Source organism: Ammospiza caudacuta, chromosome 3, assembly GCF_027887145.1.
Source record: "Ammospiza caudacuta isolate bAmmCau1 chromosome 3, bAmmCau1.pri, whole genome shotgun sequence".
NCBI classification, from domain to species: Eukaryota; Metazoa; Chordata; class Aves; order Passeriformes; family Passerellidae; genus Ammospiza; species Ammospiza caudacuta.
Genome location: NC_080595.1, coordinates 45,774,759 through 45,881,026, shown reverse-complemented (window position 1 = coordinate 45,881,026; position 106,268 = coordinate 45,774,759). Strand labels below are relative to the sequence as shown.

The 106,268-nt window shown below is 40.5% G+C and overlaps 3 protein-coding genes across 3 annotated transcripts; 1 reads left to right on the top strand and 2 right to left on the bottom strand.

Moving 5' to 3' along the window:
- Positions 1 to 1,454: 1,454 nt before the first annotated feature.
- Positions 1,455 to 31,431, bottom strand: NUP133 (nucleoporin 133). Its single transcript, XM_058801999.1, has 26 exons — positions 31,199 to 31,431; positions 30,195 to 30,313; positions 29,307 to 29,410; positions 28,201 to 28,308; positions 26,543 to 26,674; positions 25,965 to 26,135; positions 25,190 to 25,345; positions 25,026 to 25,096; positions 24,272 to 24,419; positions 23,318 to 23,465; positions 22,498 to 22,655; positions 21,675 to 21,766; positions 19,239 to 19,402; positions 17,716 to 17,810; positions 17,375 to 17,599; positions 16,263 to 16,385; positions 15,707 to 15,806; positions 14,494 to 14,736; positions 13,120 to 13,253; positions 11,380 to 11,538; positions 9,839 to 9,974; positions 7,946 to 8,064; positions 6,380 to 6,460; positions 5,267 to 5,331; positions 2,824 to 2,912; positions 1,455 to 1,797 (listed from the first exon to the last, which is right to left on the bottom strand). The coding sequence occupies exons 1-26, from the start codon at positions 31,381 to 31,383 to the stop codon at positions 1,661 to 1,663; spliced, it is 3,462 nt and encodes a 1,153-aa protein (XP_058657982.1). The 5' UTR covers positions 31,384 to 31,431; the 3' UTR covers positions 1,455 to 1,660.
- A 2,177-nt stretch (positions 31,432 to 33,608) lies between these two features.
- Positions 33,609 to 85,834, bottom strand: LOC131555575 (ATP-binding cassette sub-family B member 10, mitochondrial-like). Its single transcript, XM_058801677.1, has 17 exons — positions 85,668 to 85,834; positions 81,452 to 81,596; positions 76,763 to 76,867; positions 73,297 to 74,021; positions 67,807 to 68,272; positions 49,597 to 49,797; positions 49,048 to 49,250; positions 47,280 to 47,414; positions 45,745 to 45,891; positions 44,862 to 44,997; positions 42,396 to 42,491; positions 39,737 to 39,946; positions 39,394 to 39,473; positions 37,473 to 37,653; positions 37,194 to 37,237; positions 35,662 to 35,696; positions 33,609 to 34,989 (listed from the first exon to the last, which is right to left on the bottom strand). Exons 2-17 carry the CDS (start codon positions 81,591 to 81,593, stop codon positions 34,698 to 34,700), a joined length of 3,198 nt encoding a protein of 1,065 aa, XP_058657660.1. The 5' UTR covers positions 81,594 to 81,596; positions 85,668 to 85,834; the 3' UTR covers positions 33,609 to 34,697.
- Positions 85,835 to 85,961: 127 nt separating this feature from the next.
- Positions 85,962 to 102,413, top strand: URB2 (URB2 ribosome biogenesis homolog). Its single transcript, XM_058802421.1, has 10 exons — positions 85,962 to 86,075; positions 86,263 to 86,428; positions 87,654 to 87,830; positions 89,104 to 92,476; positions 93,904 to 94,064; positions 95,166 to 95,276; positions 96,187 to 96,429; positions 96,780 to 96,870; positions 98,460 to 98,599; positions 102,058 to 102,413. Exons 2-10 carry the CDS (start codon positions 86,303 to 86,305, stop codon positions 102,253 to 102,255), a joined length of 4,620 nt encoding a protein of 1,539 aa, XP_058658404.1. The 5' UTR covers positions 85,962 to 86,075; positions 86,263 to 86,302; the 3' UTR covers positions 102,256 to 102,413.
- The last annotated feature ends 3,855 nt before the right edge of the window (positions 102,414 to 106,268 follow it).

Below are 106,268 nucleotides of genomic sequence, written 5' to 3'. Positions count from 1 at the left end.
CAACAGTCTAGGAAGATATGAGATAACCCCAGAGTGATATATGGTGGACAGTCAGAGATTGCTCTTCAAGCAAAATTCAGGAGTCTAGGAAGAGTTATGGCAGAACATATTTTGGCAGGGGCAAGCAATCACTTCTTCCATTAGTCCCTTTCTCCCAAAACCCGGCTAAGTTTATAGATGTGAAACCGCCCTCAAAGTGACATTCAGGCGAACACGTGGAATTCCTCCAAGGCTTTAAACGAGTGACTCCTTTGAAGCCAGAGCTGGGAGTTACACTCACACTTCCCAGCCATGCAAGACTACATGCAAGAAGAGCAAAGCTCGCTGCTCAGAACAATCTTAGAAGATGACTGCTAGTGCATTTCTTTCCCATATTAGTTTGAACCTCTCTACATAAATCTATTCTTCCAAACATGTTCAGACTCTCAGCCCAGCTTGCTGTATTAGTACAGGGAGGAGGGGAAGCCACGGAAGGGGAGCTGTGCTTTTAAAACTAGAAACTGGATTCTCTTCAACCAATTTAACTTCTGACCTTCTCAGCTGTTAGATCAAGTTGTTGCAGCAGGCATGGAGCCAGACAAGTAAAACATAAGGGCATGCAAGTTGCTCTGCAGTCAGTTTCTGGCTCTTGAGCTACATGTAAAAGAAAGGTGCAACACATCAGATAGCAGTAACTTTTATTGAAATTCTGCTGTTAATCAGAATAATTGAGAAATTGTTTTCCTAAAAAATTATTCCTATGTCAGAGATAACTAACTGGGGCAGTGGGGTTAAAAAGGAATAGAAGGAAATTAGTAGTGCCTACCAGTAGAGACAAGGCAAGGGAGTAAGGAAGATCATGCTGTACTCCCACACCTTCATAAATGCTTTCGAGGTTTCTTCTGCGCCTAAGCACAAGCAGTTGCTGTGAATTACTGCATGGTGAGCTGCTAATCCCATTTTACATGTATGCTAGAAATAGCTTAAAGGGAAGTTAAATGGATACAATACTAAAATGTTTGGAAAAAGTTTAATTTAAGAGATATGAACTGAAAGAATGGAGTATTTACTGGACCAGAAGGCCTTGAAGGAGAGCTGCACTTTATTCCTTTCTGTCACAGACAAGCTGAGTGATCAGTGACAAGCCAGTTATCCTTTGTGTGCAAATAACAAAAATGCAAAGCTGAAATTACCTAGTTTCTACTAGGCAAGAAGTATTGTAAAAAGAAAGAGTGGAGTAATCTGATAGAATTACCTGTTGTTTCTCAAGTAATGCACACAGTCACCCAGCACCAATGTGTTCAGTATTTTCTCTGAACTGAAATCACAGCCCCAGCAGTGACAACACAGGTTTCCCACCCTCTGCAGTGGGTCCTTGATTTTCACCCTGTGTGTGATTTTCACCCTGTGTGTATCCTTGAGTCTCAGACAGGTCACAGATACAGAACAAACTCGCAATTTTATGAAAGGCACAGAAAATTAAAACTTTATTTTTATTTCACCTGAAAACACAACTCTGTGTGCCTTGACTAAAGCATCAATGTCTATACATTCAAGACCATGTATTATTACGCATACAGACTTTATCACAAAGCTTTAGCAAAAAACCAAACAGAATATAAAAAAGTAAACATGAATTTAAGAGTTCTTTAGAAAAAATATTTTAAAATCCCAGTGAGAATCATGCTTGTCCCTGAACATAGAGTTCATAGTTTGCTTTTAACACAAATTCAAAGTAAGAGTTGTATTTCAAGTTGCCAAGTTCATTTGCTTGAAGCAAGTCCTTCACCTCTGGTAAATACTCACTTAACTGAACTCCTACAAAACAAAAAAAAAAAAAAACAATTATTATATCTCTGATTGAAGTACTTTGCATTAGCACTTAATATAATTTTTAAGTAAACACCCTGCCTGCCTCACAGCTAAATTACTCTTTTGGAATTGGGAAGCTCTGACTCTATTATACACGTCAAGAAATACAATATAGCTTAAGTAGCCTGTAAAACAGAGTTAATTTTTTTTTTTTATCTAGAGTTCAGTAATTCAATGATTAAACCATAAATCCAAGTCCTTACACAGCACTTCATCAAAGTAAAATAAATAAAAATAAAAGAAAGGCAAGAAAAAAGAAAGCTCAGTCATACAATAACTATATATCAATTGCAACAGTTCCAGCATAGGGTGTGCAAGTCTTAAAAGAATGCAAGGGAATTGACAGGATTGAACACACAAAACTGGAACTTTTCTGAAGTACTTAAGTTTTGTGTTTTTCACATGAAGCCTTATGTGTTCTGCAAAAAGTTTCTATGCAGTAATATTTGAAACAGGCTTTGACTCCCAGTTGCTTCCCTTCTCTCCCTCCCTCCTCCAGCTGTAAATTCCACGGCCATAACTTCCTATAGTCAGCTTTAAATGGAGAATGGGAGGTGTATTTTTTTTGGTTTGGCTTTTGGAAAGAAAAAAACAAAAGCAAAAAAAATTGGCTAAAATAGATTAAGTTCTACTGAGTGACAGTCAATTAGTTACTAATGCTGTACCTTACAGAAGAGACATATTTACCCCCAGAAGACCAACTTTACTGAATAGTAAGCAACTGCTAAAAATGTGTTCAGTGCTCTACTGAGCAAATAACTTAAAGATACTAAGATTACAACCAAAAAATCTGCTCATCTCTTATCTCCCTGAACAGCTTACAGAGATAGAATTAGCTTCAAATGATTTTAACTGCCTAGTGGAATGAATTTTTTATTACTCTGAGAATCTAATAATGCTACTTTTTACATATTGATCTTAAGCAGCTTTTGAAACAACAATTTCATTCAATTATATTTAAGTACACTTTACCTTCTTTCAACAGTTTTTGTAGTATTTTCACAAATATACTATCTTTAGATGCTTCAATTGGATCATCTCTACCATCTGAATAGGACCATCTGCAAGTCAAAGAATAATTTTAGGAAAGAATTACACAAACAAAATAATAGAAACACTAACAAGAAAAACCCCAAATCACCGGAAAAGTTGATAAATTATCAAAGGTGATTAATACATGTCCATATGGAAGCATTATGTGCTTGGTTATAGCTCAAAGCAAGAGGTTTTTTTTCTACCTTGTGTTAATTAGTCATTATTCCAGTAAAACTGGAACAAAACTGCTCTACTACAATGTAGTCTAGTTAGAAGGAAAACAGAAATGTTTCCCATTTTTAAAACCATTAAAAATCACAACAAAACAACATTATTTCTTTGATAATACAGAAGTATTATCCATTGAGATAAGCACTACCTATTGTGCGCAATTACATTTTACAACTGAGGCGATAAAAGTAATTTTGGTAGAATAAAGCAAGAGAAGCAATTTTCCAGTGTGAAAAAAAATCAAAACGAAACAAATATCAAACACTGAGAAAAGAAATGGGGAAAAATTGCAAGATCTAAGCTGCAGGCCTGTAACAACACACACAATCACAAAACAAAGGTTATCTACTCTGTGATTAAATGACTCATGAATACCAGTCTCATCTGTGATTTAAAAAAAATCCCAAACAGATTTTTCTAAGAGGAAGATTGTTTTAAATGACAATTTTTCATCCTTGCAGAGCTTTATATGCTCCAGTTTAAACTCAACACCAACCTAACTTGTTTTGCTGTGATTCTAACCTTTCAGTTGTTAAAATTTCCTGTTCCATGTGCTAAGCTGTCAGACAAAACTGGTTCTCATATCACGCCCTAAACTACCACAGGCCTGTGGGACATGCCTATAACAGATCTGAATCTAGATCCAGAAGCTATTATTGACAAATCCTCTGTACTTCACTGGTTTTACCCTGGATGTCTCTTCAGCTCCTAAATGTCTAGGATTACATCTTTAATTCCACTGGGAAGAATGTGAGGAAAGGAGGGAGGGAAGGGGGATTTTCTCCCCTTGGGCACAGAGGAGGACAGTAAGGACACAAGCAGAGCATCAGGAGCTGACTCAGTAAGGCTTTCCATCCTACCCAAGAACCTTCTCACCATCTGTAGCCCTCAAGTTAGAAACCACAGGCCATCCTCAAAAGTAGGAACTGTCACATCTCTAATGTTTACTTTTGCACACAGATGAAAGTTAACACCACCTCTCTGTAAGCCTTTGTGAGCCTTGCTGGACTGGAAACTCAGCTGGGACATCAAGTTTTCTACCCACTATCCAGTGTAGAGTCTGTATCTCAAATTGCCTCTGCTTATCTGCCAGAGTGGCCAAAATCTTGTCACCATTGTACGTGTTTGAACCGTTAAAATATCCCATTCAAAACCCTGTGCTTGTCCAGGGTAGATAAATCATAAACCAATAACTGGACTGGTGCCATGCATGAGCTCTGAATTCTTCTGCCTTTAAAATTACAGGAATGGAAAACACTTGAAATAGTGTGAACCTCTCTCTGCTTATGATTTGTGTTATATATGGACATAACTTAGCCATGCAATTAGGAATTATTTCCTAGACACCACTGCCATTTGGAATCTATCCTATGCATAAGTGTGAATCCAAATGCTGCTTATTTCCATTTTAATCACAAACGGCACAGTGCATTTGGAATGTATTCTCTCCTCATCTTTTCTTCCTTAGCTTCCTCTTGGAACATAGGTGGGAGTTAGGAAAGTCAGGAGACTTTGAGAGTTGGAAAGAAAAGGGAGGAAATGCCACTTGTGTTATTTAACCTGGGAAAGAGAACAGTACCACTGCTTGATGAGAAGATCCCTGTGACCAACTGGATTCTGCCTGTATTTGGTTTTAAACATCCACAAGAATGGCTTTTCTAAGGCTTTGATCTCTTACAACCAAAAATGCAGTTTTAACTCAAAAAGGTCATGAAACTGCCAGTGTGGTTCAATGGTAAAATCCAAGTGAAATAAAAGCTTGCAGGAGTGACCTCTGCCTATGTAATCTTATTAAAAAGCTTCTACTTGAGATGCTTCATAGGAAAAAAAAAGGTTAAAGTTCAGCATTGGTCACTTTTTTTACTTCAGGAAAGGGTTCAAGAACAAAACCTAAAAGCTGGATGGGTTCATTTCTGCATCAGGTGCCAGGACTACACAGTAGGTTGCCAGTGAGATACACCAACAAAGTACTGCAGATTTTTTTTTGCTGTAGTTTCACTTTTCAAATAAGAATACATGTTCTGATCAGACACATTATACTTTACTAACCTTATCCTCTGAAATTAAGTATTTTTTGTGAGTTAGAGAATAGTGCATTAAGATATAATTCTGGAAGAGCTGTGTCTCAGGAACTTATATTTATACTTACCCATCTCTTTGGAGAGCCTTACAGAGAATTTTGAGTTTAAGATCATTTACATCCACTTCTTCTTCCTTCAATTCATATAAGGTGAAAAGACAGGCATATTAAAATTCTAGGGTTTTTTACAAAGAAATAATCACACTATCATGCAGATTGTACCAATGAATTAGATTCTTCAATCACCAAATGCAATTTTTAACAAATGCTGCTTTAACAGATGATCTGATTGGACTTCTGAAACACCAAACACTGTTTGTTTTCATTTGAAATCTTGGATTCCGACTTTCTACAGCATCACTTGACTGCTGACAACCAACTAACACAGCTTGTAAAAGGGAAAAAAAATACCAATTTGTAAAACATTGTATTCTAGGCAAATTTTATTTTACCATGTGCTATATGATGAGTAGAGTCAAAGCTCTTTTTTTTGGTATGGCAAAGCTAACTTGCCATAACATGCACTAGTGTCCACATTAGGACACATCTTATACAAATACATTAGTAAATGTTTTCAAAGATATACATTTGATTTGAAAAGGGAAGTTTCGGCATTGCACAGAAACCACCACCTCTGATTTGTGCTGAATGGTTCTACATAAGTTGTTAGGAATTTTAATATCTCTGGGAAAAAAAAATTTGAAGTTGCATGGGTTTAGAGTAACATTTATTTTATTGAGAAGGAAAAAGAATACAATTGGAAAAAAGCATATGGCAAATCTGTGGTTCAAAGCTATTTACATGTTAGAAAGTGGTGACTATCCCACATTACCTCATGACAGTCAGTGAAACTGTCAAGAGGGAAGACACAAGAACTGAACTATGAAAACAAGTTAATCTTTGTCCTGTTTGGAGATAGCCTGTAGGGAAGCGAGGCTCTAAAAAGAAACTATAGACTATAAATGGGAAGTGAAGATGAAGAGTGTAATTTTTCTTAAATTATCTAAACTACATTTGGCATTATGCCTCCAGTGACTTAAAAACAAACTGAAAAAACACATTGGGGTTGCTTTAATTACCATACACTAAACTAATATGTTAATTAACTACAGATGCACCACCCTAGCTTAAATAATAATAAAAAAGTCTCTAGGTTAGAAATCCTTCAAAAAGTTTTCCTACCTCATCAATATATTCCAGCAGATCAAGTGCTTTCTTGAAGTCATATTCATTGGCTCTTCTGTTCTCATCACATATGAACAACTATGAAATCAGAGATTAACATGGAGAATTATTTTTAGCCTACAAACTAACGTAACTGGTATCAGAGACAACCCACTGTGGGAAGACCACCACATATTTTCGACTTACATGACCTTCTCATGAAAATATGTCTTGATTCAACTGCTAGTATTTTTATAGTAAGGAATATACTTAAGGTTTTAGAGCAGCATTCCACCTACGTGACAATGGCCTGTGGACAAATGATACTGGATACAAGGCTGCTGGGTTTCAAATTTAAGTGCCATTTAAGGCTGTAACATTCCTGGACTACTGTAGGCAGAGCTCAGCTCCACAAATAAGCTCTCCGAATTATTTCGGTAATTAAGCTCAAAGCAGAACTTCAGCACATGTGCTGCCTTTCACCCCTTAAAAACAACAAGTTCCCCTCAGTATTTCATATCACCCAACTATAAATTAGTGCTTCAAAGAAAAATTAACATTAGCACTATTTTAATTTACGCTTTCTGAGTTTCATTTTTGCATTGCAAGTAGCAAGTATTAACACTAGTTTGACAATAAGAGAGAATTCAGAAGGAAAACTGTTGTGGTGCCAGCACTTGCCAAGTCCTGACTGACACTTCCTACCCTTCCCTAATCCCACAGATAGCCTTACTTAAAGACACAGGTAAGCACTTCACAATCTGCTATTAGCACAGTTCTACGAAAATGACCAGAATGTAAACAAGCAGCTTGTTTACATGCTAGCCTTTGATTTTCCACAGGATTACAGAAAAATACAGAAATATTGACACCCAGATATAAGTGACTTCTTTTACAATGTATTGCTGTTATTCGCGGAGTATTTTTTATGTGGATGGTAAAAAATGTGGCAAACAAGGCAGAATCGGTAAGGTTACTGGTTCCTGGCTGATCCCAGAAAGGAGTGTGAAAAAGGAATCAGCACTATCACTCATCCCAGTACTGGAACAATGCTAATTTTTGTTTCATGAGGGGTTGGATTTTTGTAAAAGAAAATAAAAGTAGAAAGACTTCTGGTGCCTCTTTGCAACAGGTGATCAAAAGCCTCTTCCTGCTTCTAGTACTTCCTTTTTCTATCTTGCAGCATCCTTCTCCACTAGGGTAGAAGTGTTTGTTCATTCTGCCTTCCAACTTCTGCCCTACCAAGAATGCAAAGGAAGGTAAAAATATCCTTTGGTGTCTCACATCCAAAACCTTGTTTAGACCAGTAAATCAACTTCTGGCACTGATCTGATTTGCTTTTTCTTGCAGCAGCACTCCAAAGCACACATTCAACAGAAAAAAACTAGGACCAAACCCATCATTCTGATATTTGCTGGTAGAAACTAAGTGAAGTCAAACTAATTCATAGATCAGATCTTTAGGTGCTTAGCAAGTTATATAAGGGATAAAGGCAGCTGTGACCTTCTGGTTTATTTGACCACAAAGGGGCAGAAAACACACTGGAAGTGTACCTGTGTAATGAAGACAACATGGGACACTTACATCAATGAGCTGAGATGCAGACAGTACTGGCATATCGTTGAGGTTCAACTGCTTCTCTGCCAGGAGTTGTTCGGGAAGTGTCTCCTGATGTAACAAAAAGCGCTCCTGCTCTGATATTTCTTGTAGTCATTTAAGGAAATGAATGTTTCATGTTACTAAAATGTAATAATAAATTTTGTGGCACAACAGCAACTGTCAAGCACAATATTATTCAAGCCTACAAGCGTATGTTATGAAGCATTCTCTTTGGACTCTCATCCACATTCCCAAAGTACAGAAATACTTCCACTTCAATACTGCCTTCCCAGGGAACCAGTTCTTACTTTCCACTCATGTCCCCTGTGTAATGAAAATGCATAACTCTAATTTTGCCCCAAAACTTCAAAATTAATACAAAGAATTGGGTGGAAGCTGTTGCACTGCACAGGAAAATGAGTTGGTTGCAACTTGAGGTAGCTGTGCCATGGACATGTCCCATCTCATGAACTGTTCAATTTTTGACTGTTTTATACTTGCCAGTATGAGCTGCTTTAGGATGAGAAACTTGCTAGTCTGAGACATCCAAAATGGAATAATATCAACCATACTATATGAACCCTGCCCTTCCCACTAACTTTCACTGCATGTTAGAATAGGGAAAATAGTTCTGTGGAGCATTTTATCTGTTTAGAGGAATAAGCAAAATGTAGCAGAAATAATTAGTCTTTCTTTATCAACAGGAAAGTGATACATGAAGAGTTTAACTTTTAATAACTACATCATGTGCCACACAGAAATGTGTAATGAAGCAGAAACTGAAATAAAGCTTTGATTATCTCATTTGTTACTTTTAAACTTTCCTATTTAAAGGTGAGATTCTTCACATCAGCATAGGCATTTTCACGGTGATAAAAAACACATTTAAACTTCAAGATTTCACGCAATGCTATACAACTTAAAAGGCAGATAATACATTATTATTATGAGCTAAAAATAATTTTTAAAGCCTACTTACTGAACGTAATTATTACCAGGCTTTTTCAACAGGATATAAGAATTATTCATTACATAGATGGTTAAATATGCTTGGTAAGTATGGTTAAGTAAGCTTGAGCAGAAACCCTGAGTCATATTCCAAAGCCTCCCCCTGGTGGCCAGAATCCTTTAACCAGTACTGCAAAATTCCTTTTTCTCAAACTCACAGCACATGTGCCACACAAACAGTATTTTCCAAAGGGGTAGGAATGGCAGAGCAGTGAAACCACTGCACTTGGTAATGAAGCAGGATAGATATTTGTACTTTTCCTGTTCACATAATTTCAGATAGAGTACAGTGAAACACTGTCATCGTAACCCTCCTACATAAAAAGCAAAACCCTGAGAAAGCATTTCTTGATCACAACTGTATATTTTTGCAACTGCATTACTGCACTACAGTTACAGGATTTCCTTGTATAGCCTAAGAGCTTCAGGACTTGAGAATAATTCAAAAGTGAAAGCCATTCTATAAACGGGCTCTAAGAAATTACTAATTTTTACCTTGCATCTGAAATATAAAATGTAGATTCATTAAAATACATTCAGTGTGAATGGCTGACAACTTTCAGCCACTTCTCAAAGTACAGGTGCAGCTTGTTATTTCTGCCAATAGTATACATGTTAGTAGAAAAAGTGGAAAGGTACAGATTTGCCATGCTCCTAGTCCTAACTCACATATGAAAGTGAACACTCAGTTTATTGCCTCACACTGTCTTCCTTGCGCTTCCTAAAATGAGCAAAATCATCAGCCTATTAATCCTTACCACACTAAGTCAGCACCCTCAACATAGAAAAATCAATCTCCAAAATTAATGGGATTCTAATTCAGTAATTTAGTAAGTCTTTCCTTCACTTTGTCCTGTTTTTATTTCTTACCTTCTATTTTCTCTTGTAGTATGTCTTCCGAGAAGTCTGATGCCAGTGCAGCTAATTTGCTCAAGCCAAGAAGTGTTTTCTTCTTTGCAAAATATCGTGTCTCCATATTTGCTAAAGTCTGCAATGTTCTGTGAGCCTAAAATAAATACAGATTAGAAATCAGTTTTGTAAATTAGGATTAGATGTTTAACAGATAAGAATTTTATCTGAACAGAAGTCTCACAGCTATTTATTGTTTGCAATACTATAACCCTTAATTTTAAAAGTTGTACAATTTGTACAGTGAAACTCTGCATTACAGCCTCCAAGAAGATGCTCTCTCTTTCAGCAAAACATTTAAAAAATCTTTTCATTGCAAATAAAAAAAAAAATCTACTGCATTCTCAAAGGATAAACTGCAACTTCACATATTGTATTTTTAGGATCTAATTAAATTCTTTGCAGTAAAAGCCAGGCAAATATGTTTTGACAGAGCACTTCTTCATGGAGATTGTTTTTACCTGTTAATTTGAGAATTTGAAAAACAAGAATTGCAGTAACCAAATACAGAGGCAAGAATTTGTTTATCAGACAAAGGAACAGTTTCTGAGCACTTACTCAGAAATAAACTATCTACACAGAATTAAATGTATATTTTAGAATCCTTACCCCCTCTTCAAAGTGCTTTGACATGACACAGAAAACCTCAATTGACACAAATGGAATATTACAATATTCTCAGAGTGGTTTTTATTTGTTTTGGTTGGGGTTGGTGACTGGGACTTTTTTTGTTTGTATAAGAGGGATACAGCTATTCTATGAACATTAATTTGCAGCAGGATAAATGTTTCCATGGCTTTCATGCTTAACAAACGTGCATGTGGATTGAAAGAAGCCATTTTTTATTTGAAATAGTTTTAACTGTTAAATGAAATGCATTTTTAAGTCTAGCAGAATGATGGAAAGACTGACCAGGAAGAAGAGGTGATGCAAATTGAAAGTCCAGAAGACAACAAATGATCACGTTTAAAAACAATGCCACATTAATATATCCACATGCACATTTGCTATTAAAAATACTTTAAACTATGAATGTAAGTGATTAAAGTTACCAACAGCTTTTGTACTTTCATGATACCTCCAAACTCCTTAGCTTTAAGATGTTAGTCTTGAAAGAGAAGTTTCAGTTTTTCCCTGGCTGGACAATATTATAATGCTATTGATATTCCCTATAAATCCCCAATTCCATCAAAGTTGCGATCATGTAGCCAAACCAAACTTCCTCAGTAAGAAGTACTAGCCACCAGCCAGGGATGAAAAGCAGCCCTAATTTCCATTACATAGTGCAGTGACTTACCAGAGATACCAGATGGTGCCTGAAGGGAGGCTTTTGGTACTACAAAAGTACCAAATTATTTTATCTGCAATCTTTCTCGTAACTCACCTGGACAAGCTGCCTTTTGATGGGGAAGAGTCATAACTCAGTAAATTACCTACTTGAATATGTACCTGACCTGTTCAACATGGGGTATTTCCATTTGGCTGTATTTAAGAAACCCCACCTTTTGCAAATCCTGGCTATTGATGTCATGTAACCAGCTCAGATGTTCATGTGCTTGCAAGAAATTGGCCAGCTGTCCATGCTGAGCAATAGGCTGGGATAACAGCTTTCCTCGCTTTCCTTTTTCCAGATACCAGCGGAACAGGAAATCTGAGAAGTTCTGAACATAACAGAAATATGAACAAATTTAAAAGTTACATTTCATATCTGGCTTGCCTTCTAAGCGCTTTATAAAATACAATTAGTAAGAAAATAGTAAGAACCTTCTTGATAAAGCCACACACACACATGACAGAAATTACGGTGTTGATAAAATCCCCTTAAGAGTCCTAACAGGTGCTTAAAGCATTCATGAGCTCTCTGCAACAGATGCTGATAAACACAGAATCCTTCAATTAAAGTGATGGAAGTGCCAAAAGCAAATTCTTCATGTTAATACACATGAACAGGAATTACATAAAACCTAATTCTTCTTGTCTCATTTTCAGACCTGTTTCTTTGCCTCCTTCGAAACTCCATGCTTACTATTTCCTTCCATAAACAAGTCTACTTCAGCTGTCACTGGTTTTGAAACATTGCCTCCTACCTACAAATTAACCTGTAACCTTCCTTCTCTCAGACATTGTTTAAAAAAACCTCTCTTTTTTAAAAAGAAACAAACACCCTATTTTATCCTCAAAAACTTGAATGTGAAATAACTAACCAGGATTTCTGTTCCAAATTCAATTTAGTCTTTTCAGGACAATATTGGAGTAACGCTAAATTTTAATTGCATTAACAATTTAAAAATGAAGTCTGAAGAGGCTATCAGTCTGATAGCCTATCCATTAGATTTATCTATTCAGCTCTATATTTGCCACAGTAACTTCTTTTCAGGAAGTTTTTAATTTCTGCTTTAAAATAAAGCATTTGAAGAGGATGAGTATTTTAAGATGCACTATTTAAAACGTTTGCTGTAATTTCTGTCTATTACTGATACTTCTGGTTTTTGTCATTTAAACAATCTTTATGTACTCTACTAGGAAACATGTAGACTGCAGGATTTCTCTTTCCCCAATAGTTGTGGAAAGCTAAACAAACTCATTTCACCAGTTCTCAAATTAACACCTTTTTGTTTTAGTCCCACACATTTTGAGTAATCTCTACCACCTTTTCCTTAAGCTTTCTAATATTTCAGCACACTTACTTTTTACACTAGTTTTTAACATACAGTGGGAAAACCATCCAACAAATATGTAGCAGGACAATTCAAAAAACCCCAAAGCAACAGCCCTACCATCCTACTGTTCCTAACTACTTTTATATTAACACATTAATTACTTTTCTATGTATACGTTTAACAATTTCATCTCTTTTGGAAATTATCCTCCATTTTATATTATGTTAGTTTAATAAAACAACAGTGTAATGACAACAGCACCTGAGTGAAGAAATCACAAAACGCTAAGAGTGAGAAAACATGTCTGGGGCACAAAAAGGTCCCATAAAAAGGCACTGCCCATACAGGCAGTACCTTTATTTCTGCTGGCTAGCTTTGCCTTCCCAATGTAAAATACTCCACTGAATATTTTACAGTGAATATCGACTTCAATTTTCCACATCACTCATGTATGTATACATAATGACATAAGCATTAAAAAAAAACAGGAAAAGAAACCCCAGAAAGAAATAATAAATTTTGCAACATTTCAGGTACAAACTTATTATGAAACACTAGCTAAAGGAAATAGAAGAGACTTGCCTGATCTGCAAACTGAGTCATGTAGCGTTGCAATCTGGCCTGGTTGTCTGTCTGCTCACACATTTGCACCAGGATATCAAAGTCACAGTACTTCTCTGCTAAAGCAGATGCCAACTGGTACTGTCCCAGGGAAACTAAGTAACCAAGAAAAAGAAGTTTTATCAAAGGAGCTCACCTTTGTCTGAGACCAGAAAAATGAAAACAAGTTTCAAGTGTGGCAATTGAGGAGATATTCACACATTCCCAAAGAACATTCCCCTCCTGCATAAATCTCCCGTGCACATGCACGGTCACAGACCCACCACCTCTGTCCCACAGCACAAGAGGGAAAAAGGGGATACTAAATGGCATCATGTCTTCTATTTCTTCTGGAAGTTAACATCATCTGCTGTTTGCACTGGGGGATGCAATTCCATGACTTAACATCTACAATAACAGCCACTTAAATGCACAGAGCAAAAAAGCAGCAGCCATAGGCTTTTGAAAAGGCACAGAATAAATAAGGATAATTGGACTTGCATTGAAGAGAAACTATTTAGAATCTTCCTTTTTGTTTAGTTAAAAATGTAAGAGTCAGCAGAAGACTTAGTTCTGTTTGTAAGGAAATATGAACCTTAGATTGAACATAATGATACAAAAATGTATTTATAAGCTAACAGAACCCATGAACATGAGCAGTGATAGTTTGATGAAGCTTTTTCTAGGAATGTTCAAATATTATCATTAGTTATATATTATCATTAAATTATATAAATAGTGATATCTATATCTATATATATATATATAGATATCACATCACTATTTATATAATTTACCTCAGCCAAAAAATTTAAACTTTTTAAAGTTACTAAAATGCATTTACACTACCTCATTTCCATTTTAAAAGGGAGCTTTTCTACGGCTTACTGATTCAGGACTTGACCACATCCAACATGTTAAACAATGAGTATGATTATTAAATAATTTGGCTTCAAAAAGTAACTATTCACTGATAACAAGCTTTCAGGCATATAAGTTTATCTCAGCTTGCAACAATATAAACATTTAGAATCCATTTACAGGCTACTTTCAGCCCCGCAGTGCACGATAAAAAACTGCCAGAAAAATGCAACAAGTTAGCAGAAGACGAAAGTTCAGTCACCCAGATGTCTAACAAGAGGTACAGGCACGGAATGTGGTCCTGGATGCTAACTTGTAATCTGCTTTTATTTTGTAATTATCTCATTAAATCATAGACCAGCCATTTGTACTCTGGAAGCAACTGTGTAAAGCAAACAGAATTCATACACAGATGCCATTTACTCCAAATTGGTGTCATTTCCTCATCGAACAGACCATTTAATCTTTGTGTTAAAGACCACGGAGAGCACTCACGGAGAGGGGACAAGAGCTCGGATCTTTTCTGCACATATTCCATTTCCACGCTGCTGTAGCGCTCCTGGTCGGCCAGGCGATCCACGGACTTCAGCTGAGCCACGTAGCCATCCAGGAGGCAATCCAGCAGTGCCACCAGCTGCTCAGCCAGCACGCTGCGCAGGTTGCTGTCCACCTGGGGATACACCACCTTCAGGATGGTGCCGTGCTGCCGCGCTATCGCCGCGCGCAGGCTGCTGGAGGCTGGGGAAAACAACACAGGGAACATTAAAGCAATAATCCAATCACCACAGCAATCTGCGGCAAAGCGAAAGAAAAACATTACTATGTACAATAAAATAAATACAAGGGAAAAAAAGCCAATAAATGGTTTTGTTCTGAAAATCAAAGTAATGCCATCATCATTCCACGCCCAGCAATAAACAACTGCTCCCATCTAGTTTTACATATTAAACTGAGGCCAACTAAAAGCCTGAACTATGCAGATCTATGCTGCCAGCTACCAACATCAGCTCTTTTTTCAGAAGAAAATAATTACTTGCACTATTTCTAAGCAAAGTATGAGAATACACACAAGGAAAAGGTGACTTCTGTTTACCTGATTTAAATACTTTGATATAGTCATCAAAACACAAGATGAAAAGAGTTTGCATGGGTCCTGCTTTTGTGAGGAGGAATACGGAATTCAAGATTTCTGTCTTAGAAGCACTAAACGAAAGCATTTTACATGTAGAGGCTACAAGGAAGCTTAAGCATCAATTTGAAAGTGCCTGCTTCTGAGAACATTTGTTCTGATAGTTTTTCACACTATTAAACCATCAAAACAAAACAACATTTCTGCAAGTAGAGAATCATCAGTCCTTTTAAAACAGCTATGGATCACATTTTGTGATTTATTTTAATGTCATGTACCCCACAGATCTGCCAACCAGAACCAATGCATTAAAAAAATCTATAAAAATTCTAAAACTAGTTTTCTTTCCCAAATTTGTGGTTTTACAGCCAAATTTGCAATGCAATTTTTTAAAAAAAGCATCATCAGTACTGGAAAACTAAGAGTTCATTGATTCATCCCATTTCATTCCCCAAATGAAAACCTAATTTTCACTTACTCTCATTGACAACCCTGTAGCAGCTTTTAACAGAAAGCTTAAAATTCAGACTGAAATTCATCTGTTCTGAAACTTATGAACTTGTAATAGTATTTTCTCACCTGTCCATGGAATATATTCAGGTTCTCTTTCTGGAAGTTCTCCTGTTTTGTATAAAGAGGCTCTAGACTGACGATACTGACAGGCAGCTTGTAGCATATCCTAGTGAAAGGTAAGGATGTCAGTATTTTAAAGTCTACCTCAGAACACACAGACCACAAAAAGATGCTGTCTTTTGTAATTCTGAGATGTTCCTTCAATATCCACATTCTTTCTATACCTCTTTCTCAGATGGACAGATGGGGACATATTAACTGAGCAAGAAACCTCAGGGCTCAAACACAAATTCTTCAATCTTTGCTACATATTCACGACTTCACAACTTCCAACAAAGCTGCAACTTCTCAAATTATCTTTAACAGTGGCTCAGGAGGAAAAGGAACATCCCTAATTCCACCCAAGGTTGTCTTTTCTTTCCTGCTGCATATGGACATGTGAAAAGCACATTTATTTTTTTTCACGTGTCAGTAACTCGGATGTGCTACACTCAACAACTTCTGTTCCCTTCAAGGCTTATCTTCCCCTCCCACAAACATCTTGGTTAAGGCAGTTCTGTACCTTAATGATGTTGTTCACATTGACAACTATCTGGGCCCACTCAATTGATTCAATAGGCATGTCTTTCAGGATTTGCTCCTCCTCTTCTAATAAGCATTCAAAGATGGAATCTATCTGGGATACCTTGAAGACAGAAACAAAAGTTACACTGAACACTAACATGTCCACTATCAGCTGATACCTGAAAGACAAGAGCTATATAGAAAATAAGTACATTAGTATAAACCACATAAACAGCCAGAAATATTAAAAGGTATCAACTAACCTAATGCATAATGATAACCAGCTTATGGTTCATCGAATACTTAAAACTACAAAAAAATACCTTCTTTCTGGACTTAAATCTGAAAGGAAAAGGAAAAAAATCCTCATTTCTGAAGACAACTCCATACACTTCCATTAAGCATATTCCTCCATCATCTTCTGAAATATCTGGCAGCAGAATCTTTGTTACATAAAGTATACTGGATAACATATCTGCTTTAAAATAGCAGACTATTATTTCTGTTTTCTTTTATATTTATTTTTCTCCCTTAGCAACTATTGTTCTCTGCAGTAAAAAACTTCCTAAAAATAAATGTTTTGTGCATAGTTCTTCTTAAGAAGGAAGAAAGAAAGACAGACAGAGCACTTGACCGGAATGCAGCATAAACGGAGAACTAACTTAGCTTGACTAATGTTAGAGAGGACAAAAATTGTAAGTGACTGAACTAATATAATTTCATCCAGGACAGCTCATCAAAGCAGCTCTCCTGCCTGGAAAGCTTCAAAATCTTCAGTTCATCACTTAAAAATTATAATTTAGCATGCATCTTATGTGTCAGAGAATTTCAGTTGTCCTTTTCATTGCTTATCCATGTTGGGTAGTTGGAAATTGTAACTTCTGCTACATAAAATTTGTCAGAAATTGCGTTTCAGCTGCAGACACAAAAAAGTACATACATCAAAGTGAGGAAAATACTACCACATTATCCCTATTTAAAGGGTAGTTGTGTAAATTTGAATTGACTTTTATAGTTTTACAGGGAAAAGTTTCAAAGTGCATTTCAAAGCACTGTAACATTTACTACGTGCAAGGCCATACAGTAATTCGGGAAAGGCAGGTTTCTTACCTCCCTGAAGAACACATCAGCAGGGGTAAGGCTTGGTGGAACATCACATTCCCTTTTGTTCAATGCAATCAGTATAGCAGCATTCACCAGCTCAGGCAGCCTAGAGTGGTGATTCTTGAGAACAATAGCTGCTGCCAGTTTCTCTGCGTGCTCACAGAGCAGCAGTCGGGTGGCCATCGGCATCCCTCGCACTGGAAAACTGCCCAGACGCTCAAACACACCGACCTTTTATTAAAAGACACCAAAACAAAACACCCCATGCACTTTAAACAGTGTTCTAGAGGAATCAAGACAAAGTAATAAACTGTGTGTGCTGATACCACAAGAACAGTAGGACTTACCTGATGAAGAAACTCAATGAAGAATGAGTGTGCTTTTGTCTTATCCTCTAGCTGATGAAGAAGAATGAGAGATGTGTTGCTGAAACCAGCTGCTTCTAAAAAAAGTAAAATCTTAGGTCAGAGCACTTTATATCTTAATTTCTGGATGTTTTGTGCCTCTGAGTTAAACTAATCTGTCAATTTTTATAGTAGTACCACACTGGTACTTTTTACAGTATATGCACACACATTTATATACTGGTTACCATGTTATTTTTACTCTATCTTTTTCAACTCTATAATGGCTGAAGAAAAGCTTTTAGAAGAAATAAAGTATCTTTAGATCAGCAGTATTCTGAAATATTCAATTCATTATGTTGCTAAAATAGCAACTCACGAGCATATTCTAGTTTTAGTAGGATCCAGACTTATATTTTTATCCTTGTGGTGGACTAGCTATTGCTAAATTTATTATGCATTAGACCACAGCTACTAGAAGCTACAGTGTTAGCAGGCTCTAATCTATTTGATAGATCTAATTGACTCTGCATCCAGATTTTTTGTATAAACTAAGTCTGCTTATAATGTCAAGACAAAAACTTGGAAAAGCTATCACAGAGCAAACTTAGCAAGACGATTTCCAAGAAGCTATCAATTTTCATTTCTGGCTTTAGTCAGGAATAATCACAGACAGGCTGCCAAATTAAAAATAAAGTTGATTCAGAAAATAGTGAGGATGTGATGCCTAACAATTTCCAACTGGCTGCCCCACACAAACAACAAAACATCATCCAACTGTAACTATTTACATGAACTTTCAAACTAAGCCTCTACTCTGTAACTGGCAGCTACTGCCTAGAGGTTTGAGGCCACTTTCAAATTAAAACTTGTAAGAGACACCAATACATGAACAAAGAAGTTTCTTGCTAAAAACATGTCTGCTTTAATGCTTTATGTACAACAAATACCCATAAACCAATTTCTCTAGTCCTCTTTCAGGCAGATATAAATACAAAAGTCCCAGAGGAACACCAGTTCACTCTACCCAGGATCCAAGGTGAACAGCTGTGCAGTCACACTGACAAAGGGGCTAACAATGAACAAACAAGCTCTTGCTCTTAACACAACCATTTTTTGGAAAATTATTCAAAACTACACAAGGAATCATAGAAATGCTATAGAGTAACACAACCTAATCCTTGCACAAAGTACCCTTCTCAGAAATATTTTTTCCTTGCTGTTTGTGTTTACTGCATGAAGAGTCAAGAACTAATCGCAGCAGACTGCAAGCTTATCTGGTAATATCAAAAGATGCATCTTTAAGTCTTTGTGGAAATGTGTCTAGTGGTGATAGAGGGCAAGGGACACTTATGCCTTCTTTGCAAAGCTTAAAGTATAATGCTATCTAGAATGTTATAGAGACTACTTCAGAGAAAACAACAACAAAAAAAAACCCGAAAAAAACAACAATTTAAAAAAAATCCCCAAACCAACCAAACAAAACCACAAACCAAAAAGCTCAAAAGCCAACATGTTATATTTACCTTCAGGTACAGATTCAGCCCATCTTGGATCAGAGGCAGGGTAATCATCCATTAAGTCCCCACTGATCTGAGTTACTGCTCTATCCAGCTCAGCATCAGACTCCAGGTCTGCATTACTTGGAAAGAGCTCCATTACCATGCTTTGTGCATTGACTATATCTTTCCTGAAATAAATGAAATAAAGTACACTAAATAAAATCAACCAACAGGATCCTAAAAAAAAAACCCTCAGTTAACAGGATTTTCTGATTCACTTTTTATGAAGTCCTTTAGATTATATACATCAAGTATTTTTTGAACTCTCTCTAAACTAACTGTGGATAAAAGGTACTCCAATTCTTTAAAAGCAAAAAGGCTGCACAACCTTTTTTTATTACCTCTATTATTATCATTTAAGAGAAAAGACTCATCACACAGAGCTAAGCCTGGATGTATCTAGTACTTAAGTCACTAAATTTCTATTGCTTGCTTTAACATTTTGTCATTTTCTCAAGCACTCCCTAATGGCAATAGAGGGGAAGCTCATAAAGGCTCTCAGGAAAATGCTTCAGCAAATATAATGCATTATTCTTTCTTATTGCCTATCATTTCAAAGAATCCCCTCTTATTCATATCAGTAAGTAAAAGAGCAAGAAGCAACCGAACACAGACCTTCAAAGTATGAAGTTGTATCTCTGTGTAGGAATTATGCAATATACACAAAACCCAGGGATTTGATTTTGTGTATATTTGATTTTGTATATATTTGATTTTGTGTATATACTAAAAAATTATAGTCTTCTGACTGAGAGGGGATATTGTCAGTCCAACACTGGAGGTATTTATATTTTTCATGAAACTGTCAGTTTGAACATTTAAATGACCAAGATGTCTATGAATTAAAAAAACCCAGAAAAACAACCTAGCAGTGCATCCAGAAATTGCACAAAGGGAAACTAAAACAAAGGATACTTTTGAAAAACTGGAATAAACTGAATCTTCTATTAAAAACTATGTCCCATCTTTACTACCCAGCAGGATGTGTTTCTAAGGAAATTACATGGGACTTTATTAGCTCCTTCCAATCATGAAGTGCCCTCAAAAAGGGTCAACTTGGACTTTCCACAGAACTTCCTATCTCCTCTAAAGATCACCAGGTCAACAAAGCTGCCAGAGCTCACTGTACAGCTGGTACGCTTTACACTCCCAGTGGCTGCACAACTTTCCATTATTTGGTCTGCATCAACTCATTGGCCATCTGGACAAGCCAATTGCTATATATGTTCTGTGGAATACTGCTCCATTCATTTTACCAGAACAACATTTTCTGGAAAAAATTCCAGAGTAACTACTATATACATAAAATTATTATTTTCTACTACTTTCATAAATATAGCCCAGATTTTTATTGAAATAAAAATACATTACGAGATATTAAATTTTTTTTTCTTACTACCTCCCACTTCCTTCTGTTTCCAAGCCCCTTGTACACATCCTCAATAACACTATTTGTTAACTATGCTCTCAGACCACAGCTATACCAGCCATGTTCAGCAGGTTCTGTTTAATGACACTTCTGAACACATGCAGAATTTGTGCCTGTTTACAGATCTTGTATTGGTATTTTTATTCTCTCTGTCTAATCCCCTTCCTTATCTTTTACCTCACATGAAGTTCCATGGCAAAAGCACTCCTACCCTCTTCTTATCTTGAACCTGCTCTTTCCAAGTTTTAAAACTCTTTAAGGAGATTAGTCTTAAGAGGGTGTGTGGGTTGTTCACTTTGCTTTTTAAATACACAAATATTGACAACAATCCCCTCTAAATATAATTAATCTAAGCCTACAGATGTGTTTATCTTCTTTCTGCTTTTCCTTCTTTGCTGCCATCACTCATCTCAACATCAAACCTTTCAGGAGCATCACATGCCTCCCCACACTTCAATTGTTTTTATCAGGATAGTTTGACAAACAGGGTATTTTGTTCCACTAATTCTTCCATATCAGCCAATCTAAAAGAAAAAATCATCCTGCCCAAAGTCTGCCATACCAGTCAATATTCATGGCCATAAGTACACTTAAAAGTATTACTGAAAACAGTTAGGCAAATAAAAATGAGGACAAAAAAGTTTTTTTCAACAACAAAACACCACTTATTAAAGAATAAGGAAGTCAAAATGCAAAGCTGAAAGTTGTTTCACTGGCACAAACATACCCATAGAATTTACACAGAGTAAGTGACAAATGATTGAAATTACAGAAGTCTGCTCCTTTCTAGCACACATCCCTTCTACACTAGCCCAAGTTGCATTTAATGCTCTCCTAATTAGGATGTGTGTCATTAAAAAAACTACAACTAAAACAGCACAGGAATATCCTAACCAAGACAATCTCTTACTCAAATACCAGAGTGGATTCAAAAACAGCAAACAGTCTCAAAAATGAAGTGTGATTTCTACCTGCAGTACTGTAGAAAAGCAGCTTTCAATAATTTGGTTTTATCTTCTTGAGCTATAACTTCTAGCCTGCCTGTTGCATCAAATGCAGGACTCTGAAAATGCAAAAAAAAAAACTTCAGCTGCAAGACAAATAATAATCTTCATTATGAAATGAAAACAATTTTTTAAAGTAGCAATGCCAGAGATTTAAAATAAAATTACCACCTGGAAGTAGTTGTGTTTAGTATGTCAAACATAAACCTTTAAGATAGGTTATAATGAAAGTCACACAGAGATTTGACCAAAATTCACACCATTTGCAAAGGAACTTACACCAGCTTACTCTGCCCATCTGATTTTTAATGATAATTATTTGAAGATTCAAACCCACCATTTCTGACAGGATTCAAAAGGTATTCCTAAGAACTATCACCCACAAGAACAGTTTAACTGCAAACAAACTAAACTAGAAACTAGTTTGTTAAGAAAAAAACAGTTTCATCAGCCCAGTCACACAAAGGACTTCTACTAAAATATCAGTTAAAAATAACAACTGATTATAGTGTTATATTAGGCCTAGTGATTGACAGCAACACACCTATAAGGAAAAAATGCAAATTTCATGGAAACCTTGACTGTGAAACAAACGAAAAAAAAAAGTTACTCAAACTGGCAGATGTAAAAAACTTTGTTTTGAAAACTGCCTTCATTACAAGTGTTTGAATTTCTATTTTAAAAAAAAGTTTTAAACACAAACAAGCAAAGAATTCCACAGTGAAAATTCAAAAATAAAAAACCACCTTATTTGTACCCTGTTTTCAACAGGCAAGCAAACAACCATTACCTCACTTCTTGCTCCAGCAATAGAAGAGGACAGGGCATCTTCCAGGTCTTCAGGAAGCACAGAAATATTTTCCCTGGACAAGATAGTGACAAGTCCACTTTTTTTGGCAAAGAAGATGGGAAGGCTATTACAGGATCCTGCTCCTAAAATACTATCTCCTGAAATAAGGAGAGGGGAAAAAAAGCAAGCACATAATTACCACTTTATTTAAAGGCCAACACCTAAGAGTTTCATAAACAATTATTGACTTTTGTCATTAATAAACCAACAGTAATTGATAACTGAACTTGACTTAGAAAAATTGTGGAACTATTTGCTACTCTAGATGTAGACTTCCAGATACTGCAAGTGTTAAAAAAAAAGGAAAGAAAAGAGAAGAAACAAAGAAAAACTTCAAGATTCAGTTAATTCAAATTCTACCTAAGGACTGATGCTCCTGCTGTACTTGAAAACACCTCTGAAGGTCATGGATGACATACCTAGAAACATCTGGCATTGAGTTAACTTCAAGGAAAAATATCAACCCACAGTGAACGTTAGGAAAGGGAAAAACCAAGGAAAAAGCCCCACAAGCAAAATCTCCCATCCTTTAATATACCAAGAACAGGGATCTGCTTCATTTTCATTTGAAACACTGTAGAGTAACAACGTGACTGGCTGTCACATCAGCACTTCTCCATACACTCAAGAGACATTGTCACCTTAAAACATTTAATAAAGGAGCACAAGTATGACACTGCTCTCTGAGATATCTAAATACTGTGAAAATATTGAATCAAGACGTACCAAAAAAATGTGATTTCCCTCCACAGTAAGTTACCTTGTATGCCAAATATGATTTTTTCCTGTGGTAAGGAAATTCTGCCAGTTCCAGTGGAACAAGCAAACACTTCATCCTCCTTGTAAAGGTAAGCAGCATGGCTGAAGTAATCTGGGACTACCAGGCAGCACAACACTTCATCTTCTGACTGAAAGTGAAGAATACAGACAATATCACATATATAATCAATCCCTTAAATGTTTAAAATTTTAAATGCTAATCCATGCTCCTGAACTTGTTTTAGTTTTTAACAATGAGGTATGGATGTAACTTACAACCTAAAAAACCAAACAAAATCACTTTCAATGTGCCCTAAAATTTTAGATTGTGGGGGTTTTTTCCCCTTTCATATGCATTACACTCTTGATAATTTCACATGGAGAGATAAGTAAACAGATCAATTATTCAATAGTTTTCACACTCTTCTTCCACCTTTGAGCTTTAAGATGCCATTACTGGCAGTGGGGAGAGAGGGAAGAGTGGGAGAAGTTTACCAAAGCAATCTAATCCCCAGATTTATGCTTCCAGAACACACAGTCAAACAATGTACTCCACACACAACCAATGTCCTCCCCTCTCAGCAAGCCAGCTGCCCACCAAGGACCAAAAAAGAGATCTCATAATTCTGTGTCCAACAACAAGAGTCTCAGAGTTTGAGATCTGTTCTAAATGGATTACAAGAGCATAGGATAAAATCACTCTGTAGAAACTTTCAAAGACAGCACAAAAATTTAAAAAAATCAGATTACACTTATTTTTGAGGGTTTTATCTTATAACTTAAAATGCAAAGCACAAACTTTTCATACAGTTAGTATTAAACATTAAGAGATGTGGTACACATTTTCCTCAGAGTATTACAAATACATACTTCCAATGGAAGCCAATTTTCCTTTAGACAAAAACCTGACTCTGAACTTAATCTTAAATTGGTATCAGAACCTCCATCAGCATACCTGAAAAGTTGGATTATACTGTGTGACCTCCACAACAACATCATCAGACATCTGACAGCCTTTATCTTCTACGGTTATCAGAGTGTAGTAGACAAGACACGGACGATCTCCAGGATGCCATGCTGCAGCAAGTATGACCAGCCCATCACTGTTCAACAACAGACACCACACCATTGAGAGATGATTATTACATTTTTACTTGTTTTTTTTACTTGATTATTACATGTTTTACTTGCTCAAAAATTATCACTCAAAAAAAAAAAAAATTCTAACTACAATCTCAACTAGATCTTGTTCAATCTTTTACTCTTTTAGAAAGAAAAACCACGCTTTTTGTTCTTCCAGGTTACTTTATTAACAGTATTTATATTGCAGTACAAAACTGAACCAAGACAATTTTAATATCATGTAATTAATTCAAATGCAAGAGATACGAAATTGTCTGCATCTGCTGGAACAAGTTACAGTTGCTTATTTTTTGTCTTTGTAAAATCAAGACAAAACAAATATACAATCCTGATAAAATGACACAAAAAAAAGGTAAAGGGAATTATTATCAGGTAAAGGATTTGTAAAGCTAAAAAGATGATAGCATGAAATATAGGATAACCTAATTACCTGATATAAGGTACTTATTTTATCAACAGTTCCACTCCAGTAAAATTAAACTGCAATTCCTTACATGAAGTTTCTGCAGGAAAACAGATTTATCTCATTAATGAAGGTCTTACCAGATGCAAGTGTACTTCCTTACCGATTCTCTTGCAAATCCATGTATTGTATATTTACTCCTCCTTTAATATCTTCATAGTTACTTTCAGATCCCTAAAAAAAGAAATACAGCTGTTGTGTAACTCAATATAAACAGGCTATCAATTGAAACAAACACACTAACTCTTTCCAGTTGGGCTGACTTACCCAAATTGCATCTGTAATATGTTCTTTCAGGATCCTGTTGATATCCCAGCTGAGAATGTAACGTTCTGATGAATCATCAATCTCCCATTTGTTTAGATTTGAAGTTGTCAGCATGTAAAAGCTTGATCTCTCTCTATCCCAAAGAACACTAGAAATCTGCATTTAAAAAATGAAAAAGCTAAAAAATTTAAAGGAAAACCTGAATATTTGGACAGAAAAATCAAAACCACCCTCAGTCCACAAAGAGTCACTTCCTTGGGCAATCTACAAAAGTTGCACTCAAGATGAGCATTATGATTACTTCCAAGAGAGTCTAATTTTATAGATAAAAGAACACCTACACTAAAAACATTTATTGTACTTCCTGCCAACTTCTGTGGGGTTCATTGACAAAACTCAAGCCAATCATCTAATCCTTGGTAGTGCTAAATCAGAAAAGAATTACAGGCTGGTTTCTTCAATTAGTAATGAGGCTATCACTAGAAAGGGGCAGGACATGCAATCATTGTATACTCCCAAGGAAGGACTACTGTTCCAAAGTTGCCTTTTATTCAGAGCTAAAGAGTAAGCCAGCATTTGCCTTCACAAAACATACAGATTTATTTGGTTTCTGTTTTTGTTTCAAATTTCAAAGAAATACAAGTAACATAAATGAGCTGAGTGAGTCATGTTTTTTGTCATGTCATCTTTATACAATCTTTTCTTTTTCCTTTTTAAAACACAGGCTAGAAATTACAAAGAGAAATTAAAGAAGATGAATGCTTCTCAAGCTTACCACTGCATCACTTCCAGGAGACAATATACCCAGGAAAGAAGAAACCTTTCTACCAATTCCAGAAAACATGCCCTGCCCCTGTGGCAGGGCATGTTGATGAATCTTGCCAGAACTATCAGGTATCAATCGGACTAGCTGACCTCTGGAAGATGATAAAATAAAGCTTCCCCCCTAAAAAAAGAGAAAGCACCTACATTAAAAAAAAGCAACCACAATAAAAAGAATAAAAATCACGTTCTAGAAAACTCTACTGTCAGCTAAAATTCCTTATGACAGCTCATATGGGTAAATGCTGAACAAGACACAAGGCATCCTTAGAAAAAGACAAACATCTCATCGGTACATGACACTGGCAGAGACTCATTTTCTTAGCTTTATGTAACATTTTTATCTATGAAATTCAATTTCAGTTAATAAACAGAACTAAACTCTCACATAACCATTGGAACCTAATGACAAAAAATAGTGTTACCTGCACCACATTTATTGCAGATTTAAGAATAATAAAGTAGAGCATACTTTTCCACCTTTAGATTAGGAATAAAACCAGTATTTTAATATAAATCATACTGTTTTACCTTTACTGCTGTGAGGAAACTGCACAGAGAGCCTCCAAAGTCTGTGAAAGTGTCTGTATAGGATCCTTCATGTGCAAGATTGGGCCAGTAGCGCACAGAACCTTCACTGGTAGCCACCATTATTGCCAGAGACTTGAAGTGAAAAAGCAATTAAGAGAACAGGCAAGATGATGATGATGATGATAATAATAATATTAAATCAGACTAAAGCTCTAACTTATTTTACACATCAAGGCTGTGGTTGACAAAGACATGACAAAGTAGCAAATACACATGGATAACACAGATAGACCTGGAACTGAATCACAAAAACATTCTGTAGCACAACTTAATTAGTGCAGGGAATGTTATACACATTTATTTTCCTACTGAACACTTTTTCTACTGGTTCTTGTTCCTGATAATTCAGGGTCTGCTGCTGAAATGCAAACAAAACTTACAGTTGTAAACCAGAAAGGGGCCTGTGGAGAATTTCAGATGCCAATAGTTAAAAGTTACTATGGAAGGCTTCAAATACAGATCATAATTTAGCAAAGAAACTGCTCTAGTGTCTTTAAGAGAAATATCAAATCACATGGCAGCTCTTCTTTTCAAAGGCATAGGCCTACAACGTAACTCAGGAAATCACAGATACCAAATTAAAAGTGTGAAGCAAGAGACTGTTCAGGTAGAGATTTAGAGAAAAGCATTGTACTTAATCAACTGGTTGTTAAAAAAAAGTAAAAATCACAGAACAGTAGAAGAACTGTAGGGGAATTGTTATAGAGCTCCTTGGAGTTTTCTAACCAATTTTTTACTAGACATTGACTTTTAGTTCACAAGTTAAAGAATGATGAAATAAAAAAATATAATAAAGCTTTAGGGTTAGGTGTGTTACTTCCTCTTAAACTAAGTCAGAACATTTCAGGTTTTATAAAATAATCCCAAAATACTAAGATTGCATTTTATCATCTGGAAGAGTAACACAACAACAAATCAAAAGAAAAGATCATATTACATATTCTGTGCTGCACAGCTTATTAGCCAGTTTTATCAGAGCATCACATATATTAACTGAAATCTAAGCTGAAAATGAGAGGTTCTTTTCATGAATGATAGTAACAGGCACGTTAACACACTTTCAGAACACAACTGATCTTTGAACCTCACCCTCCAATACAGTAACTCAGGGAAAAAACCACTTAGGAAACTCATCAGTCAAGACAGATTCAGTCTGTCCTTCCAGTGTCAAATTCCTTACAGAGAGCAGCCAAGGGAGGGTGCTGGGGTTTGCCTCTCAGCTATGGATACTGGGAATTAATCCACTGAACAATGTTTTCAACCAGCACTTAAACTGCACTTGGTCTGACCCCAGTTTTGATTGCCCTGGTGTTTGTTAACACAACACCTCTGAGTTTATTGCATTTTTAGGTAATCCTTAGAAAAACTATTATTTAATCTGATCCTATAGGATGCACAAGGTACAATTTAAAAGGACTAGCAGAAGTTTGTTTACTTCAAAGACATTTACTGCTAACTATCAATCCTGACCTTCTGAATAGATAGTGTACCATCAAATGTTTTCAAATACTTTGAATATATTCTTTTCACAAAAAAGGATATATTCAAAGTTATTCTTATGCCACTTTTAAACACACTAAAATGTAAAATTTGGTCACCTGAAGAGAAGGTGCTTCACCTGAAGAATTGAGACAAGATATAGCTGCTAAACTAGAACTCCATTGGAAGTCACTGGGTGGCAGCTGCAATTCCTTGCACAGAGATAACTGGAAGAAAGAAAGAGATGTCATAATAAATATGAGACTGGAAGAACTTATTCCTCAAAGTCTTTGGACTTTTTGACCCTGCTAAAAACTACATTTCAACTAACCAAGACACTGTATGAGAACCAAAAAAAAAGGTAATGAAACAATTTCAAGAAGGTTGTCACAACCAGCAAACAGCTAAAAAACATCTTGAAATTTTAAAATATCACTCGTTTTCTGTAGTTATTTCTGAGTGTTTCTCACAACATAGCAATAATGGATTATTTGACTATTCCTTAACATGACATTAAAAAAATATTAAACTAGAAATGCTTGAGAGAATTTATTAGGTACTAACAGGGTAGAGAGAGGAAACATTCACTCCCCTATGCCCTGGAAGTTAAACAACCAGAAAAATTTTAATCCCTTGAAAAATCTCTTCAGGTGCCAGAATGTGTACACCTGACACTCCCCTGTAAGTGCAGGACCTGCATAATGAACATACATTGTCCTGATTGAAAGAAACTGATTTTGTAACTTTGATTTTGTTTTTCTCTGACCATCTCTGAAATGATGCTGAAAGAAATACTGTCCAGAGGGATACAAAAATTCTTGACCTAAGAAATCTAGGCGTAACATATGTTCAGTACCTCTGAAATGAACCGTGTTTTTGGGGCTTGCTGCAAATTGAAAATTGGTCCCAGAATAACCTAAACCAATCCATAACATATCAACTAGATTTTAATTATCAAAATATCTTTATCAAGACTATGCAACCAAAGAGCCACACCTACTAAAATACGAAGAATTAATCTTAGTGCCAAGGTGAAATTAAAACTGAAGAGAAGGATATAAAAACTATAAGCTCTCTCAAAAGCTTCATGACTTCATATCAATGCTGCTTCTTTTTGGGGGAAACCAGACAAACTCCAGCTGAAAAAAAACCCAACCCCATAACTGCATAACTATAGTTGAAACAGTTATAAAGTACAGACTTTCCATCTTGACCCTTTAGTTACCTTAGCTACTGCAGACTGACCAATCTTCCAAATAATCAGCCTCTCCTTATGAACAAGCCAGGCCCATCCACTTTCATCCACTTGAACACTCAGCTGGTCATCAGCTACATAAAAAAGTAACTTCTTTAACGCATTCAGATTTTTAAAACACTGTAGAGTAACGTTTAAACCAATAAACTTTTATTCTTACATGAAAATAAGAAACATTTTCTATTAAACTAGTTCTCATGTTAGAATTTCCATCTATATGATTAACATATCAAATTACTACATCTAGTTTAAAAATCCATTTCATAAACCCTCAACCTTTGAGAATGAAGACAACCCCAAAACCCATTTCTATGTATTTAGAGTAGATTATAATAGCTCTGTAAATCGCTCAATAATTTAACATAATTTTTACAATACATATTTGGTTCCTCTTGTATCTACTATAAAGGAAAAACTTAGACACAGAGAAAAAATTGTTCAGGAGACCAATTTCTTGACCTCAGGGAAAGGTTTGCATGACTAGGGCTCTTGGAAGAGATAACAAATGGGAATTGAAATAAAGAAAAGTATTAAGCATCCACTCTAGGACACAGCAAAATCAAAAAGGTAAGGAAAAATCAATAAGTAAAAGCTATTAACAATCTACTATTAGCTTTCCTTATACCTTTGTTTTTTCACAATTAATTGCATAAGCAGCACCTGAAGGGTATTATCATGGATTCACACCCACATGGGCATTATTATAATTATTGTTACATAGAAAACCAGGCTGGATTCAAAGCAAGGCACAGACATTTTAGCTTCCCCTGTAAAGTCAGCATTTCAATGGCATCAACAACACATTAAGAATTTTCTCATCTGTCAATTTTCATGGAGAAAAATAACATCAGTTCTTACCATCAGCCTTCTTCAGGGCTTCCATAACCTTAACAGGCAGAGAGGATCCAAAAGCCTTAACGTCATAGTTAATAGTCTCAGTTGCTGTAGGAAGCTGGATAACTCTGGTAGGAGTTGCTCTTAAACAAAACAAAGTTACAGTTAACTTTTTATTGTTTATTCATCAGTTTCAGCAGACATTTACTTCATGAGTCTCTCTTTAGAAACAGATTTATGTAAAATAAATATACTTTCTCTGGGAACACCACCTACAGCAATAACTTGCTGGCTTCCTTACAAGTCACTAGCTGTCATCAAATTCTTTAAAGAACTGACTTTGAATATGCATTACTCCACCAGCAACAAACTCACTGTTCAACTTCTCTACACTCTGGTTATCTACAGAATAAAGACATTCAACATGTCTGTATTGTCTTCTGAACACAATGAGGTGGGCAAATTTCTCTGCTTTTACAAGTTAATGCCCTCTTTTTATTTCTCCTCACAATGATGTCTCAGACCTCCCTGCGTGAAATAGCAAAAGCTGATTCATAGCTAGTGGACAATCCTTGCACCCAGTTAGCAAAAATTATTAAGCAGGCTTGAAGTAAAAGTTCTCCAAAACTGAACATGGGCAATCCTCTTTATCTCAACTACACAACAAATAGCTGCTCCCAAGAAAAGAGATTATGAAGCCTGAAACTGCTCTGGGCTCATGCCGTATCTCAGTTTTGATCTCTATGGAAAGGAGAAGACAGGGGAAGAAGGTGGGAGAGGGGTGGGTGTGAAATGCCTGAACTTTGACTATTTTATCTTCCTTATAAATACGGAAGTTCTTATAATTTTCATATATCATACTTGTATCACACAGGGACATATCTGCGGAATCTGCGAATTCATAAGCTAATAAGGGGTACCCATAACGCCGAACACGTGGTGCAGTGTATGTACGGCTTTAATGCACAGAACTGTAATGTACCCCACACTGGCTCGGGCACCCAACAGCGGGCAGGGCCGGGACTCACCGCGCCGAGAGGGAGCCGCTCCTCCGCGCCGCCGGCGAGAACAGCACCGGGGAGGCGGCTGCCGCCACGACCGGCAGGCCCTTCTTGCCGCCCGGCCGGGAGAGAGGGCTGGGTGCGGCGCTGCCCAGGGGCCTGCGGGCCGACCCGCCTGGGGTCCGCGGCGAGGCGGGAGTCGACGGGAACATGGCTGTGGATGCGGGAGCGGCACCGGCACCGCGCTCCCGCCGGGCGCCCGCTGAGCGCGTCACCGCGGGGCGGGGCCGAGCGGGAACGGCCGGGGGCCGAGCGGAGCAGAGGGCGACCGGGAGGAGCTGGGAGGAGCCGAACGGAGCCGAGTGAGACCGGGAGGAGCTGGGAGGAGCCGAGCGGAGCCGAGAGAGCCCGGGAGGAGCCGAACGGAGCCGAATGAGACCGGGAGGAGCTGGGAGGAGCCGGGAGGAGCCGAACGGCTCCGGGTGGCGCCGAACAGAATCCGAGCGCGGCGCGGCCCCTGCTGGGGAGCGGTGGCAACCCCGCAGCGGCCGCTGGTGCAGGGCACCCGGCCCGGCACTGTGGGGGTGAATGGCGACCCGGGCTGCTCCTCAGCGCCGCCGGTCTTCAGCGCCAAAGTGAGACACGGTCCTCTCACTCAGATCTTCCTGAAGCTGTGCTCCGTCCTTCGGTGTCTTCCTTTCCCTTTGGGTACCATTCCTTGCTGAGTTCCTGCGATTAGCTGGCACTAACCAGCTGGATGTGATCAAAAAGCAGCTGTTCAAAGACCATTTGGAAGGACGCATTTTTCTGTAGCAGCTGTTCAAAGATCATTTTTTCAGGACGCATTTATGTTTAAAATAGCCTGTGTATACCTGTGTTTGTCCCCAAATTTCTAATTAATTAAATAAATAAATATACAAAACCATATTCCGTGCAGACTTTGGTACATTTCACATCCATGGTAAATAACAACCTGGCACTACAGCTATTCTATAGTATAAAAATAGATTTTGGCCTTCAAGGGGATCTAAATGCTCAATGGCATCAGCTGGCAAGAAATAGCTCAGAAATTACGTACCACCCTCTTGGGGAAGAAGTTGAGTGTATATTAACAACAAAGCAAATCAGTTAAGCTAAATTAACTAAAAATAGAATATTAAAAAAATCATATAACTTTTCAAACTGTGTTCTTTGATAATAGATTCAGGGCTGTTAGGCTTTTTATGTGGATTGTGGTCCCCTATGAATCCCAAATGCAGATGAAATAAATTTGAGATGGTTCATCTGGCAGGACTGAAGTATGAGGCACCTGTCAGTGTCAGTGCTTTGTCTTTTTCATTCAAATAAGCTCCTTTGGCTTTGATTTTATGCAAAAAGCAAAATACTAAAATTTAGTGGAGTATCACTATATTGCTACATTAATATAGTATCTTTCTATATAGCCTTCATTATACATATGATGCTAAATCATCAGGTTACTGTCACTTCATCAAGAAAAACAAACTAGGAAATGCACACACAAATAAGCAAATACAGAAAAATCTGGAAGAAAATTCAAGATGACATCCACATTTCCCAACATTGATGATTGGTGACATTCAAATTATTTGAAAAACTGAAAGCTCCTCTTCACAGCTCATTCCTAAAATATTTTAAGCGATGCAGCATGAGCAGTTGTGTTTTGCTGATTGAACCCTATCTATATGCAGCTACACTTCCTCAGGGAATTAGTTGGCTTCCTTTGGCTGTCCCAGCCCTGTAAGAGCTCCATCTTCAGGAGAGGGACACAATTCAACATTCAAATCTCATTTGCTACACAGAAATAATTTGTACTCATACCAGTTAGAGACTTAACCAGTTCTTGACTGTCCCATAAATATCCCAAGAAGTTTTTTGATGGTTCTAACTCAAATAAAGTCTGCTAACCAATGTACCTGCTATGACAAACATTTGCCTTTTGGTGAACTAGAGCTTTTGTGTAGCTTTTCCACTTCTTTGTCAGCTGCAATACCTGCCAAGACAACTAATGAGCACAAGACATGAAACACTCATTCAGTTCAGCTGCAAGTAATTCCTGTAACCCGTGTAAATACAGGGATAAAGGGGCTCATTAGATCTCAGGTAAGGAGAAATTACATGAGTGAGGATTACAGATGCAAACCCCTCTAAATACATTAACTAATAGTCCACATTGAAATTAAACATTGGGTCACAAACAGTTTTTGCATATCTTTAGTACAACATATGCTTCTAGGAAAATTTTATCTGAAGATACAATCACATCTGGATGTCATTTTATTTTTATTCTCTAATACTTTCACTATATTCCACAAGGTGCCATTAATGGCGCTAACATTTTAAGCTTGCCCAGCACTAGGTATTTCAGGTATTGCCAATAAGGTCTTCCAGCCACAAGTTTTCCTAGCATGGATGAGTTTTAATGTGACTTGAAGTTTCTAGCTTTGTAAAATCTCCTTGTGGGGTTTTGCATCTCCAGAGATTCTATTGAAAGAGACTCTTCAATCAGAAACATGAGGGAAACTTTTCACTGCCAAACATATCCCCCTGCAGTTATTCAAATTAATGTAATGCTGCTATTTTACTAGTTGTCCTTGAGAAGGTTGTTTACTGGTTGTTTCTAATAGAGTAGTTAGGCAAAACTCATGATTTCTATCACTGAAATTTTAATTAACAATACAAAACTTACATATGCCTTTAAAAAGGACAAAAACATATGTGGGAGGTCATGTTGTTTTGGACATCATCTTAGAAAGGAAGTGAAACTAAAGAAATGGGAAGATAGAAAAGAGAAGAAAACACATGCAAATTTTCGATTTTCCTATGTGACTTCATATAGTAATACACTTCCTTTGTGCTTTTGTAAAGTCAGTTTTTTTGTTTGGTTGCCTTTTTTTCCATTTTGTTTTATTAAAGAACTTTCCTCCAACTTGTGCTTTCATACTCTCTAAAATGTGTCTTAATATGTAATTCTCTACAGGAACTGTAGATGGAGATCATAGTCAAGTTCAGAACACATAATCACATTTCAGAACAAACAGTAACTGGAAGGACTGTGTAGTGGAAGTCAGACAGAACTTTCAGAGTGTGTTAGTGTCATGCATTTTTGAATTCCAGCATTTTAAGACTAATGACAAGCACAAAACATGAAAGTTCCTGGGAATGAGAGAGACAATGATATGAAAATGATAAGATTGTCATTTAATTACCTTTAAAATACTGAACTTACTTGAGAATGGAACACATCTTCATATAGAGCATTACAGGAAACAAGATTCTAGACAGCCTCAAAATAACACAAGCAGAAAAATCTATACCCTGAAATTATCCCAGTGTGACAGATATTTTTAAAAGTTACAATAGTTATTAAAAAGCTTTCAATAAAAAGTTTAAACACATTTAAGTTTCAAAAGAATATTTTGTACATTTTGGAAAAATATAACATTTACTTTACATAACTGAAACATAAGTTATAGTCTTTGAAGTTTGTAATTATTCATACATTGTCTCATACATTTTCTTTTAATATATCCTTTCCTCTGGATTGTAAATCCAATGCAAAAGTATCATTATTCTGAAGAAAAGCTTGTTTCTGCATTAGTTTCCTGAAAAGTCCATTTGGATTTGCAAGTAGTTCCTCATGTTTCCCACATTCCAGAATTTTACCCTGGCCAAGGACTGCAACGAAATCAGCATTTTGAATAGTAGACAGACGGTGAGCAATGATTAGGACTGTCCTCCCTTCCATCAGCCGGTCCAGAGCTTCTTGCACCAGATACTCATTTTCAGCATCCAAAGCACTAGCAACAAATGGGGTGGGGATGGGAGAGAGGAGGAGATTTGTTATTGTAAGGCAGGTTGGTTTTGTATGCATGAGGCTTATTTTGCCAAAACTGCAAACCCTCTCTATTTGTGGTGAAGATGAACCACTGCAACTGCAGGAAAGTTTAATGAACATGCTCAGTGCTCACTTCCAAGTTATAGGCATGACATATTCTCATATGCAAAAATAAGCATTGAGAAATAACACCAAAGTAAGTAGGTGGAAAAAAAATCAGTTACACTGCACAATAATCCTATTTCTTTTACACGAGGATCTAAGTTTAAACTAAAGATCCCAAAAAGCCTTCAGCAGATGTTTCAAAGTCATGTTACATATTATGAATGTAGCTCCATGAAAAATCACAATGTACCAGCTATCCTTTCTGCTTTGCATAAACACTTTTTATTATAGGTTTCCTAAACAAGTCACACATTCTAGAAGGCACATTCTTTTTTGTGACTAGAGAGCAATAAGGGGCTAGATAATGTATAATGAGAAAAGAAAATTAAAGAAAAGAAACGAAAAGAGAAAGAAAAGAAAAGGGAAAGAAAAGAAGATGGAAAGAAAAGAAGATGGAAAGAAAACAGGGAACAATTCCCAAATCTGAGTTTTACAGGTACATAATTTTTAAGTTTCTTTTTCTTCTTACCTTGTTGCTTCATCTAACAAAAGAATTTTAGGATTCTGAAAAAGAAAGTAAAATTGGTTATAATAACAATTAAACAAGATCTGAATATTTATGTCAATAGAGAAGAGGATTCATATAGCTTAAAACTCCAAGTAAGAGTACCTACTTCATCAAAAGTGTCATTCAAAGCATTACTTCTGAGAAATCTAAATGCTAAGAGGACAAAACGGAACCAATACTCCTCCATTTTCAAATTTTCCAAACTCGAACAGCAAAATACTATTCCTGGACAGCCATTTGAAAGATACAAACTAAAGGGGGTGAGATGATTTTTAAGGCATTCTTGGCAGCACTGTGGTCAAAAGTTCTACATTGTTATGTGGCTCTTTCACAGAGGCTCAGCTACCCTCTGCTTGCAATCAGTCTGCTATATAAAACTGTCTTAGTAACTGAAAGTAACCAAGCCCTACCAACAAGCAGTATTTCACTCACAGGTAAAACACATAGTACTTAAGAACTAGCATTTAAGAACTTCTCCCAGTTAGATTATAAAAAAAAAAAATTACCAGCACTCAAATCCCTTAGAAGAATTCACTACTGAATTACAGAAAATAACCAAACTTCCTTGATAAAGTTGAGAGTAAAAGCTTTACTCTTTATCTGGGACAGACAGGACTTCACTAAACCCTCAAATATCCCAGTATATCAACTACTCATTTATTTTTTATAACCTTTTTACTTCCACAACATTAAGTCTTTAATCCCATGAACCGTATAAAATGCATGGCTTGAAATAGAATCAGCTTCTCAGCATCAGTGGTAAAAGAGAACATGTGTAATGAAATTCCTATTAATCTAGCAGAACTGGGCATGCCAGGATGCTACAGACACCTGTGTGGCTTAACATGAATGTAAACTGTGTTCAGCAAGGATCAAAACTTCCAGCTGAGCATCAGCACCAAACTGCCTTCTTGCAAGCCCCTGTGGCTGTCCCTGAACCAAACTGTCTGTTGTTCTGATCCTCAGATGCCCCCTTAAATTTTTGCAGCACAGAGCCTGCCCTGAAGCTAGGCCCACACCAATCTTCAAAGAAAAACATGACACTACATTCTGCCTGAAATATCACCTTGGTCCAAATCCAGGCCATCTCCCCTCAAAGCTAAGACAAGGCATCTGAAGTCCTAGTAAACTGCAACCCAGAAAAATTAACCCATGAATGACAGAGATCTGAACAGAGTCATGTCATATATGTGTTTAATAGCATCACATTTTTAAAGTCTTCCTTCATTCCTTGACCTCATCTTATGGAAATGGGCCATTTTACAATGATTTAACATCAGTCTTTCAAAAAACATGGCTAAAATATAGGGAGAAGCACTGACATTAAGTAAGTTGTCATTAATTAAGTCACTCAGCCCTTCATTAACATAAAAGATACAGTTTTCCCTTTTCAAAATATTTTCCTGCCTCTCCCATTGAAATACCTCATCCTTGTTAATCCCTCCTACTTCCCCCCAAGAAGTAATTAAATAGTTATTTGGGTGCTGGCTTACCTTGAGCAGAGCTCGAGCAATTGCAATTCGCTGCTTCTGTCCACCTGGGGAAAAATAATCAGTAAATTGAAACAGGAAAACAGATGTCAGGTAATTTTAACTGAATGCCTGGGCTGAGCAGAATTAGGTCCATGTACTTTAGTGGGGAATGAAGGGTGGATTCTCTTAATACTTATGGCAGGCCACAGCTTGGAGAAAAAAATAGTAACAAAAAATGACAGAATTTTTACATCACTCAGTAGCATCAAGATTTTTAAAATAAGCAAAATAAGGACGTACCTGAAAGCAAAACTCCTTTTTCTCCAACTACAGTGTCAAACCCTTTTGGAAAATCTCTGATAAAATTAGCAGCATTTGCTATTTCAGCAACTTTCTGAATCTCCTCTGCAGTCACAGTAGAAGGATCCTCTGCACCATAGGCAATATTTTCAGCAATAGAACAGGAGAAGAGAATTGGTTCCTGACAAATGCAAACACATAACTGGTATGGTAGATCTGTAATTGTGTGCACATGTTATCTAGCATGTCAGATAACATAAATCCCACTTACAAGACTCCACCTACAATATCCATAAAAATAATACATAAGCTAGAGTTAATTGAATAAAAGACTAATAAAAAACCTCCTCCCCTAACACCAACGTGGACAGTGAAAACCAATTAAAAATTAAGTTGCTTTTTTAACTGACAAAACATAACTATCAATTCCTAATATTTTAGGAAGAGCTTAGGAAGAGCTATACATTCAAACATCAAAAGTCCTTCCTTTGTATTTTGCCTCATATCATCACAATGGAAGGGATAGAGCACCTATCCTGTGAGGGGAGGCTGAAAGAGATGGGGCTGTTCAGCCTGGAGAAGAAAAGGCTCCAGAGGGACCTGATGGTTGTGTTACAGGACTTAAAGTGGGGGCTCTAAGAAAAATGGAAACACTTTTTAGCAGGGCCTGTTGTCATGGGACAAGGGGTTAGGGTTTTAAACTAAAGGTGAGTTGGTTTAGATTAGATATAAGGAAGACTTTTTTACAATGCAGGTGGTGAAACACTGGAAGAGGTTTCCCAGAGAGGTAGTGGATGCTCCATCCTTGGAAACATTCCAAGTCAGGCTCACTCAAGCATGGGGCTCTGACCAACCACATCTAGTTGTGCTTCCTCAATGCAGGGGGATTGGATTAGATGACATTTAAAGGTCCCTTCCAACCCAAACTATTCTGTGATTTGCAACAATGGTGATTCTTTTCTTAATCTCTACACAGATTCTATGGCATTATGTGCATTTAATTTGTATTCAAGCTTGCAACAGAGAACTGTGATAGGACAAGTGATGTACAATGGGAAAATGTCTAAAATAAGGTAAGTGAGCTCTGTTTAAAAAGTAAAGTCATGTTCTTTGAATACCAGTATTGACCTCCTACTGGTTATTTAAATGGAATAGATTATTTCAAAAAGAAAAATGCTAATGTGCCAACAAGAAAATAATTTTTGCAGAAAAGCTTTTGGTGGCATTATTACATAAGGAAATTGTTTTGAAATGCAACAAATACTCAGTTACTCTTATGCTTTTAATCAGAACATCAACCTAACAGTTAATTGCACTGTGAAGTATCTGGGGAGACGAGGGAATGAACATTTTAATTGATGAAATAGTTTATTTTTAAGACACCATTGACTTCCAGAGTCTGGAGGATGCTAGGAAGGTGATACTTACTATAAAAGTAAGTAAATGCTACCTGTGATGTATTTTCATGCTTTCCTAATGGAGATTATGGTTTCCTGGAAACTATTCAGAGCACAGAAGGTCAATTTTTTAAATGGTTGTGTAAAATATGATTGTGTGACTTTTATCAATAGAAAAGGTAATTAAGTGTTAAGATTTTTGTTACTTTCTTCAACAAATTATAGCAAGCATTAGGTTGGTCATACCTACACAATTTACAGCAATTTACTTTCCAGTCTCCACCTGCACACTTTTCTTCTATACTAACATTTTGGATCTCTGTGATTATGTAAAAACAGACTATTGAATACTGGAACTGGCTCTAAATACTTATTTTTAGAACAAAACATGTGCAACAGCAGTTATGGTGAGATGGAGGGATTTCACGGAGAAGCAAGATTATGTCTTTTTAAAAAGAAGGAAAGTGAGGAAAAGGTAGTTGATCACATAATTTCATCCACTTGGATTTCTTTTTCTTCCTTACCTGACTTACTGTTCCAATCTTTGTCCTGAACCACAGTGGATTTAACTGACGGATATCAAAGCCATCAACGGTGATAGTACCTTAAGTTAGGAAACAGTGAAATCAAGTGTGTTTGACACATACTGAAAGTGTCTGAAGGAACAGCTGAGAATGACAACCCCTGGGGAATCACACACTCTACTGGTGGGTCAGAAATGCAAAGCTATGCAGGCACCACCACAAGGTAACCATATACCCCAGAAGGAGACATGGAGCTCAAGCACAGGAACCCCAGCTGTTTATAAGGTTTATCTGAGATGCAAAGCATGAACTGTTCCAAATGAGAGTTATACACAAACCATACCTGAGATAGGATCATACAGCCGCAGCAGAAGGGATACAATTGTTGATTTCCCTGTACCACTTGGGCCAACAAGAGCCATAACGGAGCCAGCTGGAATGGAAAGGCTGAAATCTTTGAAAATGGATACTTCTGGACGTGTTGGATATGCAAATTCAACATCTTTGAATTCCAAAGCACCTCTGAATACGTCTTTGTCTAATGTGATTCCCTCTATATAACAAAGAATAAAATACAGAAATGTGAACAGAAACAAAAATTAGCTCAGCCCTCCTAGAACTTGCTTTATAGACACTCAATAGAAGTATCTATCTCCACATTCAATCTATGGATAACTGCAAGCCACAATTCAGGACCACAGTGGTTATATTTCAGCCATGAGTGAATCAGTGTGGTATACCAATCATTCCTGAATGCAATTTCAGGTTGCTCACCAGCATGGAACCTGTAGGCTACCTCCAGCAAGAGGGAGAATTTGCATCTTGCTAATACCTAGCCACTAACACCAATCACATCTCATAGAATTATCTGAATTAGTGAACATACTGTAAACAATTAAAGCTTTGTCAATTAGGAGCAATGAAATAAAAAGGCATTGGTGAAGGCCAAAGTCCCGTTGCCACAGAACACAAAAAGATAAACATTGCAAATCATTTATTGCCCTTTCACCGAGCCACAAAAGTCACCTGAAGCAGCCCCCTCTGAACAAGAGCAGTTCCTGTCACTGGAATTAAGCTGCTGCTACGTTTGTTGCACTAACAGACAATTTTTAGTTTTATTTTCTCCTTTCAGTGGAAAGAATACTTAATAAATTCAAATACCAATCAGAGGTCTAACTCTTAGGCAACAGCTCACTGAAATGAAAATTTCAGTTTGTGAAATTTTCCATCAATGAAACCACCATGAATTAACAACTACCAAAGTTAAATAAAACCAGCTTCTTTCTGGAACACAGCATTTGACTTAAACAAGTTTCTTAATATCATTATTAGAAAAAGCTGATAAATAGTTAAGACAAAGAAACAAAATTTCTTCAAGCCCTGTTAAAACCCAGTGACACACATCCATACAAAGCAAATTAATTGGACAAGTGGGGCTGCATTCCCAAAAGATGAAGTTCCCACCAACTTTGTAAAAACTGGCAGTACTAGAGCAATACCCGAGTCATGTTTGTTTGTGCTGGAGAAGCACAGCTCAAACCCTTAATTCTTTTCAGATGCAGCACACAAGTAACTCCCAACCAGCCATAGCATGGGGTAGCATATGCCAATGTTTGGTTAAACAGTAACTGTGGATAGGAAACAAAGACACCCATCAGTAGCAATCAAGATTTCACTAGTTCTGCTCTTTCTTTCCAGGTTTCCATTTCTTCTCCAGGCTTTCAGTTTAATGATAGTATCATTGGAATGGAAAAGGCAAAAGCATGCAATTCCAGATTCCTTCCTTGACTTTAACCAATGGACATACACACTATAATGTTTCCACAATAGCCTGTAAACCTCCTTTTCAGAAAATAAATGTGTTTGCTAAATCCTGTTTTAGCAGCATAATCCTTATTACCACAGCATCAAGTAATCACTTAACTTAAGTCTCAGTTGCAGTTATTGCACACTCTATCCATGGCCTGGAACACTGAATGTACTGCAATACAGGAAGTCTGCTACCACAAGTCCTTCCTCCATACATCACTGTAATAATATCTAAAAGCTATGTACTTGTCTCTTGTTTGGATTCTAGACACAAGAAAAAAGACATTATTCTTTGTTCCCAAGATATCTGCTGTCATCAACAACAACCAGAGTTCTACAAAAATAAAATCTTGCCCCCTCAAATGAAGAAGAAATGTGGGTAGTATTACTGCAAGGAGAAATGTGCAAATCACTCCAAAAGCAACACCTGCTGTAGCTACACATCCATACTATTCCAAGAAGCAGAAGTCCCCCTATCAGCCCTACCCTTTACTTTTATTGCCCAGTCATGCCTCAGTCCCTGATTCCTATGGCAGATCAAAAACTCAGTTTAGTATGTGCTGCTGAAAGGCCTCAAATTGTGTGTTTGAAAGTTAGGACTCATATCAACATGTCTTACTATGGGCTGATTTTCACTGGATCAGTATGAAATGTTTAAGCTTGCAATACTCTTAATGAAAACCACCTGGTTTTGAAAGCTCTGATCATTTCTGAGCCATTAGAGACGAGCATGGTAAACTGTTCAGTGGAAATATGAGATACAGCCATCTCAAAGAGCTCCTCCCTCCTCTCCTTTTTCTTCTTTCCACTCTTTTCGCTCTAAAGCTGAATCAATAGGAAGTAGTGATGACATCAACAAATTCCAAAAAGCTAGAAATGACCATGTCCTCAGTCCCATAAATTAGAAAGTAATATGATTCAAAATCATATTCTGAATTAAATAAATAAAAAATAATTAAACCAAAAGTAATTAATTAAGCTAACCTTTTGGTCTCTAAAATTTTTTATTAAAGAAATTTTTCAGCATCTGTTTCGTACTTAGGTAAAGTCAGAAGGATGATTATGACTATATTTAGTTTCTTTGAAAATTATCTAAGTCAGTACTACCTTTAAGTGTTACACACACCTTTCTAAAGTATTGCTGACCTATGAGACAAAATCAACCTTTAAACAGTAACAAACAAAGAACCTACCATTAAATGGAAGTTGGGGCTTCCTTTCAATAAGTTCCCAAAGACGTCCACCAGCACCTAGTCCTTTCATAAGCTCAGAATAAAAGGAACTTAGACCTAAACAGAAAGCAGAACAGTATTATGCATCCATATGCAATGGAAGACATAGAAGAGATAAAAATAGCATTATACTTTTCAGCAGCAGCATTGAAGGATCAGATGTGTAGAGAATTTTTATTTCAACAAACTGTTAAAAGTGTTAAATCCTATCTAGTTTCATTTGAGAGCTGCCAATAACCCTTATTCACCATTCTTCTTTATATCTGTAAAACAAATTACTCAGAAGAAAAGAAAATGTTAATACGCTCCAGCTTATGTGTATACACTACAGCCTTTCCCATTCACTTGTCAGGAAGAACAGCATCCAACTTTAGGAAAATGGCTTTGCATTCTACCAGCTATATTCCCAGATCATTCAGCAGAACAGAGCATTCTGAATGCTCTTCTTTGTCAGATAAGTTTACATTAATACAGGGTAGCCTGGCTGAGTCAGCTGCAGCAGAGAGGGGGCACAAAACCCAGGGCTGAAGTGATGCTTGAGAAGGTGTGTGGAGAGTGGACAATGGAAAGAAATGTATCTCCCATGCCAGAATACTTCAAACAGTACTGGAGAAAGCAAAAGCTAAGAACAAAGCCTGCACAAAGTTCTGGGTCCCAGTTCTTAGCAGATGTGTGAATTATCTTGAAAGTGGCTTGGTTGAAGGGCTTTCCAGCTGACATAAACACAGAAACAAAAACAGAACTAAAAATGGAGTAGTACATAGATATAAGATGTCCAATTTCTTAAATTTTTGTGTGCCTTTCAAAAGAAAGACACTGATTTCATGACCTTTGAATTCCTGGAAAGTGCTTAAGAATTATTTCAGGAGGGCAGAAAAATGAAGGTGCAAATAAAAATATGTAAATCTAAATATATATATAATGGATTTACTGGTTTACTTTTGCAGAGCAAGAAGCTCAGCTTAAGGTCACAAGTCTGTAAGTGTAGGCAGGATGTTTCATCATGCTGCTGCTGAGGACTATCTGAAAGTTTGCAACACTAGAGCCATGGTGAGAAGCTGTCTGCTTGGAAAAAAGAGACACAGAATCACATCCTAGAGCAGGGCATGGCGGGGGAAGGCATAAGCTTCACAGAGCAACTTTGAACTCAAACACTGAAGTTTGCAAATCCACAACCACTCATAAACGAAACATTATATAATATGGACAGCAAACACAAATTAGAAAACATTTTTATTTTTCATAACCCATGTTCTGTGTTTGGAAGAAAACACAGCAAACTTACAACAAAGAAGGGCAAAGTCACAGATTATGCAGTGAACTTCACAGCTGTTGCATCGACTCCTATATGCATTGATGACATATACAGAGCAGACTTAGCCCTTGGAAGATTTATATGCCTTATAGGCATCTAGGAAGGCAGGCCTCTTGTGGCAAGGCACCTCTGCTTCAGAGTCCCCATGAGAATGAGATCTGTAGTTCTGTGCAGAACTACATTCTACAATAATCTGACCTAGAATTTAAAAGTATGTTTTTATAGCAAATGAAAGTTAATTCAATGATATTTTTAGCAGTGCTTCTAGTCTTTGTTTATTTAATATTAGCTTGCCCTGTGTTTTCAAAGTGTCAGGTATCTCTCCATTGACCAAACTTCAATGATTTAAGCAGAGAAGAAAGGGGGCTGGTAGTTGGAATGGGTGCCACTGGAATTTGATATACAAGGAAGCAGGTTTGTTAAATTTTGCCCTCAAACACATCTTTGTGCTCCTTGTGATATCAGGCCTAGTCTTAAAAAAGAAAAAGCTGCATTGCCATCCTAGTCTATCAGAATGAACAGGCTCATTTTAAAGAAGAATGCTTCCAGTAAATTGTAGAGCTTCTGAGCAACTTATCATCATTTTTGCCTGTATGCAGCCATGAAGACAGCTCTGACAAAAAGATGAACAGCTTGTTGCTGGGCCAGTAGATTACAGAGTGTGGGCTTCCAGGAGGAGTCAGTGAGTAAGGAAAACCAGAAGGTTAGCACTGAGTGCAGTATTCTGCTGGCACTTTTTTTACTCTTCCAGTTGAGGACACTCTATATTGAATTACAGCTAAATGTTACATGCCTTTCTAAACAGAGTATGCTTAACATAGACCCAAATATTTTATTGCTTTACACAATACAGCAAGTATCTTAATTTAGACTTTAAGAAAATTAAAGTAATATATACTGTCACATGCACACACTGAAAAAAAAAACAACCTTTCTTTTGGGGAAAAAGAAGGCTTATATTAAGTTACAGATTATTACTTTCATTAACTCTTCAGAAAAAAATCATTTCTTGAGAAGTTCCTTTGGAAGACTTTTTAAGAGCTACTTCCCTCCTACCGCTATAATGACTATAATGCCTTTACATGAAGAAAATCTAATTTCCCATTCCATACCTCCAATGCTTATGCCAACCCAGAAAGCATACATTAGGAAAGAGGAGAGTTCACCAACTGTCATGTAGGCACTGCCCATTAGTAATCCTCCTTTGTATAACACTGAGAGGACAATCAAGTTTCCAGAAAGGCCAGTCTAAGGAAAAAGGAAAAGGCAGATTTTGTCACATACATTACATTTCATCCTCTAAAATGCTGTTTCAGAACTTTCCTTGTAATGAAAAGAACTCTCACACTATAGGTATCTAGACTTTTGGAAGACTGAGGTAAATTCAACAATTCTAATGTAAAGCAGCCAACAGCCAGACAGACATCCATGGCACTGTGCTATCCAACAAGTGTTCAAAAAGCAAGCAGCTCTTTTTTGGCTTTTTTTTCCCCCATGGTGGAAAGGAACACTAAACATTATTCTCAACCATCATTACCAAGGAAGAATTGATAGTCTGCAGTTATGTTCCAGTTTTAGAATTCAATTACACAAACAGTTATGGAAAAATCCAAGCCTTCCTCCCCTACCTGTGCACTCCCCACCTTCCTATGATTGATCTCCTCTCACTGGGGAACCAAACCTCTAAATGCTAAGGGTAGGGGAAGGTCTCCACTGGTTTCATTCCTTGAATAGAAGGTGTGGCCTCAGATAAGTAGTCCCCTGCTATGGGGTGTGGTGCAGAAATTGAGGCTTATAGTGACTTTATCATACTGTTTTATCTTGAGATGCAGTTTCGCAGCAATTTAGGCTTATTTAAGTCCAGTCTTCCCACAGTTTTATATGTCCAATTTATTCTCAATCATTTACTTGCAGATTTTTAAATATCATAGGAAGTTTTAAAATAATTGACACTTTGCATAACATGGTTGGTGTACTTTCATTAAATATACTTACAGCTCCAAAGAAGCCTGCCCGAGCTAGAGCCTCTTTTCTAGCCAGCTGTAGCACATAATCAACTTTATTTGTATACTTCTCCATTTCAGCCATTTCTTGCCCAAAAGCTCGAACTGTTCTGATGTTTCCAATACGCTCTTCAGCTAACTGCATTGAAGCAAAGCACAAAACAGATCCACAGAGACACACAATTTGAAATGCTCACATTACAGATCATCTGAAAGTTAAACCAATATCACTTCACTAATCTACATATCTTTGGATAGCACTGGAAAATTTCTCATGCCTTCCTCTCCCCACCCCAAACCCCATTTTTTAAATTCTATTAAGTTAAAAACAAACTGCGTGCCTAGGCAGTTTTAAAAACAATCCTCAAGATTGTCTTAAGTGCTAGCAGAGACAGAAAAATATAAAAGTAGGGTTAAAAAATTTGGTGTGAACAACACCCATAGGGAAGTTACTATTCACAATATGTAATAACAATGTGGGAAGGGAAAAAATAAAGAGTATCTGTTCCATACTAAGTCATGCAAAAAAGCCTGCAGTTATTTCCTAAAACAATTCCACTCATTTGATCAAAGCAATGCTGGGAATTAATTTAGCCCAACTAGGAATGTCTCATTTCAACTTAGTATTTTAACTTCTAAACAGCAAAGTATTAATTCTAAAATACCTCAATTGTATCCACTTACACTAAGTTGTTAATGGACATTGTGATGGTCTTAGAAAAAACAAGTTCCCCTTTTGTAAGTAAAAGTATAATACAAAAAATAATGTTCCTTCTTTCATCTCCCATTCAACCTGAAAATTTGAATGGAATACAACAATTGCTTGTTCATTTGAAGTCCCACACCTGGTTTACAAAAGCACAAGCTTCCCACCAACACAGTCTGAAGAAGACAAACGGAAGAGGGCTAATGTTCCTTTTAAGCAGTTCTACAAAGGACATCCCAAGTTTATAACAGCTGGCAACTGTGACTATTTTAACTACAGCTTTCCTAATTATATTTCCATGCTTTATAATAATGTTTCCCCATGCTAAGCCTTTGAGGAAAATGTTTAAGAAACAGGCCCCATAAACATTTAAGAGCTGACAGTAAGATCAAGCATCAGGGATGCACTTCAGAGATGGAATTGCTAGCAAAGGAAGCATTCATCTAGTATGCTCCAGATAGCTTCAAGCTCAAAACCATAATCCAAGTGGTTTCCAAATCCAGGTACCAACTTCCACAGGACTTCATAGGCTGATTTGTTTTTTTTCTTCTCTCACAAAGCTAAAGCCTAAGCTCCTTGTAATTTCTTACGTTTCCAAATTCTCAAGGCCTAGTATCTCTGTGTTATATTGTTATGGACAAAGGAAGCATGGTTGTTTTTGAGATCTGTGAATAAGTGTTACTGACATTTACCTGTCATACTACTCAGGTGCTGAACCACGGTGTCAGAACTAACAGTACAACTGTCTTCAGAAGATCTGTAACTTTTGAGATACTAACTTCAATACATTAGAGCAACTTTAAGTTAACTGGAAAGGTTACCTGTGTTGCTTCTGCAAGAGAATCTTGAGTAACTTTAGTAAGCTTTCGCAAGTATCTGCCATAAATCACAGCCAGGACAGCCAAGGGTGGCACAACGCTCAGAACAAATGCAGCAAGGCTAGGGGAAACAAAAAACTAGAAGAAAAAGGTATTGTCAGAGTTTAGCATTCAGACTAAAAATAATCCCTGGAGTACTGAAGTGCAATTTCGCTTGCTACATTTCTAAAACTAGTAGGGATTTAGTGCTGCCATGCTTTCATTTATCATGTTTTAATTTTTTTCCAGGCAAAATATCCATTCTTTCACAGCATTTGGGAAGTTAGAACAAAGGACTATAGACAAAGCCATCTGGATTTAATTTCTAGCTTTCTCACTGGTTCTCTGTGTGGTCTTAGTCAAGCACCTTAACCTGCCACTAAACAGGCCTACCAGGAAATCTCTTGGGGCTGCTGAAAGACATAAGCTATTACACAGTTTCTAAAGTGCTTTCACAACTATTACATAGATGGTGTAATACAGAAGCTCTGAGTAGAGAAATACCATACAGTACTTCTGGGTAACTGAGGAACAAACAGATGGAGTCACCATTACTCCTAGCACCCACGAACGGGTGGAACAGGGTATTTAATTTATTGCTGCAAAACTTATCACTTGTAATGACCATTGCTTCTAATGAACCTAAAGAGGTTCTCTTCATAAGATTTACTGACTTTAGATGTAATGTGTTTTAATTTCAGCTTGCTTTCTCTATTGAAAACAAAAATCTCCAGAAAGATTCAAAATCAACACAATTGATAGGCTTTATAATTATTTAATTATAATATCTTCTTCCTTTCCTTGGCAAACTTATATAGTACTCCTCTTACAACTGTGTCATGGCAGTATTTTGGAGCAGGATGCATTATATAAAGTTATCTCATTTTATCTATGGTAAGATAAAGCCTTGGAGTCCCTTTGTAAGACAGCAAAGAAAGCCATTCTTATCAGCAATTCTTATCAGTGACTAAATATTAAAGCTTTAAAGTTTCATAGTGGAAACTCTCAACAGTTTCTCATGACAATATGGATGCTTATTTTTATGAGGAGACTATTTGCTGTCTGTTTTTAACTCCACGCAGACAGCAGAAATTACCACACCAATGCATAAGCATAAAAAAATTAAGGCCACCAAAAAAAAAACCCTTAAGAGAAGTCAGATGTTCATGTAATCCAACTGACCACCAAGGAATATTGACTGATGCCCTGCCCTTGTTAATGGAAGCTTCCATCAACAAGGCTCCTACATAAACATATTCTTTACTGACAGACTAAAGCAGAAAGACTGATACTTGTAAAAATTCTTGGCATTATTTAGATATGCAGTGCTGCCTTTGCTTAACTAGAATCAACCAACTTAAATGATTTCCTATCAGGCCCATTACACCATATTTTACCTTCAACCATGGGAATGTTATCACTGATTTTAGTATCTTCAGTAAGAATGGAATTCAGCAATTTGCCTACTACATTTCGCTTGATAACTTTAGGTAGGAACAGTAGCTAATATCAATCCATCATCCTCCAAATTTTGCTTGTGAGTAAACATCAAGTGGCTGGCTACAGGCACATCACCTACTGCAATAATCTCTGCATCTGTTGTAAATAACCAGTGAAATACACTCAAACCCAAGAGCACACAATTGTTACAGGTCTGACTCACACTCACCTAATAGAACTGAAACAAATGCGAAACTACAAGTAGTGTCAAGCAAGTAAGAGACCACCATACCATCATTCCAACCCCCACAGATGCTTGTGCTCCTGCCCTGAGCCCATCGGAAAGGTTTTCAGTCACTGAGCGGCCCAAAAGGGCTGTATCTGAAGATAAGCGGTTTATCAGCTCTCCTGTTCTGGTCTTGTCAAAGAAAGCTGTTTCTTGCTTCACAATAGAGGAGAACATGGTTGCTCTCAAACGTTTCACAATTCTTTGTCCTGTCAAAAGCATAAGTCAGTCAAGCATGACACAAGAGACTTTACATAGACACCAACAATATAAAAATCACAGGACTGCACAGCACTGAACAAGGCACATTACAGGGAATAGAGTCTGGTAAGATGTGTTAGATGAGATCTTTAAGATCTCACCTAACAGCAAATAAAAATGAGCATTCCAGCATACTTATCTTTGCACTATTAGTTTACCTTTGCTCTGGTTAAAAAAAGGCACTGATTCCAAAATCATCTCTTGGCCATGGCCAAAAATTTGTTTAAGATCATTAGATACCCTGACTGCAAGAAACAAGATGACTCTCAGTACCACTTTTGCTTCTGTTTTTACCTGCAGTCTGCATGAGGTAGACACGTGTAGCATTAGCAGCAGCACCACATAAAAAGATTCCACTCAGCAAGGCACACAGGCTGGTCAGGCTGTCTGTGAAATCCTCACTGGGATTTGTATAAATAATGTCGATAACTTTCCCCATAAAGAAAGGAGCTGACATGGTAATGACACTGGAAACTGCCAGAAAGCCAACAGCAGCTGCAAATCAACAAGAAAAAGGAAAGTTATTCTGAACTTACAAGATTGTTAATAGTACAAATGAAATGATTTTTCACTTGAAATTTCTATTAAGCTTGCAAGTGCCAATTGAAATAATCAGCAGTCTTTGACACCCAGTGAAAGGGGTATTTTAAACCACTGTATAAATTAATTTAGGCAAGGCGTATTTTAAGACTCTGAAAAGCCTCTGCATACAATCACAGTCCTGGAATCACTTCTCTTGTCTAATCTTCAACAGAACCATCCAAAAAGGTTAACTTTTCACAGGTGTAACCCTTACAGAACATTGACAGTTACCTAATTCTTACAATCCTTCAACTCCTGTTTGGTTTGGGTTTTATTATTCATGCTTGTCACTGTATGGAAGCTTCCAGTTGTCTGTTTTTGAGGTAACAATGGTCTGAAGTAAAGATCTGATCTGAGAACTATGCAATTTTATTGGGGAAAAAAACCCAAACAAAGCAGAAACCAACATATCCCCCAAATTTGATTTCCTCCTAACTGATAAACTTGAGGATTTATTTTAATTTTAAATTTTATAAACATTTATTTAGTTTTACTCTTTACTATTGGTCTAAAAGGAAAATAGCATAAGTCTTGATTAGAAGTACATTTGCTGATGAGCAGAGTTCTTGAATCCCAGGTTCAGGATCAGCCATGGAACAGACTATATAGCTTTTTGAAGGTGTATCACAAAGTATGAAAATTACACTGGACCACAACTTAGCCTGTTGAACTTAAATCTGCAAAGAAATTTCTTGAGCCAAGAACAAAGTTTAATTTTAAAAAGTCAAGCCAAGCTTGGAAGACTAAGAGCTAGAAAAAACCACATCTTAATTGAAAACTGAACAAACTTGATATGAAAACCACAACAAACAATGACATTTATATAGCCTCATTTTCCAAGAACTGCCCACTTACAGCAACCATTCATAGGATTGCTGCAAAACTACTAGCAAATAATGTCTCTGAAGACAAAAAATATACTGTGCTGAAAAAGTCCTGAAGTTTAGATCCATTCTACTGAGCTTCTTGTATCCCTTCTGTGATGAAGACAGCAGCCAGCCTCCCTGTTGCACACTGCTGTAAGCAGTATTTCTAACACCTGACACAAATGGTTTGATGCCTCTTACCACCTTCACACACATGGAAAGCTTTGTTTCAGTTTGTGCTTGAGCAGTAAATAGAGCTGTGTATTTATAAGGAAGAATTCAGTGTACAAAAAATGCATAGCTGCAGCCTGTCCCTCTTAGCCAAGATTTATTTGCAATCTTTCCCTTGTGTTACAGTCCAGCCAGCAAGTGTGTGAAAGATACAGGATTTGGATCTTTAATTTGAAGCTATAGAAACTATAAGAAACCAGAGGAGAAAGTGAAAAACTTTCTGGTGCAAAATTATTGATCTATGCCATAGGCACATCTCATAAGGGTATTACTTATTAGCTAAAAATGAATGACCTTATTAACAGCCTGGCAGCACTGGTGATGCAAGCTGTGAAGCCAGCAGGGAAAAATCCAATAAAACCCAGGTTATTTCCTATCAGGAAAAGCTGGTTGGTCTCCAAGGCAGCTGGAGATGGACAAAAGCATTGATTATAAGCACAGTACTGCACACCAGCTCAGTCTCCATGAGTCCAGACAATTTCTCAGTTATGGATGGAACAGTACATATGAACTGCAGATATAAATATTCACAGAAGGAAGACGACTGTATAGCTAAACCCCTCATATGTTTCTGTCTAGTGGCTTGAATTTATCTTCAGTTCTTCTTCATTCAAACTAGCAGAGGTTTCACTGTAATTACTTCTAACAGCCTTAACTGTTGAATGAAAAGCAAATACTACTATCTAAACCAAACTGAAAACTATTGAACTAAGCAACATACATGTCTTTATTAATTTAATCACAAATCACATGTACAATAGGGTTCCCTAACTGAAACTCTCACATTGATTATGCCAGCAGACCAAGTAGAAAATAGCACTGTTGCCAAGTGGCTGCTCTTTTTTGTTTCTTTTGAAATGTTGACTAGTTGAAAAAATAGGAACCAGCGCACATTCATTGCATGGCCTCCTTCAAAGGAGCTGTCATGGTGATAACTGGCTGAAGGGAGGAGTTCAATGTGTTCAACAACCAGATATGAAGACAAGCCAGTGACACTGAAGGTTGTTGCTGATAGAAAAAAAGGCCAGAGTAAACTCTATAGTGTTAGTTTCACATGGCTTATTCTGTCACCCAGAAAATGACATCAAAGAAAGACCCACAACACACCCTTTTATTTTTTAAAGTAATTTTTGGTAGGCTCTGACATGACAGTAAACAAAATGTGAGGCAGATCAGTGGAACTTATAAAACCAGGACTTCAAAGTGGCAACAGGAGCAATGACAAAGAAAGCTGGCTGCAGCAGCAGCTGAGCAACCCCTCTTGGAAACATTAAGCAAACATTTTGCTTGTCTACTTGCACAGAAATCCAGATTGCTACACAAAGTGATGCCTTTATCACTATTAAGATGAACATACTCTCTGTTAAGGCCACCATGACTTGCTTCTTGAAAGCAAACCTGCAACTTCCTAAGAGGATGAGGTTGTCAACTGATAAACCACGATATTTATAAGCAATAACTAGGCAGAGCTATCAGAAACCTCTCTTCAGAACATAGACTGACTCCAAAGAATCATAAATTAATTTTATACACACAAAAACAACACCAAGACAGTGAATGTTTCTAATTTTGCTGGTTTTTACCAGAGCACCCTTCTCACCCACTAGAGTATCTGGAAGTGTATGAAGAGAAAATACTTGCAAGCCTGTTTGGTGAGGGGCTGTTTTGAAGACAAATACATAAGGATTTTACCAAAGATGAATTAAGATCATCCAAGCCATTCAGGAATGAAAGACAGAACAATGAGGTATTGATGAGATCTGGCAGGGCATAGTAACCCAGCAACAGATCACAGGAGTTAGATTTTACTATTCCACAAGCTATGAGTATTACTTCCTGAAATCTTTTAGCTACTGTCCTGGTTTCATTTAAATATGGAGGGCTGGTGGGTCAGAAACAAGCTTTGGATTTGTGAGGAATATCTTTCTACCAGTAACAATGAATGTCTATCCTTTATCAGTTATCTGTGCAGTTTTACTTAATAGGTGGGGAATTTTAAAGCTGAACACTGACTGGCCTTCCACAAGGGCATTTGGAGTGCTGAATAAAACCTACCACATTATAATGTGCATTCAGGATGATTTGGCTCTTCAATTGCCGTTTTACAGGAGAAAGATGCACTGGTAAATTTTATATTTCTTGGTCAAATAAAGTTCATTTCCTTTTGGTGGATCCTGAACCACAATATTTTTGGGTATCAACCCTGCAAAGAGTCAGCTCTGCAAATACTTACTACAAGATGAAAATCTTCTTCCAGAGTACATTATGAGCACTTAATGATGTTATGTATAGCTCTAGGTTAGGTGTGAGTGGTGTGGTTTTCTTTCTGTTAAAGTAAATTCACACATGACATCTGCACTGCATCTATTATTATGCAAGAAGTTTTTAGAACCATGCTCCTTACATTGTTAAGAACAACGGTGTTACTGTGCTCAGAAAAAAAAATACAGTTCGCAAAATGCTAGAAAGTAACAGAATAACTCTAGGTTTAGAGGAGAGAGTATGGCTTCTTTTTTTTTATCGTGCATTTAACTTGTTCACATTTAGCCTGTATAGAAGACAGTCTTTATGTCAGACAAACCTAGCTATTAGTCCTTCTATATCCACAGTTCACACAAATAATGCAGCAACAACATTCCCAAGGAAATTAAGGTCTAAGCACCAAACTGATCATAGTGATAAGCAGCTACTGTTTCTGCAGTATCTTACTTAAGTAGCTTCACTAACAGTTCACCCCCAGTATAAAATAAACAACCAATTACACAGAAAAACAAACTTTCTGTGATAAAGCTGCAAGGCTGCTTGGACCTTTTGTGAATTTCATACCAAACATTGACAAAATCAGAAGAAAAACTAGGGAGAGAAGCAACAAAAAGCACCTAGCCTATATTTTATTGGTGGACTGCACATGAGAAAACACTCAGCAAGTTACCTCTACATATATATACATATAGGAATCACGATTTTAAAACCACAAGAATTGCCTTCCAACAAAATCAAAGTGCATCACCTGGTGTAATTTTAAAGTAAAATAAAATCCGATTATGAATAAAACTGTGCTCTCCTAACTCAATTGAAATTTTAATCTGTAGGAAAGCAGCTATTACAAACTTGCCAAAAATTACCAAATAAAATATCTGAGATAATAATGCCTTCCTTAGAGGCATTTCTTGGATACCTCTAAAGAAGACCTGTGTACAAAACAAGACTTCTTACTCAGTGCATATAAAGTTTGATAGAGAGAAGGCGCACACTTTGCTATGGGATTAAAAATCTCAGAGTTCCTTGTGCTTACTTTACAATTCAATACAACTATTGTTTCCTTCGAGTGTGGTTTGGATAAAGTGCAACAGACAGATTCTCACGGGGAGAAACAAGGAGGCAGGAAGATATAAAAGGGATCATTTTGAAAAAGCATTTTTGTGGTCTCACACACACACAGCAGGATTTAATAATTCCAACAATGGCCCTGTCCTCTTCCCCAGGAACTGAATTTAACTGAAGATGCAGGTTTACCTTACCTGACTACACCAGATCGGCCAAGGAATTCCTACAACTACTTCTCTCCTTTGTTAAACCTGGGAGGTATTACGGGATTTACAAACTCCTAATCACTACACAAAACTGTGGTCACTAACAGAGTGAATTCCCACCATAGTATTTGGGCTTTTTTTTTTACCACTTTAATTGCAAACAACAAAATTTAACACACATGTCCCATTTAAAATACATTCATAGCTCTACCCCACTATAGAAGTAACTGGACACGGAACATATTATGCTGATACTTTTTTTTTTTGACATTATGACATTTGATACATTAATTTTCATTCCTAGGAGCTTCCAGAGGGTCAGAAGCTCCTGCTGCAAGAGGTGCTGTGTGCCAGTGCATGGGAAGTCTGGGCCAGAGCACACCGCTTCTTCCTGAGCCATTGGACAGTGAAGAGGTCCTGCACAGAGCAAGATGGGACCTTCTCCTCTGCTGCCAATCACAAGGGGAGCAGGTCACCTTCACCTCTGGACCTGCACCTCATCAGCTGACACCACTTCCCCAGCGCACCAAGACAGGTGAAGATAGGCTTGCTCAACTTCCTCATAAATCCTCCTCGGCTCCCAGTCTCTTCCACTGTCCTCACGGCATCACCTCACCTTCTGAGACTGTGAATTTCAACTCACAGCCGCAAGGAGCAGGCAGAGCATCCTGACTCCTGCCATGCGGGGTGCCAGCAAAGGCACACAGCCCTCCACACTGGTACTGCTACAGCCCTAGGTTACCAGCTGCCTCTTCTATACAATACAGAAAACCTGGAAGAACTCGGCCTTCCTGCAGCACTGAACAGCACCTGAAGAGATCTCAACACCTCTGAAGAGATCTCACAGCATTTGCTTAACGGCTATATAGTGAAACCGTTAATCTTCCTTTTTTTGAATGGAGCAAACCTAGACATACTAGGTTTTTGAGGACTAGCTTCTCTGTACAAAGCTGCAACAGGAACAAAATGCAACTATTTTAACATATTTTAGATACAATGGGTACCTGCAATTGCCCTACAAACACCTATAATGCACTTTACCCATATTTGTTATCCCTGCACTCTATAATGACCAAAAGCATTTTCCCTGTTAGCTTTTCCATCTCCCCACCTAATTACAACTTAACTAAAAATTTTCCCTTAAGCAGGGTGTCAGTAAAGAAGAATGCTACATAAATTCACTCCTCTCCCAGAATGAAGACCAACCAAACACTGAAAAGCAGTCATTATATTTCCATATTTTTTCCATTATCATGACTTGATATGATCAACTTGTTGTGTTAGGGTTTTTTTAAACTTTAATTCAAGCCATTTTGTTTTTAGCATGTTTTTAGCAACTGTGATAGGTGATTACTTAGATAAAACCATCAGCAGACTGCACAGACTAAGGATACTTTTCTCTATTTCAAAACATAATTACAAACAAGCATACCGTAACCCTGCCTGTGATAAACAAGCTGGCAGCGAGTGCCCAGGAAAGTGAACTAAATTAAATTTTCAGTTCTACAGAAGCCTAGGGTCCTAAAAGCCAGCCTTAAAATAACTGATTTGTTTACTTGATTAAATTTAAATGGGAAAACCACAGGCTTTTAAAACTTCATTGTAAAACCAGCAGGTAGCCCAAAATCTATAAACATTCATTTGGATCCAAATTATGTTGGCTACATAGTACCAACATGTAATGAAACTCCGTAAATATCCAGTGTGAATAAAATTTTGTGCAAAGTATTTTTCATTCCACAAACCACCTCTTTATATGTCTAACTACCTCACCTCTCAAACACCATTTACTCAGTCCATAGGAACTACCTATGTTTTTACAGAGGACTACAGGCCTCTCACTCATGAGATAGTGCACATACTGTCTGCCAACAGAGATACCTTAAAAAACCCAAAACATATAATAATTTGACATTGTTTTCTTACCAACAGCTATTATCATTTTAACCCATGAGAAGAAATGTCAGGAAAAGTTCATTTATACTATGCTGAAAATATCGGTGTTAAGGGTGCAATTTATACAGCCACAGTGTTTTGGTTTCACCGCACAGGCACTAGATATCTTACTAAAACATCAAAACACCTTACAAAAGTTTTAAGTAAAAATTTCTTGAGGGAAAGAATTCCAATTTATTTTTAAAAATTAAACTCATCAGGTTCCCCTTTTTACTTAATTTCATGTAGTCTTGTGCTCAATTTTATCTCAGGGAGATTGTGAGGCCAGCGCTGAACATGCACAGAGGCATTAAACAAACGGAACCGAGTTCTTTTAACTTCCAAAACTTTTGCCTTCCCTTCAAAAACGAACAGATTAAGAGATGGCAAAGTGAGAAGAGGGGACAGAATGTATGTTTTTAGCTTTTCACGTGTATTGAAGGCTCGCTCCAGGACTCCGCGCTGTGCTGGGATGCTGCCAGCAGGGCCGGTTCTCCAGGGAAGCACGACCTTCTCCTTCGCCCCGGCGGCGTCCGCTCCGGGGGCGCACCCCGGCCGCGCAGCCCGGCCCCGGCAGCCCCTCCGGGCGGGGCGCCCGCCGCCCCCTCCCGCTCGGGCAAAGCCCCGGGGCGGCCCCGGTACCTGTCAGTCTCCGGCGCTCGGGGTGAGCCAGGGCCAGCAGCCTGCGAGCCTCGAAGCGCGGCGGAGCACCCGCAGCCTCCCGCGGCGGCTCCGTGCCCGCCGCGCTGCTCAGGGAACGCGGGGCGCCGCCCGCCGCCGCCGCCGCGGCGGGGAGGAGGCGGCGGCAGTAGGACGGGGATCTCGGCGGCAGCGGCGGCAGCAGCAGCAGCGGCGGCGCGGGGTGCGCTCCGCACCTGCCGGGCGGGAGCGGCGGGGCGCGGAGCCCGGCGGCCGCCCGAGCCCAGGGGGGCGGCGCCGCCCGGCGCAGCAGCGGCAGCAGCCAGGGCAGGCGCGGCGCGTAGCCCGCCATGCGGCCGGCGCGGCACCCGAGCTGCTGCTGCGGTCGCAGGTCCCCGCCGCGCGGGTCTGCGGCGGGAGGAGGAGGAGGAGGCGCCTCCGAGCCGCCGCCGCCGCCCATGGGCCGGCGGCAGGGAACCCGCGACCGCGCGGGACCGGCCCGGCCTGCGGCGCGCTGATAAGGCTGCGGCTGGCGGCCTCCTCCCGCCGCCCCGGCCAGCGCCCTCTGCCGCCGCCCGGCCCGGGAAGCGACGGGAGCGGGCCGGGGCCTGCCGAAATGGCGCCCGAGAAGACAGAGGGGACCTCGCTAATGCGTGCAAATATCTTAAAGGCAGGTGCCAAGAGGATGGTGCCAGACTTTTTTCAGTGGTGCCCTGTGAGACAGCGAGGAGCAGTGTCTGTAACTGAAAGCATAAGAAGTTCCATCTCAATGTGAGGAAGAACTGTACGTTGAAGGTGGCAGAGCACTGGAACAGGCTGACTGAGGAGGTCGTGAATTTTAGCTGTCTGGAGACATTCAAAACCCACCTGGATGTGTTCTTGTGTCACCTGCTCGAGGTGACTGCCTTGCCATGGGGTTGGACTTGAAAATCTCCAGCGGTCCCTTCCAACCCTAACAAGTCTATGATTGTTTGAGCCTGCCCTGCCCTGCCCAGTGATGGCAGAGACCCACCTGGAAGTGAAGGGGAGCTGAGGCAGTTGATGCCAGGAGAAGAAAGCAGGGACTTGGCCCCCTTCCTTGTTCCTTGTTCCCCCCTTCCAGGCCTGCATGGTCACAATGTCTCCAGCCATCTCAGGCTGGCCACTGAACCTTGCCGGCCTGTGTCCATGGGTTTGATCTTGGTCCAAACAAGGGAAACTGTGCATCCAGAGGAGAGCTGCCTTTTGGGGACACCATGTGCCTGATCCCATGCTCAGGCTGGTGTCTAAGGAATGGATATAAACTAGCCTTATGAGCCCATGCTTGGGCTAGAGCCCACAGTATTAGAATTAGTAAAGGGGTCAAATGGAAAGAGAGGAAATTTAGTATAGATATTAGGAAGAAATTGTTTACTGTGAGGGTAGTGAGATACTGCAACAGGTTACTCAGAGAAGTTCTGGATGCCCCATCCCTGGAAATGTTAAAGGCCAGTTGGGATGCAGCTCTGATCCAGTGGGAGGTGTCTCTGCCTGTTGCAGGGGGGGTGAGACTAGATGGTCTTTAAGGTCCCTTCCTACCCCTTTAACGTTACTATTTTTTTTTTAATATCACTGCTCAAGGTGCAAACAATTTACCAAACAATCTCCTGCCCCAAACCTGATTTAAGAAAAAGAAACCAAGTCATAACTTTCCTGAGGCCACACAGTACCTGCAGCCAGAGCAGGGAACTGACTGTCCTGTTTTCCCCACCAGAGTGCCCAGTATAGGGATACCTGTACTTTAAAATTTTGGGTCAAACTTACGTATAAATTAGTTAACATCATTTTGTGAGACTAGGTTTGCCACAGTGGTTTGAACAATCACGCTTTCAAGTCTACAAATGAGTAAAATTGTATTAAAAGATAACAGGAAAACATAAACAGGCTTTTACTACTGCAAATGATATAGCCAAGTTCCCAGTATTTAGGGAAATGAAGGGGTTAGCACGCCCAGCAACAGTGCTGAAGAATGAAGCCTCCTCCTGGGAAAAGCACCTTAGCAGTTTCCCGTGATATTTGAGTGAATTAGCATAGACCTCCCTTGATACTTGAGTGAATTCTCATAAACCGTCCTCGCGGGAGGCGTGCAGTGCAAGGGCAGTAGCTCCACAGCCTCACCCCTGTACCTGGGTTTCCTCCTTTCCCTCACCCAGCCTTCCTGCCCTCCATAATGCTGCTCTCAGGCCCTGCTAGGAGGGCATGGTGTATGTACTGTGTATTAAATCACAGAATGGGTCATGCTGAAAAGGACCATGGACGGTCATCTGGTCCAGTCTCCCTGCTCAAGTAGGATCATTCTAGAGCACCTGGCACAGGGTTGCGTCCAGATGATTCTTTAACATCTCCAGAGAGGGAGACCCCACAACCTGTCTGGACAATCTGTTCCCGTGTATCAGTATCTGCCCACTGCCTCACGCTTGGCACCACCGAGAAGAGCCTGGCTAAATCCTCTTCACACCACCTTTAGCTATTTACACACATGAATGCGGCCCCCTCTCAGTGGTGTTTTGAGCCGCAATCCCGTAGCCATTTCCCGGCGCTCGGGGGCCCTCACGGCCGCCCGGCCGGTGTTACCGCGGCGCGCCGGGCGCGGAGGCCGCCAGGGGGCAGGGCCCGGCCTGCGCGGGGCGCCTGTGGGCGCCGCTTCCCGCGCCGAGCTCCCGGGGGCCGGCCGAGCCGCCCTCCCTGTGAGGGGCGGTGGGGGTTGTGTGCAGCCTAGGCTGCGCTATCCCCATGCCCAGGTTTAGGGCGATTTGTTTTTTTTTTTTTTTTTAGTAATTCTCTCCCGTTGGAAAAGGCAGTGCAGCGCGTGGCCGCTTCCCGCGGGCCAGGAGAGGGCCCGGGCGGTGCCTTTTCGCGGGATTGTCCCGACCGAACTCGCGTTTCCCAAACAGAGGGGCGGAATCAATCGGTTTGACCTCTGCGATCATCAGGTCCAACCTACGACCAAACATCACCCTGTCAATTAGACCATGTGTCACATCCAGTCGTTCCTTAAACACCTCCAGGGACAGTGACTCCACCGCCTCCCTGAGCAGCCCATTCCAGTGTCTAATCACCCTTTCTGTGAAGAAATTCCTCCTAGTGTCCAACTTTAAACCTCCCGTGGCACAGCTGAAGACTGTGTCCTCTTGTCCTGTCGCTGACTTCCTGGGAGAAGAAGCCATCTCCCACCTGGCTATACCTTCCTTGCAGGTGGTTGTAGAGGGCAATAAGGTCACCCCTGAGCCTCCCGTAGGCTAAACAACCTAGTTTTGGAAAACTACTGGTGTAGTTTTAGGGCAACGCTACACAAGGCTGTTAAAGGGAGAAACACTCAGTGCATTTTAGTGAGAGGGTTGGTGAACTGACCCTTCTGTGGCCTGAGGAGCCTCACGCCACTGCAGGCTGTGTGCCATGATGTTCCCCAGCACTGCATCCCCCACACCTGCCGGGTGGCTGCCCTCATCTCGGGGGGCTGGGGATTAAATGGGGTCTGGGACACAGGAGAGAGCAAACTTCAAACCTGGGTGTGATGCCAAGGGCCAGGGCCTTGCCAGACCTGCCGCAGCACTGGCCCATATGGGGTGCTGGAAGGTGCAGAGGGGAAACCCAGTGAATGCAGGGGAGGATACAGGTGAAAGCACCACAAGATGGGCACACCCTTCTTGTTTGTGTCTTGCAGTGAAGCTTCAGGTGCTGTTAAACCTGTACTGTCCCCAGGTTATCTGACTGGGTGCACTAAAGCTGATGGGGTTAGATGTTGTAGATTAAACTGCAAACATTAAATTTCTATTTAGTTATTGCATGTTACTGAAATAGTTTTGTAGCCTCTGCATCTTCAGGGAGAGAAAAACAGGCACTTCGGGACAAAAGTTTTTGCATTGAGTGAAGCAAGCAATACAAAAGCAACAGAGCATTGAAATCCCATCATACATGTTGTTTCCAAGAGCCGTTTAAAGGAAAATGAAACATTTCCATTGTGAAATTAAACCTGAATGAAGCATGCAGTTCCCAGTGTACCTGAGCAGTGAGGTGTGCAAGGTGGGGCTCTGGCATCTCTGCATGTAAATGTCACTAAAATTGTGTGTGATCTCTCTGTGCAGTAAAACTATCCATGGAGACACAAACAGTCCTTCAGAAAGGCAGGTTCTCAGCATGTTTATCCTATGCTGGTTGCAGGATGAGGGCTGTCGGAAAACCCAGGACGTTTTCTCTTGAGAGACTTTGGGGAAGTGAAACTTATGGTTAAATAATTTTAAAAAGAAAAGAGAAAGCCAAGCACTTCCTACCTCCTGCACGTCAAGGAGATCTGCCTAGCAAAGGCACCAGAAAGTTTAGGTGCAGCACAGCTTTATAGTCCTGTTTGGTTTAGGCTTTATTTCTGAGTTAAAAAATAATATATAAACACACAATCACCTCCAAACTCACAGATGGTTCCACAGTCATCCTAAAAGGTCATGAAATATTTGCACTAGTGGAGTGGAGTTGCCAGGGGGGAAGAGAGTGCCTAAAATTCTGGCTATTCTTTTCCAGTCTGTTAACCGCATGCAGATTGCTCTGCTATTGCCTTAAGCAAAAATGGCAAAAAGCAGCAGCAGTCCTGCACATGTCTCCAGCTAAGCTAGTCACCAATTAAAAAAAAAAAAAAAAGCTGTGCAAACATGCCTTGTTTCAACTGCAGTAATGGGCTGAAGTTGTGACGTGTTACCCTAAAATACTCCAAAGTGACACGTGCACTCACGACTCCAGTCCCTGGGAGCGAGTGTTTAGGGCTTGGCAGATTCCTGCTGTTGAAGTACATGCAGGTCCGGAAGGATCTGTGCTAGTTCTAAAGGGCAGCTTGTCAGTACATGAGTTTTGTTGTGCTTTTCTGGATGCCAGACAAATGGCCATTCTCCACATGCAGTTGGCACTAGTTTGTCTGGAGTTGTCTTACAGCATGACCCCAGTTTATCACTGCAGCGGCACACAGCAGCTTCTGCCCTTATTTGCCCCGTCCCTCTCCATGAACTACAAAGCACCAGTGGCTGTTGCAAAGCCAGGCACAGGTAGTGTCACTGCTGTCCAGAGAACAAGGAACACCTTCTGGCAGGAGTGGTTTGTTATCTAGCAGCCTTTCTCCCCTTAGTGTCCACCTACCTCAGTTCCTACCAGGAACTTCCCAAGATTCATGTGCAATCCAGCCTTCGGATATTTCAGTGGGGTATTGCTGTATCTACGACTAGAGCTACGACACTCACTGCTGTTTAGGTAGCCCACTTGCCTAAGTGTAAAAATGGAGTCTGATCTGGCAGCTGCCAAATTATGCGTAGGGGGTTCAAGATAGCCCTGAATATCCCAAGATCCCAAAGAATATCCCAAGATCAAAGGTTTCTTTCAGATAGAAACAGGCAATTCAGTCTGCTACAGCCTACCTCTGTTAAATAATTTTAAGCCACAGGAAAACCAAACAAAACAATAAAAAAGTAAATAAAAATCAAACAAACAAAATAACAACAAACAAGAAATACCCCAACCCAAATCCCAGGCTTGATATTTACAGGCCATTTACAAGGAATGCAGGGTGATAATTTCAATTAGCTGCCTGACCAGACCAGCCCCACTGCTGCCCTACTAGGGCTGCTGGAGTAAGTGCTGATGCATGATGTGTGGCAGTGAACAGGAGCATCGCTACTCTGTTGGGGAAAGGAGTGATAGCAAAGAAATAGAACTGGATACCATCACGATCCTTGTCTTGTGCCCTAACACTCATAGCTCCTGAGCTGCCTCCCTTGCCATTCTCCAGAGCTGGGATAGCGATTCCAGCAGACCTCCTCCCTTTGGCAGCCCGGTAGAGGGATTAGGATGGAGTTACTTCCTCCTGTTCTCAGGCAAAGTGTCAGAGGAGCACTGTCCATGTGCTTGTACAGCACTAAACACTATAAAGCCCTGCTGTTAGCTGATCTCCCATCTGTATATGCTAAAATATTGTTATCAGGCTTGTCATAAACAGAAGACCACAACGTCAATGAAGATCACAAGTGTGTGCAAAGAAGACAATTTTATCCTAAAAGGAACTGGACTAGGCAGGAAGTCAGGGCTACTGATAAAGTAGGCTTCTGAAATTGTCTCTTTCCTCCCCTAACCCTCAGCTTAATGCAAGAGTAACGCTTGTAATAGCAAGTTATAGAAATAACTTCTACAGCTACTTGTCTCGAGAGACTGCTTCTTCAGGATAACACACAGTCGATAACACTTTGCCTTAAACCATGCACTTGGAATGTAGCACCTTCTCTGTTCACCTGCTGCTCAGTGCTGTTGTATAGCAGTATCCATGAAACAGAAAGCCAGAGGTTTAAAATTGTTGCAAAAAATTACGAGTCCAGAGGAAAGGTTTTATTACTTCAAGTATTTTGTACTTGAAGTACACTGAGCAGGGTGAACGTTTTTATTTCAGTTTGGGCTCCTATCCAGTACTTTAAAAAAAACCAAACCCATAGCTGATGTGCAACATGCCAGGATAGTCTTTGGCAAGGGACATCCAGGCACTTAATTTTACTGTCACATCGGTCTCTTGTAGGGATACAGTTTTAGAGCCTGGCTCACCATGAGCAACTAGACACCACTCAGAAGAAAGGCCATTTCAGGACTTTTTTGAAGAACCCACAGAGCCCAGAGGTCTAACAAAAGGCAGCAAGTGTTGAAACAAGATTAGCAACATGGCCTGATGTCCTTTTTATTTTTCTTGGCAAACCCAAGGGACCTGTTAATGGAAATACCATATCTGTAAAATGTTTTTAGACCTAAAAACACTTTTAAGAGACAATCTTTTCACAAAGTGATAAGAATGGGGAGGAATAGGATGAACTTTACCATTTTAGGAATTAAGACATTTAGACTGAACAGGGTGGCAGCACACTGCTTGGGAGATGCCTATGTTGAAAGTGAGAAGGGAAACTTTAGTCTAGACCTGTGAATAGGTGTAACAATTTATTAGAGCACATACCCTTTCCTTTCCTCAGTATTCAGTGACTAAGCATCAGGACTTTTACCGTAGCTTTGTCTATACCTGCTGTGGCCTGGACTACCTTACACTCTGGAAAGGGGTTTTGCTCTTCATTGTCTTTTTCAATTCAAGAGGTTAGGGAACAGAACAAAATTATCAGATAGCAAATGTCAAAATCAAGGAAATATTTTTACCCCCTCATAAAATCAAGGTGTAGAACTTCTTGCTGCAGCAAACTGTGGAAGAAGCTACAAGTATATAGATGATTAATAAAAGAGATGAGTCTATTTTAGATGAAACTAAGTGCATCAGCAGCTACATAGCATGCAGTGCCAGGGGTCTACTATAACAAACCCCAAACCCCAGCACACTTAACTGTGAGAAGACAGGATTCTGTAAACCAGGAAAGGACCGCTGTCTGTTTGTCCTCTGAGTGTCTCCTGACAGCCACTGGCTGGGACCATGCAGCACCCTGTGCCCTGGGCATCATCCAGGAGGCACATGAAGTAAAAGTTTTGCAAGGGAAGGAGAACCCAGTTACCTAGCTGAGAACTATGTTGCACATGGACACACAAACTGCAAGATCCTGCTATGATGTTTCTTAACATTTGAGTGCTTAACTATGTCAACTTAAGTGCTTTTGTGGTTTTTGGTATATATTTAGAATAGGAAGTGGTCCATGCAAGTACACTTATTTCTGAACTAGACAGCTAATAGAGACTACAGTCCAAATTTTGCTAGACTTTATGGTATTCCTTCCTTCCACTCATACTTTTCACCCAATTCTGCCTTAAAATTCAGCCTGTCAATCAACTGCAGACATTTTTCATAGTTTAGATTATTTCCTAGCTTCCTTCAAAGAGCACCAAAAACCCTCCACACAGTACACTGCTGCTTATATGTTTGAAGCATGTAAGTAATGATTGTTTTTCCAACAATTCAGGAATCATTTTTACATCTTTTAGCCTATGTGCATATAACAGGATTTGCTTCTGAAGTCTCGTTACCCTTGTCACTTCTACATGCAATACTTCAGAGCAACCCAAGTAGTAATAAGCCCAATTCTGCTGTAGAAGTAAGATGTTAAAGGGAAACTTTGTTTTCAGCCCATCTCACTCTTACTTCTGCCCCCTACTCTTTCCCCCTTCCTCCTCCCCTTCCCTTTCTCCCCCCTCCCCTTTTGGTTGTTTGCTCTCCTTCAGGACCAAAACTCCAGCTGCTCTAAATCTAAACACTGCTCAGGACATACGGCAACCAACAGCAAAATGAGTTCCAGTGAGCACTGGTGGGCCATATCCTTCCTGGGTATTCACATAGGCATTCAGCCAAAACAGTCATTTCACAATAAAATCTTTGGGCTAGAATCTACAGAATCCAGCAAAACCACTCAAAACAAAGGGATTACTGCAGGTTGAAAAATACCATGTGTTTGGTCAGTATTGACTCAACAGAGCTGAAGGAGGTCTCTCTAAAGACCTGCATAGCACAAAACATCAGCAACACTACTGTCTTCCATACATTTTTCCCCAACATGCCCAATTCTTGTCTGGCTTCACACTTCTGATATGCAGCCATCAGATCAGCAGTGCCATTCAACTCCAAGGGGTACAGAGGGGTTTCTGGTACTCCCAGCACTGAGCTGCAGCACATGCCGCGGTTAATGCCAGAATGGTCAAACACTTGTCTGATAAAAAATTTTTGTAGTTTACTGTTTTGTAAATAGACAATAAAATAAAATGGCAACTGTGAGTTGTTGTCTAAACTCTTAGATTGTTTAGACATTCAAGACAATTTTCTCATGAAAATCCAGCAGGGCTGAGGGAAGCTGATGGGAATTATCATTTAATACCCACAGTCTGTCTAGAAGACATCTGCTTGAAAGAGGCATTTTGACACATCAAACCACAAAGTAAAAGTCATGTAGTACTACAGACTGAGGCCTTCAGGTGCAGTGCTAACCTCAGGGGGTACCTAGATCCTTCCCATACATATCAGCTGGCCTACAAAGCTGGATCAATATCCCATTCCATGATGTGTCCCATCAGCTCTGTGGAAAGCAAGCAGGGTGATATCAAAACAGCACCAAGTGAGCGAGACCACCAGATTCAGCCTCAAAGGGCATCTGTCTCATGCAGTGTAGGGGAAGCTGCTGCCCTCTTCTTCTCAAAAAGTCAGAGTGAACTTCCCAGAAAGGGACCAAACAATTTTTATTTTTCTTTTTAAACTAAATGCTTTTAATAGAAAACAAAATACAAAATAACTCTTTCCAGAAAGCAGAAATATTTAATCTCTCCAAATGACAAACTAGAACGTGCTTTTTCTGCAGATCCTTGTAAATGCTGATGATTTATCTCACAAAATGTTCATGAAACCGGTATTGCAACATTTGAGAAAAATCCAACACTGGCAGAGCTGCCTCTGTGTACACACAATAATTTAGTAATACTATTTTTCCCATGTCACTTTGTGTGTTTCTCCTCATCCCCCTCTCCCTATACTGCCAACTTCCATTTATGGAAATCTTTCTGTGAGGTGCAGTGGTGGGTTGCCATGCCCTGTTTCCATTAGGAGTCCAAACATGGCTGTTTCCATTCTATGGTGCCCTCCCTCCAGACAAGGCAAGTTGTTTGTTATTCTTAAAGCCACCACTCTGTCCCCACTGTCCTCCCATCCTCAAAACACAGTGCAACCAGAGTCAGAAAATTTCCTAATTAATGGAACATAAATACACATAATCACAGCTAGTACCAGGAACCAAACCCAAACAACAATGCAGAGATGGGCCCCAACTGAGGTCAGATTTCCTTGCCCTTACTGAAAAAGAACAAGGGTATTTTCTACTTATTTAGTCCAAAATATTCCAGAAGTGCTATAGGGAGCTGAAATAGTTAGGACTACTATCACTGTAGAAAATACATAATGTTCTTTTAATAGAAGGGCCTTAAAAATGCTGGTCCTCTGCAATACCAGGAAAGCAAAAGCAAAACAAAACAAAAACCACTGGGCCAGTAGTTCTCCACACACTCAAGCCGAATTAACAGTAGATAAGATGTGCCCATCAATCAATGAAGGATATTTAAGTGCAGGTCACCAGCTTATCTGGTTGGCAGCTTCACTTGTCTGGGCCAGGCTTTCAGTTTCCTCAAGTTACTGGATTTACTCCCCTTTTTCCCATTCCTAAAAGTACAAAATTAAAATGTGTATGTATTTTCATCAATCCTCCTTTTTTTCCTTATTCTGTTCAACAGCACAGGCGTTTTTGTGACATCTTAAAGCATTTGCATCACTCTGAACATGCCTTTCAAGGGGGCAGAGGAAGTGTTTCACAGTCAGTAATCTCAGTTTGCAATGGACTCTGGCATACAAGACACTCACCCACTTCCCTAAGACAAAAAGCAAAATTAATGTTCCTGATTTTCTTGTGCAATTCCAGTCACTAGAAGAAGGTTACAGGCCATGAACTGTACGCTCAGTACATTATTCATCTGTCCGGTATATACACCAACCAGTTCACTGGAAGACCCATCTGCAGGGGCGTTGCAGTACGTGTTCCGAATGTCCCAGACCCGAACCGAATTGTCCATCGACGCCGAAGCAATTAAACTACTGTCAGGGCTAAAAGTAAGGCTAGTTATGTTGTCTGTGTGCCCCCTCAGTTCTTTGTAAAGAGTTCCTGATGCCAAGTCCCACAGCTTCAGCCGCTGGTCTTCACCTGCCGATGCCAGGTACTTACCGTTGGGGGAGAAGGCGAGCGCCAGCACGGGGCCCCGGTGCCCGGTGAAAAGCCGCACCGAGTTGCCCTGCTGGGTGCTCCACAGGCGCACGGTTTTGTCCGTGGAGCCCGTGGCTAAGTAGTTGGAATTGGGGTGGAACTTGATGCAGTCCACGTCGGCCAAATGGCCCGCGTATATTCGCAGCGGGTACGTCCGATCGAACGACCAGAGCCTCGCGGTGCGATCGTGGGAACCGCTGGCAAAGTACAGGCTGCAGGGGCTAATATCCAAATCCCAGACAGGATAGGCATGTCCTTGGTACAACACAGTGTTTGTAAAGCTTCCGAGGTCCCAGTACCTGATGGACATGTCCTCAGAACAAGATAAGAGTCCTGAACTGTCTGAAAGGAACCTTGTGCTATACACAGGTCCACAGTGTCCTCTCAGGATCTTCATTTCTGTGCCTGCGTTGTCATCCTCTTCCTCCTGGTCATGAAGAAGAAAAAGAAACAAGGAAGGAAAGCATGTTTATCTGTTCAACAAATATAAAAACCTCCACGAGAAAACCAGGAGGGTGCTAGTACAGAATGAGTTAGATTATTTACTTTAGATGTGGCACAGTTTGTGCAACTCTGAGACACCAACATTGCTGGTACATTTGCTACAAGTGAATACTGAAAGAGATGGTGAGATAAGAATTTAATTTTGGTAGCCTTATGCTCGGTCCAGAAGGCATCCTAACCTGAGACTGCAGGCACAGAGGGGAAAAAATATTTAATGACATTTTTCCTTTTGCTAAAATATGTTTTCAGCAAAACATATGCATAGTCTCTATCCACTCTACTACAGAAACACTTGGCTAAGATGTTGAAAGCAGTTCTTGGCATCTACTCTTTTTGTGTGGTCATTGTTGGAAATGAATCTCCCAGAGAAGGGAAACAATCAGAGACATCTTAAACAAAAGGCAGGAGATGGAAAGACAAAGCATATTTGACAAGCTGTCTGCTTAACCTTCTTTCTCAATCCCGCAAGTGAACAGAAATGCAGCAAGGCTCTAACACCCATTTCTACCTCCAAGCTCCATCAGGATGCTTTCACATCCTCACCCTCCAAGAACCACCTTCGAGAATAGCAAATGTATGCAGCTTATTTAGGCCAATGTATCTATTTTGGCATAGGAGAAGATGAACAATCACAAAAATGATGGCACTGGAAACCTTTCTATCCTGTTATTCTCCAATTCAAGTACCAGGGCAGACAGTCAACAAGTGAAGACTTTTGTGTTTAAAGACTATTCAGGGAGCTGAGCTAAAGGAATCTCCTGATGGATGGTAAGAGTCTCTAAAAGCCTACTCAGGTAGCACCTCCTGACACTCTAAGGCTACAGACTACACAGGTTTCAAGAGATCTCAGAAGTGTCCTTGCCTGACAAGCATGGGTCTCACTGACAGTACAAGATGACCCTTGCTTGGGGTACAACTGCATAGTAGCCTGACACCAGCCCTCCTCAGGGCTGTCAGGAGGACACTTTTCCTTAGTACTGAATCAGTAACACTCATTCACAGACAATCTCTGCATATCAAATTCAACACAACATCCTTTTGTTTGTGAGCAGCCCCTTTATCATTTATCATCTTGAGCTGGCCCATTTCCTGCAGAAGGAGCACTTCCTGCCCTGAGAGGAAACCCAATTCCCCAGGGCTGCTGGACTGTTGACAACCAGCAGAAGTCAGAGCAGCAGAAGTCAGTGTGTTGTAAGCAGCCCTCTATCTCCCACACCCCCACCCCAGACCTCAGGACCCACAGACAGTTTGGCTTCGGACTTAGCAATAGCCCAGAAAGTGCTTCTCCTCCAGTGGTTTCAAATTTCATGCTGGAGGTGAGCAAACTCTGACTTGGCCATCTCCTTGCCTTTCTCCATCTCAACAGCACAGAATGTAGTAGGCAGCAAGCCATCTTTAACAATGCTGCTTCTCCTCAGTGCCCATGGGAGCGTTATGGTGGGGCTGGGAGCCAACTTCCTCTCTGCTATGGAGGTGAGGCAGAGACAAACTGCAGGCTCTGGCATGCAAGGCACCATTCTTATTCAAATTGCTTTTCTACCTCAGATAGAGCATGGCTTACTGGAATCTACAGCATCTCTAGGCTGTGTTGCCACATTAAAAGAGAATGGCTGATACCTGCAGCATTTTGTACTATTTAATTATGACCATAAGATTTCTGACAAGTTACCACTGCCCATTCAAGCTGCCTGTATTGTACTACAGTTTCTGCAAATTTTGCAAGTCCAGGTACTTAATTTTGTGCATTCAAATACAAGGCTACATGGGCTGTCTGCAAGCACCTCCTCTTCCCTCCTTGTATTACTGTACCAGGAGACTTGACAACACCTTCTGCAGCACTGAAACTCCTACTCCTATATGGTCACAGGTAGCAAATCTTATCTTTCTGTTTGACACTCACTTAGCACAACTGCACACTCCTGTCACAGCTCACTGAAAACAGCACATCTATAATGCTTCTGAGTCACCACATTTTTCAGTTTCCTCCCTATCCAAGTTACTCTGCTGACCAGATTAGCAAGGCAGCTGCAAGTGCAGCCACCAAGCCTCAAAAAGCAACAATGATAGCCTCAAGGAGAAACAAACCATAAGCTCACATTCCTCCTCTTTTTTTTTTCTAACCAGTAACAGGCTTTCCTGGGCGTCATAATCTCTCTCATCCTGCAGTGCTCTAAAGATGCCAAAAGGAAGACCTCATATCTGCCTGTAGCAGAGATGCCCTAGCAGGGAATGAAGAAGAAGGATGGCACACTTTGCAGGACATTTTTTACTGCTACTTCCAGAATTCCCTCCTATCTGCCATCAAGCAAGCATCATCCCCACTCATTATCACTTGAAGGACCACTGCCACTTAAAAGCAGAACCTTAGAAGCAGAGCTAAATGGGGTCAAGTCTTAGTCTTCACAGGATTTAAAGGCTGGCACTGTTGTCGCTTGGAACAGAGCATTATTTTCTGATGTTGATTTATGGAGTACCAGCAATGAGCATGGTAAAATTGCAGAGACAAACAATACTTTCATTTGTACAGCTACAAAACTCCATTTTTATACTGGACCCAAAGTAAGAGAGACTGTAAAGTGGCATTTATGAGATGCTACTATAAAGAAAACAGAATTACTGTATTCCAAAATAATAAGCCTCTCTTATTTGCAAGAAGCAAGACTACATTAGTGAAGTACACTGCAGCATGACACTGAGCAAAATTTAGTAAAACTACACCTAGAAGATGATTTTGACCTTAGTGACCAAAAGGCTTCACATGGACTAGGAAAAATCTTGTTCTAACACATTTGCTAAGTCTCACCTTGGTTTACATATATGTATATATACACACACACACTCTCCTTCATAAGAAGAATTAATAAACCCAACAGAGTAGCTTTAGTGCCACCTTGAACAACATCCACTGAAACTAGCATGATTTTAGACCTTTGTGACTGCACAAAAGGAAGGACCCGTTTCCTTGCAGAAAATAAAAAACCATGCTGAAGATTACTTATTTAATTCATTACTATTTAAATACATTATCCAAAGCTAATTATACAATACAGAAATCAACCAAACCAAATTTTAACATCCTCATAAGTTATTCCATAGAACTCACAGAAGTAATGTCAAAGTGCATTCAGAATTTTTGTTCTTTGTCAAAGTGTGAATCAGCTTTATCCCTTTGAATTGCCGCTGATCAGACTGCCGTGACAATCTGAAATACAGTCCCTGCTCACACTGAGCTACAGCAGCCCAGTCAAGGTAGTCTGGTTGGTCTTGGTATCTATGGCTTCCTCTCCCATGGAATCAATGCAATTGCTGGTCTGTTCCCACCTGCAATGCTGTAGGTGCCTGTGTATTTCCACTTAGGGCTCCCAGATAACTGATTTTATTTTCTTGTAGTCAAGGAGCTTTCATTTGCATTTGGTAACCAAATTTGTGTTGAGGCTGGTATTGGTATCCTCCCTCAATTCTGAACTCCTGCTCAGGTGACTATTTGTTTTGTCAGTGGTGGAAATTATTCAGGGCAATGATTACTTTGATCTGTGCTGGGTTTTGACCAGTTTTTTGCTTCAGACCTGTACACAAAACATCCAATAGCCACCAAAAGCTATTCAGGATTCCATGAATTCCAGGATTCCATGGCTGTCTCCTAATACATGTATAATAAGCAAGTCTATGACTACATGCCAAAAAAAGTTAATACACACACTCCTGATAACCTGGAAGTATCTCACTTTTCCACAGTCCAGAGCCAAAGAAGGTGACCTGCTGATTTACCAAACTTTTCTCTATTGCAGGTGCTGATATTTGGCTTCTATGATGGGCAATACACAGTCACATGCCCTATGAACTCTTGCAGTTTACAATGAAAATGAGTCCATAACTCTATTTTGGGCTAGTCTGACCCACTTACCTGCTCACTCTGCAAAAAGGCTAACCTGGGAAACAGTGAACATGCTGCTGTGCTGTCTCACCTTGATGTCTGCCTCTTTTCTCAAGCTGTTTAACAAAGCAATCCCTAATCACAGATCCCTAAATCACCAAGCTCTCGGCACTCTTCCAAAATAAATAGAACCTTGCCATTAAATATTTTTTAGAAGAAAAAACAGTAGAAAAAAGGGGTCTCTCCTGCTAAACACTCAACACAAGAACAAATGAGTTAGTTTTTTTTTTTTTTTAAGGAGAAGAGTGATTAAATAACAGAAGAGTCAAAATTTTGATCTCTAACCAGATAGAAGTTGCTGCTTGGGCAGTTGTGTGGAGAGGGAAGAAAAGCTGTGACTAGAAAAAAAAAAAAAGGTCAAGTAAAAGGTGCCACTTAGCACTGCATGTGAAGTAATGGTACACACATCCCCGTTCTTCTCTCCAGCATTCTGGAGTAGGAAACCTCAAAAGTTTCTACTTCAGATTCCTTAACAGAGACATTTTGCATAATTTTTCCATAACTCTTGACCTCTGGTAAATTAAGGTGACACCTGAAATACAGTTTTGCGCACAGGCATCTGATCAGACTTCTCTAGCTCTTTTCCTTACCGTGTCTATATTTTCCTCTTCCTGTGCGTCTGCCCTTCTCTCCACCCTTCTGCCTGGCTGTTCTGAGCTACTTCTCATCCCAAAGAAGGCTCGATGCTCCTCAGAGAAGAGAGCCTACTCTAGTCATCTGTCCTTTCTGGGTTGCCTGTCTACTGTCATCTCTTCCAGGACAGCTGGAGGAAGGGGATCAGCACCCAGGACTAACAATCTATGACCTAAGCACAGACTGATTGCACCTCAGTTTACCACTTACAACCACTGCAGGGAAGAACAAGGATGACAGTAGGTTATCAAATCTGTGCATCAAGGCAGGCAAGTTGTGCAACAGCCTCAGAGTTCCCTAGCACATGACTACATACTCAACACTCCATGCTCAAAGCAGGCCAGTAGAAGGGGAAGAAGGGGGAAAAAGGGTATCCAAACCTCCTCATCCAGGATGTCACAAGCCAAACGGATGCGGGACACATCAACAAGGTGGGGCTCAGATTTCAACTTCCTGGAGCGCAGGCTCCACAGCTTCACACATGAATTATCGAACCCAGCAGCGAGCAGCTTGCTATTTGGTGAAATCTCTGCAGTGTTCAGCAACTGCTCTGTGTTATAGAAGGCATAGAAACAGATGGTGGTTAAGGAAGGGGGCCCGTCCTTGACGCGTTTAATGCTGTCCTGCAGTAAATCCAGCGCTGCCTCATTCTGCAGAATGGAAGCTGGCACGTCGCTGGGCTCCAGGCCGTTGCTCTCGTTGCGTGAGGAGCTCCCACCGGCATAGAGCTGGTAGTCAGTCCTCTTGGCAGGCTGCACATCCAGGTGAATGTGCAAGGTCAGGACTTTGCACAGGGCGTTGTTGTTGTCACTTTGGAGGTAGCGAAGAAGGTAGTTGTAGCTGTCCTCTTGAAGGCGGATGACGTACTTGTTGTCCAGAAAAGCCCGGAGCTTCAAGTTGGACAGGATATCTTGAATAGTCATGGTAGTCTGCAACTGTTCAATGATATCCTTCTGGCTGGCATTCTGCAGGAACATGCCATGGAAGCGGCTGTAAAAACTGTCCACTGTGCTTTTTAGGCCATTCTGGACCATGTTCAGATGGAGGTAGACGAAGAGGGGATACAGAAGAGGCATCACTTCATGGCTGTGCTGAGAATCTGAATCTATATTAAAAAAACCAAAAAACTTTGAATGACTTCTCAAACCACTTCCTATTGGGAATAAAATAGAGCAAGGATGACTACTGAGAAAGCCCTGACAGTGACATTGGAAAGCAAGCAAAAAAGAGACATTTGCTGTCACATCTAAGCAAACTTCTGTCATCTAAAAGAGGTACAATAGAGATTGCCACATCAGTGAGGTACCTTGTCAGAACAAAATGCAGATATTTCAAAAAGTCTTTTCAGGTGTGGGACAACTAATAATATACCACCTCATAAAATACATGACAGTTGAATTTTCCCCATTTATTTCAAAAGAAAAAGCATGCTCTTTGTATCCTTTGTTTATTGTGATAAATGAACTTTAAAATGTATTAATTATATTTAAAAGAGTATTTTAAGTGTTTAAGCCAAAATTATTTATCTAGCTTATCTGGCCTGAGCTTTTTTCCTCTCAGCTTCAGTAAAACGTGAGTGTGGTGCTTTGGATGGAACTGATTTGTCTTCAGGGGAAAGGAAGCTACAGTTTCCAAAATGTACTGCAATATGCTGTGCTCCTGTTTTATTTCTGTGCCTGCCCATGTACATGCTTTTCTGTCTCTGCCAAGGCAAATCCCAGCAGTAATTCCTAGTACACAGTGTAACAAACCCCGATTAGGCTGTGCAGTACCTTGCAGAGGCTGCTCTGTGCAACAGCTCCACCCCTCCTTCCTCAGCTTCTCTGGGGCTGTTTGCCAGCTGCAGGGAGCTGTGAGGAGCAGAGCCTGCCCAACACCATAGCAACAAACAGGGCCACAACGAGTTACTACTACAGGACCAAATGGTCCCAATTACTGGAAAACAAATAGGCACTGCTGATCCTAAAAACATTTGCTGATCCTCAAAATGCAGAAAGCATTGCTGTTTTTCAACATGCTCTTCCCTCCTGCCACTCACCAACGCATGATCTCTTTTTTCCCTTTCCATTAGGTTATTTTTCCTTCGTGTTGAGCACTCTGCCAGACTTTCTCTAGTCCATACTGTGTCTCTGTCTCATTTCTACAGGACTAACTACAGATTATGCATGGAGTGCAGTGTATGCATACATATTTGCATACTTGAGCATCACTCTTCTTCCTGTCCCACTGAAACTGGGCCAAAGCCAGTGAAAACAGTGGTCTGCATGTAGTAAAAATTCTAAGCAGTCAGCAGGTCTCTTTTTTTCTCCAGGGGCACTAGCCCAAAAATGAAACAAGAGGAAGGACCTCACTTTGCAGTAGGGGAAAAAGGGAAGAGATGGGAAGTTAGCAGAAACAGGAACAAAGAAAATGTTCCCTAGGAACATATGAAGAGGTTACAGGAGCTGGGTCTGCCTAGCTTGAAGAATAAGGGGGTATTCAACTGCTTGCCTTCAGTACCCAGTGGGGCATTATAGAGGCAAAGGAGCCAGCTCTTCTCAGAGGTGCTCAATGGAAGGACAACAGGCAAGCTGCTGCAAGGGAAATTCCCACTGAATTGCAGCAGGGCCCCAGAGATGCACAGCAACCTCCAGAGTGTTTGATTTTCTAAATCTGACTGGAAAAGGCTCTGAGCAACCTGATCAAACACCCATCTTGCCCTGCTTTGAACAGGTGGTTGAACTAGAGACTGCTTAGTTAAGTTACTCTGTGTCACTAATCCCCTGCCCACTCCTCAGTGGGGCAGGCATCACAGAAATGGGAAGTGCCCTGCTGTGCCTTGTGGCTGGTTGGCAAGCTACTCCCTTGAACAAACAGAGGTAGTTCATCTGTGTAAGATATCAAACTAGAGCAACAGGGACAAAAAAGATGAAAGCAGTCCACCTGAATACCAAAACCTAGCACTTCATCAAACATTAAGCCAGCACTTCACCAAGCACTGAACAGAGCTATCATACTTCTAAAAATCTATTAAACCATAAGGATTTACTTCAAATACTAAAGTGCAAAGGTATTGAACTGCTGTAGATGACAAGGCTCCAAGAATTCACTATTTTCTGCCTTTGCCTTCCTGCTCCCTTCCCTTCCAAAACTATCAGAAATAATAATCCCAATGTTATGCACAGTGGGATCAAATCCTTACACTGGACAAATGTTGTGTGTGACAGCATCACTTTCCTTGGTACTATTCTTTAAAAATTCTGTCTGCTTTCTTCTTCCCATGCTGGAGACTTATAGAAGAAATAAGGACATTGCCAAGAGTACTTGTTAAAAAAATATAGAATAATTATAAAAAAAATTAAATAATTATTTGACTTCTGCATCATTATGGAGTAAGATAATTTTTACTTTGCTGTATTGCTCCACTCTCAAAGCTAGTACAGCTAAATTTACAGGAACAAATCCTCCCTTAGAAATCCAGATCATCATAAAAACAAGGCAATTATGGATAAAGTTAAAAACCTTAAACTAGAATACAACAGAGAACTACAGTCTTTTCTCAGTTACTTGCCTTTCACATAAAACACTGATTTTCCTTCCTGTCCTATGTAAAAATGGTGCTGTCTAGAAGACCTACAAAGTGCAAATGCTTGAACAAGAAAGAGCAAAGAGCCAGCCATCTATAAAAGGCAAAGCTATTCAGCACATAGAAAACAACCAAAACCAGAAAAATGAAATATTTCTATTTTAACTGAAATCTCAAAACTAGAAATCAAAACATTGTTAGAGACATGATTTCAAATTTTACTATATTACCCTTTACTCATTTCAATGACAAAAGAAGTCAGTCTGTGTTTTTTGATTTACCTGTCAGAAAATTGCGTAATCGTCCAAACTGTACTTCATATTGCTGGGGCTCTGCCAGGCAGGGAGCTGCAGACACGACGTTGGCACAACCAGACTCAGATTGGACTGTGAAATAAAAAAAGCAAAACTTATATAAGGATTTAAGGTTTTTTACATATGTGTCTGAAAACAAAGCTTCTCATAAAATCCAAGGTATGCAGCCACTCAGATGACATTTCATCTTTAAAACCATTCAGGTATGACATAGTCCAAAGCATCTAAACATGGCATTAACCACCTAGACAGATCATGAAGGAGAAAGCTCACTGAAAGCTAAAACCCACCCTAAAAATCTCAGCAACTCACCTGCTCCACCCAGAACACATTTTCAAGTTTTCAAATACAACATTAAATTCTCAATAAGTTCAGTGTAACAACCATCAGAGACCCCTTAGAAGTTTTACAACTGTGGTTTTACAACTTTACACTCAGAAAAGATGAAGAAAGCAACATACAACTTTCTCCAAATTAAAGTTTCTTTTTCAGTGAGTCGCACCAACCATCATGAAAAGGTCTAAAGTGACACTACTTCAGATTCTCAAATTTCTTGTCCCGGTCATTATAATTTACAACAAATTATTATCATTTATTAAGTCTTACAGAGGTGGGGGAGAAAACACTGAATGTCTAAGCAAACCCTTTGTAATTTTTAACCAAAATCTTCCCTCCTCCCTGAGGATTTTAGGTTAAGGGGGAGCTGACAACTGCCCACAAGCCCAGTTGTTACAATCTCCTCAGACCACGTTAAACTCTTTTTCAGAACCAGATTCTGGAAAAAGCGGTTCTGAACTGTTTAGGAAGGGAACTGGCTTCTCCTTCTCCGGCACCAAACCTTTGCTGTTCTGCTAATGGCCTGGAATCCACAGGAGACTTCATGCAAGTTTACAAACATGCATCAAGGAACCCCAGGCACATGCAAATGCCAGTGATTAGAAACCCAAGTTTTGCTGTTCTAAGTAGAGCACAAAAAAGCAAGGAGTTTCACTATTTCTCTTTCAGTTTTTTTTCTTCAAATTATAACTCTCATCCCCTCCAAACCCCCTATTTTTAATACTTTCACTTCAACTTATTTTGGTCTTCCTTGCCCTGCACCACTTTCCATCCTCTGACTTTCTACTCTTGATTGACTGGGGTACTTTTCGTTCCAGCATTTGGCTCATGCACAGAGGCACAAGTCTGACAGCCCTGGAAGTCTATAAACAACATTATCAAATGTTCACACGCTACAGAGAGATAGGCCAGCCTCCAGCTCATCTCAATGCCTCTAATTAGAAAGAGATCAGCACATGGTACACAGGCAGCCTGCTGCTATTCTTCCCTCACTCCTCTCTCTCTTTCTCTCTGCTAAGACACAGGTTTACCTTCCTTCAGTTCATGTAAATACAGGAGGTATGTTTGGCAAGCTGAATTCAGCTCTTGAAACAGAGAAATGGGCTGAGCTCATCATTCTCTCTTGGGAAAAAATAAAATCAAAACAAAACCAGATTCCAGCACCAATATGATATCATCTCCTAAATCAGTTCAGATATAAACGAATATAACTTGCTGAAAGGCACAGCTACACTGAGCTTTCTACAGCCTGGCTGCTTCAGAAGCTCAAAGATGGTAAGAACTCCATGTTCACAAACTGGTACGACTCAATACCTAAAGTAAAAAGCTCTGCTATTTGTATGTAAAATTGCATATAATCAATATTCAGCACAAGAAAGTAAACTACACGTATGCACACATAGTAACTCTAGAATACTCACTGACAGTTTCCAATGTCACCCATGCAACTCTTTGTAAAAGCCAAGAAATACAGAAATATGAGGGCCTGTCTCTTATGCTGTCTATCACAGGATGACATGCAACAATCAACTCTTCACAGAGATCTGGTGACCTCATTTCTGCAGGAATGGCAATGGCCTGCCACCTTGTTCATGCTGTGCAAGCACAACTCATTGGCCTAGACTTTATAAGGTATTTTCTCCAGGGCACAACTTTCTCTGCATAAGCAACTTAATTCCAAAATTAAGGTGTACTTCATGCTTCAGAAAGTGGAGTATCATCTTTGTCTATCTGTCTTGAAACACTCTGACTGGGTAACCATTATGGCCTATTCTTGCAGTAAATGATGCTAGAGCTTATTCCCATCCAGCAAATGCTAAATGAACCCTACATAGCAGACAGCTCTAATAAATTCTAATTCTTTGCCTTCCCAAAACTTTAAACCAATGAGAACTGCAAAAAGGATCAAGAAGTCAACTGATTCCAAAACAAGAGTAAAATTTCATGCACATTTTCCACCTGGTAGAAATAAAACACTGGCTGTATCTTTCTCATATGTTAATAAACCTACCACAGTTTCTTTTCTACCTTCCCCAGTGGTCATAAGAACATCTATTGGAAATATCTGCTCCTCCACATCCAGTAAGTGCAGCCAGCTATGCAACCTGATAGGATATTCAAAGGAGCTCACTCCTAACTCAGGGATATGGACAGTACCCTTCTGGTCTTGTGTGTTGGCTATCAGCAGAATTGCTTCCAGCTAACAAATGTGGGACTACTGTAAATGTTGTGTAACAGCAACTGATTCCTATTTTAGGTGAGTACGATGATGTATAATTGTACATTATTTATGTCCATATTTTTGTACATTATTATGTACATACACACAATATACAGATATTCATACACAGTGCTATGGGCAGTGTTCCTTGGTCACTCACTCTGTCCTCAGACATTGTTCTTGTTTTCTAGAGAAATATGGCATAATCACAAGGAAGCTCTGTGCTATATTTTACTGCAGATATCATCAGACAGAATTCTAGATAATCTTATCTGGGCTCCGTCTCCCACAGAAAAGGTTGCACCAGATCACCTTCTGAAGTCCCCTCCAAGTCTCCCATTCACACAAGCTAGTTAAATTTAAAAGTCAAACAGTAGAGCTGAACATAAAAAAGAAGGTGAGCTTTGCTAAGGAACAAGCAAAAACATCTTCAGAAAAACACATTTGATCACTTTCCCCAAAATAAAGCACTGCAGGCTTTGCAATCTGCTCAGTTTTTACTCAGTTTGCAAAACTAAGATGACTGCAGCAGAAAGTATTTTCAGCATCTGTTGTCAGATTAAGTAACAGGCTTGGGTTTACTTTTACAGACATTTTTCTAACAGTCACTACTGGAACTGCAGAATGCTCACTGACAGCTCACTGCAAGCACATCTGACAAGAAGTAGTAAGCAGCTGAACACATGAGAGCAGCCCATTTTCAGTTCTAACAAAAACTGATGACTAAATTCTCAATGCCCATCTACAAAAAACATGCACTGGCAAGAGGATTCAGACTACCATGAAATTTAGTAATAATATTTTGTGGAATTTTTATTTTTTCAGTAAAAAAGACAAAATGTAAACACACACTCATTCACACTCTTTATTATCTTTTTTTCCAAGGGGCTTGTAATTCAGTTCATCTCCACTACTTCAGACACTTCTGTGTCCTCCTCATATGGCTGGTATCACATTCTGAGCATGTTCTGACACCGACCTTTCTACCCACTTCTCACAAAAAAATCTCCCACTGAAAAACAATTCAGCAGTTTACTTTGGTTTCATTCTTTCCCCATCTTTCCCAGTACTTTTTCAGAGACTGCAATAAACTTCTGTTAGGCTGAAAAAAGCAAGGAAATGAAAAGTACTAAGACATAAAGGTAAGGAAAAATACTAAGATGTAAAGGTAAGGAATACCTTTATTTTACCACAGTATTTTATCTGTTCCTGCATCCAACCTTATCTAACCACAAACACAGTTAAATAGCTACTAATATTTTGTCAAATTAAGTCATATTACAAGTAACTCCACCACTCCCCTTTGTCTGAGATACTGTCATAATCTAGGCAGTTTCATTGAGAGAAAAAAGTTTCTCCTTGCTTTTTTACCCAAAATGTCAGCCCAGTATTTTCTATTACTTTTACAAGTAAATTTAATCTCTATAACATCCACATAGCTTTCATCCTTTCAATACTTCTATGTGCTCAAGCAGCAGCAGAATTTGTTGAAACAAAAATAATAATTACAATGACAATTTTCATAGACAGAATTTGGAAAGCAAGCAGTGTGGCAGGATTCTGAAGTCTTTAAGAAAGAGAAGGAAATTTATCTCCCTCCATGCCTTTTCTCGTTCACTGAAGGTTTTGGGTTTTTTCCCCAAATGACAAGAGCAGACTTCTCACAACTACAAAGCTGACTATGCCAGAAAAAGACCCAGCCTTATCACTTTAATTTCACATTATATAACTCTGCTGGAGTACAAAGGTACAGCAGAATTTCCTGCTTCTACTTCCTTTTTCATCTAGGTTCTTCTCCCTTCCATTCCAAAGCACCACTACTCACCAAGACTTCATGTTATTTGGGATAAAACGTGTATTTTCCATTATCCTCACATGGCATTTAAGCCTGATGTTTCATTGACTATGAACGTCACCTTGTTACACTTCCACCCACATTTTCATTCTTCCAAAGTTCACAATTCACGTCAACTTAACAGTGAGAAATTTCTTAATTTCAAACGAGAAATGTCCACATGTGCAGACAAATTCATACAGCTGCCAGCACACGCGCTCACAACTCTGCCAAGAGGTAGTCATGGAAAACACGATAGGATTACCTGTGAGATTAGCTGCCATCTCTTCAGCCGTCTGACATAGCCTCAGCCCTTGTTTCAGGGGACCTTCCGAGTCCACATACTGACGGCGCTTGAGGTAGCAGGACACTGCCATCTGAATCTGCTCTGTGCGTACGCGTTTCATGACCTCGAAAGAAGGAAAGAGATGATGAGACTCTTGCAGGGCAGCCTGAGATCCACCTAGCCTGCAGGTGCATCGATACTGATAGAAAACAAACATCTCTGTAGTTTTGTTGCTGAGGTATGAAACAGAACCTTCAGGGATTTGCCTCTCAGTACTATGGCCCAGACATTTTGTAGATTCCTGAAGATATTTTGCTGCCTAATTTTACTGATTTCACAGAGGAATCAAAAACAGTTTTGAGGATTCTGAACTAAAACCACAATGGTGAACTGAAGCATTTTTGTTAAAAACAGCTCATAAAAAGGGAATATCTCTCCTCCTTGAGTTTTGACAGCAGCAGTTTGAGTAATCTTCACTTTCTGGTTTCTCTGCTTGACCAACCAACAAAAAAAAAAACCTCCAGAAGACTCAGTGGAATGAGAAATTAACATACAAAGATGGAAATTTTGGAAACATAATGCTTTATATAGCAAACCTATTTGGAGAGGCCAAGAAGCAAAAGCTTATTGGCTGAACTTAAAGGTTAGAGCTAGATTTCTGGCACTTCACTCAGACGGTCCCCAGGAAAAAAAAAGAGGGAAATTAAAAGCAGAGCCTTCTTTATCATCTGCCTTGACCTATGCAGGCTTCCCTCTTACAGAAGTTTGAAACAGAAATAATCTTTTGAAGGTTTTTTTTTTAAATATACATTTAGGAACCCATCCTCACAAACACTGCTTGGAAGTACCTCAAAATCAAAATGAGCCCAAGGTTACCTTTAGTCCTTGGCTTGTAATAAAGGAACCTCAGTAAGATGAATGCTACCGCTCCCTTGCTATTTGGGTAATCGCTGACTGCACCAATCCTTCACAACAGCCATTGACTTTACACACAAGTTTAGATAACCTGAAAAGCACAACTAAGCCACAGGGGTTTCTTCCTATCACAACACCAGGTAAAGCCTGCCTGGAAACAGTTTAACACCTTACAGCCCCACTACCAATGACATGAATGTTTCCTGAGCGCTAGTGCTTCCTGGTTTGAGCAGCTAAATCTGATGAAACTCAGCTTCTCTGAGAGAGACAAGGATGCCCTTCCTCCTTTTGTAAGAACCCTTATTTCTACCAAAAGGACAGCTTTAAAAATACAAATGAGTTTTTTTCTAATACCCATGCACATTTTAGTGCTTATTCCACTTGTTAGAAAAATAACCCTTCTGTGAAGTTAGGTACAAGTGGATGAGGATGCAAGGTTTCAGCAATAGTTCACTTTCAACAGATATGTGGAATTGCAAATCCACATGCTTGGGTGAAAACCGTAAAAAGACTCCCATTTGTTCCCACAGGTTAAGTAACTGTTGAGTGTGGGGAAGGGGCATCAACAGGTGGGAGTTTTCAAAGCATTTTCAGATAGACCCATTAAAATAAAAAGTTTTCAACACCTTCTTTCACTCCAAAAGCAAACTTCCTTTTCATCTGCAATCAAAGAAGTTGTATTTGAGACACTGTCTCAAGTGTAACACTTCTGCTGCACAAAACTGTAGGAAAGACAGAACTCTTACCAAGATCACCACGTAGAGTGGACCCAAGGATGGACCAGCAATGTAGCACCCTCCTAAAAAACACCCTTTAACTAAGCCTCATAAGGTACTGTTACCATTCTGCATTTCAGCCAGCTGCACGGACTCATGTGCAGGCGATTTGCCCAGGCCCACACCGAGGCATTTATGCAATCTGTACAGTTCCTTGCTCCTCTGTGTACTCCCCTCTGCAATCACAGTAGGGGATGTTAGCAGCATCTCAAGGAGATTTTTTTCCCTCCTCCCAGGTGACACAACGGGAACTGTGTGTCTTCATTAGAAATACCCATTAGCATCAGAAACAGCAGTCACCCATACTCTAATTTCAGCTCTTTGCTTCTTCCTTCACTTTGCCTTTATACTTCACACTCAGCATTACAAAGAACAATGCCACCAAGGCAGGAAAAGCATTCAGGAAAAGTGCAAGAGCAAAAGCAACGCTCCTACAAATATTCTTTATTGAGCCTTTAATCAAAATTAGAGTGTATCATAAAATAAACATAAGAATGGCCTCCCAAAATACTGTCAGCCTGGTTCAAGGTCCAAGCTACACCAATTCACAACACGTCAATGATGCAGAATTTAAAGGCATTAAAGGACAAGCCTCCAATTTTTAACTTCCAATCAATTTTAAGATTCTAGCTCTCATAACTGAGGATAATCTCCAAAATATGTAATAAACTGAAAGCATATAGAGTTCCCTGTTCACAAAATGGATTAAGCTTGAAACAATTGTTCAGAAGTCCCAGTTGTCTCATTCTCCTTGAACAGCCAAAGAGAATAATAAATACTAATGGTGCTAACTAATTTCACTGATAAGCAAAATAAATAAGAAAAGAGAGAAGAAAGATCACATTGTGAGAATGCAGAGCTACAATACAGCATTTTCTGCAGTGTTCCAAACTGGAGCACTAAAAAAAGGTTTAGGTAATTTTTTTTGAGGAACCAGAACTACTAAAAAAAAAGAACAGAGCAGAGGCTAATAACACAAAACACATTGCAAATTCCTCCTTCCTGGAAAAGCTGGAAGTTAGTTGTGAACTAAGCATTGGGCCAAGGAAATTATTTTCCCGCCTATGCTACATTTCAGGTACAGGTTTAGGCAGATTCCACGGCCTTGAAATAATCCCAGTACAGACACACTAAAAAGAACTTAAAAACTAGCACTGGAAACACTGCTTTTAAAGACTCTGGATTCCTGTCCCAACACTGGGACAGCAGTCTCTTTCTTCCAACAGACTGAGGAAAGACCTGTGAGCACCAGAGAGCTAGATTAAAAAACACCCAACCCCCAAACTAATAAAAGCATAAAACAAAAGCATATTTTGAATATTCTCTAATAAGAACTCTGTCTCAGGCCTCAGTTTTGGACAGCAAAAAATAGTCTTTTATCCTTTATCACTGCAGGTGAAATGTGGGGCCTACCAACAATAATAGGTCTCAATTTTTAATTTTGTGACATTAGGATAATCTGAAATATACAAAATTTCAGAATAAATGACATAAGGATAAACTGATATGGAGATAACCATGACCTAAGAGCCAAGGATGTCGCACATGCAGCAGCTGCAATTCACAAAAACAGGCAAGTAAACATGACAAGTTGACTTGGAGAGCACGGTAGTGGTGCAAAATAGGAAAACAGGGCAGCAGGAACTACGGAGAAGGCTTTCGCCTGAGCAGTGGCATTCATGTATAGAGGGAGAGAGGGAACAGCTGTGATTTTAAAAGAGCATGAATCCATTTGCATTTGGACCGAGATCTGGCTCACCGTCCACGAAAGACGCTTTGCCAATTCCACATTGTTTCCCCCCGATCCCCCCGCGGCCCCAAGTCGGTGCAAAGCAGCGCTTCACCGATGTCCTCGGCGGGACCTGCGGGACACGCTTTCCTCCAACCCCCCTGACACCACCTCGGCTCGGGCTCCGCCAGCGCCGGGCCCTTCCTGGGCCGAGCGGAGCCGCGGGACCCACCCGGCACTGCCGGCCTGTGGGCACTGCCGGCCTGTGGGCACTGCCGGCCTGTGGGCCCTGCCGGGGTCACCGGGGCCGGGAGCCCTGCGGGGCCCGCGCCTGTCCTGCGGCTGCTCCGCGGGCCGAAGGGCGCTCGCTGAAGGGACGCCAAACTTAAAGCCTTCTCCTGTCAATATTAAAAAAAAAAAAAAAGCAAAAAAAAAAAAAAAAAAGCAAAGGGAAGAGAGATGGCGCGATAAGAAGAGGCTTATTAAACCCACGCACTTTCCAAGGGAAAGAAGAATATCACGACCAGAGGCCCCCCCACGACCTCCGGGCGGAGGGCACGCGCTCGGCCCGTCTGCAGCCGGGGCTGCCCCAGGGCCGCGCCCGTGCCCGAGGTGCCCCTGCCGGGAGCCGCCGGAGCCGCCGGCCGCGCCGGGCCTGCGGGCCTCCGCCACGAGGCGGCCCGCGGACGCCCGGGCCCTGCTCCCGCCGCCGGCCCCGCCCCCGCGCCCCCCCGTGCGGGCCCCGGGCCGCGGCCCCGGGCCGGTCCCCACTCACTGAGCATCGCAGGCGGCGGGAGGCGGCGGGAAGCAGGCGGGGGCCGGCGCGGCCGGGGGGCGCTGTCACTGCACACAGCGGAGCCGAGCGCTGCCGGCGGGCGCGCCGCCGCTGCCGCCTCCCCTGAGGGCCGGTGCCGGTGGCGCGGCCGGTGCTGCCCGGGGCCCGGCGGGCGGCGGCGGCGGCCGCTCCATGGCCCGGCTGACACACGCCGGGGCGGGCGGGAGCGGGGCCGGGGCCGCGCAAGCGCCCTCTGGCCGCCAATGGGCGCGGGCTCGCCCCAGCGCGCCGCCTCCCGGGCTCGGCGCTCGGCTGGCGCGGCTTGGCGGGGACGGAGGCAGGCGGGCAGGGCCCGGCCGTACCGGGAGCGGGGAGCGGGCAGTGACGGCCCTGCGAGCGCAGGGGAAGGTGAGTGGGACCGGGGGCTGGTGGGGGAGAGGTGGGCGCTGGGGAGCGGGGCCGTGGGCGGCTGGCGGGCGGAGGCGCTCGGGCCCCGAGCGGTGCCACGTGCGGGAGTGCCGGGCGAGTGCCCGGTGCGGAGCCGCTGCCCGTCCGTCCGTCCGACCGCCTTCCCCTTACTCGGCGTTTCTTCCAGACGTGGGTCTGCCGCCTCGCTGTGCCCACGTGCCGCCCCCATGGCAGCCATCTACTCCGGGATTTACCTGAAGCTCAAAAGCGCCAAGACTTCTTGGGAGGACAAACTCAAACTAGCCCGGTTCGCGTGGATTTCTCACCAGTGCGTCCTGCCTAATAAGGAGCAAGTGAGTACTTTTCACTGGCGAACAGTGATGAAAGAAGAAAATACCGATGGTGGATTACTGCTATGAATGAATCAGTTGTTAAAATCCAGATCTAGCTTCTAGCTAGCGGTTAGCACTGTAAATATAGCACTGGTTTAGGATTGTGATCAGCTTTTGATTTCTTTGTCGTTACAGGAAATATTTTTATAACAACATATTGTAGGTAGCCTCAGCACAAAGCCCTGCATTCGTGCAGGATGGAAGAGTCTTTCTTTAAGAGAGGGTAGTGCCTGTGTTCTGTCTCCCAGAGAGATGAGAAATCATCATCTTTCAAACAGTCATTGCCATTGGTTTTACGTCCAGTACAGGATGCTCCGAAGTCAGATGCTTTTGGGCATAGTTAAAAACAAGAACTTGAGGATGGGAGGACTGACTGAGGCTGTATGTGTGTTCTCTGGTGCTCAGAACTTGCTGTGCATGAGCAGAGAGCACACAGTGCATTCATGGACTGCTGCTTGGAGGGTGATTTGGTTTTCTTTTCATGGAACCCACACTGTCTCCTCAGTCTTTTGTTTTGATCCTGTTTGCTGAAGGTCTGTGCAGTGTTTCCCTGGGTTAGGGGTGTCTTGTCCTGTTCCTCCAGCCCTGGTAGTACTTTCGGGCCTAGGGTTTGCACATCTGAGGTCTGTGTTTCAGGTTCTTGTTATTTCAAACAAGAAGTTTTGAAATAACAAGTTACTTAAAATATTAAACTTAGCCATACACCACAACTTCAGTTTTAAAACAGTAATTAGTATATTTCAATCTTTTCCAGTTTGCACACATCTAAATTCCTGGGCCCGAATTTCTAGGTAGTGAATTTAAACATATGAAGAGAAGGATGTGAGTGGAATAGCAACTGTCAGAAAGTTAAAACCAGCTGATTCTCTAAGCACTGATTTAAAGGACTGCATTTGCAACCAGTATCAACTGTTAGAATTAGAATGTTGTGAGAGTAAAGATGTTCACTTCTGAAAGTTGTTTTTGGATGGTACATGCAAGCACAGGTCCAACATTTGGTATAGAGCGTAAGCTCTTAGGAATTGAAACCTTTGGGAGCAGACTTCGCTGCTCACTCAGAGGCTGTTCTGCTTGGATGTAGCACAGTTCTCAAGGTACAAATGCTGTAACTATGAGGAGGTACTGCTTTTGTCCTGTTTTTGCTTGGGAGTTGTTAAAGATTTCTTGTTTTCCCTTCTGTTAACAGGTTTTACTCGATTGGGTAACCCAAGCGTTGGTTTCCAACTACAACAAGAAACATGAACTGGAGGATGAAGTTGTTGAAAAACTCTGGGCATATCTTGACAATGTTATCCATAGTAAAAGACTACAGGATCTCTTAAAGAGTGGGAAGACAGTTGGTCTCAGTTTTTCAGTTGCAGAGGTAACTATGACTGTGGATATCTGGAAAAATTCTGGATAGCAATATGTATCTCTTATAGTACTTGACTCTCCCTCACAGTGTCAGATGTTGCATGAAATATGTCTTAATCTGATAGATTGCCTGAAATATGTCTTAATCTGATAGTTTGCAGGACCTGTACTGAAAGTTTCTCTATTTCTGTCCTGCAGTACATTTTGTATTTGTGCAGCGCTAAGGTTAAAAATGGCAGAATTAGTGAGTGGCTGCAAAGGCAGTGAAAATGACTGGGGAAATGATCCTTTTAGTTTTGATCAGATTGAAGGGAAGCAAGAAAAGATTGTCTTTACATGTAGAAATTGAACTGTGAAGTATGAAGAATTGGTTGGATGAAATCTGGGCTTCAGAGATGTTATGCAGAAAGTGTGCCAAATTTAAAGGTGGTCTATGTGTGAAAACCTGTCTGGATGAAGATCAGGTCAGAGATACAGGGTACCCTGAACACCAAGGACAGAGGTATAGAGGGTCCAGTGGGAAGAATTTAAGGGTCTGTTTTAGTCCATCACTGTTGCAGCTGAGGAGATGAACCATCCCCAATAAGGTGTAAGGAGACAGGTAAGGTTTTTAACAAAATAGATGTAGATTTTAAAATTGTTACTGAGTTGTTTGCAGACATTATCTGAAGTTGAGAAAAGAGAGCGAGTGAAAAGTGGATTGAAGAAGAGAACAGCAGGGAAATACACATAAAATTTGAGAAAAGGAAGAGAAATGCAACATAATTTCTCTAGAAATGTGTATCCCTCAAAGAGAAAAGAGAATAGTGCTTCACATTCCAGATACCAGAACTAGAAACTGTCTCATTTTCAAATACAAAGATGATATTTAGTCATGGACATTCTTATTAAATAAACTCTCTGTATCAGAGCAGGGATGTGTTGTGTGTATAGGTTTGTTGTTGTTGGGAGTGTAATTTTGGGGACCGTTCAAGAAGGGAAGAAATTTTCCCCTACTCCATTTCTGCAGGATGAACTGTTAGGATCAAGTGTGGATAGTCTTATGCTGTTGCTAGTAGTGTGCGTGAGGGCTTCCTTACTCATCTGGTGCTGCAAACAAATGCGAGGACAGTGGAGCTTCTAGTTTGAAACCTGTGATGTGAGAGGCTCAGCAGCAGCTGTTGGCACAACCCCCTTGCTTGCAGCCGCAGCTCACACAAGGTGTTGTTGGTTCATTATGATGGGCTTTATCTTTGTATGCTAAATTGACTGGTTTTGGGGTTTGTTTTTGTTTCTTTTTTCAGATCATAAACAAAAGATTATCAGAGGCCTATTCTGAGAAGACACAGCAGAACATTGGCACTGTGCTGAGCTGCTCCAGTGGCATTCTTTCTACTTCTTCACTGTCCATCATTTACACAGCAAAGTGTGAACTTCTGGTTGATCTCCTCAGCAAGCTGTCCAAGCTGGCATGTCAACAGCTGGCTTCTGATGATGCTGTGGGCTCGCAGTTGTTCAACGTCCTCCATCTTACCTTTGCTCAGTACCTGCTGATCCAGAGGCAGCAAGCCAACCCAAACCGTGTGTTTGGGCGAGTGACGAGTCACTTGCTCCAGCCATGCTTGCTCTTGAGACACTTGCTGACTGTGAGGAGCTGGACACAAGCGGATGATAATCATGTGTGTCAGCACCTGAGCAGAGAAATACGAAGCCAAATAGAGACTTTGCTGCAGGCTGGGTTATTTCAGCCTGAGCTTTTCTCATCCTACAAAGAAGAACTGCTGTCAGAGCAGAAATCCCAGGAGAAGAAGAAAGGAGCTTGGAAAACTCTTTTGCTACCAGTTAACACAGTGCAGACCAAGCTGGGCAGTGACTTGTGTGAACCTGCCCTCCATGGAGCAGTTGTTGCTGGTTCGGTGTCCCTGCTGTATAAGCTCTTTCTGGACTCGTACTGTAAGGCAGAAAACTACCTTGTGTGTTTCCACATGCTCAGCAGGCTTTTTGGCTGTCTCAGGCTCTCTGACCTGCAAGAGGAGGGGAAGAGTGATTTGCTTTTCCCTGTGGACTGGAGCGTGGAACTGTTTGCTTTGGAACAGCTTCTGAGCTTGGTGCTCAGCAATGACATCTATAATGTCGCCAGTGACCGTATCCGGCACAAGGAGGTGCAGTTTGGGTTTTACAGGAAGCTAGCACAGCTGCTACTGACACACTCCCAAGCTTCCATCCCTGCTTGGTTCAGGTGTCTCAAGCTCCTGATGTCATTAAACCACCTTATAGTAGAGCCAGACCTGGATGACTTGGTGTCGTCAGCTTGGATTGATGCAGAGGCCTCTGAGCCACATACAAAGAAGCCTCAGGAGGTTCTCATCAGCACCATATTCCAGACCTACTCCAAGCTGAGGCAGTTCCCACGGCTCTTTGAAGAGGTGCTGACAGTCATTTGCCGGCCAGCTGTTGATGAACTGAGGCCGCCTATCTTCTCAGCTGGCCTGACACCAAAGCTTCGTGAGTGCCTTCTTGAACTGCCACCCAACCAGATTCTGGACATTCTGTGTCTCTTCGTGGAGAAATGCCAGGCCCTTATCATTCCAGCTGTTGAAGGGTCAGTTGACATGGCCTTGAAGCTGATGTCAGTGTGCTCGGTGCTGCATGCCTTTCTGTTCAACATGAGGAGCCTGGATGATGTCACTCCATCCCCTGTGGTGCTTCGCACTCAGCGTTTGATGGCAAACATACAGAAGGGAATAATTCTGCCACTGATGGAGCTGCTGCAGGCTCCTAGGAGAGAGGGAGAAAAGTCAGAGCTTTGGCTAAGAAAGGCCAGTGATGCTGCTCTCCTCCTTGTTTACACTTGGGTTGAGGTAGATGCTCTGTTTGGTGTTAGCTGCAGTAAATACGTGTCTCCAGCAGCTGAAACTGCTGTTACTGAACCTGCTGCAAGGCACTGGGGCGTTTCAGCTTTTCTGCCTGGTGTGAAGGATCAGAGTTGGAGGAGAGTTATGGAACTTGCAAGTAGTTTTGCCTCCACTAGTAAATACTGCTTAGAACTCCTCACACTTCAGAAAATGAAGATGATGTTAATGCAGACTGAAGCTGACCTACAGGCCTTGCAGCATGCCGCAGCTTTCATCCTGGAGTCTGGGAGATCTACCATGAGCAGAGGAGAATCTGAACTGTGGGATGGAGATATCAGTGCAATAACTGAGCTTAGCTACCCCACAGCACACTGGCACCTCATCATGTCCAACCTGACCATCCTGTTGCCATATATTTCCTTAAAAGATGTTGAGTACATTGCAAAGGTGCTTCTAGAAACGTTGATGTTGGCTGAAGATCAGGAAGCTGCCACGGATCAGGAGCCTTCCATCAGCATTGCAAAGATATCACTTGGTTTCATCCACAGCTCTCTACTACCAGAAATGAGGGTCCTGCACTGTGCTTTTCTGACCCATCTTATTTATCAGTTTGCTGTGGTGCTCCCCACTGCTCCCAGGGATTCAGTAGATCTGCCACTGCAGCAGCTGTCTGTGACCAGTATTCCTTGGCATGAAGAAATTATGGCTTCTTGCAAAACTGTTGACCCATTGGAAGTACCATCAGAAAACAAAGTGCAGAAGGATGAGCTGAGCTTGTCTTGGAAAACACTGGAGAAAGTTGCCCAATGTATAGTATTGTTAGCAAAAAATGGCTGCCCTGTCATGCTGAAAGAACCTCAGCTACAAAGATGCCTGGATTTACTAGAAATTGTTTCTCTCCAGAAATTAGACAGTTTTCTTCCCTCTGACTGTACTCGATGTTTTCTGGTGCTGCTGTCCCTGCTAGTTAATGCCAGGGCTAGTGTCTCTTGCAGCAAATTGTTATTGCTGAAGGTTTTAAGTACTTGCCTCCACCTCCTGAGGTGCCTGCAAGCTGGCAGGAACTCCAACTCTGTTCTTAAGGTGTTACATGCCAGTGATGTTCTTGAGGCTGTCATGACCTCCCAGCTTACAGCTTGCAAATTCTTCACTGATGTCTTGACTGGTCCTGATTGGGCACAATATGTCCAAGAAGTCCAAGAGTTTTTGGAAAACTTTCTTCAGATGATTATTGAAAGAAGACAAAGTGTGAAGCTCAACTTGGAAAAGTTCATGTCTTTCCTGGTGAGCTGCAGGCCAGACACAGGTGCAGCCAAAAGCACGGACTGGAAAAACTGGAATCCCGCAGCTGAGCAGTTGCTGCTCACAGCATTCACCACACTCTGTCATGTTGTCACACTGCACCTCCAGCAGCTGCCAGAAAAGAAGCTGCATTCTGTGGATGTGTTTTGTGCTCTGTTGGAACCAGTGGTTCTGCAGATGGTCAGAACTGTTGAACACGGGCTTCAGAGTAGCACCCCAAACCAGCCTTTGCCTGTGGCATTCATACCATCTGTCACTACTCTCCTCAAAGCAGATCTGAGCCATCCTGTCAAGAAGGACTGGCAGAAGGAGCCCAGTGGATTTTTGAAGCGGCCCCGTGTTAAACTGTACCAAGAGTTTTACTCTCAGATACTGAAAGAGCTGCCCTGTGCAGGGAGCAATCTGCAGTTCCTTCAGCTTGCATTGCAGTTCCTGACTGTCTTCTGCTCTGTGCCAGAGCTGTGTCCTGAAAAAGAAACTGCACTCATGGTTGTTTTTGCTATAAAAAAGCTTCTCTCTGGTATGAAAACTCTTTCTCCACATCCTTTGCTAATTTTGTGAGTTAAAAGCCATTTAGCAAAGCATACAGTTTCTTTAAAAGTTTGCATTTGTTTACTTGTGTTAAAACAGCAGGCTATCCTTTTTTAAATGCATAACAGGAAAATTTTCTAGGAGGCAATATTGTAGTACCTGGACCACAGCCACCATCTAGTGTGGCAATGAACTTCTGATAGATGTTAACATCTTTAAACAAAGTTGAGGTCCTGAGTTACTCATCCTTGGTAGAACATTTTGAAAGTACCTGGAACATGGTAATACTACTGGAGGTAGGGCTGAAGTGCAGTGTCCTGCTTGTGTAATTGTTGTAGTAGGCACCACTGAAGCGGCTGATCTGCACCAGGCCAGATCTTAGAGTAAAATACTCATCTGCTTTTGTATCTGGTAGGTGAATTTATAGAGCAGTGGAAGTTACCTAACTGTTATGGATGATGAACACCATGTGGTAATTCTGATAAATTCTGTAGGATATTGACAGGTTGGTTCCTTTATCCTCACCAAATAAAAAGCCAAGGCTGGAAATTACATGAAAACCCTCTGCTGGCAGCTGTGTGACCTAATGGCTCCTTTACATTGTCTCATTCAGAAAGAGAGATGAACACAGAGCCGGAATAACTGTTCTCTTTGACTTCCTCAAACTGCTGGCATTTGTCAGACTTATTGCTGGCATGCTCTGGTGCAGTGATCTCCAAACATTTCTGATTGCACACACCCATCATTTAAAAAACCTAAGAAATTGAACTCACAGCCTGAATATAAGTTACTTATAAATTATACATGTACTACTCCGGTATGTATACTGTAAAGTACACATACAGAAAATGTTTCAAAAGCATGAGATAAAGGTGAAGTAAAATCTATTTAAAATATCTTTTTGTATTAAAGATATTTTACTTATTATAATTCCCATACCCCAATAAATATTTTACTTATTATAATTCCCATACCCTGGGGTGTGCACACCCTGCTTTGGAGACTACTGTTCAAGTGAAGTCCAGTTGTGATCTCAGTGTTTGTATTGCCATTAAGTAGTCATAGAAAAAGCTTTATGCTTTTATAATTTGTGATGGATCTGTGGCCACCATTTATAGAAAAGACCTGTGGCTTGTTTAGCCTGCTCCGTTGGCTTGTGCAGCTCCTTTGGTTTAGTCTTTCTGTATTACTGAAGAGTTTCTATTGGTATGATGACTGCTCAGAACCTGAGGGTAGGATATACTTGAGATCATCATCTTAGTGCACTAGTGGGGAGAAAGGTAAAGTATCAAGCCCTCTATGTATTTGAGTGTTAAAAAGGTACCCCCAGAACTGTTTTATTTTCAGTTTGCCCTATTCTTACCTGTGGAAGTCCTTCTCTTGGGAATTGATTGCTTTTGTCTCTTGAATATGCAGGTCCTGCAATTACAACCCAGGTGATCCGAAGTATGGAGATGGAGCTGACAGAGGTGCTGGTCCAGGTGCTGGGAAACTGCTCTGACGAGGAGTTCTACGCTATAATGAGGCTGGTGCTGCAGGGACTGGAAGTGAGGAATATTTGGCAGCAGAAGGCTAAAGTAAGGCCTTCTTAACAGTTTAAGGTGTTGTCAACTTCCTTCTGCAGTCTGCTGTATCTTGAAAAAAAGGTTGTTGGCTGAATGAGATTTGTAAATATTTTTTTTGTTCTTCCTGCTTTATGTTCAGTAATCAGGTCAAATTAATTTACATGGATAAGGGCTTTCTGACTGTATTATGTTCTGTATATAAATTGAGAGGTGGAAAAATCATGGAAACCTACTCAAAAAACTTTTTGTCTGTCGTAAGGACTCAGCAGTCTTGAGTCCATGTATTGTCAATAGAAATCACACAGCTGTGGTCTTACAGGCCATGCTGAAAGCTCTTTCCTACTTGCTGCTCAGAGCTCCTGCACAACAGATACCAGCAGTCAGTGTTTGTCTGTGGCTCTTTTGTACAAGGTTAAAGGCACTTTTAGAAGTGCTGGCATTTTTAAGTAAAACCAAAACTGCACCTGTACTTTTGGTACTTGTTGCTCTAAAGACTACTCAGCAATACCCAGGTAGCACTCAGTATCTTTAAATTATGTGCCCTTCTTCAGAGCAGCTTAAGCACTAGTGCTGATGTGTGGAACACTTGGCAAAAAAAGTGTGCTGTATGCTTCATAGAAAACCCACTGATTGGAGAATGGCCTGAACTGCACAGAGAATTCCTGCCACCTGAATGTAGCTTGCAATATGCTTCTTGTATCAGTCTGTGTAAACAACTAGCAATTAAAAAAACCCTGCTGCCAAAAGCAGCATTCTTAATTTATAGTGTACCGATATCCTTGTATTGCCTCTGCTTCCTTCTGTTACGTAGTGGCAGTTGTATGAGGGGGCTTTCCTTTCTCAAAAGTCATGTAAGCTTTTTTGTACAGTAAGTTGATTGTGAAGCAAATGTGGCATAAAGTACATTTGGGTCAGCGCTGCTGAGTGCATTCAATTCTGTTGAGCTGCTGCTTTCTTCACAATTTCCAAAGAGAGGTATTGGTGGGAGGCCTTTCATGTGTCAGGGCTCTGGTAATGCTCAGAAGTGCCACTGACCTTGAAAGAGCTTTTCTGTACTTGAAAGGAGCCAGTGTGCCTTGTACCCCTGACTGATGATCCCTCTGCTTTCTGCAGGAAGTATTGTCAGCTGTTACGCTAACCAAATTGTTGCTCAGCTGCCCATTAAGTGGAGACAAAGGGAAAGCTTTTTGGTTTGCCAGCCCACAGATAATCACAGCTTTAGCTGTAAGTATCTCTTTATTGTAACTTCATTACCTACCCCTCCTATCCCTTAGACTCTCTAGTGGATACAGCTAAAGTGCACAGAGGCACACAGGAACAAAAACTAAACACATCCATGCCAGATTCATCTGAGCGTTTTTGTGTAGACCCTTTTTCTCCTCCTTCCTCAAGTAAATCTCCTGTGAGTGCAGTGTGCAGGTCATCCATTTCTTATGCACAGTAATTTTATGGAACTCCACTGTAATATGGTGCTTGGGAGAAACTTGTCAGACTGCAGAGTGGAGTCTGTCTCCTATCCTTCCTGCTGTCCAAAGGAAAAGATAACCATCAGCCATGTGTTGCAGCCGAAGCCAACAGCAGCAAAACAAAACAAATGCTTATAGAAAAAAGTAATTATATAAATTCACTGAATTATGAAAAGGAAACTTAAATGAAACTAATCAAGCCAAATCAAACCTGCCCCTCGTTTGTACAGCATATAAAGCTAGTGATGTAGGTTTTTCTTCTCTTGGGATGATATCTCTAGGCAAGAATTTATCAGCAGCTGGTTCTGCAGTGCCTGGGAATCATAAGCTTGCAGTTTCTGCCCCTTCTGATAGGTCTGCATGCATGTGAAGGAGTGAGCTGCATCATTGGATTCGTGCGAAAGGTGCAAAGAGGTGCTGGCTTTCAGGAGGCTGGGGAATAGTTGTCATTCCAGTTATGCTCACAGCAGTGTTTGTTTGAAATGCATCATATGCATCCTCACCCAGGGCACAAGTGCATGAAAATGGCTCAGGTGCAGGAGTCTCCCTGCCAGTACAGCTAGCACAGGTCTAGTTCCATTGACTCCAGTCAGGGTTAGGGTTCTCTGGTGTTCCAACTAATGATAAGTGGCTAATGCATTTCTCATTGTCTGTTTCCTGTCTTGTAGCTGCAAACCAAAGAGGCCTGTCAGGACCAGGCACTGATTTCCATCATAGCTATACCTATTCTAGAGACTGTAGCAACTCTGCTAAGGCAGGGAGAAGGGATTCTTGTGAATCCACATCACGTTTCATTGGCATTCAGCATTCTTCTAACAGTTCCTCTGGATCATCTGAAGACAGAAGACTATCATGGTGTCTTCCTGGGGGTCCATGAAGTGCTCTTCTCTATTGTGCAGTGTCATCCAAAGGTATATCTGTGATTGGGTGGGAGAAGGGGAAAGATTTGAAAGAGAAAATGTATTAGTGATAGACTTCTTTTAATATTATTTTGAAATATTTTGTCTTGACAGTAGGAAAGTGCATTGTACTGCTTGTCATTTAAAATCACATAATTTCAGTTGCTCTCCTGCTTTGCTTGTGCCTGCACTGTTGTTCTTTGGCAGTGGATTGCTTATGATTTAGGAGAAAACATTTCCTTTTTCTGTGATTGATTCTAGAAGGACAAATGGCTCAGGGTGCAGAATGAAAAGATAGTTTCTACCCTCTCCACTCCCTATACTATGTATTCTCACATGTTTTTGTTTCATGTGTTTTTCAGGTGCTGTTGAAAGCAGCACCATCCTTTCTGAGCAGTTTCCATCGTCTGGTTGTTTCTGTCATGCATGAGGGGCGTCAGAAAGGAGACAGAGGTACCATATCTTCTCCACCTTTGCTTTATATATACATACACTTTAGAAGGGGAGATGCTGAGCAGGACAAAGTCCTCAAAACCTAGCTGTGGCATTGAAACTGTCATTTCTACCTGTCCTTTATGAAAAACCGGGGTTTTATGAAAAACTGATCTTTGTGGTTGTGGGTTTAGGAAGATAACTGGGGCTCCTGGAGTGCTGCATGCAGACAGCATTGCTTTAGGTGAATAAGTTATTCTTCACTGACTGGCTGGCAAGTAGACAGGAAGCAGTAAGGCTTACTGTGCTCAATTTCTGCTCTTCCTATCAACCCCTGTGTCTGCAGGCATTGGTGGCTGTGTGCTCCAGTGATTCATGCTAATGTGTGTCAGTTATAATCCCAAATGGATGCTACTAAATGAAATTTTTTGAGATCGGAACTATGTGTACTACAGAGCTGAGTTGTCACCATTGTATGCTAAGTGTATCTGAAGCATTAATTTGGATTAGATTATATATCTGTATGGCCAAGGATTTGAAATAAGGGTAATTAAATATCCTAAAAGGAAGGGGGAAAAACAGACTTATTACTGGAAGTTATTAAAGAGTTTACATAGTCAGAGTAGACAAGTCAGAAATGTCCACAAAGATTAAGATGGTCAGGACACAGATATTCTGTCATTAATAGTGGAGTTTTGAGACAAGTTGACTTCATGGCCTGAAACTGATTGTATCCCAGCTTTTTGCTGATGTCCTACAACCTGTGCCATGTTCAGATCTATCTCAGCTGATGTGTTGCCCACAACTGTGGGGAAATATAAGTGTATGTATTCATTGTAGAGGAATATATTAGCTGAGGCTCAGTGATAGAGGAAAAGGTATGTTAAACTGGTGCCAGATTTGGAGAATTTTCTTGCTTTTGCAATGTATTTGCATAAGGCAATCATCCCATGAAGCTTACAGGTACATGGCATCCTCATGTTGAAAATGATCCTGTTTATCTTTGCAGAATTGTTCTGGTTTTGTAACAGATAACATGGAAGTAATTTCTGGATTTCCCTTCTCCCTTGTTTGTACTAGCTCTCTTCATTCTCTGCCTGCTGAGTTAATTCTCAGCTGATCTCAGCAGTCTCACTTTAGATACCTCCAGTGATGCAGCTTTTGCTGCTATATTCCACATAATAGAACTCATCAAAGAGCTTTCTTACTATGCTGTTTCTAAGAAACATCTTCTGATTTTCTCTAGGCAGGGAATACAATTTTCTTGTCTCCTCATTCTCTCCTCCACAGTGCTGGTTGGGACTGAATTGTGGAAGGGACTGCAACTGCTGTTGTGAGCACTTCAACATCTATAACAAGTAATTTTTGTCTTGCAGTGCACATGAAATTGGAATCAGTATGCTCTTACAAAGTAGCCACTCTAGGAGATGTATTTTGTGTGTTGTGGGGGGCCTCTAGCTGTGGTTTGATAAGAAAAGATGATAAAATAGGCAAGCTGTCCTTGGCCTCATATTGTTCAAGGATCATGGAAAATGGAATGATTATTTGGGGTTTTTTTCCTAATGTTTTTAAGTCTCAAATGCCAAGCTGCATCTCAATTTGTGTTTTAGGCAACATGGATGAGTTTGAAATGATACTGAAATGTGCACACTTGGTGGAACGGATGTATACTTACATTGCTGCAGAAATGGAGGACTTCACTGTGTTTTCTGCCTTCATTGTGGCTCACTATGTGACTGAATTGCAGAAGGTATGTTCTCATCCATCTTGAAAGTGCCATGGTATTGTGCTAGCTCTGGTGTTTCTGTTACAAAGGCAACTCTGTTAAATTCTGTAAAATTTGTGAAGTTACAGTTGTTATACCTCACAGAGATGCAGGCTGCCCAGGTACAAAGCTGTTTTGCTTTAGTGCCATGTTGGGTGTTGCATTTCTTCATAGAATCATAGAATGGTTTGGGTTAAAAGGTTGAAAGATAACCTTGAAAGGTCATCTAGTCGAGCTTCTCTACAATGAGCAGGGACATCTTGAAATAGATCATAGCTGCATCCAACTTGGCCTTGAATGTTTCCTGGGGTGAGATATCCACCACCTCTCTGGACAACATGTTCCAGAGTTTTGGCACTATCACTGTTAAAAATGTCTTTCTTATACATCTGGTAGTTAAGTTTATCTCCCAAATAGTCTCCAGGACTGATAGCAGTTAAATCTGGCAAAGTAATGGTGGAAGATTCTCCTGGAAAGAATCTTTTAATATGGTGTAAATGATTAAATGAATTTAAAAAATGTTGCCCAGGCAAGAATTGCTGGCTTTTCAATAATTCTCCTTCTGTACCAAAGATATCATTGTGATCCTTAGTGAAAACAACCACTTCTACTCTTATGGATGCCAGAGCCAGATCAGTATTTTCTCTCACCCAGAGGTAACTTTAGCTTGTCAGTTTCTTTAGCCTAATAGATGTAGATTTCACCAGGGTTTGAATGCTGCTTGTGGTGCAAGTACCTGCAAACTGATTATTTGTGGTTCTGGCCTGGGGAATGGGCTGAAATACAGAAAGGAAATGTAGCTTTTGTCTCACAAAAAGAAAATCCTAACTGGTGCTGTGTTTCTGAAGGATTGTGGTGTAACCAGTGTAACTAACCGTGAAGATTATTACAGAGGTTAGTTGGTCATTGTTTACATAGTGAATGTAGTAGTTCAGCAAAGGGAAAATTGCTGTTAAGACTGCTTCTGTTCCCTTTAGCCGTCTGTGAATCTGTAATCTGGTCATCACTGAATAAAAGCCTGACTTGAATTGTCAAACGACCTTTTTAAGTTGAAAGGACACTTGTCTCAGTATTAGCGGGAGTACACAGTCTCATGAGACAGCTAGGAAAGTTTTGTGCAAGATGTTCACTGGGAAATGGAAAGTGATGGATGATAGCTGGAACCACAGATCAGTAATGTATGCATGGAACCTTTGGGTGTGGAAGGGGAAATTGGTGTAGTGAGCCTCTAGACACTGTGGCAAAGGAGTGTTTTCTGTCTGACAGAATAGATAGATCACATGTAGGTGATGATTTATTTGCTCATTAGACTGCTGAGAATTGATGGATATCAGAGGAAAGAGGGCCCTCAGATGCCTGTCTTAAATGGGGCATGTACACATCTTTCCTGTTGCTCTGCAGAGGGAGAGAAAAGCTCTTTTAACCATTCATCTCTTCCGAGTCAGGATCAGTGGCTTTCTCCCTGTGATATGAAGACCCCGTGGGTCCATCAAAGATAACTGAGAAAAACATGTTAGTAGATATAAGTCTTTCTGTAGGCATCTGCACACTTACTGGAACCCTTTTTAAGGGTCTGTGAACTAGAGCTGATGAAAGCTACTGGCCTAAGCAGTCACTTACCCCTAAACTGGTTGTGTAACAGCTCCCTCAGTCCTCTCTCTTTATACCATGAATTATTTTGTATTAATCTAGAAAGATTCCTTACTGGAGTGGGTGGCATCTCTTTCATACTGTTGGCAGTCCTCTCTGCTTGTTGCCTGTGAGCTGTTGCTTAATTCAGCAATAGTGGAATACCTCTTCACACATTTAATGTCTCACATCAAGAACTCTGTAATGCTTGACAAATTGGTTGTGCTAACTGTATAGAACGTAAACCACTTACAAGTATAATTAACTGCCAGCCAGTAGTGGCAGCTGTTTAAATCTTTGGCTCTGCTTCCCATGGTGTTACTGGTGTTTATAGGAAACTGCAAAGCAAGAATGGCCCAAGTAAGGCTTGGGTCCAGATGAATTTGTGATGTGTGGGATGCAGTTCCATTAACTGCAGCTCTGAGATAGCTGCTTATCCCAAGTGGGCCATCTGGTCCATATTGTCAATAGCTGTGGGTTTTCCTGTCCTTGTTCTCTGCAGTCATTCCTCTACTCTAGGAAGGGAGAACCCAGCCCAGTGCATTCACTGGGAGCTGTGATGCTCAGCTGTTCTCCAACTGTATTGTGCAGTGTAGGGAGAAATAGCATCTGTTGTAAACAAACCAATTGATCAACTGACAGGGAAGGGAAAAATTACAACCTCTTGCACATGTAAACTCTGTAGGGTCACAGATCTAAAAGAAATTTTATGTGCCTTAATGCCTGCTATATGTTTTTCCCTGCTATGTTAGTGGATCTAACAAAACATATTATCTGTTCCACATTTAGGGCAGAAAGAGAGCGGGAGCCTGTCACAGTGATGAGGAGTGCACTTCATTAGCAGAAAGTTTATTAGTTGCCTAAGGAAGAAAGAGGCCTGAATTTTAATGACGGCTTTTTATGTGATTTTCATTATGCCTGGAGTGCAGAGGCTCACATCTGGAGGCATAAAGCTAATTTTGGGATTCAGCAAAGATAAGACATGGTGCTGCAGCAAAAATAACGCAATGATGCCAGAGGCCACTACTGTCTTGGGCAGTGAAGTATTTAGCAAGTGATTTGTGGGCACAGGACAAATTTCAATTAGCCTAGAGCAGCAGAGGGCTCCGGAGTCAGTGCTGATGTTTCTGGTTGTTAGTGGCAGTTCTACTGGTTGTGGGGTTGAGCAGAGGTAATGTCAGGAGCAGGGTGCTGAGTCCTGACTCATTTCTTGTATTCCTCCAACTTTCTGCATGACTTCAGGCAAGGTACCTGATTCTTGGTGTTAAAACAGATTAAGGAAATGTACATTTCTGAGATTTTTGAAGGCTTGTTCTATAAAGGTGTGCACATTGAAGTACTCAGAAAAATATTGTTAGATAAATATGAAATTGTTAAGTGATAAGTCAAAATTGTTTCTACACAATGTAAATGAAGTGCTCATTTGAAACTGACATAATAGCATACAGCTATACAAGACATACAGAATCTACTAAAATGTGTGATCCAAGGCAAGTATTTTAGGGTTTTTTAATTAGAGTTGTTGTGCTGAGGAGTGTCCATGTGATTCCAGGATGATTAGTGTCTTTGCCACCTCAGCAATGTGTATAGTACTCCTGTGGATTTTACTGCAAGAGTGCTTGTTTTGCAGAACGTTTGCAAAATTCAGGAAAATACTGCAGTCAAGTCAAAATCTTGGATTTTATCTAATGGGCTGTTCCAGATGGTCTCATGCAAAGGATAATGTTGTCAGCATTTAATGTATACTGACTGTGGAACTGGTGTTGTCTTGCCTTTCTGTCTTCAAGTTTAAGGCAATTTTGTTCTTCTTGCAGGTGACTTTGCATCCAGCTGTGAAGACACATCTCACAGAGGGAATATATCACATCCTTGACCTTTGCATTGAACGGGACATCAAGTTCTTAAATGCATCTCTCCCAGCAGGTGTGAGGCAGGTCTTCAAGGATCTGTATAATGATTACAACCACTACCACAAAGCAAAAAAGCAGGGGGAGGAAAAGTACACTGCGTGATGAATCCTGCCTGGCGCTGCGTGATCAGTTATGAATTGTTCTTGCAGTGCTCAGATGATGCTGGATTGCTGTTTGGCTTGGGATAAAGACTAAGATTGAACTTGAGGAGGGTCCTAAACATGGATTGCATTTATCCCTATACAGCCAGCCTTCATAATGGGGAAAAAGGGAACTGGGGAGGGAGGGAGGGAGGATGGATGTGCTCTGCTGTTGGTTCTGGTCCTGCATTGTGCCACAAATGGCAGAACTGCTGTGCCTCTGCTGGCCCCTGGTGAACGCTGTGGGAGCCTTGGGGAGCTCACTGCAATTTGGCAGCAGATGTCAGGCTTCAGGCTTTGGCACGTCATGGTGCTTTCCTGTGGAAGCAATAGTCTGGTCTAAAAGCCAGTGAGGGCTAAAACCCCTGCTTTTCCTTACATGGTAAGCACAATTAAAGCAGTTAAAGTGCTTAATTTTGTACCCTGTTATTTTACATTTTGTAACTGAAGAACTTTGTCAGTGTCACACAGCCGTACAGTAGGTTACTGTGCAAACCTGCAGAAGTAAAAGTAAAAAATTTGGAAGATTATATCTCTTTGCTTGATTGGTTTTGTTGTCCAGCCATCCCTGGGCAGCCTGGTCTGACCTATTGAATTTCCTTCCCAACTGTATTATCCTGTGATCTCGTGATAATCAAAAAGACTGACTACCTGGAGCTCTGTTCAATTTACTGTCATTAAGCAGTTACACTTAGTCATCTGAGCTGTGGTCACTCTCTGCTTAGCTTGTGACAGATGTTAATTACCACTGTTACTATCTGAGACTCTTCTTGGTCTAAGCTGAGCCTTGTTGCTTTCTATTCACTATAGGTTGAGAGTAAGCCCTCGACTTCTTGCATGTCAGCTCAGCTTCTGACAGGAATCTTTATCAAGTTTTATCAAATAACTTTCTTTCATTGGCTAAATGACAGAAGTTATTTTTTTTTTCAATGATACATACTAAGATCTAATTTTTATGTGCACAGTAAAACAGTCTTCACATGTACATGTAGGTAGTAGAAAGAACTCAATACTCATACGATTATTTACTTTAATCCATAAATAGGGTGTGGACAGAGGGAGACTGGAATGTGGCTTAGCACTTTTCTGGGTCCATCTGCCTCATAGCAAGGTCCAAAGGATGAAGTTTGTCTGGGTCAAAAGACTCTGTGTGGCTCAGATGAGGGAGGTGACCAGGGCTTGCTAAACTTCATCCTTTGGATTGGGGATGACCCTCCTCTCATCCTGGAAAAGCATCTTGGAGGGCTTTGGTACTGTGGAAGCGATGTTCAGAAGTAATAGGGCTATGTTATTAACACTTTTTCAGTCCCCAATGCAAACCACAGTGGCATATAAGCTGCCACGCAGCAAGTTAACTCTGTCCAAGCTGGATCCTGTGCACCACTGGGCCACTTCTGTATTTTATTTTGTGTGGGCCAGCAATGGGAAGGGGAATTACTTCTGCCCCACCAGGAAGTGGGGCATAGGTGACAGAAGGGAATCATCTAGGAGCTGGGGGCATCCAAAGAGGCACCAAAGAGGGGAGGTCTCTGGGGTGGAGACCTTAATACACTGGAAATCGAAGGAAGGTTTTGAGCACTGGGAGAGGATGTGGAAAGAACAGCAGAAAAGAAGAGAGCTGGGTTTGGAGCGGGGGAGGAAGGAAGGGAGGGAGGAAGGAAGTGAGGTAGCATCTCTGGCGTGTGAGTGTCAGGGCTCCCCTGGTGCAGCCATATGGTGCAAGCCACACACACAGCTCAAACGCTTCTGAGTGCAGACCACAGTAAATAACACTAGCCAGAGGGGGTAAACTAGTTGAGTTGAGATCAGTTGTGTTTCATTAATACTAACTTTTAAATTATTACCAATTTTAACCTCTTGGTTTGGAAGCGAAAATATGTAACTGACTTAGATGTACAGGGGTGATGGAATTAACAAACCCCCGCTGTCAAAAGGGCACAGTGCTTGGATGAATGAAAATCTGAAATCCTGCCACAATTAAACCTTTATTTCACACACCCCGTGCAACTGCCACTTACCCCACAGCCCCCCTCCTTTTCCCTGCCAAGCAGTGGAGTTCTGAAGCACAAAGCGGCGTTTCTGTGTAGAAGTGGCAAAGGGGTTAAAAGGAAGGCTGTCTTTCACTTGCTAATCCCAGGTCTTTGTCCAAGAACTGCTCCGGATTTTTTTTTAGCTAGACTAAATTAAATCACTGGCAGAGGACCACCTGCTGAGAAAGCAGGCTTTGTGCTCCCGAGCGCATTCCCACGTGGGTGCAGTTTCCTCTGTTGTCACACGATGGGGCCATCCTGCAAGGGTACAAAGCACCGCCTGAAATCACTTTTGGAGCCCTTCCTCCCAGGCTGGGTTAGTTTGCGGGCTCTGAGCATCGGGAAGGTAAAGGGTGTGGAAGAAACACCGTCTCGCGTGAAAGCCAGGAATCACAATTTGCTTTGTGCACGTGAATCTCCAGGCCTTACAGGCTTCTGCAACACATATTCTTGGCCAGGTTTCCAATTGTTGATGCAGCACATCTCTTCTTTTCTTGCTGCAGCATGGACAGAAATTCCTCCTGTAGGCAGAACTCGGAGGCTGGGATCTCAGGGTCCTGCTGGCTGTGCCGCTGGCTCAGCCTGTGACTCTGTGTGCAGTGTTTTTCCTGGTGCTTGGGCAGTGCCCAAGTCTGCTGTGCCAAAACTGGCTCAAATAGCAAGAAACAGGAAAGGCAAGAACAGTCACAACCAACAAAAATCATGCTGGGTTTATTTACCCCTTATTTTTGTGTAGCTGCTGTGAAAATCAGCTGATTTTTCTACTTGCCTGGCGGTGGGGCTTAATACTTGATTTACCTTGAAATTGTGGATAGAAATGTCAAAAAAGATGATGGTTTAAGATGTTATAAGTTGTGTTACTTGTTCAAAATTTGTTTTTCCTGATCATATCTTTTCGGAAGAGACTATGTACTGAGTACTTTCCTTTAAGCTTGAAATGAATCAGTAGCTTCCTATTTGTTTACTTGATGCAGTTCCAGAGCTTCTGGATAACAGAAGCCTCCTTCCAAAGCCACCTTTGTGGGTTAAAGCATAATAATATGAATAAAGGAGTACTTTGAGAGATTTCTACACCATTATTACCAAACCATTAAATGTTTCCAGTGACACAGTTTGTTGATGATACTGAACTGAGTGGGGAAGTGAACACTTGGGACAGGAGAGCCAAGTTGCAAGAAGACCTGGATTGGCTGGAAGGCTGGGTTAACAAAACCTTGTGAAGTTCAACAAAGACAAACATAGGGTCTTGCACTTGGGAAAACGTAATCCAAGAGTCCAGCCCAGGCTGGGATCTGCCCTTGTGGGGAGAAGCAGAGGGAAGAAGTCAGCAATCCCATCAACAAGGGCATCACCAGCAGAGGAAAGAAGTGGTTATCCCACTCTATTCAGTGCTTGTCAGGCCACATCAGGAATAATGAGATCAATTTCATTCCCCACTATGCAAAAGAGATGGAGACAGGCTGGAGAAGGTCCAGGGAAGGGCTACAATAATGATCAAAGGACAGGGAAGCTTTCCATGGGAGGAAAGGTTGAGACAACTGGGTTTGTTTAGCCTTGAGAAGATAAGGTTTAGAGGGATGTCTACAAAGGAGATGAAAACTCTCTTTTTGCAAGGAATCACATGGACAACACAAAGGGTAATGGTAAAACTGGGGACATTCCAATTGGATGCAAGAGGAAAATTTTTCAGAGAGAACAATTGGCCATTGGAATAATCTCCCTGGGGAAATGGTTGAGTCCTCAACTTAGAACAATTTTTTTTTCCAGCTAAATGAATGCTTGATTTTTTTTCAATGAGAAACATGCAAAAGTGCCATTGTAGGCAGTACTGACATTTGCTGCTGAATGATCAGTGATGTATTCTGCTAGCAGTCAAAATTTCCAGAAAGGAAGGCTCCTCCTATTGTACCTACCCACTAATATTTATGTTACAGACAAGGGGAAG

What these genes read in the sequence shown, in the direction of transcription:
- NUP133 (XM_058801999.1), bottom strand. Translation starts at nt 31,383, where the DNA reads ATGTTCCCGTCGACTCCCGCCTCGCCGCGGACCCCAGGCGGGTCGGCC. An exon ending in AGCGGCTCCCTCTCGGCGCG is followed by an intron (nt 30,314 to 31,198) that starts GTGAGTCCCGGC and finishes GTTTTGTTTAAG; the next exon opens with AGCAACTCCTACCAGAGTTA. An exon ending in AAGGCTCTCCAAAGAGATGG is followed by an intron (nt 2,913 to 5,266) that starts GTAAGTATAAAT and finishes TTTGACTTGCAG; the next exon opens with ATGGTCCTATTCAGATGGTA.
- LOC131555575 (XM_058801677.1), bottom strand. Translation starts at nt 81,593, where the DNA reads ATGAAACGCGTACGCACAGAGCAGATTCAGATGGCAGTGTCCTGCTAC. An exon ending in GTGACATCCTGGATGAGGAG is followed by an intron (nt 68,273 to 73,296) that starts GTTTGGATACCC and finishes CTTCATGACCAG; the next exon opens with GAGGAAGAGGATGACAACGC. An exon ending in CTGTGGGGGTTGGAATGATG is followed by an intron (nt 47,415 to 49,047) that starts GTATGGTGGTCT and finishes TTTTTCTTCTAG; the next exon opens with TTTTTTGTTTCCCCTAGCCT.
- URB2 (XM_058802421.1), top strand. Translation starts at nt 86,303, where the DNA reads ATGGCAGCCATCTACTCCGGGATTTACCTGAAGCTCAAAAGCGCCAAG. An exon ending in TTGTGCAGTGTCATCCAAAG is followed by an intron (nt 96,430 to 96,779) that starts GTATATCTGTGA and finishes TGTGTTTTTCAG; the next exon opens with GTGCTGTTGAAAGCAGCACC. An exon ending in GCGTCAGAAAGGAGACAGAG is followed by an intron (nt 96,871 to 98,459) that starts GTACCATATCTT and finishes TTTGTGTTTTAG; the next exon opens with GCAACATGGATGAGTTTGAA.